General features: G+C 39.7%; 1 protein-coding gene across 3 annotated transcripts; it reads right to left on the reverse strand.

The window, feature by feature from the left end:
* Positions 1–21966: 21966 nt before the first annotated feature.
* On the reverse strand, positions 21967–118761 carry UACA (uveal autoantigen with coiled-coil domains and ankyrin repeats). 3 transcript variants are annotated; one of them, XM_046009144.1, is made up of 20 exons: positions 118510–118761; positions 109564–109630; positions 63133–63266; positions 59215–59303; positions 55960–56024; positions 55105–55162; positions 51646–51716; positions 51436–51542; positions 48636–48817; positions 47478–47515; positions 44641–44709; positions 41109–41216; positions 40565–40597; positions 39964–40062; positions 34943–34979; positions 34035–34087; positions 29129–31867; positions 27191–27343; positions 25284–25349; positions 21967–22161 (listed from the first exon to the last, which is right to left on the reverse strand). In XM_046009144.1, the coding sequence occupies exons 3-20, from the start codon at positions 63228–63230 to the stop codon at positions 22090–22092; spliced, it is 4137 nt and encodes a 1378-aa protein (XP_045865100.1). In that variant the 5' UTR covers positions 63231–63266; positions 109564–109630; positions 118510–118761; the 3' UTR covers positions 21967–22089. The 3 variants fall into 3 exon arrangements, with proteins under 3 accessions (XP_045865100.1, XP_045865098.1, XP_045865099.1); XM_046009142.1 differs by lacking the exon at positions 109564–109630; XM_046009143.1 differs by lacking the exons at positions 109564–109630; positions 118510–118761 and adding an exon at positions 65465–65842.
* Between the last annotated feature and the right edge of the window lie 3135 nt (positions 118762–121896).

Genomic DNA, 121896 nt, shown 5'->3' on the forward strand with positions numbered 1-121896 from the left:
TCAGATAAGATTTTTCTGTTAATAATATTATTTGGAAAACACCCCCAATTTAGATTCTTCTGTATCGTTAAGGGAGGGACAGAATTTCCCTTCAGCCTGCAGGGTCTCAAGTGTCTTTAGCTCAAAATAATCCATGGGCCCAAATGGCACATTAGGAGGTTGGGCGGGGGGTGGGGGGGGTGGGATGCTTTCCTGAACCCATTCAATATATTTTCATATATCCAATAGATCAAGTGCTTTCTTTTTGCTCTTGTGATTCAAACTTGACAGTTGTTTGGAGACTTCGTTATCCTACTAGATCAGTTTTAGATCATATTTTTTAAGGTCCTCAAACACTCTTACCCACAGCCAACCACTATAGTAACTTCAATACAGAGCTGCCTTGACACTAAGGGCCCGGCCCCAGTGGGGAGAGGCTGGCAGCCATATTTACCCATCATGGGCATCTCTAGTTGGCTCTTAGTAAGCCCAAGGGAAAAGGCATTTCTCTCTGTCTAAATTCCTGCAAGTCCATTCAGGAAAGGACTCCAGGTGGCTTTGCTTGGGTGTTCTGACAGCGTGCCCTCCTCAGATGCAAGGTTGGTCCAGGCGACGGGAGCCTGGAGGACACCCAGCAAGAGCTGACAGGATGTGGAGGGCTCTGCTTTCCTTAGGGACAATATCCAGATCTCTACTCCCTCTATCCTGGGCTTTTCCACAATGGCAGAGCCCTTGATGTTTCCTGCCATGGGATAAAAAGCCCGGGCCTGTCTTCCCATCTCAGAATAACACTGCTAACCCACAATGCAAGACAGCTGCCCATCATTTCCTGGGCTCTTACTGTGAGCCAAGTCCTGTCCAACACACTCTCTGAGGATTACTATCTTCATTTCCCAAGTTAGGTAACTGGCTCCAAGAATTTAAGTGGCTTGTCCAAAGTATTAGTATATAGCTAGTGTGGGATTTGAAACCAAGTCCTGGTTCCTGTGAACACCTGGGACTTTGCCCAACAGCCAGAGAGGGTATCGAGGGCGGAGGGGCGATGGTGCAGATCTTCTGCCTCCAAAAGCAGCCTGCAGGGCAGAAGGATGCGGGCTCTGTGAAGACAATGTGCGGTTCCTATTTCTAACTTCTGTGATTCACACCGTCTTATACAAATACAGGCCTAAGAGGGGACTTGCAGACTATCTTATTTAACTACCTCCATTTGTATTTAATTTTATTTTATGGGCCCTCAGGGCTAAGGTTTTAAGATCCATCCATGTTTCTAAGTGAACATCTGGTCTGTTGCTTTTAAATGCTTCTAAGCGGGCCTCCACCCGGGTTCACTGCCCACTGCTGCAGCGAAGGACTCCCAGATCCCAACCCACTCCACAAACGACACTGTCCTCACCCACGGTCATGGCTCTGTTTTGAAAGATGAGGGGGGAAAGAGGCGGGGGGGGCACAGGAGGAGAGAGAGGCTGGCAGCCAAATTCATCCATGGTGGGCATCTCTAGTTAGCTCTTAGCAAGCCTGGGGTCGGGGGAGACAGAGGGGAAAGGCATTTCTCTCTCTCCTAGTCTCTGCGTGTCCATTCAGGAAGGACTCAGAGTGGCTTTGCTTGGGTGTTCACACCCATGATGAGTTCCCAGGGCTGGGCCTTCCTGAGTTGGGTCAGGGACCGTCCCCTGCTTTGGGATAGAGCTGCTCCTTACCTCCCTCCAGAGGATAGATGAAATGGGGAAGGGACGCTTCCTTCTTCCAGGAAAAAAAAAAAGGAATTCTGGCAGAGAAAAACAGCAGGAGTCCTCACAGGGACTCGGGATCATTCCTAGGCTGAGACAGCACCGAGAGTAGCCATCCCGGCAGAGCCCTCCGTGGGACTCCCTGGAAGGAGCAGAGGGTGGGCACACGTGGCCAAGGCTGGCGCGCATCTGGAGAGGCGCGCTCCCAGCAGTGAGCTTCCACAGGGGCCTCTGGAGCCCAAAAAGCCTCTCCGAGCCCTCTGAAGTGCTGAGCAGGGCGCAGCAGGGCCCCCTCACTTACCATACACCCACTCCCCACGTTGGTCCAGCCCACAGGGAGGAGAAGGTGGGACCTCTAGAAGGAGCGTCACTGCGTCTGCGCAGAAGCCGGTGCAGGGGCACGGAGAATCTCCAGCCAAGCAAGGAGGCAGGGAGCTCCGCCCTCCATCCACTCCTGGGAGTGTGGCCTCTGATCCTCCCTCAGAACTAAATCTCTCAGAAAGTGGAGGAATTAGGGCGCCTGGGTGGCTCAGTTGGTTAAGCCACTGCCTTCAGCTCAGGTCATGATCCCAGGGTCCTGGGGTCAAGACCCGCATCAGGCTCCCTGCTCGGTAGGGAGCCTGCTTCTCCCTCTCCCTCTGCTGCTCTGCCTGCTTGTGCACTCTCGCTCTCTCTGTCAAATAATTAAATAAAATCTTAAAAAATGAAAAGAAAGTGTAAGAACTAGACCCTGCTTCCGTGGACCCAATTATGGTCAACAAAGCAACCCACGACCACCAGGGACCAGGATTCGGGGCATCCACCGCCCAGCGCCCCCTTCCTCTGTGTGACTGCTCAGAGGGTGCTCTCCAGCGCCTCCCAGGTCTCACCGCAGGGACTGAGCCCTCGCTGCCCAAGTGCACTGCAGCCCAGCCTCTAAAAGCTTCCTCCCTCCTTGCCTCACTTCCCCACTCCCTTGGCCGCCTTTCCCAGGATGGCTTTCCAAAAAAACCCACATTTACTCAAATCCTTCCCTCGGGTCTCTGTCTGGAGGGACTCTAAGGTAATGTGATAACAAAGTAAATCTGGAAAGAAACCTGGACGCCTAGTAGCAGAGCGGGTATCCTACAGGTTGTGGAGTCAGACAGTCTGTGTTTGAATCTGCCTCTGTGAGTGTATAAACATTTAATAGTAAAATGAATGCTATTTAGACATTTGAGGAAGTGGATTTCGGAACAGGCAGAGCCGGAAACTAGAGGAACAGGAAGGTAGCTCAAGGATGGGAGGGAGGCTTTTATAAATTCTGAGAAAACACAAATAATCCATTCCTCAGAGGCCACTCCAGAAAGGCTCTGGCTTCCCAGGATGCTCTGGGGGAGGGGGGCAGGTGTTCAAAAGGACAAAGAGCAGAAGGAGTGACCCTGGCAAAGCAGAGAGCAGAGGCCCCCACTCCCAGTCCGAGCCGCTGGCATTGGAAGGCCAAACCCCAAAATGCACCGTGACTTGCTAACAGCCCAAGGACAACGGAGAGAGTTCTGTTCAAGACTGTCCCACAGGAGTTAGAGGGGAAGGAAGGGACAAGCCTGTGCTTGTGGCACAGTGGGCTCCTCATGGTGACAGGGAGAAAGCAGAACCTATTTCACTCCTTTCCTGTCTTTCACTGTCTTTCCTATCAGCACAACCGTTTTAAAAGCATAAAAGGTGAAGACAGAGTTAAGAGAAATCAACACTCAACTAATGTGCCCGCAGGCGAGAGGGAGGTTGGCTTGGGCTCTGTGGCCCCCCAACAATCTGGGCTCTGAGGGCAGACGGGCGAATGGTAACTAGGAGTGGGCTGCAGTGCTCGGTCCTGAGTCCCAGCATGCTCTCCAAGAAGCGTAAGGAATGTTCCAGGCACAGTGCTTGTCACATCAAAGGCCCTTAGGCAGGACATACACGGTCTCTCCCCAGGACATACAAGGTCTGGAGTACACATATGATTGTCATGTATGGGGTGGGGAGGTGCATTGACATCTAGCAGGCGGAGACCAGGGAGGTTTGACTCCCTACGAGGCACAGCACAGCCCCTTGCCACAAAGAATTCTCTGTCCTAACAGGCTGATCGTGTGGAGGCTGAGAGAGCCGGCTCTAAATGGCAACTGCTGAATGAATGAGTAAGCTGTTGAGCGCCCACAACGTGCCCTGGGACTACACAGTTGAACAGGACACAGGCTGTCCCCTTGAGAGCTTACCCTCCTGTACAGGAGACAGAGGCAGGTGGCTGCTCACTATATGAAATGTGCTTTCATGGAGGGGACATGAGAACAGAGATACAAGAGCCCCCAATCCCACCAGAGCAAAGGTGCCATGTGAGCTGGGCTTTGAAAGATGAAGGGAAGTGTATCCAGGACACAAGGCAGAGATGAAGGTTAGAAACGCCTCCGTGCTGGGGACGCCACAAGCAAGCCAGTGGGACGAGGGTGCTCGTAAGGGGGAATGAGTGGGGACAGGGCAGGGGACACCACATGCCTTGGTAGGGCCCCTTGATTGAGTCATGCCAACACAGGGTTCAAGAAAGTTGTTAAGCAGATGATAAGATCAGATCTTTTTAAAATAAGAATTTATATGCTTTTTCTCTTTGGTTAAAAAAAAACAAACTTCCCTTCTGTAAAGAATTATTTTAACATGAATCATATTCATAAATGCACCATAATGACCAAAACACAGTGATTCCACTAGAATCTTCTAGAACACACCAAAACATTGCTCCGTCCATCCTCATCAAACCCTCTCATTTCCCTGTATATGTGCCAGATTAAGTGTACAATTCAATAATTGTCAGTAAATTTACGGGATTGTATGACATCAGCATAATCCTGTTCTAGAACATTTCCGTCACCTCAAAGAGTCCCGCGTGTGCGTTGGTAGTCAATCCCCATGACCACCCCCACTCCCAGGCAACCACTAATCTGCTTTCTCTTGCTATAGATTTGCCATTTCTAGACATTTCCCGTAATGAAATTGTATAATATGTGGCCTTTCGCTTCCGGCTTCTTTTCCTCAGTGTTGTGTTTCACTCAGCTCGTGAGCGAGCATGAATCAGCTGCTGTTCCTTTTTATTGCTGACTGATATTCCAGTGAGGTGTCTAGAAGCTGATGCTGACTGAACGAACCATGGGGAGGAGGAGCAAGAAGTGAGAAGCCAGGAGAACTTCTAGGAGACCACAGTGGTTGTCCAGGCTGTAGGTGAAGAAGGTCTGAGCCACAGGGTGGCAGTGGGTCTGAAGAGAGGGAGGGACTGGAGGCCACAGGCCCTGGAGGCAGTTCACTCACATGAGGCTTGTGGGCAAGGGGAGAAGCCTGGAGGCTGAGAAAGGGGCAAAGTGAGTCAAGGGCCCCTCTGGGCAGATTCACAGCTGGCTGAGGGGGCGGGGTGTCCACGGATCCAGTTAGCTCTGAGGACCCTTGGGGGGTGGGGGGCACCGAGGCTGGCTCCTTAGGCCAGTGGGATGAAGACACTGAGAACAAGTCTGTCAACTGTGCTGATGACACAAAGCCATGAGGGGCAGCAAATTTGGGATGCCCAAATTCAAAAAATCCCGGTAAGCTCAAATGATGAACCATGGCAGAATCCGGGCAGCTCTTGGGGGAGACCTAAAAATGCCAGTGGACTGTGATTTTTCTGGATCCTTGTCTTCTGGCGATGGTGGGAGCTTTGTGAGAACTGGGATGGCGTCTGCCGTGTCCAAGGGGGATCATGAGAAACTAACCCTGGTAACTTGCTCTGGGTTTTTGGGTCTCCTCTTCTCAGCTTCTTATGGGACCAGGAGCCCCTGTGCTCCAGCAAGAGGGTTGGTGGCTGCCTGAAACTCCCACGGGTCCCGAAGGTCCCCAAGTGGAAGGCAACTGCTTTCCTCCATCTGGTAAGTCTAGCATGCCAATCCATGGGATGCGGGGAAGATGGAAACCTCATGTCTCTTCTTGCTGATCTCTACTTCTGTGTTTCTCCCAATAAAGTCTGTCCCTTAACCCTGCCTGCGTTGTGTGTGGGAATTTATCCCACACCCTGCTAGACAACAGGTGATCAACAAAGTAGCAATAGCCTGACAAGAGTGATTTCTTCATTTCGTCCTGATCCATTCCAGCAGAACGCCTGGCCCATGCTAAGTGTTCGATAGACAGCTGATGGGCACATGAACGCACACACCACCTTGGTGAAGGGTTCCTGCCCTAAACGGGGAGTCCCCCTTTCCCAGCAGCAAACAGGGGTCCTAGCGCTATCATCTAGTCATTGTGCACTAATTCTTGAAAACCGGAAATTCAATGACATATACTGTATTTTTTTTTAAAGATTTTATTTATTTATTTGTCAGAGAGAGTGAGCACAGGCAGACAGAGAGGCAGGCAGAGGCAAAGGGAGAAGCAGGCTCCCTGCTGAGCAAGGAGCCCGATGTGGGACTCCATCCCAGGACGCTGGGATCATGACCGGAGCCGAAGGCAGCCACTTAACCAACTGAGCCACCCAGGCGTCCCTGTAATTTTTTAACTATAGAAGTCGCATCTGCTCTCGAAGGCCAATCTAGAAACTGTAAGCAATGTTAACATTTTTATAAATTTCTTTCTCTTTCAATCTAGAATGTGTGTTTAGAATATTCCTTCATTCATACACGTATAAAACATGTATATAGTCTATCTACATGCATCCCCCAGATCTTTACTACATAATTGGGTTAACAGCAGCATTTTTCAGTTTCAACGGAACATTTTTCTGTCATTCAGACTCTTTGGAAATACCTTTTATAATCGGGGCAAAGTGTTCCATTGTACATAGGTTACCCGACTGACTGGCCCATCCCCCTCTCCCCGCCTGGGGAAGATTGCCTCTGGGTCTGGGGACTGGCTTCAGGGACCCCTGACCTCTGATCCCTGCCGTGTGGCTCAGGAGTTCTTGCCCAGCTACCTGCTTCTCTCCCCTTTGCCCTGCCCGCTCTCTGTACCTGCAAACAAACACCCCTCTTCCAGTCACCTTGCTCAGGGTCCATGAACAGCCTCCTTCTTGTCCTTCTCCCCATCCCGGGGGTCCCTTGGCCTGGATTCCCAAGTTCTCCCCACCAGCTGATTTCCAAAACTGCACGTCTCCACAGTCCTGGAGGCCATGCTGGTCGTTCCCGGCTCTCTCCTGCCATCTCCTGCCCGTTTGCAACATGTCTGGCAGTGGGCTTCACTCCCACGGTGTTGGAACCAACTGGGAAAGGACAGGCCCGAGCCAACATGACGCCATTTGACATGTTTCACGGTAAAGTCCCGTACTTTGTTCTCAGTTACCTACATATTCATACGAGAGGCCTGATCTCATTGCTTCTGAGAATAGTCCTAAAGGTTTTCCTTGGTAATAAGCCCAGGAAGAATCAATAATGCAGTGTGGCTGTCAAAAAACAACAAAAAAAAAAGGCTAATTTCATTTCCAGCTAGAACCGACAGGGGGATGTCACAGGAAGGCAGTTTCAGGTCAACATAAGGAAAAGTTTTGTAACGGGAGTTGTCCTCCTATGAAAAGGACTGGCAGTAAGTGGCCCAGAGCTGGCAATGTTCTAGAAAAGATGGGATTCCCTAGGCCTCCAAGATTTTATTGCTACCCCCACATGCTCACTGTGCACACTCAAGTGACTACAGAGAGAGAGAGAGAGAACACTCCAACACCTATGGAAAGCGTGAGCTCTGGTGAAGCTTCGTTATGCAGCTCATACCCTGGAGTCACTAGGGCCCAGAGGCCTTGGAAGACCCAGCATGTCCTGAACAAGCCCCAGGCAGGCTTTGCACCACCAGGAGCTGGGCATGGCAGAATGGGGCAGGCCCCGGTCTCATTCACTAGGACAGTCCTGGGGTGGAGTGAGGCACAGTGTCCTCCACTCTCCCTGCCTGGCAGGCAGAGCTCACCGGCCACACGTCCCCTCCCCATCAGCTCTGGGATGCTTTGCGGCTGTCACAAAAAAAAAAAAAAAAAAAGCATGTGCAAAGGCAGGGAGGCGGAGGGGCTTGGGACAGGTTTTTGGGGAAGAAAGTATTCAATATGGCACAAGGCCACCTGGCTGGGGCTGTGGTGGGGATGACACGAGGCTGCAGGGACAGACAGGGCTCCTAATGAGAACAGCCATGCTGACGAATTTAGACTGCAATCTGAAGGCCATAGGAGACACAGAGAGCCGTATGAAAAGCCTGAAGAATTCAAGGACTATGACGTGAGTGGTTCCTTTTAAGGGTGAAGACCAAATGAAAAGTTATGATCCCCACATTTTTTTTTTTTTTAAGGTGGCTTCATGCCCAGCGGGGCTTGAACTCCTGACCCTGAGATCAAGATTCAGATGTTTAACCAACTGAGCCACCCAGGTGCCCCTGATCCCTCCATTCTTGATCTCATGGGCTCCCCTTGATGGCAATGACCAACCTGAGACATCAGACAGGGCCATATGGAGAGGGTGATGCCTGTTCTCACTGAAACACATTTCGATTTGCTTCCTGTGCCCACGATGCTTCTGCCAACATAGCTTTCCATAGACTCGCCTTCTACATAGACTTCATATCAAAGACAACATTGTTTCTAAGGAACTCATTTTTCTGCAAAATTAGAAAATTAGTTGATGGTCTTCATTGATTAGTTTTTGGCTGGTACAAATCACCCAGAGGCCATTGGCCTTCTAAGAAGGGTGTCACCTATTGAAAATCCCAGTTACAGCATCGTTGGAGAAACAAGATCTTTGAGGTCAAGGTGCTGATCTACGATACACAGTACATGTCTTAAGCCAGTGACCGCTTCATGGTGCCCAGAACCAGGCAGTGGAGGGGAAACAGCTCTGGCTCGTCAGTATCATGTCAGTATTGACCTACTCACAAAGTGTTTGCTTCCCACCCCTAGAACTCAGAGCTTTTTCGGTTGAAAGCTTTCAGTCTTGAAAGAATGCTTCCACCAGAAGGCAAAATAGTGGCTTCTCTCTCTTACATTCGCCATTTCACCTCCTCGCGCTGCTGTAGTGGTGGAACGGAGCTACTGCATCATGCAGGAGGAGAAAGGTGAAGTTGGTTCGTAGAAGATCCCATGGGACTCCTCTGGACACTGCAATGATCTGTGGTAAAAATGAATGGAAACCACAGCCAGTGGTACGATTGTTGTGTTTGCCCATTTCCTTAAAGACTCCTACCAGGGCCAATTTCAAGCTAGCGATCTAACATCACCGCATTGGGAATGTGTACGTGGGGAAAGGTGAACAGTAACACACCGTTATATGGCATTTCTACCACGTATGTAAAAGATAGAAATGATCTCCAAAGGATAGAGAGTGGTCAAATAATTAGGAAGTGATGAGTTTGGGGTATTTATTACATTGTTTTTAATATAAGTTATTTAATTGGGATTTTATATAATTTAATTCTTAATAATGTCTATTTTTAACAAGTGAGTCCTTCCATTGCTGAAAATTTACCACTCTCACAAGGCAGGGCAAGGTAAATCCAGCACACCACTGATAAGCAATTCCCTAGGAAAAGGGTCATTCGCCTCAGATGCCTCAGAAGAAAATGAAAGTTTGGATCACCTTTCCTGGTTAAACAATCCAACCAAGGTTCTGGCTGAAAGCAAAGAGAGTCTTAAATATTGTGAAGGAGAAAAGTCACAAAGCCCAGTTCTGGCCTTGGGTCCAGTTGCAAAATCTAAGGCTAGGGCAGTTACCCGTTTTCACTCCCAGTTCACGTATGCATTCGTGCGTTGTGGTTCCTTTCCTTGTCTTTGCTCCACTGCCCCCAGCTGGGGTAATGAACTTCACAGCTTAGTCTCTAGGTCGGGTCACAGAATTCTGGGAAGAATGTGACAGGACTGCAAGAGGAGGGCATATCCCCAGAGACCTGAGATGTGGACTTGGAACTGGTTACAGCCCTTATGAGATGCTGGGTGGTGTCCCTTTGACAAATGGATGAATGCAATTTTTATCATATGAGGGTTAGGACGGGAGGGGGTGGTTTGTTTTGTCATACTTTGTTTTTGAAGCAATCATGTGGGAAGAAGGAATGATATTGATATATAGTAACACGTGACCTCATGATGCAGCCCTGGATATAGGATGATTAATAATTGTTCTGTCTTCTGCCCAACCTCTCTTCTCAAATGGGGGCAGGTATAAATTATCTTCTGCTTCTGCAGCAGGACTGAGGAACACAGAAGGAGGACCAAGCCAGGCCCGGGAACAGCAGGCTACCCTGGATGGTAAGGGAGAGAGACAGGGGGTACTCTGTTCCATCATTGGTATTCCTTCCAGATCAGGATAATGAAATGGGAACCAACGAAGTGGGGGGAGATTTAGAATCACTGCACCTGTTTTGGAATCCCTTCCTGCTGCAGAATCCAGAATCATTGCCTTGATATGTAAGCTGGAGCTGACGCCTGCCCCAAATGGCTCCGTATGGCGGCTACGACCTGGACCCAGCTGGGTCATGCGGTGGAGGGGCTCTCAGAGCTGCCATCCAGCCAACCACTGCCTCACTGTTATATAATTTGTTTCACGGACATACAGTTCACATCTTATAAGGCTTGAATTTTCTTGGATAATGCATTTGCATTTAGTACACAATGGTACATATAGTAAATACCTAGTATTACAGCAGCGTATTATGGTATCGGACACCAAAGGGAAATTAGCGGATGGATACTCGTGTTCTGTTTGATTTTTGGCTTCCCAGAATTTGAGCCCATGTCTAGAATTAGGAAATTCCCACCCTGTGAGTGTTAGACTGAGCCAGAGCTGATGAGCCCAAGACCCACTTTCCAGCCTCCCTCCCATTTCACACAGGCAGGTACAGCCAGGACGAGGCGCTGTGTGATAGTGACAGTGAGCGTCTACACTGAACCAACTCTACAACATGGTTTGCTGCATAGGCCTTGCACTTTGTCTTTCCATCTTTCCAGGGATTCTATGAGCTTCCTTATATTTTTTTTCAATAACTTATGTTTATTCTCCAATCAGGCAACTGCTCTTGTAACTAAAATCCTTGGTGGATACTACATGTATAATTTCTAAGGGGAAGTAACAGTCTCATTCTAACTCCCAGACTAGTGGCCCAGGATGTAGGGCCACCCCCCAACAGAGTTCTGGGTTGGAGTGAAGTGATGAGCCAGTTTGAGCTACTGTGGAATTTTTTTAATGAGTCTGCCTCCAACATCCATTTACTACTTCGTTGGTGAGCTCTGTGAACTCCCGGCTTTAATCTCTCCTCCTTTCATATGGCTTGTCTCCCAGCCACAATCGGAGAGGTGGGAGAGACGCCCTTGTGTCTACAGCAGCTTGTTTTATCCCCTGAATGTCTCCTCTCTTGGTTAACGCATACAAGCAAGGACTGACCGCACAACACCAGCGGTGAGGGGTTCATAGACACGCATACAAACACACACACATCTCAACCAAACAGTGTCAGAAAAAGCAACCTGAAATCCATAATTCAGAGAAAACAGTAAGAGCATGATTGGTCCAAATGCCAAGACAAACAATCGCTTCAGGAATAGAACCTCATAAAACTTTTAGGCTGAGAAGTACTTATGTAAGAATCAAAGAGTCTCTTTTCCATTGAGGTCTAGATACGGGAGTTAAAGTATTTACCCGAGGTCACAGTGGTAATTAGGAGCATACCCGGGACCCAGCACCAATTCGTGCTTCTATCTCCACTTTCACAAAATTATACATTCTCATCATTAAATGTGTTAGCTATGACCTAACGTAGTCTCACATACACACAGTGTTCAGTAAGATGAAAAGATTTTCCACACAAAGGCAAGCCCAATTTCCAACTAAGCCCACACTAATCTTTAAAAGACACCCCTCACTTCATTTACAGTTAATTTCTCTCTCCAAGACATGAAACTCTTCTACAAAGTGCCATTTTGGAAAGATCTCGGCAAGCTTTGCACTTTGGAAATTTTATTGGGCTAGTTTTTCCACCATGGGCCCTGGCTTTTCCTGCTGATCGTCACGGCCATGGCAAAAATGGGGCCATCCAAGTTCTTGACTACATCCCAATCCCCACGCAGACGAGAAAGGATTGATATGGGCCAATGTTTTCAATGTCACACACAAGGACAGAAAAGGCCCTTTGATTCCCCCAGGTCCTAACAGCGCTGTCCTCTGGATCAGAGAAGTAACTCGGGGGCGGGGACAGAAAACCCTAGCAGACTAGTTTTCCTTTGGTCTTTAGAAAGCTCAGAGTTGATTTTGCAGGCTAAGTGTAGTTACTGTATGAGGACTATACCCCTACCTTTATCTGAACCTTCAATTTCCTTATGTAATTACTTTTACTTTGTCATGTATGTTTCTGCAAGTCAGTGCTTGCTTTTCTGAAGAACACAGCGAATTTATGTTTATGATTTTAACATTGTGAAATAATTACAGTCACCAAAAGTTTTAAAGATATACAGAGAGGTCTTGCTTACCATTTACTTAGTTTCCTCCAGCACTTACACTTCAGCTGAATAAAATATCCAACCCAGGGATTTGATGTTGGTACAATATGTGTATAGTTCCAGATCAGGTTATCGTGTGTGTGTGTGTGTGTGTGTGTGTGTGTGTGTGTGTGTGTGTGCCCACGCATGCAGATCTGTGTAACTATTTCCACTGAGGTCAAGACCCAGACTATTCCCCCCCAGGGAGACCTCCTTTGTGCCATTCTTTTCTAATCACTTCCCCACTCCTAAACTCAGTTTCTGGCGACAGCTAATCTGTTCTCCATTGCTGTAATTTTGCTGTAATTTCGTCATTCTGAGAATGATACGTAAATGGGTTCATGCAGTATGGGAAAGTTAATGTATTTTTGAAGTACATCTTGTTCACGCATCTCTTCTCCAGATCATTTTCATTTGCTATTTTATCTGTACATTCCCTTATTCAAGTGGAAGCTTCTGGGCTAGGGTAGCCACTGCTGGAGGGATTCAAAGTTTTCTGAGTATCCCTAAGCCCAGGAGTTTATACTTTGGTTTAGGAGATTAAAAGACAGTAAAATGGATGTTGAACTTCTAGCTTCCAAAACTGTCGGAAAATAAATTTCTGTTGTTTTAAGCAACTGTGCTTATGGTAATTTGTCAGAGCAGCCATAGGAAACTGATATCTGCCCCTTCAACTAGGACAGCGCCTTTCAGATACATGGCAAGTACTCAAGAAATGTTTTATGAATATCTCGAGTTCAGAATAAAAGAAAAGACTAAGACTCTTCCAGGGGCGCCTGGGTGACTCAGTTGGCTAAATGTCTGCCTTCGGCTCAGGTCATGATCTCGGGGTCCTGGAATGGAGCCCCTAGAGGGAGCCTGCTTCTCCCTCTCCCTCTGCCCCTCTGCTTGCGTGTTCTCTCTTTGTCAAGTAAATAAATAAAACCTAAAAAAAAAAAAAAAAAAGTAAGATTCTTCCAAAAGGGGATTCCTTGAAGGCTTCACGGAAATAGGATTTGGGGATGTTCCTTGAAGAATTAGGTGAATTATAATGGCAAGAAATAGAGTAGGGGATCATTTCAAGTGATGGGATAAAATGGGCAAAGCAAAGAGGCACGCAAGCCCAGGACAATGAGGGCAGTGACACGGGCCCAGTTAGCTCGGATAGAAGATACAGATGCCCTGACTCCCTCATTTACCAGCCCTTATATGGGTTTTCATGTGCTCTCCTCCAATACGATCAATTCTACCAATGTGGGAAACGTGTACAGATTCTTCTTCGAAGACCGAGCACCAGCTGGGCTATTCTGTGATATACTATAGAAATCCAAACAGGTCCCCTTGACTCGCCTGCAAGGAGGCTATTTGGAACCTAGCAGGATAGAAAGATACTTTTCCCTCCTCTGGGAACTGGCTCTCTAAATTACCCACCAACTGTTTATGATTGTTTAGCTAGTGTTCTGTAATAGGTCTAACTCACCAAGTCCATTCATCAGCTTCGTGTGGATGTGGTAATTTACATAGCAAACTGATAGAATTGTTCCGTCTCCAAGGACCCTAGTACTTATTACTTCATTCCTGGCATCCAAAAAGAAAATATAGTCAATTCTATTTTATCCAATATTCTGATCAGACTCTGTTAATGAGCACATCACTGTATCTATAGCATAAGGATAGCCAGTGTGCTGGACCCTGACATACCATAAGGTCTTGACACGTCTTATGAATTCTCAAAGTCAAAATCAAATTACTTCAATACAACTGTTTATTTACAAGAATTCTTCATTAACCAGAACATTCCATTCCCTGTCTACATTAAAGGAGAGAGTTTTCCATAATGACCATCCCCAACAGATAGGTCCCCCCAAATCCCTGCCTATTTAACTCAAGATTGTCTCCCCCACCCCACAAGAGCAACTACAGAAAGATTTGGAACTTGAGGGAACATACAGATTTTGAAGTGGAGGTAAGAGATAGGTAGACCAATGAAGCAGAACAAAAAGTCAAAAAACAACCCCAGATAGGAATTTAGCAGTTCCCAAGGTGGCATTAGAAATCAGTGGCGAAAACACAAATTACTGCATTGAAGATAAAAGATAATCGATCAAACTATGTAGCAATATAAACAATAATTAAACTGAACCTTTAGCTCACGTGATATCCTAAAACAAATTCTGAGTGGATTGTGTGTTTAATATAACCAATAATACCATAAAAGCGCTAGATAAAATGTGTATCTCTGTGTTGGCAAAGGATATTTCAGGCATTACACCAATGTCACAAACCACAAAAGATGGCCAAATTTGTACACAAAATTTAAACTTCTGAATGGGAGAAAAAACAAAGTTAAGCACAACTGACAACATGAGAGAGAAAAAATTGTCAACCTACACAGCAAAGAGGTGCCAGCCTTTTGTAAGTGATCCTTTCTTTAGTTATGGGGCTTAAAAGCAATTCCAGCCCACACAGTCCAATCCGACTAAGCGCTCTTAATCCCAGGCTCTTAAGACAAGGGTCGGAAGCCTATATACTGGATTCCCTGGACAAGGAAGAAAGTGCCCTCCCCAAATCCTTTATCATTATTTTTCAACAGCACTGTCTTCCTTGAACTGAATATATAAAATGGTATTAGAAAAGATACTTTACCAAAGCATTAAAAATATTGATATCTGGGTTTGGGGCAAATTGAGTTCTCCTTTTTTCCTGATTGTATTTTCTAAGTTTCTGAATTGAATATACTTTGCTTTGGAGATAAGGGGGAAATTTTTATATAAGCTCAAGTTTTTATTTGCAAGAAACAGAAACTAATCTTGTCTGTTTTAACCAAATAGGGGATTTATTATTTATTACGAATGTACTAGGTTAGCTCACTAAATTATAGAGAAGGCAGGAGACCAGGCTTGGGCCCAACAGACAGAAAGAGGTTCCAAATCATACAGCAGAGTCTGTCTGGGGAGAAAACAGCAGCTGTCCCAACCAAGCAATAGATGCTAATCTTTGGGCCCCTTCCATCTCTGCACCAGGAACTTGATCTTGGAGCACACCAACCTGTCCCTACTACTGGAAAGACATCACCTCTGCCTCTTACCATCACTTAGTGCCCCACAGTTGAGGGCACAGTTGGCAAAATGACCTGGCCTGGGTCATGTGTCTCCATCCCGAGATGCCAGGGAAAAGCAAACATCTGGCATTTTTAGCCTCTATAGTGGGCAGACGTCTCTTCTCTTCATCTCATTAAGTCATAAGACAATTTCTTAAACACAGAAAGACGGTTCTTATGTTGGGTGGTCAAGAGAACAGTGAATGTCCACTTCTTAATACACTTTAAAGAAGAGATCTCATCAAAGATAGAGGCGGAGGGAGGACTCTGTGAAAAGTAATAATAGTTTAGAGGGAATTACGAAGATGGGGTGAGCAAAATTCAACCAAGGACGAAGGCCTCCTCTACCTGCTGCAAATTTTCTTCCTCACCCCTTAAAATGTGATTTCCTCTTAATTTTATTATTCCCCTAAAATTAACCAGTTAGTACATGATGGGGAGCTAAGCATTTTTTTTTAAACTAAAAAATCATTTATAATAGAAACACTGGGGATCGAGAATAAGAGGAGAGGAAAAAACCTTCTTCTTCATGGACCCAAATGGACCACATATGTGGGCCATTATCGCTAACTCCATCATCTCACCAGCTATAAATGACTGCAAACCAAAAATGTTATCCTAAACTAGCTTCCGCTTCTTACCATCCAGTCTGATGCAAGCACTTATTAAGACACACTGCCCCCCCACTGTGCGTGCCCTAGAGGGAGCGCACACTCCCCCTGGGGCAACACCCTCTAGGGGACAGATTCTGTGTTCCCATCCATGATGCTCAGTTCTTGCGGTGGTTGCTAGGAAGTTGAGTCACATCGAGGCAGCTCCAGAAAAGTAAGCAGTATATTACGGTGTCTCTGTCATGTGTTCTGGATCCCAAGCTGCTGCTTATTTTTCCTCTCCTTTTGGTATTTACATCCCCCCTTCTCCTCTCCCACGTTAAGGGAAACACTGCAAGCCACCTTAACTTCCTTTTTGTAATGAGACTGGGCAAAAGTAATAAATGTGCATATTGACATTTGCTTGGGAACCTCGAATTGTAAATTCGAGGCACCAGCTCTTTATGCTGGTTAGACATCAGATCACAATTAAATCTTCCTCAAATTCTCTGTCGTCCTGGTAACTGCTCTCTACTTAGAACATGAGGGCGAGATTACCCAAAAGGGTCTGGAAGGGGAGCAAGAGCTTATTAAGTTCTTTCCGATGCTGAGAACCACACGAGCGGTGCTGGAGCAGTAGCGAGGCGTCGGGAGAAAAGCCCCCGCTCAGGTTATCCCGATTGCTGTGATGTATTTGGGCTCTGCTGCCGTTAAGTAGTTATGTACATTATAATAACAAGATTGGCTATGGCACACCAAAAATATTGACAATGAATAGTATTTTGGATAATCACAGATTGCAAATCCTCTTCAACGCATTCAACTCTAACAGATATATTTAGACTTAGATGAACAGTAGCTGGAGGAATTTCTTAAAGCGTCAATTGGTGTGAATGAATAAAGATGGTTTTCAGGGAGCCATATTGCTTAGGGACTAAGGCCAACTGGAACAATTCACTTAAAAAAAAAAAAGAGGCTCCAAGCTTAAGAGAGCAGCTCCCCTTTATCTGATGGAGGCATGGAGGCTTTCGTCCTCAGGACTGGGGCTGGCAGCCCTGCCGTGATGGTCTGGGCCTCTCCATTTGTGTAGAGAAGAGTTTGTAATTGAGCATAAATGGGAACGCACGGCTCCTGTGAGACAATGTTTGCAGCAAGGATGAGGAAAACAAAATCTCAGGAGCAGTCATTTTTATTTTGGCTTAACAGATTTTAGCAGGAAGACGGAATATGAATGGGCTTCATTTTTAAATCCTGAAGACAATTTCTGAAGCAGCCCATAAGGTGCCACTTTAGTCGGAGGCAATTAAAAACAGCCTAGAATAGCAGGAAAGAAAAATCACACCATTTGTTTGGACATTGCAAGGGGGAAAAGTTACGCATGAGATGAACTCCATTCCTACATCCTCCCTGTATCTTTTTGCTTTTATACTCTTCCCAGGGTTTTGGAGGTGGGAATGGGACAGGAGGCACGGCGGAAAAACGAGTAAGAAACGTTTCTAATGCTTAAGATACTGCTTGTCGTGTTTTAATTACCATAACGTGAGGTATGTTACAAGCACTTAATTAAAAGGATGGCGCGGACTTTCTCCCCATGGGTCTTCTCAGGAGTGGGTCCCCTCTTTGATAAGTTGGGCATTACTAAAAAAAAGTAAACACTTATTAGAAGTAAATTCTCTCTTTTGTTTCCTTTCATTGTCCTTAAGGACCACTAGATAAGGCATTTTTGAACTTAAATTCTTTATGATCTAGAGCGACCTGGAAACTACTGGAAACCTAGTTTCTCAAGTGAAATATCGAGAGAGGGTGCCCAGGTAGTTGGATTTCCTGCAAGTCCCACTTTTAGAGTGCCCGTCACCATCCTCTTGTAGCCTCTGAGGCAGCCACTTGATAAGGAACAAAACTAATTAGTTTAAAATCACACTGAATCTGTATGGTAGCTGTTCACAACGTGGAAAATCACTCCTTTTCACAGCTTCTTTTCTTTTAAAAATGTATGCCCTTTTCCTCGTCCTTAATGCGTTCTGTATCTATGACACAAATACTCTTCGCCACGGGACCTGGACTCAGAGGCGTCAGAACCCAATAAAAGAGTCCTGTAGCTTAATGGTCCTTAAATGCTCGACATCTTTGTCACTTAATGTAAAATCCACCCGATCTAATAGCCGTGACGGAATTAAAGATATATAATTTTTTTCCTATTAAATGTTAATCTTCTGACTTGGCAGAGCAATAGAAGCTCTAAATTATTAAGAAGGCAATAACCTCTCTAAACTCTTTCCTGAATTCAGAATACTCCCAGCACCGCTATCTCGAAAAACAAACTGCAAAGCTGTTTAAAATATAAGAATCAGGCCCATTCAGTACAACAGTTTGAGGCCAAATAGCAATTATAATGGGCATTATTTTTACCGATGTCTCTTCTACTATTTCATGGAGTAGAACGTAAGTACGTATATGTAGGTGCATACACACAGACACACACACACACACACACACAGCTACTGGGGAAGCAATCCTCACAAGTCTTGGCTCTTTCTCATTTACATATGACATTTTGTAACCTTCCCTTTTTGGTTGAATCCATCCCTCACCGAAGTTTGTTCCTGCGGGCATAAATGACGAACCCGGCCTCTAATGCGTAAGCGACACCACATGACCAGTAATGTTCACCATGAGGGCACTCGGTGCTCCGTGCCCTGGAATGCCACCCCTGCTGCAGCTTCTGGGCTTTTTAAAAAAATCTCTACCATCATGACTCTTGCAAGGTGGAGGCCCCATATGTGGCCAGAGACAGAAGCCGTGCTAACACTGCAGGTTACTATTTACCTGGAGAGGTCCAATCTAGGCAGTCGTGTTTCAAGTCGCCAAGGCCCAAACCTGGGAAAGAACTTGGACAACAGACTCTGACGCAGCTCAGCTGGGGAGATCACTGAATGGAAGGGAGTGGAGATGCCCATTTTCTGTGTTGTACTTTGCATATACATATTCGATGGTGCCATTTTTTCCCTCTTTTCTGAAACGTCATCATTGCTGAATCTCACTCACAGCGTGCAGCAGCCAGGAGCGAGGCCCAGGCTCTTCCTTCTCTGGCAGGCGTGGGCCGCCATATTTTTGCCTGCTCATCACAGGCAAGTCTCTCTCTGTCTCTATGTTGGTGCCAGAGGTACCGCCACTACTGTGACGCATAGAACTTATGAGAAGAAAAAAGATCACGCGAGGCTGCAGAGTCCAGTGATGAGGAGAATGCAAAGGCAGTAAGGAGGAGTTGTCTTCCACTGTGGTGAAGCGGACATCAAGAGAAGCTTCTGGCCATTGCCGCCTAAGGTTTAGCTTTATGTGGGCAGGCACCAATTGGCCTTGTCACCGTGGGCACCAAAAATGAACTTGAAACCCTTCCCTTTTCTACTTTGAAGCAAGTCAACCAAGAACAGGAACCCTTCAGGTAAGTGAGAAGCATGTGGAGAACAGTTTTTAGGTGCTTGTTCGAGGAAAGCTGGTAATGCACTCGTGTTCTCAAGCGGCAAGATTCCTAAAGCAGCAAAGATCCAATGCCTAAGAGTTTTAAACCATGGAATATTTGGCTAGGGTCAAGAGCAAAAGTTGGAATAAAAAGCAAGCCGTCAGAAAGATGAAGATACATTCACCTGGAGTCTTAGAACAGCGCAGGTTTAGCTAGTGAGTAAGTCACTGTAATATTACAATTTAAGATGTTTGTTGAATGAATATTCGACTTTAAGAGTTCTTTATAACATGGATCCTCTGACAAAAAGAATGAGCTTTCCTGATGAAGCAGGAATGGTACGAATGAAATAGTGGGAAAGTAATAAAGCTTTCAACAAAGGAACGTGCCCCAATAGGAATTTGGTGACTTTTCCTGAGAGCACTCACATCTCAGACACAACTGATATTCCTTCAGATGTCCTAGTTTTTCTGACCACTGAAGAGCAGAGACCAGCATCTACCTACTCTGCACATTCCACTGTTTACTATCTAAGAAGCTTTAGCCTTCAGTGTCATAAAGGCCATCTCTGCCTTTGATATCAAAAGGTGGGATTAATTCAAGAGGGTTCCTTGCTCCTCCATGTGGTGGACTGAAAATGGGCGACATCATCGGTGGACCCGTCGTTCTCTACACCAAATTCTCCAAAGTGGCACATGGCATAAATGACCTTGTAAATCTTTTACGAGGATGCTCAAAATAATATTCCACATTTTACTGGTGATTGGGGACAAAATAAAGCACACATGAGGTTCCCTCCCAGCTCTATTAAGGAAAATGCAACACTGAAATGTGACTATGCAGTAAGGAATGTTTTCTACTTTAGAGCTTCAAAGAAGACCTAAATAAAACTGATGAAACAGAACTCATGCCAAAAGACAACACTAAATATGAAAATTAAAGAATCCAATTTTTTTACATGAAAAATATCTAGGGTGCCTGGGTGGATCAGTGGGTTAAGCCTCTGCCTTCGGCTCAGGTCATGATCTCAGGGTCCCGGGATCGAGGCCCGCATCAGACTCTCCGCTTGGTGGGGAACCTGCTTCTCCCTCTCTCTCTCTGCTTACTTGTGATCTCTGTCAAATAAATAAATAAAATCTTAAAAAAAAAGAAAAATATCTAAAGAATTAAAAAATAAATCCAATTCTGACTTTTCATTGTTGTTCCTACAATAAAGAAATATGATGGTTTCTGGTGGAAGAAGCTGTTTTGATGGCTCTTTGTCCTTGTTACTATACAAAATTGGAACCAGAAAATCTGGGAGCCTGGCTGGCACAGTCAGTGGAACATGCAACTCTTCATGTCAGGGTTGTGAGTTCAAGGCCCATGCTGGGCATAACTAAATAAATAAGAAATCTGGTCCAGAATGTTCAAAGATTATTGCTAAGGCACATTTTGCAATGAAAAGAAAACTTGGTTGAAAGGATTCATTTGTTCAGTTTATTTGCTAACAGTCAAATTAGTAATCTTCAATCTGAATGGTAAACAAAGTATTAGTAAAAATAGCAAAACACATAAACTCTTCTTAATGAGATATAGTTAATAAAAATGGTTGGTTACAATATTTATTAAAACATGGCCCATTTTATTTTTTTCCTTGTGATCTACGTTCTTACAGTTTATTATTGCCCTTTCACCTAAAACCTAAAAAATCTGTTTTCTAAAATCAGTTCTCTAATTTTGCAGGAAAACTGCATGTTATGAATTTCATTAGTACAATTTTCCTATAAGTAGGTATAAAGCATTTGGAGGATGTATGTATAGTGTTTGGTTACTACAGTAGCAAATGTCAAAGTAGTTGCTTTAAAAAAAGCTTATAATTTTTGACACTGAAAAATCTAGTATACCATTTATCATAGTTCTCTAAATACTATGGCAAGAGAAATCACAAGTGAAAATTAAAATGCTGTTGTGGATATTATGAGGCCATTTTAATATAAATTCCTGATACATTCTACCCTTGCCTGTTTTTAATCTAAATGTAATTTAGCACTGCACACAGCTTTATAAAAAGAAGTGTATTTAAAGGGGTATGAAAGTTACTAAATAAGAAGAAAAAAATCTGTACCTCTAAAACAAGTCAAAGGCACTCATGAAGTTACTTCAATAAAAATGCAACTTGGCCAGCCAAGTTACGATGCATTCCTTAAAATCACATTTGGTCTCATGGCTTAGCTGAAGACCAGAAAGATATTTTGATCCACTTACCAAATTAATTTATCTAAAAGAAATCTTTAAAAATTATTTCAGCCTGACCCCTCTTCATATGGCCCTACGAAGGTGGTGTATGCTTTATTACGGACTCAACAGTTTAAAAACACATAGCCCATCTGAGGCAGTGTTAGGTTGTTTGCCTGACCATAAAATTAACATATATAGAACATAAGAGTTGAACTGATAGGGAAAAACTCAGTAACATACCCATCTAATTTAAAAACAAAACAAAACTGGGGCATCTGGGTGGCTCAGTGCGTTAAGCCTCTGCCTTCAGCTCAGGTCATGATCTCAGCGTCCTGGGATCAAGTCCCACATCAGGCTCTATGTTCAGCGTGGAGCCTGCTTCCCCTTCTCTCTCTACCCAACTCTCTGCCTACTTGTGATCTCTCTCTGTCAAATAAATATATAAAATCTTAAAAAAAAAAAAAGAAACTTGCTGATGAAACAAAATATATTTTATTTCAATTATAACCAGCACAAGGCAGCTGAGGATGGCCATGGAGTTGTACTGGGACTGCAGAGCACCAGCAGCTAAAGCACGCCCCAGCTGGTCGGGACTGCCTTTAGCACACGAGCCCCTGCCGCATCTGTATGATCTGGAGTAAGGCTGCCTGCACGTCTTCATCCATGTGACCCTGAAGAGAAAGAAGAAAGGCAGAAATATTTTATGTCATCCTCACGGACACATGAATTCTAAAGCCCGAGGCTTTGAAACAGGGCCTAAGTGGTTGTGATTCACCAAATGCTAAAGCCTCATCATTGCAGTGATATTCTAAAGGATCTCCTGGAAAGGAGAGCAGAGCTGTGTGATGGAAAGAAAGAGTCAGCTTAAAAGTAGTAGAAACCAGGGCGCCTGGGTGGCTCAGTGGTATAAGCTGCTGCCTTCGGCTCACGTCATGATCTCAGGGTCCTGGGATCGAGTCCTGCATCGGGCTCTCTGCTCGGCAGGGAGCCTGCTTCCCTCTCACTCTCTCTGCCTGCCTCTCTGCCTACTTGTGATCTCTCTCTGTCATAAATAAAAAAATAAAATCTAAAAAAAAAAAAAAGTAGAAACCTGCTGCTCTCAACACTTGTTATCAGAAGACAGATGGACAAACTTTTCTCCTTCTCTCTTTTTTAATAATGGCTCAGATAATAGGGGCAGCATGAATTGTAGATAAGCAAAGTCAGCTCCAAGTTAAGTTTTTTTCCTGCTCCTGCTGAGAAATGTTTTTGTAATTAGAAAAGTAATTAATGAAAAAGACCCCATACCTATATTCTTATCCTAAGTAGGATCACTGGTATGATTTTCCAACTTGCCCTTTCACCTAATGTCACAAAGTCTTTCCCCAGCTGTATCCCTAATTATTTTAAGTTATTGGATAATAATACTTACGATATATCATCATTTCTTTACTTGGTCCCGCAGTGATGCCCATTTAAGGTGTCGCCCATCTTTATGGGCAGATTCCTAATTGCCTGTTCAAAGAGCAGGCTCAACTGCTAATTTTGCTAAGCACTACAAAACTTCCCCTACAGGCGTCGTAACAATTTACACTCCCACCAACAGGGTATAAATGCCAATTTCCCAGACACCTTGGCCAACACGCCAGATGATCATCTTGTTTAGTATTTGCCAATCTCCTCGGTGAAAAATGATACCTCCTTTGTTTATTCGCATTTCTCCATTACCGACGAGGTTGAGATCTTTTTTTATATGTATGTTAGCCATTTATATTTAGGAAGAAACACTTTGAACTTAAAAAGATGGCAAGAGGTTGATTAAATGCGAGTCAATATGGTAAGCTAACAACACCCTCTTCCCCTTTTTCTTTGCTTGAACACTTGAACAGGTTTTAGCATAACACTTCCTATTAATATAAAAAGTTATGCTTCCAAAATCTGTTTCTATAACAGCAGGATGTTTAAATTTCAAACATTAGCCATAGTTGACTAAACTGAATTTCTTAGTTAACTTTATGATGCCAGAAGGCAAGACTATTTCAGATGCCAGTTGTTTTTGTTATGTTTCATTAGGAGTCAGTAGAATTTCAACTTTTGGAAGCAGACATTAGACAAAGTTGAAAGGCTCGCTAGTTTGCAGTGTCTCTCGACGAGAGCACGCTCTTCCTCTTCTGGCCAATACCAGACCTGAATGAGTTCCTCATCCTCTCTGATACACATCTTCAACACTTTTCTACCCTCTCCATCCTAAAGGTCCCATTCCGCTGTCCGTCAACTGTCCTAACAACCTCAATACTGTTCACCCTTGAACAACAGGAGTTCGAACCATGGGTCCACACAGACACAGATTTTTTATTAATATCATATGGTATACGATATTAATACAAAATACATGTATTTTCTCTTTCTTGTGGTTTTCTTAATATTTTTTTCTCCAGCTGACTTTATTGTAAGAATATAGTATATAATAAGTATAAAATAAATATAACATAACAAATGTGTATTAATTGAATCGACTACTTATATTATTGGTGAGGTTTCCAGTCAACAATAAACTATTAGTAGTCAAGTTTTTGGAGGGATCGGAAGTTATATGTGGAGGTTTCGACCTTGCAGGCTTGGCTCCCCTGCCTCCCACTGTTCACGGGTCAATGGTACCATGAAATCCCAGCTCATCTTCTAGCTCCGCAAAAGAAAGTAGCCAATCATACCATAATCCATTCTTTTCCTTTTGTTACCCCTTTATCTCCGATAGAAAAGGAAGGCTTTTTGGTTTTAAGAATTTGACACTGTGGAGTTTCTTCCTTTTTATTATTTTACCTAGTTCCTTTTAATAAAAAATGACCTTCTTGGAAGCTTTCTCTCAACACCTCTTTAAAACAAACAAACAAACAAACAAACAGTGTGGACTGACACTATAAACAAGTCCTGTTATATCTCACCGGCCATTCTAACATTATCTCTTTTAATATGTCTTCCTCAAAAATCTATTCTGAGAATTCTGGAGATGCTGATCATGGGATTTCTACAGAGCATTAAGTATGGCACTCTTCAAACATTTTCTTATTCTTCTAAAAAAAAGCTTTCTCATTATACCCCCAAAGAAGGGAATTCTTAATCTTACGCTTCACTGAGTTTAAGCCTCAATAAATAAATGTTATTGGTACTCTCCTACCAGAACCAATTTTTTCCTTACATTCTTACAATTTTGTGCACACCTTGTCATTTTTGCACTTTTATAGTACTACATGTCAAAGAAATACTCCCGAGAAACAGTGAAGCCCTTTCCACTCTCTTGAGCTGAGAGCCAGGTATGGATGCAAGGCCCTATCTCCAGCTAGCAGTACCACTAGCACGGGCTGCCATCAGATGTTGCCAAACTGTCTATAAAATGAGTGACAAGCAGATGGAGAGAACACGAAATTTAAGATGTTGTGTTACCATATAGCTTTGTAAATTTTGCTGGGAGATACACAAGCCATGATTAAAAGAAACACAATTATTTTTAAATAAGCATATGGGGTACAACTACTTTGCACATCAATGACTTTCTCATAAATGTACTTGAAAATAAAAAATGGTCTTCTCCAAAATGGGATCGCAGTGCGGCTGTGCTGAGCACCAGATGACGTGTGGAACTACTGAATCACCGTATTGTACATCTGACACTAATACAGCACTGCATGTTAACGACACCGGGATTTCTAAAAATAAAATGGAAAGGACTCTTAGGAAGAAAATAAAAATGAAATGAAATCGTTTCCAAAGGAGGAAGAGTTTTTTTGTTCTGTTTTTTTGTTTTGCTTTGTTTTACCTGTGCAGCACTAAGAAGATGTGTCCGATAAATTGCAATCACCTCTTGGTGCTGTCTGTCAGCATCCTAGAAATGTGAAAAGACAGACAGGTCAGAGCATCGGCATTCACATTTTCAAACACACAGAGACTTGTGGGAATGCCACCTTCAGGCTTGACACTACAAGTAGTCAAGTGTGCTCCCTCCATGTTATGCTCCTGCCACACCTTGTAACAAATCACCTTGGGCCTGACGATGCAAAACCTTGTAGCATAACAGTAGTATAACTTTCCTAATCAATGTGTGGGAACCTAGTGAAAGCAATGCCACTCGTCCTCCATACTGGGAAATCACTGCCTTAGTTGACATCTCGTGCCACGAGATCATCCAGACACACCTACCAACTTCTACTTCGGATTACTGCAAAAGCTTCCCATCTTGTCTTCCTGCCTCTAGATTTTATTTCCTTTCATGCTCCTGAAATTAAGGTAGCTCTTTGCTCATATCACTGTTGGCTCAAAAACCTCAGAAGAAACTTCATTCCATATAAAAGAGAATCCAAACTCACCCACTTGCTTCTCAACAGGCTTGGCCGTTTTGCCACAAATGTAACTCTGGTGACCAGCCAGGCTGAGCAGCCTCTCACTGCCTCATGGGTATGCCCCTTGCAATCCACTCCACCCACTCCTTCCTACAATTTCCCTTGCCTGGAAGATTCTCTATATTCCATTCACCTACCAAAATGCCATCTACCTTACAGGTTCAGGCTAGTTGTTCCCTTCCTCTTTGACTAGCTCGCACCACCACACCAGTGATCCTTCCTTCCTATGAATTCATAACCACTTAGAATCTGGGATCTTATTCTCAATTCTATATTTTATATTTTTGGGTTTGTTATTTTACTTTTCGTGGATCTGTGTTTTGCCTCTCTAACTCTTCAGAACTCCCTGGGACAAAATCTATGTACTTTCTCTATCCCTGACAGTGTTTAGCACAGTGTCATGAACATAATGAGTAATAAACCAGTATTTCCAATTATTGAAGGGACTACTGTATCCTTTCAACAAGATCCAAATCAGTAATTTGTCATCATTAATTTGTAGGCCAGGGTGTTAATAAAATGAACCCTTAAAAAATAGCTTTCTTCTATTCAAAAACAACTCCTAACCAATTCCTATAAAATTGGAAATTATTAGCAACAATTTACATTTGAGAGGGCTACATTTTCCTTAGCATTTCCATGCACGTTATTTTATCTCATCTGATTAAAAAAGCAAACAAATAAGTAATCAGTTCTTATTAGCCTATTTTATGGATAAGGAGGCCAAGGATTAAGGGGAATGTTCCATGTCACTCACTTTTAAGTGGCAGAGTTTAGAACAAGCTTCCATCTTCACAGTTTCTCAATTCACTTGCTTTCTTTCCCATAGAAAGGACATACATATATGGATATATATATTTCCAGATGTTTTCTTTTAATATATAAGCTTTAAAACCAGAGGAATGCCTACCTTTATTTGTAAGCGTAAAATATCACACTCCTTTAGTTGAGTGGACCAGTATTTTAGAGACTGTGCTGCAGTTAGAAAGATGCCAGATTTGGAGTCAGCCTGTCCCAGGATTAAATTCTAGCTGCATGTCCCTAGGCCTCAAGTATTTTCATCTTTGCTCCCTTAAGAATAAAGGGGGGGGGGAATAAAACCTTGTAGGGCTGTGATAAAGATCAAGGTCAAAGTATGTAAAGTGTTCAGGGCCATGCCTGGCGTATCAAAGGCAGCACATCTACCACTAGTACAAGTAACTCTGAGCAAACGTGATTATCTTCCTGGACCTGAGCAGAGCCACAAATTAATGTGACTTCTAAATAAACTTTTACCAACTAACATGAACCCGCACACGCACGAAGGCTCCAAGGGCAGGCTACTCACAGCCAGCTGCTGCTGCAGGGACTTCACTTGCTGCTGCAGGGTGTCGACCAGCTGGCTCTGCCTCTTGCTGGGGCCCCCGCTCGGGGACGTGAGCTGTGAAAGGCCACTGAGTGCCTGCTTGAGTCTTTCCACATCATTAAGCAGTTCTGTTATCTTATAAAGAAAGAAAAAAGGTATGGGAGAAACCTGTATTATTCCCTTATTCGAGTCTAATGACCACCTTTACACAAAAATCCCTCCTTGAGGCACACAATTTATCTTCATAGACCAGAAAACTGAGGAATGGATATTGTCAAGATTAGGATCAATAGTACATACACTATGTAAGTTTTTTCATTAAATTCCTCTCAGTAAACTCCTTATAAAAGCATTACCAAATTGAGAATAAATATATATCCTAAGATTGGAGTGTGACCTCAGTCTTTTTATTCTTAGATAATATTTAAGTACTTATGAAAGTCTACAGATTATCTTCTAGGTCATCTAAAACAGGAACTTATAGGGCACTGCCTCCAACAAAGTTTGAAAAGAGAGCATGGCTCATTTAAGTCCAGCACTAACTCATGTCCCTGGTTTGTGTCAAGAACGTATGATTTTAGACTACTTTGTCTTAAAAAGGGGAAAAAAATATCAGGAGGCTATTCAGACCAGTGGAGAGAGCAAAGGCTTTATTTAAGATCAGCCTATCCTGTTAGTGATTAGCTGTGTGAGTTTGGTCAATTTCCTTTCTTTCTCTGAGCTTTAGTTCCTTTATCAGTGAAGGGGGTGAGTTCTTTCATAGTTAAGAAAATCAAACGCAATCATAAATACATGCCTGGTATGTAGTATAAGCTCAATTAAGTGGCAAAAATGTTAAATAGTTATTAAAAACTTGCTCTTGTAATTATTCAATGTTACATTTGTAACATCCTTCTGAATAAGCGGAGAGCATTTAAATTCTGGGCCACTGGAGCAGATGGGTCGGGTTAGTACTGGCACTTCTCCCAGGAGGAGGGCTGGATGTGTCTGCTCTCAGGTGTCACTGTACCCCTAGAACTCACCATGGCACCTGGCACATAGAAGGCATTCAATAATTATTTACTGAACTGATAAAAATGTACCCAACCTTCCTGATTTCTCATCTTCACAATATACACTTTACACCAACTACCAGTTTCAAAAATATCGTTGGGCACCTGTTCTGTAGATCGTAGCATGAGAATGAAAGAAGAAAAGGTAAGTTACAAACCTGAGCTTACAAGCTGGTTGAGATGATCAAGCATATAACTCAGTAATCGAGACATTTGAAATGGATGGCAGCACTAACAGAAACCATGCATTTTGGGAGAGGAACAGTTTACTGCAGGCTAGATGGGACAGTGAAGGCTTCAGGAAAGAGGACACGTGTTGAATGGGCATGAGGAATGTATGGGACTTAACTCGGGAGGCACGAGGGTAGGGCATTCTGGGTGAGGAGACCAGGGTGTGGAAAGCCACAAGGACAGACTGTGCAAGGAACTGGAGGGCTCGGTTATTGGTATGGGTGAGTGCCAAGATCAAGACTGGGGTGCTTCCCCATGTCCTTCGTTTCTCGGGCCCTGAAACAGCTTTCTTCCTCCTCTCTCTCATCACCCTTCCAGTATCCTAAAACCCACTGCACTGACCACTCACTTATGAAGCCCAGGAACCTTGAATCTCCCCATCTTTCCTCAATTCTTGGCTCTACCAGTTGAGGAAACCAAAGGAGCAAAGCTTTGCCTGTATGACTTGACTTTTCTTTCAATCCTGAATTTCTTTGCACACAGCAGTCTAACCAGAAAGGTGGCATTTAGTGGTCCTGTAGTGAATGCTTTTGTAACCCTGTCCCGTGGGATGCTGCAGTAAAGGGCCCTGTCCCATTCCAGCAGCTCTGCCCTAGGGCCTGCCAACGCCAAGCCATGCACACACCTCGGAGCCTACCTTATTATCTTTCGCTTCAATCTGTTTGGCAGATTCCTGTATTCTTTTCTGTAACTCTGCAATTGTGGTCAAGGACTTATCGCACCGCTCCTGCTGATCTTTGATTTCTTGCTCGATGCTGAAATGCAGTAATTCCTTCTCATCTTTGGCACAAAGTTGCTTCTTTTGGGCCTGTAGCACCTCCTCGCAGGCTTCCTCGTACTTTCTATTCAGATTGGCCAGTTTCTCATTGAGGCTGGAAATGTGGGTCTCCAAGTCACTTTTTGTTGCTTTGTATTTAGACAAATCTACCACCTCTCTTGTCTCTAGCTTTTTTAATGCTTGTTTAGTGTTCTGAACCTCGGACTGGAGTTTGGAGACCTCTTCCGTTTTGTTTTGGCTCTCCTCTTCCTTCTCCCTCAGGCTGGCCTTCATGATTCCCACTTCCTTCTCGAATGCTTCCTTAATCCGCAAATGCTCTGCCAGGGGCACCGAAGAGTTCTTTTGGTTCTCCAGCAGCTGACGCAGATTCGCCACCGTCTGCTGCTCTTTCTCGTAACACCTCTGCTTAGTCTTCAGTTCCTCCTTTAGATGCTCGATGGTGCTGTTAAGAGATTTTTTCAGGGACTCAACCTGCTCCAGGGGAACGTGCTGCTTCTGCCGAAGGGTCTGGGCCGTGAGAAGCTCCGAAGCTTGTCTGGCATTTTCGTCCGCCAGCTTCTCCTTTTCGGTCTTCACCTCCGTGTACTTCTGCAACAGGTCTTTCAACTGTTTGTTTAGCTCTTCTGCTTTCCTGTTCAGTGCTCTCTCTGTGTCATGAGAGTTCTCAACGAGAACGTTCCTATCCTTTAAATCCTTCTGAAGAGCGCAAATCTCCTTCTTCAGCTTGTCATTCTCGTGCTTGCACTTCTTGGCCTCTTCTTCCCTGACGTGGTATTTTTGCGTCTGCTCTGAGAGCTGTTCTTTTAGTTCTTTCTCTGCTGCTTTAAATTTTCTCTCACTCTCTTCGAAGCTGACGATTGGCGCGTATTTGAGCTTAATGCATTCTTGTATCGTGTCAAGTTCCTTCTTCTGGGCTTCGATTTCGGCATGTAGGGTCACAATCTCGTCTTGGCCCTTTCTGTAGTTGGCCAGTATTTCCGCGCTGTCATCCTGTACTCTCTGCAGGTTCTGGTTTATGGCACTCATCTTCTCCTCGTGCTCCCGGAGGCTGATGTACTCGGCTTTTATTTGGCTCTGAGTGTTTTCCAGGTTTCTTCTGAGGATTTCATTCTCACCTTTAGTTTTTACAAATTCCTGATTGAGATCTTCGAGCTTTTTCTTTGCGTCTAGTAACTCTCTGTTGGCCTTATCCACTGTGCCACTCAACGCGGTTTTCACCTCCTCATGGGTTTTAGCCGGCACATACTGGGTACTCAGGGTCTTTTTCAGGTTAGTGTTTTCAGACACGAGTGCATTTATTTTCTCTCGGTCTTCGTTGCTCTTCTTATTCAGTTCAGACAACTGTTGTTTGAGGTCAGCAACACTGGATTTCAGAGCCGAGACCTCTTTTTGGTGCTTCTCGGGAGGCACAAACACGGTTTCCAGGCGGCTAACATTCTTACTTAAACTGTCATTTTCCATCAGCAACTTCTCCATTTCCAGCTTCCTGTCTGTGTATTTTTGTGTTACATCTAAAAGCTGTTTCTTCAGCTCATCAACAGTGATATCATGTGACTTTTTCATCTCTTCGCTGACTTGTAGAGGAACGTAATGACTTTTCATTTCACTTGTTAAGTTCTGGACTTGCTGGTTGAGGGCCTTGTTCTCCAGATAAACCTTTTCAATGTCCCTTTGCAATGTCTGATTTTTCGACGTGAGTTCGGTGATCTTCTTCGCCAGCTCTCCTGCTCTCTGCTCCAGTCTGCTTCTTAGCTGCTCGTGCTCCTCTGGCTTGATGTGCTGAGCTAGTTTGGCCTTACAATTCTCAAGCTCTCTCTTCAACTGTCTGATTTCCGTAAGGGACTTTTCATACTCTCTTTCTGCCTCTCCTATTTTTTTCACCTTCTCATTTACTTCAGTTGACAACAAGCTCTTCATGCTTTCAAATTTTTCCGTCGGAACCGAGAGGGCCAACTTGGCGAAGAGTTCTTTCACCTGGCCTTCCGCCTCGGCGACCCTCCTTCCTTTCTGGTCTCGCTCTGTTTCACACGTACTGAGTTCCTTCTGCAAGCGCTTATTCTCTTCCACCAGCCTGCCTTCGTCCCTCCTCAACTGTTCTACTACCAGCTCATTTTGTTTGATTTGGTTTCGCAATTTCCCCACTTCTGCGGATGCGCCCTCATACTTCGCCTTCATGTCCTTCAACTGGTCCTTCAGCCCCTCCGTCAGTCTGTGGCTCCCTGTGGCTCCTTCACTTGTCAGGTGCTCCTTAAGGGCAAGAAAGTGCGTCTGCATCTGTTTTACTTTACCTTCGGAGTCATACATTCTCTTCTGCACGTCCTTCAAGGCGTCTTCCAACTGCTTTATCTGTTCATCGGAATCCGCCTTGACCCGTTCACACTCCAGCGCTAACGCCTTGCACTCAGCCACCTTGTGCGCCAGCTCGTTCTGCAGCTTGAGGCGATCTTGTTTTGCCGATTCGCAGAAAGTTCTCATTGCCTCTAACTCTTTCTTTAAAATGTCATTTTCGGAATATGAGGTTTGATTGGTTAATGACAGCTCCAGTGGTCTTAACATGGACCTGCTCTGCATGTAGGCTGGGACCCCTGGGGAAGTACACTGAAAAGGGAAACAAAGAAAAAGATACTAATCACAAAAGCCTAAAGAAGACAATGACTTAATTGCCAAACTTACAAAGTTTCCACATCATCAGCAGTCAAGGGGTTTTCAGACCAGCACATTGGAAAACTACAGTAGTGATTGTGGGTATGAGTCCCTTCATATGCTCTCAAGCAGTGATACTTAGAGAGTCTGTTCACTTTAAGTGTATTTCTGGCAGAACAAAGAAGGTAAATAGTTGTGACCTCTGGGGACTACTTCCTCTTCCTTTCTCCATACACAGTAACTACCCATAAGTGATATCAACTTTATCAAAACTCATTAATATTTCTACGCTTTATGCACATAATGTGCTTAGACTTCCGATTCTGAACAAAGTCATCAGAACCCTCGAATCAAAACAAGTATTGCCATTTTAAATCTGCAAATTATTTCACAGAATGATACATTATATAACTTCTAATAAGATATGTAATTTCTGAATATCCTCATTAACTCCAATGTAATGTTCTCTAAGTTATAAAAATACCACCAAAATAAGCAGCACAGCTAGTACGAGTTGTCAAGAGAATATTAGCTCATAAAAATGAAAACAAGTTTTCTTCAGTCAAGTAGGGTGAATGAGAACTTAGCATATGATCTTAGTACAAAATCTGACTGACATCTCATTCCCTCCACTAAGAGTTGACACAAAAAAGTATAATTAAACTTCTCATGAAATAGTTCATAAACAGAACATACAAGCACAAAAGACTAAATTCAATTATTTTATTTTTTCCCATACAGCCTATCACAGTAGGGCCCCTTACAGGTACTAACTCATTGATAAAACCTATGTGCTGTGCACACATTGCACTATTTTAATAAGCAGGTTTCACTGTTGTTTAGTTAAATCTATACTGCCTCCCCCAGGATCAAGAAAGAAAATTAACAACATGGAAGAATTTTCCAGCCTCTCTGCTTCTAAATTATCTTTCAATTTGCCAATGATATTTAGACTAAAACTGCAAAAATTTACCAATTACTTACACATCTTTACAATTTCCAGACTTGTTTTATTATAATCAAATATTTATCAAATCTTAAATACTTTTCAGATGATATCCATTTTCTCAACTTAGAATCTTAGGAGCTTCCAGCTTAAAATGATCCCTTTTTTTTTTAATACTGTACTTATTTATTTGAGACAGAGAGCACACACAAGCAGGGGGAGTGGCAGACAGAGGGAGAGGAAGAAGGAGGCTCTCCACAGAGCAGGAAGCTGGATATGGGGCTTGATCCCAGGCCCCTGGGGATCATGACCTGAGCTGAGGCAGATACTTAACCGACTTAGTCACCCAGGTATCCCTGCAGATTAAAGTGATTTTAAGACATCACAAAGGCTAACTCATTCTGCCTATAAATGACAGAAGGTAAAAAAGCCTTTAAAAGCCCAAATATTGGGGCACCTGGGTGGCTCAGTGGGTTAAAGCCTCTACCTTCGGCTCAGGTCATGATTCCAGGGTCCTGGGATTGAGCCCTGCATCAGGCTCTCTGCTCAGCGGGAAGCCTGCTTCCTCCTCTCTCTCTGCCTGCTTGTGATCTCTGTCTGTCAAATAAATAAATAAAATCTTTTAAAAAAATAAAAATAAAAATAAAAGCCCAAATATTTATGTCTTCAGTCCATAGGAGGTGCTAAAAATGCAAACTTCTGTCTACTGGAAAGTAAAGATGAGAAGGATATCAACAAGAAAATCAGACAACACTATCTCTTGGAAGGTTTTCTTATTTTGAGGTGAATTTCCAACACAGAATAGATATTTGAACATAAGGAAAAATACATTTCAAAGCCAAAAAAATTACTTCTAAGTTATTCATAACCTGTCTTCCCTCTATATGGGCAAATACGAAGAGGTGACCAATCACTGTTAATAAATACAGGCTTACTATCCAAGACAATGAAATTGTAATTCAAATCTCTTATTTAAGCTACTGTCATCAGAAACACTCTAGAGGGTACTAGAAACAGTAATATCTGCTTTTATTAAACTCAGAACACCACCAACAACTTTTCTTTGATAATGAAAACCTTATTCAATGTATATGTACTAATATAGAATGCTGTTTTCCTCTTTTTAAAAAGGCACAAATGTTTTTAATAAATATTTTTAAATTAAAAAACAATTACCTGTGAATCTGCCATGTACATTTGACCCTGTTTGAGAAGCATATCTTCTTTTCCTACATAAATCCAAATAAATGATAACTTAAATATCCATACCAAAGTAGGCTAAGAATTGATTTGGTGTTATTATCTCTCCTCTATTAGTCAAACAAAAGCCTGAGTTACAACATAAAATTATCCTTGTTCTAAAATATTCCCGTTTTTCATTATTATTTCTATATATATAAGGAAAGTACCCATATTCTTCTGAATAGATACTAAGTTGGTTTTTAGAAATATGTAAGACTGTTAGATTACATAAGCTACATGATTATTATAAAATGTATCTTATAATCAGTCAAAATAAAAATGGTGTTCTTTATAATTTATAGGATAAATGAGCTCGATGATAATTTAATATTTCCTGGGAAGGAAAAAATGGATTTTCTAGAGGAATTATTTAGAATTAGCAAACAATACACAAAAGTTAATATTAACTACACAGTCTTAAAATAACTAAGAAATAAGTGTTTATGTAACTTCTAATTTTTAAATGCCTCCCTGCATTGAAACTACATCCAAAGATTTCGCCAAATCAGAAGTTATGTTTCTTTTCATAAAAGACAAGCCCCAAATATCACAAAATAAATGTCTACTAATGAACAAGGTAAGTTTGATAACTCATAAAAGATACAACTTAAAAATTCAAGTGGCTAGGGAAAATCAGAGCCTCAGCATTACCGGATGTTATGCTAGAGGCTACAGTAGTATCATTACCTCTTCCTACTTCCATGTGTTGAGGTATAACACACAAGCAGTTGAAATTGAGTGGCAAGAATGTCGTATACAGTTAGACAAAATGAATAGGTATAAACATTCTTCTTTGTTTGAACTGGGTGAATGGTAATGATAATCTATGCTTTTGTACTTACGGTTACTGAAATGACTTCCTGATCCTAAATGATCGGTCTGAAATCAGAAGCATAAATTTATGATGAATATTGTTTCATTTTGTTAAATTCTGTATCTATATTAGCTCTTAAAGATCCAATTATTAAAGCCACATTTCAACATTCCTTGTTTCTGAATACGACTCTACTTGAAACCATGAAAAGACACAGCATTGATGACAATTCGAGAGACCAGTTGGGAATAAACTACTTCACTGAGCATTTTAATAAAAGCAGTCAAGTGTTTCAAGGAAAAACTTTTCTGCTCAAAAGAAAAAAAAAAGTGAGCCCCAAATGAACTGAAACAACTTTCAATACACACTCTTCACTGCTTCTTTACCTCCAAAGGAAGAAAATGCCTTCCCTATCAAATGCAATCTATATCAAAATACCAAAGCACTTGTCACAGAACTAGAATAATAGTAAAATTTGAATGGAACCACAAAGACCCCAAATAGCCCAAGCAATCTTGAGAAAGAATAAAGCTGGAGGGATCACAACCCCAGATTTCAGGATATACTATGAAGCTAAAGTAATCAAAACGGTACAGTAATGGCAGAAAAACAGACACGTAGATCAACAGAACAGAACAGAGAGCCCAGAAATAAGCCCAAGCTTATACAGTCAATTAATTTACGACAAAGGAGGCAAGAGTATATAATGGAGAAAAGACAGTCTCTCTTTAGCAAATCATGTTGGGAAAACGGGCAGCTAAATACAAAAAAAAAAAAAAAAGAAAGAAACTGAACCATTTCTTATACCATACACAAAAATAAACTCAGAATGGATTAAAGACCTAAATATGACATGTGAAACCATAAAACTGGTAGAAAAAAATAGGCCATAACCTCTTTGACATCGGCCATAGAAATAGTTTTCTAGATAGGTCTCTTCTGGCAAAGGAAACAAAAGCAAAAATAAATTGCTGGGACCACATCAAAACAAAAACCCTTTGCAGAGCAAAGAAAACCATATAAAGACCATCTAGTGAATGGGAGATGATATCTATAAATCATATATCTGATAAGGAATTAATATGCAAAATATAGGAAGAACTTACACACACTCCCAAAAAATAATCCAATTAAAAAGTGGGCAAAGGACCTGAATAGACATTTCTACAAAGAAGGCATACAGATGGCCAACACATGTAAAGACACTCTACATCACTAATCATCAGGGAAATACAACTGAAATAACAATGAGATATCACCTCACACCTGTCATAATGGCTAGTATCAGAAAGACAAGAAAAAAACGAGCGTTGGCGAGAATGTGGGGAAAAAGGAACCCCGTGCACTATTGGTAGGAAGGTAAACTGGTGCAGCCACTGTGGAAAACAGCATGGAGGATCCTTGAAAAATTTAGAAATACCGTATGATCCAGTAACTCCACTATTGGGTAATTTACCCAAAGAAAACAGAAACTCTAATTCGAGAAGATATATGCGCCCCTATGTTTACAGCAGCACTATTTACAACAGCCAAGATATGGGAGCAGCCCAAGTGCCCATCAAGAAAAGAGAGAATAAAGAAGATGTGGTGTACACACACATATACACAAAGAAATAGTAACTGTAAGAAATGATGAGATGTTGCCAATTGCTAAACATGGATGGACCTCAAGGTATTATGCTAAGTGAAGTAAATCAGACAGAGAAAGACAAATACTGTATGATTTCACTCCTATGTGAAATCCCAAAACAAAAAAATGAACGAACAAACAAAAAGCAGAAGCAGACCCATAAATACAGAGAATAATCTTCTGGTTGCCAGAGGAGAGGAGGTAGGAGAATGGGCAAAACAGATGAAGAAAAGTGGAGATACAGGCTTCTAGGTACGGAACGAATCAGTCATGGGGATAAAGGGTACAGTATAGGGAAACAGTCAAGAGTATTGGAGTGGCGTTGTATGGTGGTAGCTATACTTGTGGTGAGCACAGCATAATGCACAGAGTTGCCAAATTACTATGTAGTACACTTGAAACTAATGTCCCATTGTGCGTCAGCAATTTTCAGTTTCTAAGAAAAGATGGGAAGATGTAGTTCATGTTTGTGTATCTGTGTGGATTAGTAATAAGAGCTGTATGTCAGACTCATAGAGGTGACCACAATAAAAATGGTCCACAGTTCTGTGACTAAATTAATGCCGCCTCCACTAATCTACAGCGCTCCAAGGGTATGGAAAAATGTCTGCAAATTTAGTTAAGCTCTTTGTTCTAGGTACTGAATACAAGAGCTTGCAATAGTTGCTAAATTGGCTTCTACATATATGGGTGGGGGGAGGCCTACATACATAAGGAGTTCAAAAAACTTGGTTTGGGTTTATTACCCTTAGTAGATTACTCAAACAGGGACAGATGAGTTGTAACACAAAATCAGCTTCATTCCAAAGTACCCATATTAGCCTATGTTTTCCCTATAAACATAAGGGAACAGCCTATATGTTATATGTTACACATAAGGCAGCATTTCTGTTGGCAGGTTATGAGGAATTTTTAGCACGTAGAGATGATATGGGAATGAGTACTCAATACTTATAAATAGTGCATTTTTAGTTTTAATGGCTGCTTTCATAAATATTGGGTCACATATGAAGTGCACCCTCCAACTTTCTTCTTGAAAGTAAAAAACTCGTTTCTAGTATAAAAATTCATCAAAATGAATATGTATCAACTGGAGAAAATGTCCCCATTAGCAAATGTGAAGAAAGTTACGAAATAATATTCCCACCTGTTGAATGTGTATGTACCACTAGCTATGCACAAAGGAAGTTGTCAAAGGAGATCAGTCAGGGGCTAAGAGTGCTGGCATTATAGGTGTGTTTATTTTCTGCTTTTAGTTTAACTACAGTTTCTCGGCTTCCTAAAATAAATGTGTTTTTATAAGAAAAAACGTGTTATTTTTCTACAGTATATTATAACCTCATTCAAAGTTATAGACTTGGCTGAAAGTTTGTTGAAAGCTACAGAAAACAATTTTATTCTTGGGACACCGGGGTGGCTCAGTGGGTTAAATCCTCTGCCTTCGGCTCAGGTCATGATCTCAGGGTCCTGGGATGGAGCCCTGGCTCTCTGCTCCGTGGGGAGCCTGCTTTCTCTTCTCTCTCTTTGCCTGCCTCTCTGCCTACTTGTGATCTGTCTGTCAAGTAAATAAATAAAATCTTTAAAAATATTTTTTTATTCTTAAGATGTGAGAGCCCACTCTTAGCAGAAAAGTAATACATAAATAGTACCCAATTTCACGTATCCCTACTTTGACGGACACTTCAAAAATCCCATATGCACATCTGTATTTTCTCATTCAAGCCACTCTGAGCATAAAACTAGTCAGACTGCCTGGGTTCAAGTTCTGGTCCTGCCACTTCCTATTTATAGAGCACCGCATGGGTAGACTGCTCTGGGCCTCAGTCTCTTCACTCACAAAGTGGAGATAACAGTAAGATCCACCATACAGGGTTGATGTGTTTATGAAATGCGTGTATAGTACACAGGGCCGTTTCCTGGCACGTGGGCAAGGCTACGAAATGTTAGCTTTTACTAGTTTCACTATTAAAAAAACAAACATCTTCAGATGTGAAAGACAGAAGCCACTCCACTAGTTCATTAGTTTATAAACCTGTATTTCTGAATAATCTTCAGAATTCAGTCATATCAGTGCAAACATGCATCAAGGCAAAACTCGCTCGCCTGCAGTAAAGTACACGAATGTTACATGTATATTGCAGTAAGTGTCTGCATACATATACCTCATGTCATCACAAGCCAGATGAAGACAGAGAACATTCCCAGTGCCCTCAGACACTTCTTCATGCCTCTCGTCGGTAACCCCTCACCAAAGGGTGGCCTCTAACTCTGACTTCCATCACCACAGATCAGTTTTATCTAATTCTGAATTTTTTTCACAGCTGCACACGTTTTCCATCTCCAAAGGAAAAAAACTGCTTTCATCACGTACTTTGGAGTTATACTCCCCAGTAAAGATAAACGATTCACACTGGGGGCACCTGGGTGGCTCAGTGGGTTAAAAGCCTCTGCCTTCAGCGCAGGTCATGATTCCAGGGTCCTGGGATCGAGCCCAGTATCCGGCTTGCTGCTCAGCAGGGAACCTGCTTCCCTCTCTCCGCCTGACTCTCTGCCTACTTGTGATCTCTGTCAAATAAATAAATAAAATCTTTAAAAAAAAAAAAAAAAGATTTACACTGTATCAGCCACCTTCTTCAGTGGCGCCAGTGATATATACTATATTATTATAAACATATATAATAAAATATGGCCTTGCAAAACAAACCTCTGCAGGTAAAAATCAGGAGAGTGGTCACCATCGGTGCTGGGAATGTGGGTTGTGACAGGAAGCAAGTGTCAGGAGGCTTCTAGTACCGGGGATGTTCTATTTCTTAATCATGGTGTGTCTGACTTACGAAAATTCTTCAACATATACACTTTAACATGCGTGCTTTATAATATACACTGTATTTCAATAAAAACTTAAAAATACCATGACTTTGGAAAAACTGTGCTAACTTATCCAACCAAAGCTGAGCATATGAACTGAATCTTACTGACACACTATGCTCAACCCTAAGTGTTGTAACTAATGCAAAGATACACAAAATTCTTTCTGAGATAATCCTAGAAATATACTATTCATTTATGAGGTTTTGTTCTTTTCACCGTCATACACATTGCAAATTTACAGGTATGAGTGTGAAGTTTTGTAAAGGTAAAATGGACAAAGAGGAAAGCCAGGAAAGAGAAACAGGTATGGAATGCCAGGCCCATGCAGGTCAGTTTCAGTGGTGTCATTTAACCTTTGTAACTGCTCTGTGGGAAAAGGGACGATCACCCCCATTTTGTGAAAGTGGCAGCAAGCTCAGAGACTTTAAATAAACTGCCTGAGGTCACACAATAAAGAAAAAGCGATCATTCAAATTCAAGTCTGATTCCAAGATCCTTCCACTGCCCATTATACGCTATATGAAAGAATTTATTTAAGCTTTCTATACCTCAAAATATTTAAATCTATTTTTCAGAGTCTCAATAGTTCTTAGGCTTTCTTCATGTTGCTTTTCTTTAGCCACCAAAAGGGACTTCAGCTTTTCTTTCTGAAATGGAAAGGAATAAATACAGAGCAAAATCACTCCGTGCTTGCAACTAGGTTAAAAATATGTTTCAGAAAATGTGAATTAGAATAACTTTGATTTTTTAGTATTTTTAACTATTAGCAGAGTTGAAAGTTTCTACAAATATACAATAAAATATAAAATATATAAAAATACTATGAAAAATTCACATTTCTGCATGTTTCAAATCTAATTATTTTCAGACATTTTATTTACAATGTTTAGAATTTTATATCTTTTTGTTAAAAGTTTCAGAGAAAATGAGGCATTCAGAGGCAATAACAACAAAATGCTTACGATAACCCATGCTCCTATCCTTAAAAATGTATTTTTATAGTCACATGTAGGTTTTGTTTTTCCCTTTAAGCAATAACCAGAAATCGAATCCTCATCCCCATCTCAACACGGACTCAAAACTCTACTGCAATGTCATCTTCAATTGACATAACATTTTATAGCTTTAAAGTAAAATTTATCAACCTACCTCACTTTCCAGATCGTCAGCAACCATTACTTCCTAAATTTAAAAAGAAGAAATGTATCTTCATTATTCAAAGCTTATTTTTGAAAGGCATGAACTCAGCGAGCATCTTTGTAAAAGGCCAGCACAAATCTCTAAGATCGGGAACAAGGAAGTGAGGAGAAAACGTCTCTGGATGACCAGCTCTGTGGTCTGAGCCATCATTCATTCTTCTCACTGACCGGGTTCAGAAGCACTACGATTCTTCTGAGAACCCATCCATTATCAACTCCTCTCTCTCCAATCCCATAGTCCCCAACCATAGGTCAGCGCTTTGCTATTACCATACACCGCCAGTAATCTCTGTTCCTACGTGTGACATTCCAAGTTTCACGTGAAGATCCCAGGAGGACACAACTTTCCTGAAGGGCAATGACCTCATTGTACTCCTTTTGCATCTACCACCATGACCTGATGTGGCAGGCGACCATTAATGATTTGTTTTCAATGATGATTATTGGTAGTAAAACATTTTTTTCTTTTTTTTAATATTATGTAGATTATTTACCTCATTCAGCTGTAGTTGTAAACCATTGACTTTATCCAGTAATATTCTCTGTTCTTGCTGAATTTTTCTCAACCTCTCTTTCAAATCTTCATTTTCAATCTCCAGATCCTTAAACAGTAAAGATAACAGGTGCCAGACCAGCCTTAAAAGAGCAATTCTTATGGAAGGAATTTTCAAAAGCAGTTCACTATCATGGTCAGATATATACCTATATAAAACAGTTTTAAGTCCAAAGACACAATATATTATGGCTTAAATATTCAATGGCTTAAAATTGATAGATCAGAAATAATATATAGGCATACTCATTTTATTGCACTCTCCTTTCCTACACTTCGCAAATACTGTGTTTTTTCACCAATTGAAGGTCTGTGGCAACCCTGCATCGAGCTAGTCTATCAGCATCATTTCTCCACCAGCTTTCGCTTACTTTGTATCTCTGTCATATTTTGGTAACTCTCACAATTTCTGAAACTATTTTATGATTCTGTTTGTTATGGTGACCTGTGATCAGTGACCCTTGCTGACACTACAGTAACTGTCTTGGGGGCACCATGAACTGTGCCCATGAAAGACAGCAAACTTAACCAGTAAGTGCCACGTGTGGTCTGACTGCTCTACCCACTGGCTGTTCCCCCATCTCTCTCCCTCTCCTCAGGCCCCCATTCCCTGAGACACAATGGCATTGAAATTAGAGCAATTAAGAATCCTACAATAGCTTCTATGTGTTCAAGGGAAAGGAAGAGTCACTCATCTCTCACCTTAAATCAAAAGCTAAAAATGATTAAGCTTAGTTAGGAAGGCATGTCTCTAACTAAAAAAAGCCAAAAGCTAGGCCTCTTTTACCAGTCCGTCAAGTTGTGAATGCAAAGGAAAAGTTCTTGAAGGAAACTCAAAGTGCTACTCCAGTGATCACATGAATGACGAGAAAGCAAAACCAACTGATGGCTGAAACAGAGAAAGTTTTAGGTGTCTGGATAGAAGATCAAACAAGCCACGAAATGCCCTTAAGCCATCTAGAACAAGGCCCTAACCTTCTTCTATGAATTCTATGAAGGCTGCTAACCCAATATCCATCTTGCAGCCCATGGATCAAGGAGTAATTTCAACTTGCAAGGCTTACTATTTAAGAAATACATTTTATATGGCTGCCTTGAAGGAGATTCTTCTGATGGATCTGAGCAAAGGAAACAGAAAACCTTCTGGAAAGGATTCACCATTCCAGATGCCATTAAGAACATTTGTGATTCGTGGGAAGAGGTCAAAATACTAAACATTAACAAGAGTTGGAAGGAAGTGTTTTCCAACCCCCATGGAGGACTTTGAGGGGCTCCAGGCTTCAGCGGAGGAAGTAACTGCAGATGTGGTGGAGACAGCAAGAAAACTGGAATTAGAAGTGGAGCCTGTAAGAGTCTCTTAATGTCACAAAACAAACTGAGGGTGGCCAGGAGGAGGGGGGTAGGGAGAGGGTGGTGGGCTTATGGATATTTGGGAGGGTATGTGCTATGGTGAGTGCTGTGAAGTGTATAAACCTGGCGATTCACAGATCTGTACTGCTGGGGCTAATAATACATTATATGTTTATAAAAAAATTTAAAAATCATTAAAAAAAAGTGGAGCCTGCAGATGGGACTGAACTGCTAGCTACTCCACAATACAACGAATGATTGAGGAGTTGCTTTTTACAGACGAGCAAAGACAGTGGTTTCTTGAAATGGAATCTACTTCTGGTGAAGACACTATTAAGATTATTGAAAAGGTGACAAAGGATTTAGAATATGACATAAAGTTAGTTGATAGGGCAGCAGCAGGGTTTGGCTCTAATTTTGAAAGGAGTTCTACTGTGGGGAAAATGCTACCAAGAAAACTTTTGTTAAAGGAAGCGTTCATCACTGTGGCAAAACTCCTTGCTATCTTACTTTAAGAAACTGCCACAGCCTCCCCAACCTTCAACAACTCACCACCCTCATCAGTCAGCAACCATCAACATCAAGGCAAGACGCCTGCCCAGTAAAAAGATGACAAGTCACTGAAAACTCCCATGATGGCAAGCACTTCTTAGCAATGAAGTGTTTTTATTTAATTTTTTTCTCTTTTAAAAAATATTTATTTAGGTAATCTGTACACCCAACATGGGGCTTGAACTCACAACCCCGAGATCAACAGTCACATGCTCATCTGACTGAGCCAGACAGGCACCCTAGCAATAAAGTATTTTTAAACTAACGTATACACATTGGGTTTCTTTTTTTTTTTTTTAAGATATAATGCTATTGCACACTTAACAGACCACAGTATAGGGGTACCTGGGTGGTTCAGTCAGTCAAATGTCTGCCTTCAGCTCAGGTCATGAATCCCAGGGTCCTGGGCTACAGCCTCATATTGGGCTCCCTGCTCAGCAGGGAGCCTGCTTCTCCCTCTGCCTCTCCCCCTGACTGGTGTTTATCTCTCTCTCTCCCTCTCAAGTAAATAAATAAAAATCTTAACAACAAAAACAACAAAAAGACTACAGTATGATGCAAATTTAACTTTTATATGTACTGGGAAACCAAAAAATTCATTTGACTTGCTTTACTGTATTTGCTTTGCTACAATACTTGCTTTATTGCAATGACCTGGAACTGAACTGCGCTATCTCCAAGGTGTGCCTGCAGAAGGTTATGGTCCTGTTATCTAATTAATATGAGTATATACAAGACAGCAAAGCACCATAATTCTAACAAAATAAATAAATTACTTGGAAATAGAAAATAGCAGAAGAATATGCCATTTTACCTTTTGTTTTAACACCTCTCAAGTTTATGAGCGGGTTCTAATGCTTTCGCTACACTAATTATTTCCATGCTCTGATGAAGCCCTTAAGACTCTAATTTAGAGTTCACTTTCTTAACACTACACAGTAACTATAAAAGCCCAAATAAAATGCTTTTGTCTTATCATATGGAAAACAGCTATACAACTTATTTTTTGTTGTTGTTGTTGTTTTTACAACTTGTATTTTAATGGTGTTTTAGTCATAAAATAAACCATTCAGTTATGGAATCTTCCTCCCACATAATCCACATAAGAATCTTTTTCTGAACACTCTGATTAACATAGAAAATTATATGGTTAAACAAAATGATTTTTCTTTATCAAAATAAAAAACAGTTGTATTAAACTAAACACATTTATTTACATTAGTAGCCATCATTTTTCATCGCAATACTTAAGTTTTCTAAAATGAATACAAATTTAGGATTTATGGCCCAAAACAGATTTAAACCAACAGAAAGTTATGTAAAGTTGTTTAATTATTTCCTTCCTAATACATATTAAAACAATAATTTCTGTAAGATAATATGACCCAAACATTCCTAACAAAAGTCAATTCTTTTGGAAGGGACTGGGCAAGAAAACAGAATCACAAAACATACCAGACTGCCCTTCCTTCGCCTGTTCATTTCCCCATTTCATGCTCCTCTTCCCACCCAACCCCACTACAAACAACACAGTAATTCTTTACAAAGAGGATGCCAATTTTTTTTTTTACCTGAATATTTCGATGCTCCCTCTGACCTGACTTCATATTTACTTCATCTAGTATGTATGGCAAATTTCGCTTTGGTGAAACATAAGAGAACACGGGTTAGCAAGTATGAAAATACAGAAAAGTACATTTTCCTCAGTAGACAACATACCCAGTTAGGGATGTGCGGCTTATCCAACATGACATTTTACTGTATACAACACAAGGTGGCAGTGTTTGCACTTCGAACTCCAAGTGAAGAGTATCTTGATTACAGGTTTTAAATAAATCAAGTATGATTTATTTAAAAATATGAAGACATAATCAAATTTAAAATCCTAACTGTTGAACATTTATTATTACTAAAGTTACCAAGATTTGGAAAATAGAATTTGTACTAGACACAAACCTAGAGTTGCACTATAAGACATCAGCAACCATCCCCAAAGGAAAAATATAGTACTTAAAAAGGAGGGGGAGTTACAGTAATGTTGAAAAGAGATACGGAAATTATTTCTTTAAGCACTGATAAAATATCAAAGGATGTGGTCAGGAAGAGACAGACAATCCTCTAAACGACTTGGTTCAGTACATGTTTTGTTTTGTACACTTACTGCTTTGAATTCTTATTCCAGCCTAAAGATTTGCTTTAACAAAACCATAACACAATCATTAAACAAGAGAGCATATAACTTTTTTTTGGCCAAACTGACCTTTACTTCTCCATAATAATATAGAAAGCTATGGTCTTTCTGAGAGCTTTAAAAAAAAAAAAAAAAAAAAAAAGCTAGTATTTTAATTTTCCAAGAAATTTTTTTTATGTTTTACATTATTTGTTGAGTCTTGTTCTAACTGTTATTCTAATCAGTTTGGATTTAGAATTAGAAAGGAAAGGTCCTATTAGGAAGATATTCCATACCCACAACTTGGCCCAAACTACATTTCTAGCTTCATTCCTTCCAGCAAAGGACTGTTCTTTGTGTGGGATCTGACCCATATCCTTATTCTACCTTCATCCCCGCCTTCCCTCTAGAGGGTCTTTCATCATCTGGCAGATGTTTCCCTCACCTGCCTCTCCTCCTCGGTCATGCACACATCATTCCTCCATGCTGTCCTTCTACTGCCCCATGGATGTGTTAAACACACTCCTGCATCAGGGGGTTGGCACCTGTCCTTCCCTCTGCCCACTAAGGCTTCCTCTACAGAGCCCTGTGGCTCCCTTCTCGCTTCCTTCATGCCTCTGCTCAAATGTCACTTCCTGAGAGAGGCCTTTGCTGACCACGCCATCTAAAATAGCTTCCCGCCCTCTCCCCTCTTCATCCCCTAATCCTGTTTCACTTTTCTTCAAAGCAGATGCTATGATACTAAATACTAGCATTTGTTTACTGTTCATTTTGCTCACCAGGCTGGGAGCAACGTGAGACAGGAACTTTGCACACTATGATTCCCCAGCACCTAGAATAGTAATTGGCATATTGTAGGTGCCCCAGAGAGGTCTGTCAAGCAAACAACTGAATAAGTCTTATTTTTAAAATTATACTTTACTCTTCTTGATAACAGGGACTCTATGTCCTTTAGCACAGGAACAAAGGCTATCTACGGTAGCTATTTTAAAATGTATTCAACGAAGAATGGAAATATTGAGTTTTACTGTTCCTAGCAGAATATTAGCTCTATGTATACATTTAGATAACTCCTAGAGCCTAAGCAGAATACCATTCCCACATTAATATTCAATAATTCTTTATTTTAAATATGTGTATATTTCAGAAATCAGTTTCTCTGCTCCCATATAAGGCTGCTGGTACAGACATTACAGAGTGCATTTGTACCCACTCTACTCCTACTTAGCTTGTCTGAGGAACAGGAGAGAAGGTAGAAACGGCTGCTCCAGATAGAAAGGTAAAGTGATGGCAGACATGACCCATGCATGAATGTATTACTTAATTCTGATGGACTGGAGAGGAAAACATGCTTTCATATAGCTTTCAGATTCTGGTGAGAGGTCAAGGAATGATGTGCAGAGAGGATGATGGTCAGAATTTCTCAGCAGGTACCTGATTACTCTCCTCAGGGTTTGGAAGGGCTCAGGTTCCTCTCACTAGAGAAAAGCTGAAAGCCTGGAAGGGAACAGCCAACAGAAGAGGAAAGGTGCCTACTACGCTAGCTCTTGAGCAAGATGGTGACAGTGCAGAAAACCAGCCCCACTTAGCTAACCTGAAGAGATTGGGGGAAAACAATAAGATATTTACTGAGACTGGAAAACACAAAACCAGGGTTACATAGTGATTTGATAATAAAGTTAGGGCAAAGTATGAATTCTTTCATATACTGCGTTTTTTTTTCGAAGTCCTACCAACAAGGTGGAAAAAGTACAAAGAAAGCAAAATCTAACAGTGGTACTGAAATCACAATATATAATCAGTTTTGAATTCTGTTCTCTTCATTTCATAAGGCACTGGAAGAATTTTCCTATAACAGTAAACATTGTGCTCTATTAGTAAGGGAGAAATGTTTATGTTTATGATCTACTAGGCTAAAATTAATCATTGAAAAATGTCAACAAGGTACCATAACTCATATTTGAAAGTGCTGGAGGCTCAAAGCCAGCAATCAGGAGGATATTTCCTACTGGATACATTCACTGTATCACTGTCATTGAGGTCCACTGTCTCATGCTGAGGGATTGCATCAAAGCCTCAGGATCTTAATACCTGGGTTCTACATGGACAGGATTAACTGAGCAGACAGAACAACATGCACTTAAACTTGAAACAGCTGTGTATAATCATTAACCTGTAAACTCTTTACTGAAATTGCACAATATATATAATTTTTTAAAAATTAAAATTAAGATCTACCTGCTGTAAAGATGGTCCTTTCTTCCAAAGTTCTCTCCCTAAAGATTTAAAGAGAGAGAAAGAGAGGAGGAGGGGGAACAGTAAAACAGCAGGTTACCTTGGATAGATTACAGATTATGAATTCTCTAACTATATAATTGAGTCACTAAAGGAATCAGTTTTAAAGCTCCCTCTAAAGCTTAACTGCTCTACAGTTAAAATGACAGTGACCTATTTTTACCTATAAAACTGCAAAATTACTTTTTTTGTTATGATTACAACCAGATGGATAATATTCAATGCTAGAAGGGGAAGCAGTTGCAAAAAATAGAAAATTTTAAACACTCCTAAACAGAAGGCAGTTTGTCAATATATACCAAAAGCTTAAAGAAATGGGTATATCTTGAAATATAGGATTCAATTTCTAGGAATTGATCCTAAGACTATAATAAAAAAACGCTAAAATATTTACACATCATGACAGTCACTAAATTGTTATGTGTATTAGCAAAAACTCTAAATAACTTAAATGAATGTACAGAAAATTGCTTAAGTCAATTAAATATATGGAATTTTATGCATTAATAAAAATTTTACACAAAATGTTTATCTATGAGGGAAAACCCTTCAAAATCTATTACACAAAAAGTAATCTGCAGCTCACTACAAGTGACCTCAATTTCCTGCATAGGGTAAAGACAAGGATATTCCTTCCTGCATAGGGAGAAGACTGGAAGGATATTGCTCTTTAATAAATACAGAAAAATACCTGATACAGGTATTTGATAAATACTGATTGAATAAGTTATACACATGTTCAAACAATGATTCTTTAAAATTTTGTATTAAAACTAAGTACTATAGTCCTCCTCATCAAAAAAAAAAAATATATATATATATATGTATTAGTAAAACACACTTGATTGGGCTCTTTCTCCTCATTCCTTAACCTACTCCATAGTACAGTAGGTTCTACTTGATAAACTAGCAAACATATACAATAGGCACGGCCTCAAAGTGACTAACACAAATACACAAAGCCACAGCACAGAGGGAGAAAGACCAATGATGTGTAGCATTAAGGACTGCTTTGCTTCTTAAAACCTGCAGTTCCACGGCCTGAGTCTTTAAAAGCTGCTCTTTATTAAGCTAGACTTTTCTAGGTACTTTGCTACCTACCTTTGTTGATATTTTCCGATGCAGTCTTCAATAAAGTTAGAATGTCCAGATTGTCCCCGATTCTTGCATAGTAAGAACAGTCATGGCCCAGGGCATCCAGCAGGCTGACATCAGCACCATTTTTAAGTAAGACTTCTACAGCATCTTTACAACCATACTCGCAGCCTAGCATGAGAGCAGTTCTAAGACGGAAGACAGAAGCATAAAAGATGTTGAGAAAGACCCAAGAAAATACTCTAGAAACCTTCCAGAGGCCCTTTCTTAAAGAATAGATAATACTTTAAAAAGTCATAGTTGTTGGGCGACTGGGTGGCTCAGTGGGTTAAGCCTCTGCCTTTGACTCGGGTCATGATCTCAGGGTCCTGGGATCGAGTCCCACATCGGGCTCTCTGCTTGGCTGGGAGCCTGCTTCCTCCTCTCTCTCTGCCTACTTGTGATCTCTCTCTGTCAAATAAATAAATAAAATCTTAAAAAAAAAAAGTCATAGTTGTTATACAGATTTTATTTCCTATTTTTATCTTTAGTTTAACTTCATCATATTTATAAAACATTTGCTTTCTTAGTTTGCAGAGCTAAAAACCTGGCATCACTTATAGACACGTGTTACTTCTACTACCCAACTAACCTCCTTTACTCCAGTCCTTCTTTGTTCTACAAGTAAATTACCACTATATTCTCCCATCACTGATACTGTTACTCCATCTGCTCAAAACCTACAGCTATAAACCCAAACTATTCAAGTCCTTCATGAACAAACCTCATCATGTAAACCTCTCTGACCAATCCCTTCCACTCCAAAACAAGAATCAGATTCTAGTTCTGATTAATCTCCTTAAAAGAGCTGTCCTTCTCCTAACTGGAGACCTTCATATCTTCACACTTCATTTTAAAACCTGCCTCCTCCATAAACCTTCCTTAATTATCCCCATTATCATGGACCAGTGGTTTATTATGCCTTGGCAGGATCATCAGCACTCAAACACTTAACAAATAGCAAAAACGCAATTAAACACTTGAGTCATCATGGAAATTTAGAAGAACTTTGAAATTATTTTGTCCCATTCCTATTTTTATTGCTGAGGAAACCAAAAAATACCTCATGAAATGAAGTGACTTATCCTATACCTAACGCAGTCTTTGTGAATATTGGATTTCATAAGAAAATGGATCCTCGCTTTTATTCTATGCATATCCTATTTCTCTTTTATACTCCCCAACAGTTGCTGGAATACAATTTTATATACACCGGGGACCACCAACAAAGTTTTTTTATTAGAGAAAAAAATGTTATAGGTAAGACCAGGAAAAAAATACAGAGTTTTAATTTGTTTTTCATTTCTTCTTATATTTAAGATTTTGAATTTGAGAGAAAGGGAGCATGAGTTGGGGGGTGGGGGGATGGACAGTGGGAGAGGGAGAAAGAGTCTTAAACAGATTCCATGCTGAGCACAGAGCCAGATACAGGACTCGATCTCATGACACTGAGATTATAACCTGAGCTGAAACCAAGAGTCAGATACTCAACCGACTGGGCCACCCAGGAATTCCAAATTTTAAATTTATTTTTAAAGCCATCTGCTACCTAGCCTATTTAATACACATTGTCCTATCTCATCTCGTGTGTGTGTGTGTGCGCGTGCGCCATTCCAAAGTGCTTGGGAAAATATAGGATCTTTAAAAAAAAAATTAGGCATTATACATGGATCAACCAGATCATCCCTCTCTGATCCTAAACTTTATTTTTAAACCCAATTTTCTTAGTAATGGTTGAAACCAGATTACAGTATCTGCAAAAACAAAGTAATGCAAAAAAGCCACTTCCTTAATAATCACATTAATGACTTAATTGCTTAAGAATTTCCTCCTTTGAGAGATCTAAACAATAAAAACAAGTAGAGCTATAAAATCTGACATCTAAAGACTTTTATTATACCTATTTACTTCCAGTGAACTACAAAAAAAAAGGATACATGTTTAGAAGAATAAAATTAAGTCACAAGAAACCAACAGTTTTACTAGTAATCATTTACAAAATCCCAAAAATTTGTTATGAGTTATTATAATGCTCCAACTTGGGGATAGGATGTATTTCAGATACATCACTGTTGGAAACACTAGGACCATGAACATGAAAATTGTAATAGCAGCGCCACGATACACTGGACTTAGAGGAGGGAAGGAGAGAGATACAGACAGAAAAGTATTAGCGTGCACCAACTAAAATGATGTGAACACAGAAGCAAAAATAAATGTAGGGAACTTCAGGGTGTGGCAATGAACTTGGTTCCAGAGAAGGAGATAGCACTATGCCTGGGCAGGGTAAGCAGAACCAACACATTGAGAAAGTCTATACAGAAAAATGGAAAAAATGGAAAAACAGAAAAACGTCAAGCTCCAGGACACCCAAGAACATTTACTCCCAAAAGACTGACTAACAAAGAAGCAGACCATAGGTGTGATTTTTTATTGTTTTCCCTCATTATCTTATCTGAGCCCATTTTTCACTAAAGATTGTTTTAAAGCTTTAAAATAAATAACGGGGATATAATTCCTTTCTTCGGTTTTCTGACCTGAAGACAGGCTCTAATCACTGCTTGTATTCCACATTTACCCTACTTCCCTCTTCTTCCTTCATCAGACTCTGGGGAAAAGAGAAAGAAAGAAAAGAAAAAAAGAAGTGGGTGCTAATTCCAAGGAAAGAGAGATCCAAAGGGGGATGAAAAAGACAAGTCACAGCCACAGAGTTTCAGAGTCACTGTGAATCCAGCTGGTGTCTGTAGAGCTGTGATAAAAGAATTACCTGTTTTGTTTGTCTCTGGAATTAATCTCTGCTCCTCTGTCTATCAGCAGTTGACATATTGTTGGCCTACACATCTGAGTAGCCAGAACCAGTGGTGTCCGCCCATCCTAAGCAACAAGAAAAATAAAACAGCATTAAGACAACAAATCTCCCAAAACATAAAAGTTTGAATACACGAGTTGAAATGACAATAAACATACAAGGACTCACCACATCTTTGGCATTCACGGAGGCCCCATGGTCACAAAGCAGCTGTATGCTGGAAGGACAGTCTGCCATGGCTTTGAGGAGCAAAGGAAAATGATAAATGGTGAACATCTGTTGGTAAGACACATGGTGCTTAGCTATGTCCATATAAGGCATAAGTTCTACAATTTCTAAACTACCAAGCTTCACATCGTCCACTTCTTAGTTTAGCATTTTAAGTGCCTATTATAGAAAATGGGTTAGACCAGATCATTTTATAAATGTTGTACAATTTATTGGGACCAACGAATATTGTTACCCTTAAAGAAGACAATATACTTCTACCCTAAGTGTAAACATAGAAATAAAAATCAAATTTAAATTTTCTACTTAGAATATATTCTTAAATGTGGCTACAACTGACTTGCTCCTTGAAGGGTTAGCTAAATTTTTTTCTTTTTTTAATGAGTCATATTCAGGTCTTTATAGAAGAGTCACAGTAAAAAAAGGTTTGACTCATATAGTTCATATTTCCTTTCAAAATCAGAGATTGCAATGTCTGCCTTTGATGATGCAAAGCAGGGTCATTTTGCTGAAAATTATATTGTAAAACCACACACAGCTTTTTTTCCAACCAACGCTAGAGTTCATATTTGTATTAGGAAAAAAATTGTTAACATTATAAAATAGGATTGTGTTTCGACTCCCCATGAGTTTTTATTAAAAGTTTTTATATTATTATTAACAAATACTTCCTGTGAGTATTTATTATAAGTTGAGACTAGATTATTAGTCACAAAAAGTACTGACAAAGTCAGCATTCTTGTGTGTGTGTGTGTGTGTGCATGTGTGATATTCCACAGACTAAAACAAAATACACATAAGAAAATCAAGTAAATTTTCATTCTGCTGTCTTTAGTCCAACAAGTCTTTTATACAAAATATAGTTTTTTAAAAAAAGATAAACTGAAACTGAATACATTAATCCAGGAATTCTAAAACTAACAACCATTCAGGCCCAATTGAAAATAAGAATGAAACAATGTAAAGCATAATAAATTCCAGAGCTACAATATATTGAACTAGTAAAGTCAGCATTAAAGGTGCTATGGTGGAGAGTGGCAGCCATTCACCCAAGAGTCGTCACCCTTTCTTCCATAGTAATGAAGCTAGGGGCGGGGGAACTGGGGGCTCACTTGGAGACCACAGTTCCCAGACTCCCTTGCATGCTTGCATGTAGGCATGACCATGTGCATTAAATCTCACCAGTGGAATGTGACAGGAGAGATGTCTGCTACCTTCTGACTCTAGGGCTTAAAAGAATGGTTTATACATTCCTCCATGATTTTTCCCCTTCCTGTGAGCAGGAAAACCGAAGTGCCTGTTATCAGCTTCAGCCTTAAAGATGAGGACAACACCCTAGCTTAAGGCAGAACGGAAAAATGGAAGGAATCTGGGTCCCTGAATGGCCACAGGGAGCAGAGGCACAAGCCCCTCTGAACACCAGGACTACAACATGAAAGAAAGCAATCCTATGGGATTTGTTAAGCCAGTGTTCTTTTATAATGTCTTTGTCACAGAAGCCTAGCCATATCTCTAACTGAGACAAAACTGCTATCAGGAGTTCGGTGCTGTTACAGTAAATCCATAAATCATATGGCACTGACTTAGTGGTTGGGAACTAAGTAGTGACTAAACATATTTCAGGCTAGAAATCTTGTGATTTTTCTCACAATGTGGCAAAACATTTGAAACAGCTATGTCATCCATCATTATTTAGAAGGTGTACCACGTGATGATGAAGCCTTTCAAGGTGAAGCCATAGAAAACAGCCAAAAATTTAGTGCACATGGGCAGTTGCTTACTTTCAGCAAGGTCCGGTGAGAAAGAGACAGGTCAAGCAAGAATTAGCCAGTTTATGAACACATATATTTGGGACCTCAGAGATGTGGGGAAGTCAACTGCTTCTCTGTGTCAAACAGCAAGATATACCACTATTGTTGGTCACAACTTTTCTCCCACTAAGGAGAAAAAATAAAATCTGGTCTTGGAATAAATATCATGGTAAGGACATTATAATCACATTCAAGAGTATTATTTCAGATGGCTGTGAGGTGGCAGCCATTAAACAAGGCAGAGTCATGACTCTACAAACAAGGACAAGAACTAAAGGATGGTTAAGAACTTCATATCCAGAAAATAACTTTGGAGATGGACAGATGGAAACAGCTGGCAACAAATAAACCAGAAAGCCGACCAAGGTTTTATGGGAACCGTACTACGCAAGGTCTCAGAAGGCACTTGCTAACACTCATGATTATTCCAGCCCTTAAGCTCCCTCTACAGAGGACATGCTCGCTGCCATGCAATTTACCTGTGACCTTAGAGAATAATGGACAAGTAAGAACCTCCCAGAAGGCAGAGCTAGGGCCCACAGAGAACAAAGGATAAGGCATTTCTCCTCAAACATAAAAACCACACTGGGGTCATTGTGAGGCTCAAACAACAATGTATATGAAAATACTTTGCAAATACCACCACTTTATACAAACAAACAAAAAAACCTTTGTGTAAAAAATTGAACTATCACAAAAACATGTAAAACATAAAAAGAAAAAAGCTAAAATACATTAAGGTCCCCAAGTTTGAAGGAAATTTGTGGTCTATTCCATTTTTAATGAAGACCGCTTTTATTTACTTCAGATATTCCATAAATATGACAAGAGAGGGTAACGACTTTACTTTGGCTTTCCAGTAAACAGTAGGAATGTCAGACTAAGAAGAGTCAGGCCAGAGATCAGACTGTGGTACAGTCCAAAAACACTTAATATCTAACTTTTGTCTTTAAGACCACTGAAGAATAATGCAGATAAATTTAAATACACAAGTATGATCAATAAAATCTATGAAATTACGAATATAATTTTTAAAAAATACAGCACATAACAGTGATACGAAATTTAGCACCAAGCCCTAACCCAACAGCTACTACCACCATTAATTAAGAAATTGAGACATGCCAGGCACTGTTTATAATTTAATTATAAACCACTTACTACAGTAGTATTAACTTTATTTTGCAGATGAGAAAAATGGTGTTCGGACATGTTAATTAGGTAAATGTAGTTTTTAAGGAAAAAAAATCATCTTCCCATTTCTCCTACCAGATCCCTCCCTCCCTCCCTCCACGACACCACCCCCCCCACTCACACACAGAGTGACGCAGTTCTTAGAGCTTCCTTGAGAGCAGGATCATGTTTATTTATCTCTGGACTTCTAGGATCTAGCAAACCAGCCTTGGCCAAATGAATCTTTTTAAGCTGTACAATCAAATAAATTTCATATTCATGTATACAAAAACGTCATAATATTCTGTTTCTCCATGAATTATACAAATATATGCATATTAAAACTTGGAAATGAATTTCAATGCCAAGCCATTTTAACAAATACTGGCTATATCCCAGTGAAACCCTCACTTACCAGCATCATGAAGTGCGGTTCTTCCCTGCAGATCTACGTGTTCAGTGGGACAATTGTACTGTTAAAACACAGAAACTTAGTCAGCTGGGAGAGTTTTACTTTAAAGTTAAACAACTAGACTCAGATGAACAGCTGTTATTTAATCTTAAAATATTCCATTTATCAAAAAACCTAAGGACTACTAGACAAGCCACTAAATATTTTGACATGAAACAAATCTAATAACATTATACTGTAAATTCAAGTTTTCCACTAAACCGGAAACCATATGGTACATTATAATAGCATGGGATGTAGAAACTGTTATTGTTTGGGGTTTTTTTCTCACCAAGAGTTAAAATTTGAACAACTGAATCAGGAAAAACAAATGAGTTCTGCTATGAAACTTAGTGGTAACAATGTTTCTAGAAATGGAGGACTGGACCCTTTAACTGAAAACTTTCTTCAGCCCACTAGTTCAAGGATCTGTGGCTGCCTGACTACAAGTTTAACTAGCGTTGTCGATATCATATCACGTAGTCTAAGTGACTGATGTTTACAGAGAAACATATAGCTCCTTTGCCATATCACTTTATGTCATAGACCAGACAACAGAAAATTCCAGTCTCCCACTAATGTCAACAGGAAGGTCAAGCCTTTGTTATTTATTTTTAATACAGTGAGTTATGCGATTCACTTCCCTCAGAGTTTTTGCTTTTTATTGTTCACATTCTTTCACAAATGATGGAAAAGAAATTACGTAAGCTAACAGTCAGAATTAACCTATTTTCTTTGATCTCAAATTCCAAAAACACACTGAAAACACATTAATAGCAGTCAAAATAGTAAAGCCAAAGTATTAACCACTTTTACTACCTGTAGAAGTTTTTGTAGACACAATGCATGCCCGTATTTTGCAGCCAGGTGAAGAGCATTTCTTCCTATTAAAAAATAATAATAATTTAAGACATATGTGAACAGTTGTTTTCTTCACAAGCGAATTTTCCATAGAAATGTGATTCATTTTTCCTAGATTAGTTGCCAAGATACTTAATTTGTAAGCACGCTTTCACTCAGGTTGATATTGTAGTATGAGATAATGTACACATCAAAACAATGAAGGTGGGAAGAAAAATTAAATCTACAAACCCATAAAGAGCAAGAACTTTGCCTTATTCACTACTGTATCTCCAATACCTAGAGCAGTGCCTGGGACAGAGTAAGTAATTAAAAGTCAACCAGGAAGGACAGGAGGGAGGGAGATGAAGAGGAGAAAAAGAGAATGGGAATTGGAGAGCAAGAAAGATACCTAGATTTCTCATAATATTTCTAAACAGGCAGTGTGGACGCTAAAATACAGGAAGTTAAGAGAGGTAAGTCAAAGAAACAAATTTTCAACTTAAATTCAAAGTTCACTAAGACTATGTCTCTGAAAATCAGACAACTCGTTCAAATATAATGTGCATTAAAATGTGCCATTTTAAAGGAAACAAATCATCGGAAAGGTTAACTCTGAACGCTGAAAAAGGTAAAGTTGCAGACAACATTCTACCTCCAAACATGATTTCCTCTAATTGTATTTCTTCACACATATATCTCATTGGATAGTGAAAGATAAAAGGGTTTCACCGGGCCATTCCATCTTTCAATGTTTCATGCTCTTAACTTTCCTCTCACTTCACAAACCTCTCAAAAAATGATGACTTCACTGACAGACCCTTTTGCTAGAAGTCATTTCTATTCTGTTCATCCTAGGTGAAGGAGTACACTGACTTCAACTTCCAACCTTCAATCAGTTTTCTATGAGTTTAGAGAAGTGGATTAAGTTTTCCTGGATCTGATCACTTCTGTGTACTGACTAACCAGGTTCTAGAACAAACAGCAGTGAGTCCAGGCCTTTTTAACCAAGTAAAGGTACAACACATTCATCCATACCTAAACATTCTCTAGGTACAAATAAGTCGATGTAATGATTTCAAATTTCAATTTGCTACGGACTGTGAAAAGTGACAAAGAAAACTATCATTTACATGCAAAGTAAGAGAGAGTATGGAGTAGGATGGTAGGGACAGTCCCTGGTGTTCAACACAATGGGTCACATAAAAACGTCCGGTGGGGTATTTCCTTAGCCAAACCCAAATCCAGCCACTTGAGATAATGCAGTAAAAAAACGAAGTAAATATCAAATCTAAAGCACAACACTATGAATTACACCCAAGGTGCCTATCTGGTAAGACCTGAGTCGTAAATACTTCAAAACCAAAACCACGCTTACTTGAAATATGATTATTTTCAATATACTTTCGTACTGCTGGCAAATGAAGGAGCTAAGATAAAACACATAATTTTTTAATCAAATTATTATTGAATATCCACATCTGGATTATAATAGACAATATTACAGCAAATAAGACAAGGTCCTTGTCCTCAGGAAAGGAACACGCTAAAGAAAAAAAACAGTAAAACAAGGCAAATACAAATATAACTAAACAACAGCAAAAACAGAAGACAAAGACTTTAGGCACAGTATGTCAGGCTGCAGCATACAAAATGATGTCTGCTGCGCCTGGGAAAGCATTTAAGCTTGATCTGCACTGAAGGAGAGAGGGCAAAAGTCACTAGGCAAAAATATCCAGAACAGAAAAAAATACAGACAAAAAATAAGATAGATGCTTGTTTAAATTAGAATCAGAACAACAAATAAATAAAGTCTAAAGAGGTATATAGTTAGTCCAAAATTTCTGTAAATATTCCTCTACATCAATGGAATGCTTTGGTAAGTAATTACATATTCTTTTTTTTTAAGATTTTATTTATTTGTCAGAGAGAGAGCCCACAAGCAGGGGAAGCAGCAGGCAGAGGGAGAAGCAGGCTCCCCGCTGAGCAGGGAGCAGGATGTGGGACTTGATCCCCGGACTCTGGGATCATGACCTGAGCTAAGGGCAGAGGCTTAACCAACTGAGCCACCCAGTCCTCCCAGTAATTAACATATTCTTTTGTTCCTCCTTCAAAGGTGGCAGATAGAGTTTGGTCTTCGATACAAAATTTGATAGATCTTTAGGTAAAGATTCTCCTCGTTGAGATCTCTCTTTTCCTCTACCTCCCTTCCATTTCTAAACACAGTGCTGGTTTTATTGTAATGTGTTCATTATTTGTCTCTATATGGAATCACAGGATAAAATATTAAAGTTGTTAAGGAAATTCTGGTTCTAGGTCACCGCCTATATTTGATTGAATAACAAAGCAGAACTTCAGAGAAAGAAGCTGTCAAGAGAACTGAGAATGGTTATCCTAAGAAAAGCAGCACGCGAACTGAAGAGGTCTATCTTGTGCTGTGCAGACAAACTTACGGTGTAAGATTTTAAAAGCCAGACGTGGTACAACTAAGTTTAAGCAGAAGGCATAGTAAGAAACAGACTTAAAACTGCCTACAAGAAATAATTTTTTTACAAATAGAGTTAACCAAACACAGAACGGATCTCCTTGTAAAAAGCATCCCGGGTAAGGACACAGATTCCGACCGCAGTGCATCTACTGAAGGACCCTGGGCCAGTTACTAACTGGCTGGCTCAGGGCCTCGCAGCCTCACTGCGATGGTATGAGGAGACAGGGAGTTAGTGCGTGTAAAGTGCACGGCAGAGTGCCATGTACCGTGTCAGCTCTTCTTGCTATGATCATTCTTGGTCGTGCTGTTGCTGTTGCAAAGCAATTAGGTTCCCATCATGAGAAATGTCCAACTAAATATTGAATGTCCTCATGACAGCAAGGATTCATAGAGTCAAGAGTATATGAGTACAACTAAATGGCCCCTAAAGGTTCTTCTAACTCTGAGACTTTAGGATCCTATAATATTACGAAGACCAGCACTGGACTTTAGGATCCTATAATATTATGAAGACCAGCATGGGTCTCCAAATGCTCATCAGATCAGCAATCCTGTCTCAATTCCCTGTGCCTTACTTCTCCGAGACCAACAATGATACCTCAGAAGTGAACTATTTCTAAACCATTTAGAAAAACAGAAAATTGAGGGTGTCTCTCTCTAAATCACAGTTCGGTCTGAAGAACGCTGGCAGTGGACAAGGCTTATCTTCCCTTTCCGTTTTATAACCGACTATGGCGGCAACCGACCTGCAGTGTCGCTGGTGGCAATGTCAACTCCATGCATAAGGATGGCATTCAAACATTCAAGATTCCCCTTGGAGGCCACAACATGGAAGCTGAACAAAAAGAAAATATATGTTATGCCACAGAAACTATGAAACATCGACTTAAATGTTACAGAATGTCACCTTTTATTCAACACACACACACACACACATTTTAAAGTCTACATAAAATATCTATGTATTTTCTACTAGAAAAAGAAACCTATCCCTTATTGCTGAAAAATTAATTTTAACTCAAGTTTACATAAGGAGTCAATACTCTCCAGAAATACCTCCTTAGAACCAACAGAATGTTCCAATGTTCAACAGTCGTAATAAAAGAAAATTTATACAATAATACCACTAACTCTATAGCTTATGAGTACTCAGTAGTGCAGGCACCAGGGCTGGGATGCACTGAATGCACTGAAAAACTTCTGCCAGATCATTTTGCTTCATTTCAAGTATACTGAAACTGCCAAAACAAATGAAGTTATAGCAGAACAGTAAGGCCAAACACAGATCAAACACTTATCCCTTCTCTTTAGATTTATCAAATTAGAACTCACGTGGAAAAGCCTTCAAAACAACAAACTAAGCTACGCTTGGAAAGCCGTGGAGAAGCTGGTGTCCTCTTTCCCCAAAGTAGCCACAACTGCCACCTAATTCTTCCCCTTTGTTCACAGACCTGTATGAGTGGGGTGAAGTTTGCACACACAGCCATGACAAACTTCCTAATAAGGCAAGGAAAACCTGCTTAAAAAACTGACTTTAAGCCATCAGGTATTTAAGATACAAGAGAAAATATCCCTCTGTTTCTTTGATCATCTAATACTTTATTAATCAACAAATATTTACAGAAATATTTTGTGTGCCCTAAGAATGGACAGTGACCGACTGACCATACTCCACCAAATCCAAACTGTTAAGTAAGGACAGGAGGGCTTGCCGACAAAGGATGCTGACCTCAGGTCAAAATACAACTGACCCCTAACTAAGTACAATGACCACTATGAAGATGCCAGGAGATAAAGGATATACAAGTGCTTGGCAAGGGGCCTAGATACAGACAAACTCCGTATCACACTCTCAGGAAGGGTCTTCCCTAACCATCCTGTTTAAAATTTTTACATTTCCCCATTCCCTGAAACCATAGTATTCCAACTTTCCCAATCCCTTCCTTTATTATTCTATACAGAAACACATATTTTCAAAATGATATATAAATTCAAGATTTATTTTCTTTGTAGTCTTTCTTTATAAGTGTACCAGTCTCTTCCCACTCAACTATGCACTCAGTGAAAGTAGGGATTTTTGTCTGTTTTGCTTCCTACTATATTCCCAGACCAATTTACGTACCGGACAGATGATGGGCCCTCAAATATTTGAATATCTGAACGCTTAGAGACAAAATCTGGAGCTAGGTTGCAAATTCATTTCCAGATATTACAACACTTGGCCATGTATCTCTACTCGTATTACGACGGATGTAAATGCAAACCAGAGACCAAGCACTATTAAGTAAAATAAAGGAGGTTTGTGTATAGGTTGAATTAGGGAGACAGAGATGCTTCTAATAAAAGGAATATAATGTTCGTAGGAACCAAGAAAGTTCTTAGAGTGGAATTAAACTGCTGTAAGGCTAAGGATATTGATCTCTGCGACACCAAAGTATGGAATTACACTAATTATACTATGCCATGCACTGTTAGAACCTTCTGAGAAACGGTAATGTTCTTCAAGCAAAGGTTTCACAATCTTGGAGGGAACATTTTTTTGTTTGCTTGTTTCGCTTTCTTAGCTCCAAAAATTTGGAAGACGTTTTTCTTCAAAATAAATCAACATTACGCTGATGTTGTCCTAAAGGGCAGAAATCACAACACATCTACAATACATTATTAATGCGGATGTGATATAAATAGCAGACTTTAGAAGGAAGATGTATCGATCACTACAGTGTATGCGAAGAGCTGTAAAGGAAATTTGAAAAACTACTTTACAGAAATACTCTTTTTTAAAAAGTCAACTTTGTCTTTTTTTAAACTAGACGCATGTTATTGCTTCCATAATACAGAATCCAAGTAATGTGGACGATCTCTGACAACAATGAGAAGAGCCACGTAAACTGTAAGACATATGTTGAAAGGCATCAGTGAGCTAAGACAGTGAAAAACCACTAGGCCAGGACACAGGGAGGGACAGAGGCCCTGAGAGGTAAGCTTGGTATCTGAAGCCATTTTTTGCCGAGGAACATTTGCTGATTCCAGAGAAAACAGCTGGGATGCCAAACAGCACTTCTGACAGCCTGAGGGGTCGGCAAGACAGGAATTGGTATCCGGCTTTCCAAGTGGCAGTGGGGATTCCTGGTGAATCTGCCCTGTTTTGCTTTGGCAATGGGCTATTCCCCAGGAGAGGTGAACAGGAAGAAAACAAATCCTTGCAGTGACTCTGGCTAGGCTACAAATATTTCATCTTTGAAACTGGAGTGAGGTCAAGAAGCACATACTACTTCTGTCTTAAATTTCAGAACTAAAACAAACCAAAAGTCATTTGAAATAAAAGAAAGTGTGTTTGTAACATGTCCCATACTTGACTAAATACAAAATTCTCTACTTAAGGAAGAATACAGTCTGTGTGTGAGTAGCAAAAGGAAAATATCTTATCCCATGAATCCTAAAAGAATTCTATTTCCTCCAGTGAAAACCTCAGAGACTAATACTACTCATACATCTTACAAACTGAAGTTCACAGTTCATCAAATTATACCAGATTTTTATAACTCTGACCATTAATACAAATAATTTCAAAACTGAAGATCAGATTGAAAAAAATATGAACAGCAACTCAAGCAACCATTTACTCAAAACATTCAAAGCATGGTTGGGCACAACTAAAGAAACAAGGTTTCACTGACAATTTTCATCCCAAAGATAACTTTCATCTTCTAACATCTTGACATTTGGTTAAAAAAGAAACACAAGTCACTTTTAGATATTAAATTTTCACTGCTTACACTGTGAGCCCTACAGAAATAGCTTAAAGTTTAGCAAAAACAGGAGCAGGACTCAAGCAATGTTTCTGTGGCTATCAAATCGCCTACTTGATAAAATTGAAACAGTATTAAAAAATTCAAACTTTTCAAACTTTATTGGTATTAAAAGCTACTTGATTTTTATGTCATGTTTTGCTATTTTTCCTATACTTGAATATTTAAGCATCTTAAGGTAGTGATATACATTAAATATTAACTATCCACTTCCTAATATTCATTTCTATATTTAGTATCTGGTTTCCAGTTATAATATTCTAAATAAACTCGTGCATGACTGAGAGGAACTTTAGGAAATGAGACTTTTAACCTCTAACTTTGGAAGGTTTCCCAGATAAGGTTTTAACTGCTGTAATTACAGAGGGCAGTAACAGAACGTACACCTACCCTTTAACCCATCCTCAACAGGAAGGGAAGGGAAGAAGATGGGGAGGGGTGGGAGAAAAGCTAAGCAGGGAAACAAGCCAGTAGTCCTTCTCAGTGACCCAAAAACCAAAGGATGAGATCACAACCTACGCTTCCCTAAGTCACTCTAGTTGTTCTGCCTCCCTTTCTGTTCTGAACATTCTCACTTAAAATAATGACCCAAATGTAAAAACAGATTGGGATTTCAGACTAAACAACTACACCACTGGGTAGTATTTTAGTATTCTCTCTAGATTGAAAATCTTACACACTGAGAACAAATTATTAGTCCATAATGTGTGAAAGCAATGTTTGAAAGATTTTATACCGTGGGTTTTGATAAAGCCTTTTTAAGTTGATACCTTGACAGCCACAATTCACAAATTTCACTTGTTCCCAAGGGTCTACCCAAATTCCCTTGAGGGAATTATCATCAGTAATACTTACGCAGATCTGCCTTCCACATCTAGTTTGCCTGGATTGATGCCCTTTTTAGCAAGGATTGAGGAAACTTTTTCTACATCTCCCCTCTCCGCGGCTTTCATCAATCGGTCATCATATTTGTTCCAATCTGCTGCATGCTACAAAAAGGAAAAACATAGATAAACATGGCCTACTCTCTATATTAGTAAGACCTTCTCAAGAAGGAAGGAAAAGAGAACGGAGAGCAATACTGCATTAAACATCACTCAATCTCCACTGCATCCCACATTTCATGAGAAGAGCCTCTCCAAAGAACATGACCTTCAAGAAATATTTTAAGGTCTAATTTTGAGAAAAAGCATGTTTCTCATGTTCTCTGTTTTCTTTGCCTTCAGAACAAAAAAATTAATAATTGTTGAACACCCAACCTGTGCCAGGCATGAATTACCCAAATGACCCCAGTGAACTAAAATCATCATCCCCATTTAACAGATGGGAAGAGTCAAGGTTCCAGGGATGTTAAAAGACCTCAGCAGCCAAACCCAACCAAGACTTCTCATGATTTCCAAAATCAGTGTGCTTTCCAAAGTGCTTTCCAGTGATTTCCAAAATCAGTTCTCCTAGTCTCTAACTCCTGTTTTCATATTTGTCTCTGGTCACCTATCTTCCAAGACCTTAGATGCAATGGAATTCTGTACACATTTTAAGACATCCACAGACTCATACAGCCTGCTTAAAAAGTACTGTTGGAAATATATTTATGGAGGCAAATTAGACACATACCTACATTCACATACACTCTCTGTCTGTCTCAACAGAGGAAGCAATTCATTAAGCTCATACACTAGGATAAAAAGAAACTTCTAGATAGAAAAAACAAAGACTCTAAAGTATTAACTATTTTAAAATCCTAAGACAATAGGATTACAGGTAACTTTCATTTTCTTTCTTCTTTTTTACATTCAACATACATTGTTTTTGTTTAAAAAATATTTTTGGTTTTAACAAAACCTCAGTACATGCATTTAAGAGGAAGATCAAAGGCAATTTTTCTAAATAGGATGTACCACATGATATAAATTTTAATTGTATCAAGGTTATTTTTAACTTTGGAGAAAACATATGCAAGACATTTTAAGGCCAATAACTTGGATTTTTTTCTTAGTAGGCAGAAATGCAGAACCCAGAACTAAAATACACACTATTTAACAAAGTTAAGGTTTTAGCCTTTTAAAATATTATACGTAAACTTATTGCTAAATTCTGTACTAACCCCAGTACTATTTCTAGAACAAAGGAAAATTTACCTATTTTTCACTGAAACTTACAAAGCAATTCCTGTGTCCACAAATAGCAAAACAAATCTCTGAGGGAGAAAAAAAATGAATCTGTTCTATGAAGCATATCCTCTGTCTGATCAGTGGGATTAACTTTCTATTACCTCTCCCCTTCAAACAGCAACACAAAACACCAACTTTCTAGCTAAGTAAGCAGTCTCTTCATTAAATACTTTAAGTGAAAATAAGTATGAAAATTGAATATGAAAAAAGATAAATACATTAAAATTTTAACCTACTCCTGAAAAGCAATGCTACCATGGAATCCGGTTCAAGTACCTACAAAGCTTCAGCATTGTTGTCTCCAAATTAGTTAAATTTGGAGATGAGCCCACTTCCTTCTAATTTCAAAAGCTCAAATTGTCAACTGGGAGACTAGGCCTATTCACTGGCTTAAAGGCTCAACTACATTTGAGGCATTCCCCCTTCTTTAGCTTTAAAACAAAACGGTTAACAGACTCTAAATTGGGGAGTGGTCATGGAAGCAGGCTTAAGATAAGACTTGGGTTTTCAAATGCCTTAGGGATTAAGTCCTGTTTAACACAGAGATACTTGCTTGAAATTGATTAGTTTATCCTTGCAGTTAAAACCACCTCAACTTTATTTCCAAGTAAACCAGCAGCTGGAGAAAGGGGCTCTCTAAAACAAGGGGGGAAAACCTGTAAAATCCTAAAGCGAGGCTTTTTAAAAGATAATTAAACATGATCCAAGTCTCATATTATCATGGGATTTTTCAGTTCCACTTCACCAAGCACCGTTTTCCAACCCCGTCCACTGTCAGTTAACAGAAATACTGCTCAATTACTAAGATTCTATTGTGTGCTTTTTAAAACCCCAGAAAAAGAAACAAGAACTGTCGTTTGCTATCACTAACCCCAATCTGCTGCTCATCAAATACATCAGAAAGAAGAGAAGGCAGAGAGACTAAAATTAATTAAACAGCAGTACATTTTACAAGAATACAGCTCAGAAAGCCCAAGCGTGAGTCCTTCGTGACACTGGACAGCAGGGATACCTACTCTGTTCTTGGGAGCACAAGAAAACCAACAGTTCATCATAGACAGGATTTAGTCTCTGGTTGCGAGCAGCAAACTACTGGGCATTAAGTTACAAAGCTCTGTGGCTCACAAAGCACGCCCTCAGACAAACTCCTAACCAGTGACTCCGTCCCTCGCTTTACAAATCTTCCTGTTCCACAATCTTCATGCTGGGCTACACTTAGCTTGGATCTCTAACGATATTTTCTTCGTCTTCGGGATCCTTCTCCGCCTTCATAACGCTTGAAGATTATCTTCTTTATGGAGCAGCCCCAAGTCAGGTACTGTAACTCCTCTGATTTCTTATTGTTTAGAAGCTGTCTTTCTATGAAGCTGTCCCCTTCACGGAATCCACGGAAAAGCTGACCAGCCCTCTACATCCTGCTGCCTCAACACTGCAACACAGAGGCCGCCGTGCATGACAAAAGCGTCCACCTCCCAATCCTCCCATAAACACTGCGGAGACAGCCTCCCATTGGTCAGGTTCTATTTTAGATTCCATAGGCCTTGACAGCTGAGTGATAGAGAGGGGCAGCTAAGAATATACTGTAAATGCATGCTTCTCCTCTGAGTAATAGATTTCAGGTCTACGGGAGACAAACGACTCAAAACACATTGTAAAACATGCTTATTATACATCGAGCGACGTTATGACAATACTGTTAAGAGGCAAATTTGGCTATTCCACAAGACAGTGTTTAAAACCAGTATCAGTCTTAGGATCTATCATGAAGTTATAATTGCTTTGATAAACAGAATATAAAATGCTATTTTAAGCAAATGTGTCATACTCTAATTTAACATACACACACACACACACACACACACACACACAGAGAGAGTAATGTTTTCAAATTTTCTCCATTTTCCTTCATAGCCCTATCAGGCTAGCTGCATACAACCAGGTTTCAGTTTACAACCGCTGCCAGTCTGTCTCCTAACATGAGAAATGAGAAGAGCCAGAGGCACTGCCAAGACACTAAGTAGACTGCATTATGATGAATACTTTCAACAAATTTTAAATTTAACTCACTACTCTTAATTTCTAAGTTTAGCGCCCTGGCTGATATGACAAGTAAATATTTTATCAATTGAAAATCAAATTATCTGGATTCAGGAATTACAAAAAAATAAGCAGATTTTTACTAAAGGAGGCAAATGCATATTGAACACTGGGCCAGACTGTAAATACAACTCCATCTGGGGACAAAGCAGACCACTTCTCTACATTCCTTATGACGTTTAAGAATACTTACACATACCTACACCAAAGTTCCTTCCATTATCAAGGAAAACAACAAACATCTGCGAGTTCCAGGCTGTTTTTTACCTTCTATTACCATGGTAGCACGACAGTAATTTATACTTCCTCCGAAAAGACGAATTTGGGAAAACTGTTTCATGGCAATGCAAAACATTCCAACATAAGTGTTTATAGGAAGGAGGTTAACTGCTATACTATAGATCATGCCGCCAGTTAAAAACTGTTATGAACTTCATCAAGCAATCCACTTCTACTAAGTTTATAATATTAGGCACATATTCTAATCATAAAATATGTAAGTTCATACACCATAATGTATTGAGACAATTATTTTTTTTTTCCCCTAATCACATTAGACATCACAATGGAGTCTTGGCTAGACATTGAGACTCCACTTACTCTATTTCACTCTTCTACAGAGGAAATCTGGGATGAAACTCAGGCCCTGTCCTTAGGTTAACAAAGCAAACACATTCTATCTAGAAATAGGACAGCAAAGGCAAAGGAAATAAAAAGGAGGAAATCTGTAACGAGTAATAAAAACACGTAAGGAACTGTCCATGTTAAGCACCAGGAAGACAGGATTTATGTGCCCTCCTCTACTGTTGACGTCCTGAGCCTCTCCATTCTCTGTCACAATCTCCTGTTCCTACTCTCACACCCTCCTTGCTAGCTATTTCTCAAAAGCTCTAAGTCCCATCTTTGCTGTCCCCCATGCCTATAGATTCTTCTCTCACTTTCTAAAAAGACATTTTCTCAGGGGGCTTCCCAAACCTCATATCTAAACAACCCAGCCTCACTCTACTCCTACGACTTTTTTTAAATAAGCTCCACACCCCACGTGGGCTTGAACTCCTGACCCCAAGATCAAGAACCGCATGCTCTACTGACTGAGCTAGCAAGGTGCCCCTGCTCCTACCACTCTTAACCTTCTTGCCCTGTTTTACTTCTCTTCATAATACCCATCAGTATCTGCCATCGTATCATGTTTATTTATCAGCTTACTGCCTACGTCTGCTTTTTGCTTCAAAAAGAATCAAAACAATCAGAGGGCTGACTGAATTCAACGGCACATTATAAGGATTACACATCATGACCAAGTGGGGTTTATTCCTGGAATGCAAGGATGGTTCAACGTATGAAAACTGATCAATGTAATACACCACATTAACAGAATTAAGGACAAAAACCACATGAGCAACTCATTTGATGCTGAAAAAGCATTAGACAAGATTCAAACATCTTTCATGATAAAAACATTCAACAAACTGGAAATAGAAGGAAACCACCTGAACATAATAAGGGCCATATATGAAAAGCCCATATATGGGCTTTAAAAAGCCATATACAAAAAGCTGACAACTTAGCGGTGAAAGAAGAAAGCTTTTCCTCTAAGATCAGCTTTTCCCATTCTCACCACATTTATTCAACACAGTTTTGGAAGTCCCAGCCAGAGCAATTAGGCAAAACAAAAAAGGAAATTTTATAAAAACTAGAAAGAAAGAAGTAAAATTATCTCTGTTTGTAGATGACATGATCTTGTATGTAAAAACACCCCAAAAAATTCCACAAGAAAAAGAACTGTTAGAATAAACAAATTCAGCAAAGTTTCAAGATACAAAATCAACACACAGAAAATCAACTGTGTTCCTATGACCAACAATGAACAACCCAAAAATGAAAGTAAGATAACATTTCCACTAAGAGTAACATTAAAAAGAATACATTAATTTGAGGCACATGGGTGGTACAATTGGTTAAGTGTCTGCCTTCGGCTCAGGTCATGATCCCAGAGTCCTGGGATTGAGCCCCACATCTGGTTCCCTGCTCAGCAGCGAGCCTGATTGTCCCTTTCCCTCTGCCACACTCCCTGCTTGTGCACTCTCATGTGCTCTCTCTCTCTGAATAAATAAAAATAGTTTTAAAAATACAATCATTAAAAACAAACTTAATCAAGGATGTGAAAGATCTGTACACTGAAAACTACAAAACATTGCTGAAAGAAACTAAGGAAGGCACATATAAATGGAAAGGCAGCGTTTGTGGCTTGGAAGACTTAATACTGTTAAGATATCAAAACTACCCAGAGCAATCTACAGATTAAATATAATCCCTGTCAAAATTCCAATGCCTTTTCTTTTTTCTTTTTTTTTGCAGAAACAGAAAACATCTTAAAATTCATATTGAATCTCAAAGGAACTCGAATAACCAAATAATCTTGAAAAAGAAAACCGAAATTGGAGGTCTCATACTAATGATTTCAAAACATAGTATAAAGCTACAGTGATCAAAACAAGTGTGGTACTGGCATAAAGACAGATACATAGACCAAAGAAACAAAATAGAGAACTATTGAAATAAGCCCTCACGTATGTTGTCGAATGATCTTCAAGGTTGTAAGGCTATTCACTGGGGAAAGGAGAGTCTCTTCAACTAATGGTGCCAGGGAAACTGGATCTACACATGCAAAATAATGAAGTTGGGCCCCTTATCTTACACCATATACAAAAATTAACTTAAAATGATTAAGACCTAAATTTAAGATGTGACCACAAAGCTGTTAAAAGAAATTATAGAGAGGAAACTTCATGACACTGGATTTGACAATGATTTCTTAGATAAGACACCAAAAGCAAAAACAGACAGACAAATGGGATTACACTGAACTTAAAACTTCTGTACATCAAAACAAAACAAAACAAAAACTTCTGTACACCAAAGGACACAATCAATAAATTACTGCAAAGGCGACCTATGGGATGGGAGAAAATATTTGCAAATTATATTAGATACAGGGCTAATACGCAGAATATATGAAGAACCCTTATAACTCAGTAACAAAGAAACAAATAACCCAATTAAAAATGGGCAAATGACTTGAATAGACATTTCCCCAAGGATAATACACAGATGACCAACAAGCAGACAAAAATGCTCAACAGGGGCACCTGGGTGGCTCAGTTGGTTAAGCAACTGCCTTCGGCTCAGGTCATGATCCCAGAGTCCCAGGATCGAGTCCCACATCGGGCTCCCAGCTCCAAGGGGAGTCTGCTTCTCCCTCTGACCTTCTCCCCTCTCATGTTCTCTCTCACTGTCTCTCTCTCAAATAAATAAATAAAATCTTTAAAAAAAAAAAAAGAAAAAAGTTAAAAAAAAAGAAAGATGCTCAACATGGTTAATCATTAAGGAAATGCAAATCAAAATCATGAGCTATCACTTCACATTCATTAGAATGACTATCAAAAAACAGAAAACAGTAAGTGTTGACAAGGATGTGGAGAAAGTGGAAACCTTGTGCACTGTTGGTGGAAACGAAAAATGGTGTAGCTACAACAGAAAACAGGATGGCATTTCCTCAAAAAAATTTTAAAAATTTAAAATGGAACTAGTACATGATTAATACAAAGTCTCAGAGAGCGATCTGTACAGCGATATTCATAACAGCATTATTCACAATAGACAAGATGTGGAAGTAACACAAATGTCCGTTGATTAATAAAAGGATAAACAAAATGTGATATACATGCAATGGAACATTATTCAGCTATAAAATGGAAGGAAATCCTGTCACATGCTATGACATGAATGAATCATGAGGACATTATGCTAAGTGAAACAGACCAGTCCCCCAAAAGACAAATACTGTATAGTTCCACTTATATGAGGTATCTGAAGTAGTCAAATCATAATGTGGTAAAATAAAGGAAGTAAAATGGTGATAACCAGGAGCTGGAGGAAGAGGGAAGTGAAGATTTGTTGTTATTGTTATTAATGGGTATAGCTTTTCAAATTTGCAAGGTGAAAAAATTCTGGAGACCATTTACACAACAATGTGAATATACTTAACACTACTGAACTGTACACTTGAAAGTGGATGAAATGGTAAACTACCTGTTTTTTAGCACAATTAAAAATAGAAATAATAAAATGAAAGAAATGCAATCTCTCACAATAACATAATTAATAATTTAAAAAAAACAAGGCAGTGAGGGTATAGACCAAACAAGATTAGCTATAGGTTATAGCTTGATTGTTCCAGCTTACTTATAGGTTCATCTGGATTCATTATAGTAAGTTATTCTCTCAACTTCTATATATTTCACACACTTGATACATGGTCCAATAAATCTGGTTGGCGTATAAATTTGTAAACTATATTACATTATATTGCTTAAACATCAATGCCCTTTGCAGACTCATTGATATGGCAGGAAATGCAGAACATCCTTTCTATTCATTCGTCTCTGGATTAAAATTAAGCTATTAACATTTCAACATACCTTAGTCCACAGGTATATGCTAACAAAATAAGCCCTGTGATATCAAACGGAAGCATTCTAAAAAGAAGCAGTAAGTTTTTTAAGGAGCACTACTGTTTACTGGATATTACAACAAATGCCTTTCTAAAGTCAGGGACTGCATGCATTCTTTTGGAAAAAAAAAAAAGATATTCATCAAACTCAGAATGCAGAAAGCCAAAGTATGTACAGTAAATGTCAAAATACAGCTGTTTCTAGAGAATACACAGGATATTCTAACACAAGTAGTTATTTTGCTTTCTAGACCTAATGGGATGGTAACTTTAAACTCCAAATCAACATAAAGGAAGTCACTGAAAAGTTTTTACAATGACTCCCTCATACTAATATCATTTGTAAATTCATACCTTTTTTGAAAATTATGGAATGTTTAAAAATGCTATAAAAGTAATACATGTCCAGTGTAGCAAATATATAATACATTTCAGTTTGTATGTTAAAATAGAGAACCTATAATTCCACCATGCAGAAAGACCATTATTAAAAATGCTGTATATTGGGCGCCTGGGTGGCTCAGTGGGTTAAGCCGCTGCCTTCGGCTCGGGTCATGATCTCGGGGTCCTGGGATCGAGTCCCGCATCGGGTTCTCTGCTCAGCGGGGAGCCTGCTTCCCTCTCTCTCTCTCTGCCTGCCTCTCTGTCTACTTGTGATCTCTCTCTGTCAAATAAATAAATCTTAAAAAAAAAAATGCTGTATATTAATCTCTAACCTCTATTCTACAGAAGATCTAATCAAGATTTGTCTTAAACCTACATTGAGTCCAACAGTTGCCTCACTTACTCAATATTTAGGATAGAAGGTCCCCTGAGAAGAAATTTATAGATGCGAATAATCAAGGAGACTTTAAAATATATGCAAATCCATATAAAGTACTTATATTTAAGAGGTAGACTCGATAGATTACAGCTAAAATGACTGATGGCCCATTTTAATCTAAAGGCAACTTTTTATTGATTATCCCAAATAGAAACATACAGGATAACAGTAAAACTTTCATAGAAAATTGTTTAAAACTAAGAGGAGTCAAAATATCTAATTATTTAACAAAAATACTTAATAATTTTAGTGTCATGGACCTCTTTAAGAATCTGATGGAAGCAATGAATCCTTCTTTAAAAATTATATATAAGCACATACTTGGAAAAATTCACATTTATTTTCAGAGTTCACTGATCTCCCTACAAATATGGAGTCCATGAACCCCAAAATAAAAAACCCGTAACATAAAAAGAAGTAGCAAGATATTGTTGTCTTTTATACAAGGTTTATAAAACAAGTACTAGAGAACTGCCAAAGGACTGGATAATGTAGTTGTTCAATAAAAATTTACTGAGCATCTATGCAGAAAGGGATCCTCCTGAAACCTGATCGTATTCTAAACTGTGGTAATACACCAAACGAAGCCATGATCTATCTAGTTATAAGACAGAAATCTAGAAATTAGTCTTAATACCTTCCATTCCCTTGGTCCTCCATCACCAAATCCTGGTGATTTCAATTCCCCATTATTGCTCAAACCCCACAGCTCATTGTCATGTACACCATCATTATCCTACTTCAAGTTAGCAGCATTTCTCACCAGGACCACCACAGTGATGAACAGGTCTGGCCATATTCATTCTAACCCTTCTCTATATTCTCTACACTGTAGCCAGAGTGGCTTTTCTGAAATGTAAACCTAGTCATACCAGTACCACTAGCACTCCCTTCCATGTACACTGTCCCACCCCACTTAATATCCTTCAGCACTTTTCTATTCTTATAGGACAAAGACAAAATTCCTTAATGGAGTCTATGACTTCCTGAGCAGTGTTGCCCCTACAAACCTCCTCAGCCTCATCACATGAAAACGTTAACACTGTTTCTCATGTTGTAAATGAAGATACTGAATCACTAGGGGATCATGGAATTTTGTCCATTATAATTAGTTGCAGAATAATTCGAGAATCCTATTATTACAACCTCTTGTCCAGTGCTTTCCATTAATTATGTTGTTTCCACTTTTCTAATCACCTGAAAATAAATTTTTGATGTAAAAATGCAAGTGTATTTTAAACATAAGTTTAGATGTCCTTTATAGCAAAAAAAAAAAAAAAAAAAAGGATGAAAACTTTCACATTTGCATATCTAAACTTTTAGAAGCACCCACTACACGTCATGAATGGCACTAGGGATACAGCAGTGAATAAACGAGCCTAAGTCTCTTTTTTTAAAAAACCACTTTATCGAAGCATGACTGACATGCAAAAAGCTGTACATATTTAATGCATAAACTCAGTGAGTTTGGGGATAAGTATACACCCATAAAACCATCACAACCATCAAAGCCTTAAACTACCAGAGGCTCTCTTCTAATGGAATCTGATGTTCTAATAGGATAAGATAAGGTAAACAATTAAGGAAAACGAGAAAGTATGGGGTGAGAACAGAGGGGGAGATGTGATGGAATGCTGGCAACTGATTAGAGCGGATAGACTGGTAACCCCAAAGTTGTGAGAAGGTGATACTGACTACAGGATTCAAATGAAAAGTAACAGCCGGCCTGTGAGAATTTCCATCTCAAATGGAGGGATCAACTAGTGAAAGGAGTTCAGCATATTTGGAAGAAGGCCAACATAGTTGACCTGAGTACAAAGGATCACAGAATGAGATGAGGGAGGGGAGGACAGGTACCACCAGACCTAAAAGTGGGTTTCCCCATGTGTCTTACACATTTTTCAAAAGAGACTTCTTCAAGAACTAAGACCATTCTTTTTCATAGGGATCTTCTGGCCACTTTAGAATCAAGACCAGGCTGCGTCTTTGACGGTGGGTGTCCCATTTTTATCCGCTACTCTTTATTTCATGAAGTCGTATCAACGCTATGAACGCAAGGCTGTGATATGGAACCAGAAGGCTGTTTGAACTTTTGAAACCTTGTGTGGGATTGATGGTGGTGCCGAGGCATGAAAGGCTAGTATGAGCGAGAAAAGGAGAGAGCGCGTGCAGAGACTTGGTGGTGCATAATGGATATTTTTTAACTTGGCGAGATGTGTCTCTCAATCCTGTGGCTTTGGTGAGAGAGTGTGCAGAGAGCAATGATAGCAAATAATGTACGAATGTTCTTTGCATTCAAAGGACATCCACATCTGTTGGAAGACTAAGTGAGTTTTGTTCCTAGATAACCCACGTTAGCTGAATGTGTTAAGTGAAACGATTACTTGTACTTCCCCCACTCCTTTGTCAACTGCTGTGAATGCTGTATGGTGTGTGTTCTCTTCTGTTACTGATCTGTAAGTGTGGTCACGTGAACTGAAGCTGGTGGGGTGAGAACATGGACGAGCTTGTGGTGTGCTTTGCAGGCGTACTTGGAAGCAGAGTTCACCAGTGAGCTCGGGGTGTCGCGAAGAAGGGTGGAAGTTCTCATGTCTGTTAGCTGCCCATAAGAATGCTGTTTGATGCAGTTTTGTGTCCTGTGCTTGGATGCTTTTTATAAGAGTTGTCAATGTTGGAAATTCTTAAATAAAACTGATTTAAATAATAAAAAAAAAAAAGACTAAAAAGAAAAATTCATCCCAGCTTACTATTTTTTTTCACTTCCAAGAATTTAAAAATAACCAGCTAAATCTCAACTTGCCTTGAAATGTTTATAAGATTAATCAATTATTTTAACATCATAGATATTAAAATCTACCTCGCTCACATCAGACCTAGAAAGTTGAACAAACCTGGCAATGAACTACACTAAAAAATCCACCATAAAAGGAATAACAGCACCTCCAAAAATAGGATTTCACAATCACATCTACAAGATAAGGCTCCTCAAATAAAAAGAACATAGGGCAACTAAATAAAGTCTTCTCCAGTTGGAAAAAGAATCCTAAATATAAACTAAACAACATGTACGTTTAGGCAAACTGCCCTAAATACCTAATTGAACCAATGAACACGCACTGATAGTGCTCTACAATTGTCAACAATCCTGGTTACTAAACCCAAGACAAGTTCTGCCGGAGCTGAAAACTGAGCAAACAGCACAAAGCAAAGCTCACAAAGCATAAACATTCCTTACAGATTAGGCTGCACAATTAAGGACTGTTCTACAGTTCATTGGATTGGTGATAATTAAAAATATTTCCCCCATTCCATGTGGTCCAAAGGTTATTTATCACCCCCCCCCTCCGCCTTATATAACCGGCAAATTAGAGCTTACGTAATAGAAGAAGCAAAGAAGAATGTTAAAATAAACCAGAAAAACAAAAGCTGTACATCTAGCTTCTCTATCCCTGGCCCCTCTCTCTTCCCTTTCTCATTTTTCTTTAACCTTTATTTAATTATGCCCCATCCGCTTTTCTTTATCTCTCAAGCCTGCCACTGCACCACTGGAAGTATGTACTTAGGACTCAGTGAAACAAAGAGGGGAAAGGGAAAATTATAAGCCATCGAGCATGTTTCTGACCAAGACAGTAACAAGCGAAATCCTTCTTTAATGGAATTTCTCTAATAAAAATACCATGGAGACCAAAAAGGTAATAATATATTATTACTATTTAAATAATAAATCTAACATCTTCAGGACTGAAGGTGGATATGAAATCTGAAGGGGAAAAAAAAACTTTGAAGAACTGGAGAAGAAAGATTTAGCAAGCACTGCTTTGGTAAGATTTCCTGACCACCGGGTTTGGGCCTATTCTATCTAGTCTGCTGTATAAATACCCCTCCCTATTTCAGGGGTTCCTTAACAAATTCCTGTAACAAGTTCCTATAACAAATGTCTCTTTACTAAAACTTGTCTAGGCACCCAAAAGAGTTTATGACAAATACAGACAGGATATCACCTCTCCGATTTTATTAAGTATCATTCATTTTGTAATATCATTTATTTCACCCTCCCTCACTAGCAGAAGCATTAAATTCCAAATAAATGCAGATCTTAAACACAATAAATGATGTTTATCATACAAGAATGGAGCTCTCAAGCCGCATAAGTAGATTTAGAATGTTAACCAAGTGGTTATTTGGGAAAAGTAAATTTTGTCCGTAAACAATGTTATAGAAAAATGTATTCAAATTAGAGTTCTTTAAGTGCCTAAGTGCCGTGAGTGAAATTATTTAAATATAATGTTTATTAGGACGGTCTATTATGCCTCCTACCCAAACCAATGAACACACAACCATGAACTACAATGAACTACACAACCAATGAACAGAGTAATACTTCTAGTGAGTTTTAACAAACGTTTTCGCCAAGGTCTGATATATATATACATATATATCAGACATATATATATATCTCAAAACAGGACAGATTTAGAAAGCATTCTGTGTTTATTCCTAACAAAGTCAAGAGCAAAACAGATACCCTTATAAAAAAAGCCTCTGATGAGATTTGACTGCAATGAAAAATAAGAGCTATTTTTTCCTTTGCTTGGCTATTTTTTTCTTGGCTTTGCAAGGAAACATTAGCTAAACAAAAATATGTTGCAAGTACTCAAAAGACGCTTCAAGAAGTAACCTGATAGAAACCTTACACCACAGGCCAATATTTTTAAAATCTAAAATGAGAAATATAAACACACAGAGGGTTATAGGAAAATGTGTGGTTTTGCAAACACATCAGAAGTTAATTGCTTTCTTTTTTACTTACTGAATGAATAATACATTCTACACAAAAGTCTAACTCCTCGTACACACTTATTTTACACAGGATATCCTTCCTTTGAGTCTTAATAAATGTCTCCCATGTTAAAAATACACAGCCAAGGTAATAATTACTCTCATAATACTTATATAAATAATAAAAAGCACAATATTTAAATTAAAGATTCAATTTCAAAATTGTTTCAGAAATACTTCTAAGTGCATTATATATACATAATTGTTTTTTTTTTTTTAAGATTTTATTTATTTATTTGACAGACAGAGATCACAAGTTAGGCAGAGAGGCAGGTAGAGAGAGAGGAGGAAGCAGACTCCCTGCAGAGCAGAGAGCCCGACACGGGGCTCCATCCCAGGACCCTGGGATCATGACCTGAGCTTAAGGCAGAGGCTTTAACCCACTGAGCCACCATATATGTGTATATATATATATATATATATATATATATATATATATATATATATATATACAGGCGCCCCTATATATACATAATTGTTAAACTTTAAGAAGAACTCAAGTCATAGTGTTTTTTTCTAGTCTATTGTTATTTCTTTCCAAATAGGGCATAAAGAAACTAAGCAGTTTACAGTGGCGAATTGTGCAGCTACTATTTATTTATTTTATTTTTTTAAGATTTATTTATTTGACAGAGAGAGAGAGCACAAGCAGGAGGAGCAGGAGAAGGAGAAGCAGACTCCCTGCTGAGTGGGGAGCCCAATGTGGGGCTTGATCCCAGGATCCTGGGATCATGACCTGGGAGATGTTTAACTGACTGAGCCACCCAGGCAGTCACCCCCCACCAGTACTCTTTCCTTTCACTCCTGTAAGCCTATCTTTGTGCCATGTGACTTTGCCATGCTTCCTATCAACAGATGGTATTTATTTCTTCATCCCTTAAATCTGAGCTGGACTTGTAAATTATTTTGACAAATAGGATGTGGCACAAGACCTTATAGGACTTCTGAATCTAGGTCTCAAGAGACTTTGTAGCTCCCCATCTGGACATACTACCAGCATGGCAGGAACAAGCTATCCTAGAGCACCAGAGATCTTGAGAGAGCAGGATCCCAGTCACTCAACCATGACAGCTAGCAGTGCTGGCTAGCATAATATGCCAGATATATCAGTATGGCCATTTTAGACCAACCAACCCCTAGGGGAACTTCCAAAAGACAACAGCTGCATGAGTAATCCCAGAGAAGACCAGCAGAACAACCATGCAACAGAGCCCAGCTCAAACTGCTGACCCACGCAGTCAGCAGCAAATAAAGTAGCTGTTGTTGTAAGCCACTAGATTTAAACCCAGGGCTGTCTGAAGCCAGGGCTTAGGCTCTCTCCACTAACTAAAGCTGCAATTTCCTCTTTGGTTTGGAAACAAATACATCTTGTGGTCTAATTCAATTTTATCGATAGTATACAAAAGCAGTCAAGTTGAGAAATAATATTTTTTTACCCATTATCTTAAAAAAGAGCATGAAAAATAAAAATAAATAATTGAAAAAGGGGATGAGTTGGGCACACTAATATACCTTTCTACCACCTTAAAAGAAAAAAGAGATACATTGAAATCTGTAATCATAATAATATGAAACTGATAAAATTTTGTACAAAAAGTACTTTCCATTCCCAAAGATACACCAGTATTCATTTAAACTAACAGCATTCATATGCATTTTAGCCATAAAAACTAAATCTATATGTGATCTAAAAGAAAATCTGAATGGCTATACAATAAAAATTAAGAAACCACTAATTTTTATTAATCTAATAAAATTTGTGACTTTAAACAATAAAATATTGCTATTTTGAGTATATACTTAACCTTGAATAGAGACACTGCGCTAGGAGTAGGCCATGACAAAACAGGAACCACAATATTAAGGGTTGGCCAACATTTTCTGTAAAGGGCTGGATAGTAAATATTTTAGAATTTGTAGGCCATGCGGTCTCTATTTTAACTACTCAACTCAGCCATTATGGAATAAAACAGCCATAGACAGTATATAAAGAATAAGCATGGTTGTGTTCCAATAAAACTTTACTTCTAAAAACAAGCAGTGGGCCATAGTTTGCCAAGCCCTGTTTTAGGTGCTCAATTATCTTCAGCCAAAACATACTGAGTTTATTAGCTATGATCAAGCTAATTTTTTTGTCCTTTACAATGAAAGAGAACACTGGGTTCATATTCTACTATCTGCAAAATAGTACTACGTATATATGGACAGTAAATTCTGTATCAACTTGGCTCAGCTATGGTGCCCAGTGTTTTGTCAAACATGAACCCAGATGTTGCCAGGAAAGTAGTCTATAGATGTGACTGACATCTAAAATCTATTGACTTGAGTTAAAGGAGATTATCCTTGATAATGTGGATAGGCCTTATGCAATCACTTTAAGACCTTAAGAGCAAAAACTGAAGATTCCTTGACAAGAAGCAGTTCTGTCTCACTGACTACATAGAAATCCAGCCTGAGTTCCTAGCCTGCCCGCCTGCCTCACAAAATTTCAGATTTTCTAGGCCCCACAATTGTGTAAGCCAATTCCTTACAGTAAATAAATATCTCTCACATAGGCAGATAGATAAGATACATAAACAAATATCTCTTACTAGCTCTATTTCTCTGGAGAACCCAGATACAGTATATTAAGGTAATATACGACTAAATTTAAAATATATATTCTGATTTTTTGTCCATCATTTGGAATTATGTGATAAAGTTGGGGTAGACTGTATTATTATTAATGAAACTATTCATTCCTGTTTCCTTGCAAGATTATTATTATACACACACACATATATATTTATGTATCTCTCCATATGTAGATGTGTGATTTCTGTATCATCTCATAGGGAAAGAATGGCCATCCTGACTTGGGGATCACCCAGGAGATATGCTTTGGCCAACAGAATGTGAACAGATGTGATACATTATCACCTCTAAGCAAAAACTTGAAGCAATAGTCCAAGTTTGTGCCAGCCTTCTTGATTCCGTCAAAAGACTAGCATAATAGCTCATATAAGGGCTTTTCCTTTAGCCTTGGTTCTGGAGGGGAGTCACAGGCTGCTTCTACAGAGCTGACCCATGGTCTACAACATATAGTAGGAAACGTAAACTTGTTATTTTGAAAAACCACGGTTGTAATTACTGCAACAAAGCTGAACCCTGCAGACATTGCCACCAGAAGCAGGGTGCAACCTTAACAACCTACCACGACCAAAAATAATAAAAATATGTGATGTGGGCTACAAAGCTGGGTGATGGATAGCAAAGAACGGTTATTGGAGGTTGGCAAAATGGCAAACCACAACATGTAGTGGTAAATGAAACTGTTTAACATGTAAAAAATGAAATAACTTGGTGAAAAGACTGGACTTGTGATTGGCATCCTAAGTTAGAGAGGGACAGTCTTGTAGGGCTGATCCTTTCACCTGTGGGGTCTGAGCTAACTCTAGGTAGTCAGTATCAAGATTAAGTTAAACTATAGAACACCAGGTTGATTCTCACAGAGAATTGGGGAATCGCTTGGTGTGGAAAACACATACACACTTGAAGTACAAAGGAATCATTCAGTGAATAGTGAGGAAAGGAAACAAGTGTTTTCCTTTCACCCAGTAAACCCTTTCAAAGAAACAAAATGGCTCGGAGGGGGACTCCCCACAGGAAGAGACTGAGGATGTGGTCCCACAGAAGCCCAATAAGCTCAAGATAGCTGTATTAAAGTCTAAAGAATAAGGCACATGCCAAAGAATCAAGGATATAGTAATTAGCGCATACGTTTGAGTCAACCAAATAGTTAAAAAAAAAAAAAGACATAAGGCAACTTCCAAAACAACCCCCAGCCTGGGCTGAGTCTGTTACTCTTCTAGATCATATTTGGGTCCCCAGGTTTCTATAGGCAAGAAGTGGGCCAGGAAAAGCTGTTCAACCCTTACCTCATTCTCCAGCCAACACAAGCATACCCTTCAATACTCTATTCAAATACGGAGAAGGATGATATATTAAAGGAAACACCTTACAAAGGGCACGGTCGAGAGCCATGGAAAACAATGGACTAGGGAGCTATACACAGGAGCATAACCAGGGCAAAATCAAGGAGCATCCCCTAGTGCCAAGAAAAGGAGCCCTCATTATATTTACCAACAGGACTTTTACAATTAAACGTCAGGGACCCAGTGACTGCTGGGTGTCTCCCTCCTTCCCACTTCTTTACAGGAATGTTTACTGTCAATGTCCCATCACTGTTCCATCACTGTTATGTTGGAAAGATACAGAGTAGAAGATAACTGGTTTCTGGATCAAGGAAATCTATATACATAAAAGACATACAAATTCTAATGAGGTTCTAGACTTCAAAAGCAATGTGAGTGAAAGAATTTTTGGGGTATTTCCCTTGACAAAGGGAAAAATATATTTTGTAAGCAGAAGAGAAGAAAGTTGGCATTTGTGATGAAGAAGACAAATCATGGTAGGTGACATTATTGTTCACTTTTTACCAACCCCATCCTTGGAAGAGGCCTCCACACTCCTGCCTCTGATTTAGAACTTGTTTTTACTTCCAGTGGGAAGAGTATCTGTCCCTATGCCTCCCTGCTCAGAGCCCAGTCATGACGCACTGCACACCTGAGCAAAAGCTTTAAGAGCCATCACTTAAATCACAACCACCATCACTAGCTGGTTGCAGCCAGCCCTCTGAGTTCTCACTACCATGCAAATGGCAGATCCAGACAGAGGCTGCTCCTTCAGTCTGGGTCTCGGAATGAAAACGTGTGCAGGTGAGCGAACAGGTGAGCTCTGTACAGGTAGCTCAAAGGCTACGTATAATGTAATATTGTTATAAACCAACAAAATTTGTGGGCTGTTTGTGCAGTAAAGCTGGGTAGTACAGAAATTGAATGAAACAAAAGGTTAAGAAGGAAAGAAATATGTGATGCACAGCTATTATTTTGGTAGTTGACTATAGTAGGAGACGCCTACAGTTGTAGGTGAGTACAGTTCATGATGGATCGATGTTTCTATGACACCTATTGGTATGGATAAATATGGATTCTATAAGGATAAATCAATTCAGTTTAGTTGCTGGAAGTAAGGTTGTGGCAAAAATAAAACTAAGGTTGCAAACCTGATAGATTAACACTCATTGTTAATAATAAACACTTCACATAGTCCTCGACTATAATCAAAAAAGACTTTTACTACCACCTTCATTTCCCATATAAAGCAAAAGAAACCTAGGGAGGTTCAGTAACTTGCCAACATTAAATAACTATTAAGTGGCAGAGTTAAAATTCAAATTCCAAGACTAACTAATTTTAAACTTCAATTAAAGGAACATATTATTTAGTAATCATTCCACTGAAGTGATAACTGGATTTTATACTTTTTAATAATTCTATAAGATAGATGCAAGAGAAAGCTGATACCATAAACTCAGTTCTAAGTCTGAATCCTAATAAATATATTATTGATAATGAATTGTTTTCTTTTATACTCTGTAATATTCTTATTAGTGTGACAACCAGGAGTCTAAAACAATACATTTTTTATTTTTACTTGGTACATTTTCTTAAATTTAGGCTATAGTAATTCAGAATTTTAAAGACTCAGATAAGTAATGGCCTGAATTTACCTGGTCAATAAGAAAAAGATTTCCCAAATAAATTAATAATGCATTAAAATGAGTGATGCATCTTAGACTTAAAAAAAAAAAAACCCCACTTTAAAAACCATTTATAGCCCCTACACTGCTCAAATAAACCACAAATAAGATTTATTTCTTGCTACATAATACATGTTCATTGTAGAAAAACTAGATAACTAATATGTATGCCCCCCAAAAAGGTGGAAAATAAGAAAAGATAACCTAGCAAAACCGCTGCTAAGAGATAACAATAACTATATTTTCTTACGTCTCTTCATACTTCTCCTCAATACAAATACACTTACTTTTAAAATCAAAATGAGAACATATTATATACATATTTCATATAAACAATTATTCTTAATAGGAGTTCAACAGAATTGCTTATGAGTGAATACTCCTAACTTGGAGAATTCCAAATCTTTATTAAAGTATCAACCTTTCTGGCTCCCTCTGCTGGCAACTAAAAGCTTTTTTTCTTTGCAAATAGGTATGAAAAATCCAAGGAAAAGAAGCATTAATTTATCATTATTAAAAACATCATTAAAAACCTGTCTGAATGTACTGTTTGGCCAGAAAGTGTATAGTGGACAACTTTTGAGTGAACTCCTATCAGCCAACAGGGATTTGGCATCAGAAAACCCTGGACTGAGTTCCCAGCTTGATCACTTATTTGCTAATGACCTTGGTCAAATTACTTAAACCTTCTGAACTTCAGTATGCTCATCTGTAAAAGATCAACCACCTCACTAGTTAGAAAAATTAGAGCTAATATATTTATGCCTTGGGTATGCTCCAAAGTACTGAAACAGTGTAAGTGCAAGATAAATGGCAGTTAAGTATTACTACCACTACTACTACTACTACTACTACTACTACTACTACTAACTACTTCTATCACCACCAAGGTGCTCAGCTGTGGTTAGAAAGAGTAAGTACTAAAGAATTCAAACAGGTCTACTTTCATAATATAAACTTGCTATACTTAAGACTTTTTAATAACTTCCTGTTGCTCTCAAGATCAAAGTCCTTAACATGATCTCAAATATTCTTCATGGTCTGGCCCCTGTTGACCTCTGAAGTATAATAATTGAAGTTGGATATTCTCTCTCCAGCCCTCCAATCTCTTTTCAGAGGGAAGTTCTTCAGAAGTACCGAGTTCTCGGGAGGAGGAGTCAAGATGGCGGAGAAGTAGCAGCCTGAGACTACATCAGGTAACAGGAGATCAGCTCGATAGCTTATCTAAACATAGCAAACACCTACAAATCCAACGGGAGAGCGAAGAGAAGAAGAACAGCAACTCTAGAAACAGAAAATCAACCACTTTCTGAAAGGTAGGACTGGCGGAGAAGTGAATCTAAAACGACGGGAAGATAGACCGCGGGGGGAGGGGCCGGCTCCCGGCAAGCGGCGGAGCAACGGAGCACAAAATCAGGACTTTTAAAAGTCTGTTCCACTGAGGGACATTGCTCCAGGGGCTAAACCGGGGTGAAGCCCACGCGGGGCCAGCGTGGCCCCAGGCCCCGCAAGGTCACAGAAGGATCGGGGGTGTCAGAGTGTCGGAGAGCTCGCAGGTATTAGAACGGAGAAACCGGCTGCAAAGACAGAGCCGAGGACTGAACTCTCAGCTCGGGGTTACCTTGAACTGGTCGCGGGCTGGGTGAGCTCGGAGCGCGGCTGGAGGCTGGGGATACGGGAGTGATTGGATGCTGTCCTCTGGGGGCGCACTGAGGAGTGGGGCCCCAGGCTCTCGGCTCCTCCGGGCCGGAGACTGGGAGGCCGCCATTTTCATTCCCGTCCTCCGGAACTCTACGGAAAGCGTTCAGGGAACAGAAGCTCCCAAAAGCGAACCCGAGCCGATTATTTAGTCCGGCCGCCGGTAAGGGCGGTGCAATCCCGCCTCGGGCAAAGACACTTGAGAGTCACTACAACAGGCCCCTCCCCCAGAAGATCAACAAAATATCCAGCCAGGACGAAGTTCATCTATCAAGGAGAAAGCAGATTCAATTCCTAAGACAGCAGAGCAATTCCAGAGGAGGAGAAAGCAAAGCACGGAACTCATGGCTTTCTCCCCATGATTCTTTAGTCTTGCGGCTACTTCAATTTTTTTTTCTTTTTTCAATTTTTTATTTTTTTTTTCTTTTTTCAATTTTTTTTTCTTTTTTCTTCTTCTGCTAAATTTTTTTAAAAACTTTTACCCTTTTCTTTTTTAACGTTTTTTGACTAGTTCATCTAAATATATATATTTTTTCTTTCTTTTTTATATTTTTTTATTTGTTTTATTTTTTAAATTTTTTTCTTTTTTTTTTTTTTTTTTCTTTTTTTTCAGAACCTGTTTTTTATCCTCTTCCCCCCCCCCCCACAATTTGGGGTCTCTTCTGATTTGGTTACAGCGCATTTTTCCGGGTTCTTTGCCACCCTATTAGTAGTTTATTTGCTCCTTCATATCCTCTTATCTGGACAAAATGACAAGGCGGAAAAAATCACCACAAACAAAAGAACAAGAGACAGTACCGAAGGCTAGGGACCTAATCAACACAGACATTGGTACTATGTCAGATCAAGAGTTCAGAATGACGATTCTGAACATTCTAGCCGGGCTCGAAAAAGGCATGGAAGATATTAGAGAAACCTTCTCTGGAGATATTAAAGCCCTTTCTGGAGAAATTAAAGAACTAAAGTCTAACCAAGTTGAAATCAAAAAAGCTATTAATGAGGTGCAATCAAAAATGGAGGCTCTCACTGCTAGGATCAATGAGGCAGAAGAAAGAATTAGTGATATAGAAGACCAAATGACAGAGAATAAGGAAGCCGAGCAAAAGAGGGACAAACAGCTACTGGACCATGAGGGGAGAATTCGAGAGATAAGTGACACCATAAGACGAAACAACATTAGAATAATTGGGATTCCAGAAGAAGAAGAAACAGAGAGGGGAGCAGAGGGTCTACTGGAGAGAATCATTGGAGAGAATTTCCCTAATATGGCAAAGGGAACAAGCATTAAAATCCAGGAGATGCAGAGAACCCCCCTCAAAGTCAACAAGAATAGGTCCACACCCCGTCACCTAATAGTAAAATTTACAAGTCTTAGTGACAAAGAGAAAATCCTGAAAGCAGCCCGAGAAAAGAAATCAGTAACATACAATGGTAAAAATATTAGATTGGCAGCAGACTTATCCACAGAGACCTGGCAGGCCAGAAAGAGCTGGCATGATATATTCAGAGCACTCAACGAGAAAAACATGCAGCCAAGAATACTCTATCCAGCTAGGCTTTCATTGAAAATAGAAGGAGAGATCAAAAGCTTCCAGGACAAACAAAAACTGAAAGAATTTGCAAACACCAAACCAGCTCTCCAGGAAATATTGAAAGGGGTCCTCTAAGCAAAGAGAGAGCCTAAAAGTAGTAGATCAGAAAGGTACAGAGACAATATACAGTAACAGTCACCTTACAGGCTAATAATGGCACTAAATTCATATCTCTCAATAGTTACCCTGAATGTTAATGGGCTAAATGCCCCAATCAAAAGACACAGGGTATCAGAATGGATAAAAAAACAAAACCCATCAGTATGTTGCCTACAAGAAACTCATTTTAGACGCGAAGACACCTCCAGATTTAAAGTGAGGGGGTGGAAAACAATTTACCATGCTAATGGGCATCAGAAGAAAGCTGGGGTGGCAATCCTTATATCAGATCAATTAGATTTTAAGCCAAAGACTATAATAAGAGATGAGGAAGGACACTATATCCTACTCAAAGGGTCTGTCCAACAAGAAGATCTAACAATTTTAAATATCTATGCCCCTAACGTGGGAGCAGCCAACTATATCAACCAATTAATAACAAAATCAAAGAAACACATCAATAATAATAAAATAATAGTAGGGGACTTGAACACTCCCCTCACTGAAATGGACAGATCATCCAAGCAAAAGATCAACAAGGAAATAAAGGCCTTAAATGACACACTGGACCAGATGGACATCACAGATATATTCAGAACATTTCATCCCAAAGCAACAGAATACACATTCTTCTCTAGTGCACATGGAACCTTCTCCAGAATAGATCACATCCTGGGTCACAAATCAGGTCTCAACCGGTATCAAAAGATTAGGATTATTCCCTGCATATTTTCAGACCACAATGCTCTGAAGGTAGAACTCAATCACAAGACGAAAGCTGGAAAGAACCCAAATACATGGAGACTAAACAGCATCCTTCTAAAGAATGAATGGGTCAACCAGGAAATTAAAGAAGAATTGAAAAAATTCATGGAAACAAATGATAATGAAAACACAACAGTTCAAAATCTGTGGGACACAGCAAAGGCAGTCCTGAGAGGAAAATATATAGCGGTACAAGCCTTTCTCAAGAAACAAGAAAGGTCTCAAGTACACAACCTAACCCTACGCGTAAAGGAGCTGGAGAAAGAACAAGAAAGAAACCCTAAACCCAGCAGGAGAAGAGAAATCATAAAGATCAGAGCAGAAATCAATGAAATAGAAACCAAAAAAACAATAGAAAAAATCAATGAAACTAGGAGCTGGTTCTTTGAAAGAATCAATAGGATTGATAAACCCCTGGCCAGACTCATCAAAAAGAAAAGAGAAAGGACCCAAATCAATAAAATCATGAATGAAAGAGGAGAGATCACAACTAACACCAAAGAAATACAGACAATTATAAGAACATACTATGAGCAACTCTACGCCAACAAATTGGCCAATCTGGAAGAAATGGATGCATTCCTAGAGACATATAAACTACCACAACTGAACCAGGAAGAAATAGAAAACCTGAACAGGCCCATAACCAGTAAGGAGATTGAAACAGTCATCAAAAATCTCCAAACAAACAAAAGCCCAGGGCCAGACGGCTTCCCAGGGGAATTCTACCAAACATTTAAAGAAGAACTCATTCCTATTCTCCTGAAACTGTTCCAAAAAATAGAAATGGAAGGAAAACTTCCAAACTCATTCTATGAGGCCAGCATCACCTTGATCCCAAAACCAGACAAGGATCCCACCAAAAAAGAGAACTACAGACCAATATCCTTGATGAACACAGACGCAAAAATTCTCGCCAAAATACTAGCCAATAGGATTCAACAGTACATTAAAAGGATTATTCACCACGATCAAGTGGGATTTATTCCAGGGCTGCAGGGTTGGTTCAACATCCGCAAATCAATCAATGTGATAGAACACATTAATAAAAGAAAGAACAAGAACCATATGATACTCTCAATAGATGCTGAAAAAGCATTTGACAAAGTACAGCATCCCTTCCTGATCAAAACTCTTCAAAGTGTAGGGATAGAGGGCACATACCTCAATATTATCAAAGCCATCTATGAAAAACCCACCGCAAATATCATTCTCAATGGAGAAAAACTGAAAGCTTTTCCATTAAGGTCAGGAACACGGCAGGGATGTCCATTATCACCACTGCTATTCAACATAGTATTAGAAGTCCTAGCCTCAGCAATCAGACAACAAAAAGAAATTAAAGGCATCCAAATTGGTAAAGAAGAAGTCAAACTATCACTCTTCGCAGATGATATGATACTATATGTGGAAAACCCAAAAGACTCCACTCCAAAACTGCTAGAACTTGTACAGGAATTCAGTAAAGTGTCAGGATATAAAATCAATGCACAGAAATCAGTTGCATTTCTGTACACCAACAACAAGACTGAAGAAAGAGAAATTAAGGAGTCAATCCCATTCACAATTGTACCCAAAACTATAAGATACCTAGGAATAAACCTAACCAAAGAGACTAAGAATCTATACACAGAAAATTATAAAGTACTCATGAAAGAAATTGAGGAAGACACAAAAAAATGGAAAAATGTTCCATGCTCCTGGATTGGAAGAATAAATATTGTGAAAATGTCTATGCTACCTAAAGCAATCTACACATTTAATGCAATCCCTATCAAAATACCATCCATTTTTTTCAAAGAAATGGAACAAATAATCCTAAAATTTATATGGAACCAGAAAAGACCTCGAATAGCCAAAGGAATATTGAAGAACAAAGTCAAAGTTGGTGGCATCACAATTCCGGACTTCAAGCTCTATTACAAAGCTGTCATCATCAAGACAGCATGGTACTGGCACAAAAACAGACACATAGACCAGTGGAACAGAATAGAGAGCCCAGAAATCGACCCTCAACTCTATGGTCAACTAATCTTCGACAAAGCAGGAAAGAATGTCCAATGGAAAAAAGACAGCCTCTTCAATAAATGGTGCTGGGAAAATTGGACAGCCACATGCAGAAAAATGAAATTGGACCACTTCCTTACACCACACACGAAAATAGACTCCAAATGGATGAAGGACCTCAATGTGAGAAAGGAATCCATCAAAATCCTTGAGGAGAACGCAGGCAGCAACCTCTTCGACCTCAGCCGCAGCAACATCTTCCTAGGAACAACGGCAAAGGCAAGGGAAGCAAGGGCGAAAATGAACTATTGGGATTTCATCAAGATCAAAAGCTTTTGCACAGCAAAGGAAACAGTTAACAAAACCAAAAGACAGCTGACAGAATGGGAGAAGATATTTGCAAACGACATATCAGATAAAGGGCTAGTATCCAAAATCTATAAGGAACTTAGCAAACTCAACACCCAAAGAACAAACAATCCAATCAAGAAATGGGCAGAGGACATGAACAGACATTTCTGCAAAGAAGACATCCAGATGGCCAACAGACACATGAAAAAGTGCTCCACGTCACTCGGCATCAGGGAAATACAAATCAAAACCACCATGAGATATCACCTCACACCAGTCAGAATGGCTAAAATTAACAAGTCAGGAAATGACAGATGCTGGAGAGGATGTGGAGAAAGGGGAACCCTCCTCCACTGTTGGTGGGAATGCAAGCTGGTCCAACCACTCTGGAAAACAGCATGGAGGTTCCTCAAAATGTTGAAAATAGAACTACCCTATGACCCAGCAATTGCACTACTGGGTATTTACCCTAAAGATACAAACATAGTGATCCGAAGGGGCACGTGTACCCGAATGTTTATAGCAGCAATGTCTACAATAGCCAGACTATGGAAAGAACCTAGATGTCCATCAACAGATGAATGGATCAAGAAGATGTGGTATATATACACAATGGAATACTATGCAGCCATCAAAAGAAATGAAATCTTGCCATTTGCGACGACGTGGATGGAACTAGAGCGTATCATGCTTAGTGAAATAAGTCAATCGGAGAAAGACAACTATCATATGATCTCCCTGATGTGAGGACATGGAGAAGCAACATGGGGGGGTAGGGGGATAGGAGAAGAATAAATGAAACAAGATGGGATTGGGAGGGAGACAAACCATAACTCTTAATCTCACAAAACAAACTGGGGGTTGCTGGGGGGAGGTGGGATTGGGAGAGGGGGAGCGGGCTATGGACATTGGGGAGGGGAGGCGAACCATAAGAGACTATGGACTCTGAAAAACAACCTGAGGGTTTTGAAGGGTCAGGGGTGGGAGGTTGGGGGAACAGGTGGTGGGTGATGGGGAGGGCACGTTTTGCATGGAGCACTGGGTGTTGTGCAAAAAGAATGAATACTGTTACGCTGAAAAAAAAATAAATAAATAAATATTATTAGTATATTAAAAAAAAAAAAAAAAGAAGTAACGAGTTCTCTCACAACGTAGCTGAGAACACCCTTCCCTTCCCCTATGCTACTTAACAATAACCTGGTTTTTTAGGTTTTCTCTGAAAAGCTCAGCTTTTTCAGAGAAACTTTCTCTGACTTCCCAGGCCAAGTCAGGCCTTCCCTGTTATGTATTCTGGAATACCTCTCCTTCATAGAGCTTATTATGTAGAGTGGTAGCTTGTAATAAGGTCTCCCCCATTCATCTGTCTACATGTTCCTTAAGAGCACTGTGTCTTCACAACCTAGTCACTTCTCTGCATTAAGTAGGCAATTAAGTATCTGTTGAGTGACTAAAGATGCTGAATTAACAAATACTGAAATTAGAGAATTCTTTCTAAACCTAACTACTTCAGATGGAAGGTGACCATATAGATAATATTTACAAATATTTGGCTTTGTATTGCTTCTTAGGTCAGGGTAGCTGATAGAAAATACACATACACTCAGAAAAAATTGTGTCCTTCCAAGAGGGGAATCTTTAAGGACACAGAAACCTAATATATGACAGTCCTTTAACACTTCCAACTCAAATTTTTAAAAATTTTAATGCGTGTTGTTTGTTTTTTGTAACAACTATCCAACTGAAAATGTGTCTGAAACTAAGTGTTTTATACTGTACTAGGGAGTTTCACTTTTCAAGGAAACCTGTGGTAAATGAATTCATAGAGCTAACAATAACCAGCTAATAGGTGTGCTTCATGGTTTCTTTGGGAAGTATGGATACTGCACTCTTTTAAACCAAGGTGTACCTATGATTGCCTTAAAGAGTTTGACCCTTCTACAGATTACATTCTTTTTTTATATAGGTAAGTATTCCCAAGTACATATGGTAAGTTTTGGCCCCAAATGGCTTTTCCTCTATTCATTTACACCAAACCAGAAAATAAAATCTGGAAAGTCCAAACCAAGCAACAAGTTTGCAATACATCTCTCAGATTAAAATCTTTATTTGATAGACTTATTTGGTGAAAATTAATAAAGAGAAAGCTCACTAAAATAGTCAGGAAGCCCGAAGGGGAGCTCTCAGGCTCTACCACTCCTCAAATTGCAGACCCAACAGCAAAAGACACACGTTGCACATCAGTACTATTAGCTACTACTTTACTACCTCAACAGGAGGGAGAAAAGTTTTCCTCAGGTCCCAGCCAGCCAGTGAGAGTCACAGCTCAAGAAAAGCCACTATACATCAAACTCCACTTTACTCCAATGGACTTTTGGTTTATAATGGCCCTTCTAACTGCCCGCAACCCTTTCCTTCATGAAACGGTGTTCCTCTCCTTGGTTATCAGGACTTCCCTGTGGTTTTGCAACAGTTTGCTTACCCTAAATTGTAATTCTTTGCTATCCTCAAATAAACTCATTTTTGCTGGTAAAATAACTGACAGTTTAACTTTTATTTTATTTATTTATTTGACAGAGAGGGAACACAAGCAGGGGTAGTGGGAGAGGGAGAAGCAGACTCCCCGCTGAGCAGAGAGTCTGCCGTGGGACTCAATGCCAGGACCCTGGGATCATGACCTGAGCCCAAGGCAGATGCTTAAATGACTGAGCCACCCAGGTGCCCCTGGCAGTTTTACTTTTAAGATTAACATTATGATAGATTTGTTAGTATATCCTATAACTGCAAAGCAGTTATTTTCTTCCCCACAAGCTACATTATATGTAGAAAATCCAGAAATTAATTGCTTCCCTTGTTATATTAAAGGAAATTAAATTTTAAAATATATCTCGGATTAACAGAAGCAAGACTTCAGGGAATCATCAAGTCCAGGAATGGTAAAAACCTGGTATGGATGTGGCCATCCCATGGCAAATATGGATAAATCAATCTTAGCACTCCTTCCTTTTGACCAAGAATGCACACAATCCTCCTAGATCTCTGAGGAAAATGCAGTAGTTGATAATTTAAGAACAGCACAGCAGCATGGTCATTTTAACTGTCGCAGGGAGCATTTGCTGCTAAGGGCTGTGACAGGAGGTAGGCAAATCTTCCTCTGTCCCATTTGGAAAGGAAATCTTTTCAACTTTCACAATGTCATTCCTTCCGACTGTAAGGACCACCTCTCAAGACAGAGCTCTTAATGCTCCATGGTCCCCACGGAGGTGGAGGGACTGCGACACGCAACAGTTGAACCAGGAGTGGGGGCACTGCTGAAGGACCTGTAACTGTGCTGGACTGAGAGCAGAGGTAGGTTGATCAGGAAGGTTTTCAGGAATTCTGGCACTGACGGGAACAATCCAATATGGAGATGACATCTAGTCATCAAAACACCATGGCTTGAATATTTGCATCCTCCCAGCCCTCCTCAGGGTTCTAATTCAACAAGTAATCTTCTGGTAAACTTGCTTCCTGATTAGGGAGAGACTGGATGGAAGTAGCCAGTCCACTGGTCAGCTATTTAGTTCTCCTTGTGTACATTAATAAGATGACACTTAACACCACAGCGAACTTGAGGTGTAACTCAGCATCTTTGAATCCAATCAAGATTGAGTTTCTGCTTAAACAAAGCTAGGCGAATTTATCAAGGTGACAAAAGACCTTCCCCTTGCAACAGTAACGGAGTCTCCCCTAACAAAACTTCTAATTCAAACTTTTACAAGATTCAGAATATTTCAAAAGCATGGAGGAAAGTGTAAAAACTATAAGCAATATTTACTGTCTCATTAGTTTAGAAGCTTCTTTGCTGATCTTTTTATAATGATAAACTAAATCTCTAACTAAATATGCTTTAAGAATACATAATCCCTACAGTTTCTTCCAATTATTCTCATTTCACGTGCCTTTACATTTTCTTCTGAACTACAAATATGATCACACAGAGCTCAGTACATTGAAAAGGCATACAAACTGTAACCAAGGCTGTAAAATCACAATTTTAAGAAGTAAACACTCAAAAAAAAAAAAAAAAAAAAAAAAAGGAAGGAAGGAAATAACCAAAGAGTTAACAGCTATGGAATATGGGATTAGAAAAGGCTTTTCCTCCCCTTATAGTTTCTAAATTTTTTATAATGAATATTATTCTGTTCAGGCTTCTTATAAAAAATACCCATTCAGTTGCCTTAAGAAAAACAGGATTTATCATAAAGATACACAAAGAGCCAAGGGAAATATCACAGAAAACAAATAGTGGGTACCACAATTGAACTGAGCCCAATTAGACAGTGGAGTTAGACAGTGGCCTGAAATTCACCAGTCTTCTAGAAACCTCCTGAAGAGAAGAATTGGAGCTGCCGCCAAAGCTCTGCTGTGCACACTGCCCAGCGCGAGCCCAGGTGCGCTCACCCTCAGTCAGGGACATTCTTTGTTTCCATCTGAAACTCTGAAACTATGAATTTCTTTCACTTTATGTGTAGGCTTAAGGTTAGGAAAACAGGCATCTTTTGCTTAAGGATTTAGCTAATGGATTTTGGATAAAGAATTATACATACACATGATTTTTAGGAAGATCTAATTATAGGTAAAGTCTCCTTCCTATTCGCCAGCATTCTGGGGGTGAGGGGTATAGTAATCTATAAAAGGAAAATTTACATTTATGTTTTCTAAAAATCATAAAAATATTTAACAAAGCACAATATTGGTAAGATTTTTTCTCATTTTATTACATAAGCAATTATTGTATAACAATAGCACATAGTCAAAGAGCACGTAATCAAAAAAGTAGGTTCCTTCAAAACTATTTGATATCATTTCACACAGAAATACTAGCAAGCATTCTAAACTGATTGCTTCTACTTTACTTTTCTCAACTCTACTGTCCACAGAGCAGATAAACTTATATTGGCAACCTATTTATAAATTACTTGAGATACTTCATCATTATAGAAATGTTTCAAGTCCTATTATACTTTCCATTTGTCCTGCTCAGGTTTAATTGGCTAAAATTTAAAAAAAAAAAATATTGGAAGTGTTCTCAAAAACTAAAACATCCAATAAACATAAGGTAGTGATGTTTAAGATTTTAAAGTTGAATACCCTCAATGTGTTCTAGAACTTCTACTCTTTATGGGCAGTTATCTCAGATGGTGGTTTTCAAATCTTTTTAATTTAAGAAATTTTCTTCAAAGAAGCCAAGAATTGAACAAAGAAAGAGGAGTTGCTCTGTTTGAAGGTAGGGTCCCTTTATAGCCTATATTTCTTCCTTGGTCCCTGCCCCACAGAAGATCCTTCATAGGGTAGCTCAAGGTATAGCAGGCAAACCCTCTCCATTAACTATGTGTGTTTATTCAAAATGCAGATAGCCACCATTCCAAACCTTCTAAATTCATCTCTTCAAGTGTGGCCCCGGAATGTCTGAGAACCTCATATTCCTGAACTCCTTAATCATAGGAATTTACTTTTAAGAGTTTGGTGAAGAATTTGGCATATATTTTTCTAATTTAAAAAAAAAAAAAAATCTCCAGGGACACCTGATGGCTCAGTCAGTCAGGCATGTACCTTGGGCCCAGGTCATGATCCCGGGGTCCCAGGATCAAGTGTCCTGCATTGAGCTCCTTGTTCATTGGGGATACTGCTTCTCCCTCTGCTTGCCACTTCCCCTGCTTGTGCTTCCATTCTCTCTCTCTGACAAATGAATAAATAAAATCTTAAAAAAAAAAAAACTCCACTAATCAAACAGGGATTATACTAATCAACCATCCTCCAACTTGCTTTTTGCACATAATAAATATATTTTGGACATTTTGAAAAGTCTAAATGAAAATTTCTAAAGATTTATAATTTTCCATGATCAGAGAAAACAAAGATTTTTAAAAAGGAGTAAATAACAAATGCTTTAGTTTTACTATATTTCAGGTATTCTAAATTGATTTTAAAATTTAATGTTGGGTGGATTATAATACTAATATTGTACTGGGAGATACCTTTATGGGAAACACCTCTGCTTTGGGGTTTGAAAGAAATTGCCAAATTTCTAAATTAGTTAATTTTCATATTTTAAAAATATTTAACAACTATTCAAAGCAATTTTGAGTGTTTCATATTCTATTTTACATCATTCCACTAAACAGCTGTCTAAGAAGAATAATTTAAATATGGCATGAAGTGGGCACCTGGGTGGCTCAGTGGGTTAAGCCACTGCCTTTGGCTCAGGTCATGATCCCAGTGTCGTGGGATCGAGTCCCGCATCAGGCTCTTTGCTCAGTGGGGCACCTGCTTCTCTCTCTGCCTCTGCCTGCCTCTCTGCCTGCTTGTGCACTCTCTCTCTCTCTCTCTCTGATAAATAAATAAATAAAATCTTTAAAAAAAAAAATATGGCATGAAGTAATAAGTAGTTTCCATATTTGGTAGGATGTTTTAAGTATTTTGTTTTTATTGTCAAATTCTTACAGTGAACTATCCTAAAAATTATATTTTATTATACAACTGGAATTAAAATATTTTGTATTGATTTTAATAGAATGCCAACACAGGGGCACCTGGGTGGCTCAGTGGGTTAAAGCCTCTGCCTTCAGCTCAGGTCATGATCCCAGGGTCCTGGGATAGAGCCCCATATCAGGCTCTCTGCTCAGCAGGGAGCCTGCTTCCTCCTCTCTTTCTCTCTGCCTGCCTCTCTGCCTACTTGTGATCTCCATCTGTCAAATAAATAAATAAAATCTTAAAAAAAAAAAAGAATGCCAACATAATCAAAGGTCTTAAAATAATATTTTCTGTACTTGAGAAATGGAGCTTCAATATCTTTATCGTCAATATCTTTATTAGTCTGTTTTATTATCATCTCTATTATCTTTACCTTTATTATCTTTATCTTAATTATCTTTATTATCATCTTAACAGAGGGACTGTACTTACTTAAAATGAGGTGATTATTCTTTTATTTATTGAAAGAGAGAGAGCGCATGCATATTCAAGCAGGGGGAGAGGGAGAGGAAGAGAATTTCAAGCAGACTCTGCTCTGAGTGTGGAGCCCAACTTGGGACTTAAGATTAGGACCTGAGCCAAAATCAAGAGTCCAACGCTCAACTGAGTCACCCAGGTGCCCCTCGGGGTGATTATTCTAATTGTAGTTAACAAGTGCATCCACTTGTAAGCTTTTGGCTGATGGTGACAGAGCACACGAACTTTGCTAATGGCAGGGCTAGGCACTGTGTGTCAACAGAGTTTCAGCTCACCGATTACCAAATGCTGATGAGTGATACTCTTAGGTATTGTGAGAGGTATCTCACAATTGTGTCTCACAGACATTATATTCTTTCTCTGAATTTCAAGGATGTGGAAAATGTTTTATAATGAGCAGATCTGAGATCCAGAATAGTTGTGGTGATTTAAAATCATTACTCTTCAGAGCCGGTAGACTAATTTGAATCGGTGGTCTCCTAAGTGTCTGAGGCACAATGTCTTGGAAGGTTGTCCCTTTTGAATGCTACCAGTACCCTATTTGAGAACCACTCTTATATCGTGAACAGATTAAGAAGAGTGAGATGTTTCATACTGAGTCTTATAAATGTCTACATTAGAGAAGAAAAATGGTGTTTTTCTTGAGGTCAAAATCTCAAATTTTATGTTAGAGGCCTTCTAGTAAGTTTTATTCAGTTTTTAATTTGCATTGTACTTCTATATTTAAAAACAACTTAGTCTATTTGCTTATATGTATTTATGAAATATAATAATTTTGTTATATAGAAGATGTTTGAATCTTTTAAAGGAATATCTTTTGTACCTCAATCACAGCCTTTTACTTTAAAAAAAAGAAAAAAAAAAGCCACATTCCACAGTCCTTAAACAGAGAACAAAGCCACATTTAGAGGCCAACTAAATAATTTGCTTAAGCTTTTCCAATAATACAGATAATAACAGAGCCTCACACACCTCCTAAACTTGTCATTAATGTGCTGGGGAAAGATGAGTTTTTAAAAAGACCAAGGAGTACATTATTCTAATAGAACAATTTTTTTAAATTACATTATTTCTCAAGTGACAGTATGTGGAAGATGCAAAAGAAAGTTTTAAAAATAGCCTAGTAAAAAATTAATTTAGATTAATCAATGGCAATGAGACCTATTATAGATTACATTTTTTCTAGTGTCTATCTGCATCCTGGACTGGATTATGATAATCTACTAATTGGTCTCTCCTCACTTCCACCCTTGTCCCTTGCTCCCCACAGTTATTCTCCATACAAGAGTCAGAATCATTTTTAAAACAAGTCAGATCTATCACTCCTTTGCTTAAAACCCCTTAATCGTTTATATTCTTACCACAAATATTGAACCTAAAAGTGATAATTAGGCAGCAAACAAACCCAATATACGGGATGTTCTGTGGACAAGCAAACAAAAAAAAACTGGCCTGCTGAATCCTTCAGATTGGAATCCAAATACAGTCCAAAACCATTACCCAAACATGATCCAGACTCCAAGAGATCACTGATTTAATCTCTTTCCACTTTCTCCCTTTTGCTCACCCGACTCCAATCTTAATGGCTTTCCCGTTTTTAAAACATGAAGACAACAAATACAATCCCATATCAAGGCTTTTTTAACAAGCCCTCTGCCTGGGATTAGTAATAATTAGACAAAAAAGCAAGTATGTCCATTCCCCCACAAAAGCATTACTATATCATAATGTATCAGTTTTCTCTTGCAGCAAAACCAAAACACAGTGATTTAAAGTAGCTCCATTTATTATTGCTCATGAGTCTACAGGTCAACTGGGCAGTTGCGCTGTGCTGGGCCATACTGAGGGATCTCAGGACTATGCATGCAGCTACTACCAATTGCCCAAGTTGGCTGGCTGGGGGCTGGGTGGTCTAGGATGGCATCTTTCCCAGGTCTGGTGATCAGCCTGCTGACAGTCGGGGTAACAGGAGCAACTGCTAACTAGCAGTCCGGCATGGGCTTGTTCATAAGAGAGAACAGAAGCACGAAAGATCTTTTGAGAGCAGGCTTAACATCATTTCCAACACTTTCTATTGTCCAAAGTAAAGCACAACCTAGAATCAAGAGACGGGAAAACTGGGGCGCCTGGGTGGCTCAGTGGATTAAGCCGCTGCCTTCGGCTCGGGTCATGATCTCAGGGTCCTGGGATCAAGCCCTGCATCGGGCTCTCTGCTCCGCAGGGAGCCTGCTTCCTCCTCTCTCTCTGCCTCTCTCTCTGCCTGCCTCTCTGTGTACTTGTGATCTCTCTCTCTGTCAAATGAATAAATAAAATCTTAAAAAAAAAAAAAAAAGAGAGACGGGAAAACCGTCACATTACAGAGTGTAGATACAAGGAAAAGTAGAGAATGGGGCCCTTTTTCTAATCAATCTATCAAATATCATAAGAGCACTTTTTTTAAAAAGATTTTATTTATTTACTTGACAGAAAGAGATCACAAGTAGGCAGAGAGGCAGGCAGAGAGAGAGAGGGAAGCAGGCCCCCTGCTGAGCAGAGAGCCCGATGCGGGACTTGATCCCAGGACCCTGAGATCATGACTTGAGCCGAAGGCAGCGGCTTAACCCACTGAGCCACCCAGGCGCCCCATAAGAGCACTTTTTAAAAAAATTCGTTTCACCTAAGATGGGGGAATAATGGAAAATGCAAAGGATGACATAAATTATACTTTGTTATGACTTGGCACTACTGACATTCAGAACTCCAGAAGTTTCTGTTGTGGAGGGGCTATCCTTCGTATTATACAATGTTTAGCAGACTCCCTGGCATCTACCCACTAGACATCAGTGGTACCCCCCAAGTTGTGACAACCAACCCAGATTTTGCCGAATGTGCCCAAGAAAACAAAACTGCCTGCAGTTGAGAACCGCTGCTATAAAGAGATGGATTAAGGTGAAGATAAATGGTCTATATTTGCCAATAAACTAATTTTGCTTTAAAAGTCTATTCAAGTGATTCTAAAAATGCAAACTTTATAGATATGTAAGATGTATACCAACTTTCAAGGGGCTACATATTAAACATTCAAAAGTCCATTGATGATAGATTCCTGCTAACTTATATAATTTAACCAAAAACGTTACCACATTGTTAAAGTCAATATGAAAGATAATTGTGTCAGCAGTTAAACTAAATTAATACTCTAGAATTTGGTATGTAATGCACATCTAAGCCCCAGGATGATTCTTATTTGTTTCTTTGAAGAACAATCAATCAATCGTGTTGTTTCTCTCCCAACCTTCAAAATTCTGTGTCAGAACTACGTCTCACATCTACTCCTCTTCCCATTTCACAATGGCAATGCACCCCCCAATTCCACCTCTCAGTCCAGCGCCAGTTACAGATGTGAAACACACCACAGAAAGGTTCTGTAAGAAATTACAGAAACAGAGCGTATTCATTTAAAAAGCGAGCACAACAAATCACAGTATCGCCTTGACAATTAAAAAAGAGACAAACCCGGGGCACCTGGGTGGCTCAGTGGGTTAAGCCTCTGCCTTCGGCTCAGGTCATGATCTCAGGGTCCTGGGATCAAGCACCGCATCGGGCTCTCTGCTCAGCGGGGAGCCTGCTTCCCTCTTTGTCTCTGCCTACCTCTCTACCTGCTTATGATCTCTCTCTCTCTTTCTGTCAAATAAATAAATAAAATCTTAAAAAAAAAAGAGAGAGAGAGAGAGAGACAAACCCAAACAATGTATTAGAAAAGCTTGCAGTCAATTGAAATACTTACTGATCTGAACTGTTTTCACATACTTGCATTGCTAAAATGATATATATAAACCAAACTATTTGAGCTGCGTTAAAAAATCTTACAAATCATTGTCAGCTGAATACGCTCTTACATTAAAGTATAAATCTGTGATATCATTGGCCAAGTCAAATCACAGATACAAGAACAAACCAAGTCATATATACAAAAACCATATATATAAGAACCTCACTGCAGATTCTCTGAGCAAAGAGAAGAGTTTCTCCATCAGAGAAAAGAAAAGATAGGATAACTTGCTACTCCCATGATGCATCCATGGGCAAAGCCAGGACTAGGGTTTGGGGATAGATTGTTTAGGGTACCAATTTAAGGAAAGACTCATTCTTAGAGGTAGAAGATGAGCCAAAAATATGAGGCAAGAGCCTGTTGTTTTAATTTAACCTCCAGTCCAGCAGGAACTGCACTTAGCAGAAAACAGCACCCTAATTCCCACATCCCCAAGGTCTGTCCTGTACTAAGCCATGACACTTACACCCTACTCATCTTACCATCTGCATCCCCTCAAAGAACCACAGGGTCTGCTTAGCCTGTTTAGAATGATGATACCAAACAAGGATGGGGGAACTCAGCAGAAAGGGTCACCAATGAGCATACAATCGGACCACTTAAATGGTTTGAAATTATGAAGGTGGAAAAATCAGGCATTCCAGGAAGTTTCTAGAACTGTCCTTTACCAAGCTGGTCTGGTGTTTAAAAGTGGTTTATAGGGGTGCTCAGTCAGTTAGCCTCTGCCTTCAGCTCAGGTCAAGATCTCAAGGTCCTGGGACCAGCCTGTGACATCAGGAACTGCATTGTCACGTCTGCTGGGCTCCCTGCTCAGTGGGGAAATTGCTGCTTCTTCTCCCTCTGCCCTTCCCCCCTGCTCACACTCTCCGTCTCTCTCAAACAAACAAAATCTTTTAAAAAATAATAATTCAAAGTGGCTTATCATTGTTAACCATGTGTATTCACGCTTCAAATTGAAATGTTATCATTTTCATCTTTTTTCCAGTTATTGCCATTTAATTGAATCAATGGTATCACCCAGGAACAATGAAAAGCAATAGAATCCCATGTGGTTAGCAATGCTAGTTTTAAGAAACCAGTTTGATTCAAGAAAAACTTAAGAGGATACGGTTTCACCTTCGTGAGGCAACAGCATTCCTTCCCCTGTTATCCTTTTTGAGGAGGATCGACCTTGCTCAGCCGTCAGGAGCAGACACAGGAAAGTTTATCTTACAGGTCAGACCCAACAACAACAAAAACTCTCCAGGATAGCCTCATTGTGTTAAATGAGACACTTCATTTGTCTTGGGGAGTACACCCAAACACACCACACCCAAAAATCTTTATACTGGGTCCTAAGTGGAGTTCCTTCCTCTTTTGTGACTCATCCTTTCCCACGCTCTCAGAATAGTTGCACAGCAGGAATGTAATTAGATCTAGGCAATTAAGAAAACTGCTGTTCTGCTTGCTCAGTGTCTATCTAGAAAACGCTCTGACTTTTTAAATAAGAGTTTAACTTACAGGACTCCTTGCATTAAATAACGCTTTAACTTTACTAAGGCTGAAGGACTTAAAGTGGCTTGAAGACGAGTAATAATAAGGGGAGTCCTTTCACATCTTTATCTTAAAGGCCATACATGACAGCTTTAAATCTATCTTTCCAGGGGCCATTCCTAGACCTCCACTCAGAAACTCTTTAAAAAACGTGCAGGCCTGTGCATTCTCCTCATCAATACAAGAGGGGCCACAAAAGCTATTTCCTCAGCAAATGAGTGATATGGTAAATGTCAGGAAATATAAGGGTTCTTGCTACCAATGCACTTCACGATATTTGATAATTAAGCGAAACTAGGAGGAACATTCAGAACTTTTTCACATGTAACACTTGCCAGTAAGTGTCTTTCAGGCCCATGAATTTGCATGTTCCCAGTAATAAGTTCCCAAATAAAATTAAGCTGCTAGTTTTACATAGATTTATTATAAATTCTAATAAGATAAAACTATTTTAATTATAAAAAATAACATGACAAAAAATGGAAAATAAAAATGTCAACATTTGTAACGATGATTATCTTTGTATATCCCCTGCTGGTCTCTTCCCAAGTGAATGTTTTATATCATTATTATCAGGCTGTAACTACATTTTTTTATTCTGATTTTTTTCTAAGAATTCCATCTCTTTCACAGAACTTCTTCATATGGTTGCAAAATGCTCTTGCATAGTAGTCTTCTACTACTGTGTAAAAATACACCACAAACTTAAGAGGCTTTAAAACAACACTTACTTATCACTTCACGTTTGTGTAGGTTAGAAGCCCAGGTGGGACGGACTGGGTTCCTTATTTAGGGTCTCACAAATCAAGGTGCCAACCAAGTCGGCCAGTCTGGGCTCCTACGTGGGCTCCTACGTGGGGATGAATTTGCTTCCCCAGGCTCATTCAAGTTGTTGGTGGAATTCAGTTCCCTACGGCTACAGGACCAAGGCACCCATTTTCTTGCTGGCTGTCAAACCAGACCCTCTTTCTCACAGCTTCCGAAGGCCACTGGCATTCCTTCTCCCACAGCCCATACACCCTCAAGCCAGCAACGACATAACAAACCTCTCTTGTCCTTCAAACCTCTCTTTCAGTTCTGCTGTGAGTCAAGGAAAAATCTGTTTTTAAAGGGCTCATGTGATTAGAATAGGTCCACTTGGATAATCTCCTTTACTGGCTACCTCAAAGTCAAGTGATTACAACCTTAAATTACATCTGCAAAATCTCTTTTGCCATGTAGCAGCATAATCATAGGCATATTATCTCATCATAGCCAAAGTCCTGGTTTGGGGAGGGGGTTCATGGGTGGTCATTTTTAGAATTCTGTCTACCACATCTCTGTACCACAATAGAAAATGTACTTCCGGGGCGCCTGGGTGGCTCAGTGGATTAAGCTGCTGCCTTCGGCTCAGGTCATGATCTCAGGGTACTGGGATCGAGCCCCACATCGGGCTCTCTGCTCCGCAGGGAGCCTGCTTCCTCCTCTCTCTCTGCCTGCCTCTCTGCCTACTTGTGATCTCTCTCTGTCAATTAAATAAATAAATAAATAAATAAATAAATAAATAAATAAGAAAATAAAGACATTTAAAAAAAAAAAAAAAAAGAAAATATACTTCCACTGTGGGTTAAGCCTGAAAATCTTGAAGGTAATTTTGCCACTGGCCCAGAAAACCTTTAGGGTCCTTTCAAATTCTAAAACGCTACAAATCAATTATTTAAATGCATTAAAGAAATAAAGTGAAGGTTATTTTAAAACTTGGAGAGAAAATAAAATAATACAGATTTTTAAATTGGTTAAATAAAAAAAAGAAGTGAAGTTTCTCCTGGTTTAAAAATAGAAAGATGTTTTTGCAAAACTGTCACCTTTGGGGGGGCCAATGTTCTAGTCACAATAAGAGGTTGAACATTTAGGAAATAAAGAACCATAAAAATGGAAATAAAGGTTAGTGCCACTTAAGTGAGAAATCATAATGAATGCCTGGGGAAATGAGAAGCAAAGAACTCTGAATCCAGTGGCAATTTCTACAACACAAAAGTCCAGTTTCATTCTAGATATAAAGATTAGAGGAGGTAAATGAGCCAAAAGAAAAACCAGGGGCGCCTGGGTGGCTCAGTGGGTTAAGCCTTCGGCTCAGGTCATGATCTTGGGGTCCTGGGATCAAGCCCTGCATCCGGCTCTCTGCTCAGCAGAGAACCTGCCTCCCCCTCTCTCTTTCTTTGCCTGCCTCTCTGCCTACTTGTGATCTCTGTCTCTCTGTCAAATAAATAAATAAATAAATAAATAAATCTCTTAAAAAAAAGAAAGAAAGAAAAGAAAAACCAGCTCATATACTGATTATTCCACAAAAGTTCATTAAAAACTAGGACTAAGGATACAACTAAGGATCAGGCTAGAGTCAGCTACCTGACTTTGGTGTACGTTCCCATCCCCAACACACAAATCTAGTGAGAGAGGAGGAGGAGGAAGGAGAAAAAAGAAGAGGAGAGAAAGAAAGGAAGAAAAGAAAGAGGAAGGAAAAGAAGGAAGAGAGGCAGGCAGGCAAGCAAGAAGAAGGGAAGGAAGGAAAAAGAAAAGAACCTGGCATATAGTGGGTGCTAAATAAATAAATATGTGTTGAATGCAAGTACAATGTAACAGATCATAAATACGTTTGTTAGCCTTCAGAAAATTCACCCTCCTTGCCAGGGAAAAGAAGTCTTTCTAAATCTCAGCTACTCTTGAGCTAAAAATCGCCCACAGCCTGCCAGGAGGCTGACAGTGGACCCAAGGTGGGGCAGTCTGCAAGAGGCTGGATAACTGTCCTTAGGAATCACAAGAAAATGAGTGCAGGCAATAAAAGTGTTAAGACCAAAAAAAAAAAAAAAAAGTTTGTTAAATATTGGTAGAACTGATTTTTGCTTAAACTTTAAGTCTCAGAGTAATTGTAACTTACACAGTGGCAAATATACAAGCAGAGTGTATCTCAACAGAATTCCAAAGACTGGTTTCCAGCAAAATAAGTCAGGATTCTCCCAATTGATACTAACCAGTAGAAAGAACACATTGATAGCTGTGAATGACACCATGGAATGAGAAGCTCCTAACAGCCATGAATATAAAATACTAGACATAGCTTAACCTCTTATCAAATGCACAAGGGTCATGTTTTCCACAGCTTGCAAGGTTCACATTCATTGTGCTACTCTACAATGGAAGTTCAGTGCGGAAAAATAGGCATTTTGTAAACTTACAAAGATTTTTCCCTGTCAAGTGTGTTATTCAGCTAACCAACTCAAAACTCCTTTGTACAAAACAAAAGTTGTACTCTTCTTATTCCCCACTCATGCAATTAATAGGAAAAGCGATTCAAATTAGAATTCAGAAGATCTTTCCATTCTACAAATAATAAAGTTGACTCTTCATCTCATCAAGATGTGAGCAACATCTTCTGTATTTTCAGAATTGGCTCAGTACAACTTTAGGGACACCTAACAAACACTAATGTAGTATTTTAACTGACAGATAGTAACCACTGCTTGCATTTCCATTTACATTGTTATTGTTCTACAGCTTCCAAAAGGTTTTCATTCTTTTTAGTACTTAAGATCTCTGGTAGGGTAGAAAGGCAAGTAAAATTATCCCCATCTAACAAGAGAAAGAATTGAAACTTAAAAGTAATTTGCCCAAGGGAATGCGTGGGTGGCTCAGGTCGTGATCCCAGAGGGAGCCTACTTCTCCCTTTGTCTGCCACTCCCCCTGCTTGTGCTCTCTCCAGCGTGCGAGCTCGGGCTCTCTCTCTCTCTCTCTCTGACAAATAAAATCTAAAAAAAAAAAAAAAAAAACCTCATTTGCCCAAGGTCACAGAGTTTTTCAATAGCAGTGCCTGGACTCAAACCAAGATTTTCTGACATCTTGTTATTCCTGATCTTTTGCCTAAGAATATCTCTACTTAAATGGTGTGGACACTAAAATGAAAGATGCTTCTAAAATTGCAAGACATTTTTTATTTACACAAGGAAAAGTAAAATCACAGAATAATTTGTCAAAGAAAAGCATTGATTTTTATAAAAATTCTTAAGAAATAGACCAATAAAAAAACCCAAAGCTACAAGAAATACAAAAAAACAAATGGCCAAGTAACTAATATCCTAAACTAGAATATTTATTTAGTAGTCAAATAAAATACTGGACACATTAGTAATTTACATGTTCATACAAGAATTTAAGTATTTCAATCCACCCAAAAATGGTATTATGTTCTTAAATATAATTCCAGGTGATAGTTAAGCTTAGAGAAAAGGAACTGAAGAAAAACTCCAAATAATCTCGAATATGATTATGAATTTTGTATTTACATTCCATAGGCAATGCAGGGTCTGGGATACAGTAAATACTTAAAGAATGTATGATTTTTTTTTAAAGATTTATTTATTTATTTTATTTATTTTTTTTTTTGGGGCAGATAGAGATTACAAGTAGGCAGAGAGGCAGGCAGAGAGAGAGAGAGAGAGGAGGAAGCAGGCAGGCTCCCAGCCAAGCAGAGAGCCCGATGCGGGGCTCGATCCCAGGACCCTGGGACCATGACCTGAGCCGAAGGCAGAGGCTTTAACCCGCTGAGCCACCCAGGCGCCCCAAGAATGTATGATTTTTTTAAAATGTGCATTCTTCAGTTCTAATGACTGAATAATTATTTAATTAAGAATTTCAACAAATTATCATTCCCTATAAAGGGAAGTTTAAAAAAAAATCTGGGGCACCTGGGTGGCTCAGTCATTAAGTGTCTGCTTTCTGCTCAGGTCATGATCCCAGGGTCCTGGGATGGAGACCTGCATCAGGCTCCCTGCTGGGTAGGGAGTCTGCTTCTCCCTTTCCCACTCCCCCTGTTTGTGTTCCCTCTCTCACTGTGTCTCTCTCTGTCCAATAAATTAAAAAATCTTCAAAAAAAAAAAAAAAGAATTATTCCTCAAACAGGAAAGTATTTACCTTACGTAGTGGCAGAATACTGAAATTGACATTTTTGTCAGTATAGTCTATTCAATGCATACAGTATATATACCTCACTGAGACAAGGAAAGTCTACTGACAGGTCCTCCTAAGGTTCCAGATCATTCAGGATCAGCCTGCAAACAGGGGCAGATATAGCAGTGGACCCTGGAGAATAGAGAGAAAAATCAGAGAAATAAGAGAAGCCCAACTTAAGAAAAGTAAGAAAAGGGTACCTGGGTGGCTCAGTGGGTTAAGCCTCTGCCTTCGGCTCAGGTCATGATCCCAGGGTCCTAGGATCGAGCCCCACACCGGGCTCTCTGCTCCGCAGGGAGCCTGTTTCCCCCCCCTCTGCCTGCTTCTCTGCCTACTTGTGTTCTCTCTCCGGCTCTGCCAAATAAATAAATAAATAAAAATCTTAAAAAAAAAAAAAAAATGTAAGAAAAGGTTCAATAGGAGGAACCAGCACCAATGCCCTGATTCCTGGATCAATCTAGAGACCAGACAGGCAGAGCACAAGTACTCACGCCCTGCCTGAAGCCTCGTGCTTGCACACCAACCTCCTCTTCCCACCTGTCCCCACCCTTTTATTACTCATCCTTCCCTAGCGATGCTCATCTTTAAGAGAGAATTTCTACATCCCTGAGGACCATTAAGACCCCCTTTTCTTTCTATCCTTCATCCAGCTTCCTTCTAAATAAATATATCAATATTTCAGTGTTTTTTTAAGTGAATCATTTTAAAAGAATAGTAACCATTAGCACGAGCATTTCAGGAATGTGACAAAAATCATCAAAATAATGCATTAATATTACTAAAATTTGAGACAAAGTATTATCATGTACAATGTAGGATAAAGGAGTCTAAGGAATTGGAAAACATAAATTCTTCCAATTTTGCTTCAACCTCATAAATCATATAGTGCCCTAAGTTTCCTATCTATAAATAAAATCTACAGTTAAAAATATCACTATTATATTGTAGATAAGTAGGATGTCTTATTCTTAAGTGATGGATGCTACAGTATTTAAAGGTAAAATATAATGTCTACAACTCATTTTCAAAAGGCTCAATGAAAAATGCATGTCTATTTTCTATCTTTATATACATACACATATATAGATAGAGCAAAATGCAGCAGAATGTTAATTGTTGAATCTAGGTAGTGAGCAGACAGATCCTAGTTCACTGTGCTATTCTTTCTAGTTTTCTATTTCAATTTTTCATAATAAAAATTGGAAAGAACAAATTAGATATAAACTCAGCATCTGTGTTTATGATTATTAGCATCGTAAGTTAAACTTTCAGAAATATTTTTGCAAGCAACACCATCAGAACATTGAGTTACGCATCCAACCTGGTTATACATCAAGTCACATGAAAACAAGGCTAACATGCTAGCATACACGAAGATACAGGTGGTGTTCTAGAACACAACTACCTCTAGCCAGGGACTGCACCTCCTGAACACTGCAGCACGCCCCGGGAGCTCAGTGGGGCTCGCTCAGGGCCAGCAGGCAGGGGCTCTGATCTGTTGACCATGTGTGACTTCGACAAGTCACAACTTCTCTGGGGCTCATATACCAGTTTCTCTCATGGTGCCCTCCTCTCTGTCCCTTGCAGAACGATTCTGGCCCCCACGAATTCCTACCTAACTATGGTACCAACCTCATACACAAGCCATCTGCTGCCAAGCTTGACCCCTTCAAGATCCTGACTAGAGCTACCAAGTAATCCATCCAAAAGACCTTTGATCCTGTGATTCCCAACTTCTGAACACACAGGACAAAGTCCAACACTCTGAAAATACGGCATATTTTAAGCCATTCTAAGATTTAGCCCCAATCTCCCCTCCTATCTCCTACTCCATCCCCTTGCCTATTATTCTAGGGTTCACCAACGCTAAGCTGAAAACCAACTACCCTCTCCCCCAACTCAGGACTCTTCACTTCATGCCTTTGCTCTTGCTGTTGCCTGGGAGAGCAGTTTCATCCTTTCCTGGATCACACAGGCAACTGCTTAATGGGTACAGGGTTTCCTTCTGGAGTGATGAGAATGTTCTAGATCTGGACAGAGATGGCAGTTACATAACACTGTGAACATGCTATATGCCACTGAACTGTTCACTTTAAAATGATTAATTTTAGGGGCACTTAGGTGGCTCAGTCAGTTAAGCATCTGCCTTTGGCTTCAGGTCATGATCCCAGGAACCTGGGATTGAGTCCCTGCATGGGGGTCCTTGCTCTGCTTCTCCCTCTCCCTCCGCCCCTCCCCACTGCTTATGCCCTCTCTCTGTCAAATAAATAAATATTTTTTAAAACAAATTAAAAATAAATAAAACAAATAATTTTATGTTCTGTGAATCTCCCCCTCAACTTTTTTTTTAAAAAAACAGCAACAGCAACTCATCCTGTTTAAAAAAACAAAAACAAAACCACCATCACCAACTCCTCAGCCCCAGACTGGATCAGCACTGAGTACAGTCCCCTGTCACATCAGTTATGACTTTATATTACCTGTTTATAGAACTCCCCCACCATACTTCGAAGCTCTTGTCTTCCACTGCTTCTCATTCCCTCGTGCTCAGCCTCGGCCTTGAAGAAACTTTTTTTTTTTTTTTTAACAAATTAAAAGTAGAGACACCTCTTGCCAAGAGGCTAGAGTAGATAGCCTTTTGAAGATCTCCATCTAAAAGTCTACAAGAGCATGTATTAATGGGAAAGGAAAAGATGAGGAAAGACTGCTGTTCATCTGGTTATGAAGGATAAAAGTGGAAAGACCCTTGGTGAGATTTTTCAGTTAGTAATAAAGAGAACTAACATTTACTGAGTTCTTAACTATAACTATGAATCCCATTTTCCAAATGAGGAAACAGGTATATTTCAGTAACTTGCCTAAGGTCACAAAGGGGCAGCAAGACTCAGACCCAAGTTGCCTGACACACTGCCCTGCCTCCATTCTGCCCCAGGCAGGGCTGCAGGAACTATGAATGGACATTCTTTGGCCCACAACCTGGCTTTTCTAAGGCTGAGGAAACACTCCATTTTCCACCTTTATCTACTTAGCCAGTACCACAAATGTTGTTTCTGTATCATAAAGTCCTTTTTTAAAGATAAAATGTTAATTTTTTAAAAGAATCCAACATTAAAAAAAAAGAGATGAATCATAAAAAGAGCTCTCATTAAAAATATCTCTCACATGTAAATCAGCAAGTGTTTGTGGGTTTTTCCTCCCTTATAGGGCTAAAAAGATCAGTGTGTGATACCCTCACTAGAGCCCAACTATACCGATTAGGCTTCTCCACTGGAGACTGTTTTCAAAGGACCCCCAACCTCTGTACAAGGTAAGTACCTTGCAGATGAGAAAATCATGGAATAACAAAAACAAGCTAGAAGAAAAATTATACACTCACTTTTTTAGTTTAGAAAGCATGATGTACATGTCCTTCCCCTCTTCCCGCTCTTTAATTATGTCACAATCTGGTTTAAAAAAAAAAAAATGAACCAAAAGTCACTGAGATTGAAAAAAATAATTACTTGTGCACCTGAACGGGAAAACCTCATCACAGAGGTAATGTCAAATCCTGACAACATTATCAATAAGGTCAATATTAAAAACATATCACCCCCCCCCCAAAAAAGTACCCCATAGTACACACTTGTACAGGCACATCTCCAGACAGTAAGCCCACTTTTCAGTTCTACTGGATTCTCAGCACTGGTTTCACCGATACATCCTCCTAAATATTTAAAACCCAGAACTGTAGGATACTGTGTTGGGCAAATACACACACATGCAAAAGCAAAAAGGCAAAACGGGTAAGAATATCACAGATAATATGACAAAGTAGAATTCAAGACAAAAATTTAATGGGACAAATCAAGGACTTTTATACCATTATTTACACTCCACAGTGAATATAAAATAGCCAACAGTCTTAATGTATCAATTATCATAAAATTAAGTACATAAAACATAAACTGGAATACAAGGGAAGGTGTCAGCAACACAGCTATAGTGAGACACGCACTACTCTCAAAGCTATAATAAGCCAAGTAGCAAAAATTAAGATGTAACGCCCTGAGAGATCAACATGAATAAGGCACCAAAAGGAAAAAATGGTCAAACACAAACAGTTCTTAAAACAAGAAGTAAAAGCGGCAATAAGCATAGAAATGTATGTCCACACTGCCTAGAAATCAAAAACACAGATTAAAGCTGTATTTTGTTAAAGCTGTATTATTTTTCCAATCAAGTTGACAAATATGTTCTAAATCATATTACTGGAAAGGTGTAGTGAATGCAACAACTGTATACACTGCTGGAAGGAACACAAATTGGTTTCGAGACTTAACATAAAAGGCCTTCCTTCCCCCTAAACATGCCTCCCTCCAATTTTCTTTGGTATATAGCTCAAGATACAAATGTCATCGCTTTAAATTTGAAATTCTATCATTTCACAATAGTTAAAAAAACATGGGTTCCAGGGTCGGGCTACCTGATCTCCACTTATTAGGTATGGCACTTGAGGCAAGTAAACTAACTTTGTCTGTAAAATGATGGCAATGGCACCCACTTCTTAGGGTTGCTGTGAAGTTTAAATAAGCTAAGGTAAAGCACTCAGAACAATGCTAGGGCATACATGCTCAATAAATATTGGCTATGGGCACTTGGATTTCTTATAACTAACTTCTTTTTAAGTAATTCACTAGCATTTACTTAGTATTCCTAATGGGACATTCACATCTGCTCCAATCATTTCAAATGATTTATAATTTTAAATACGGGGGTTATTAGAATCAAATATGATTCAAGAAATTATACATATATCATTACTATAGCATCAAGGTAATTAAATGCTGATTGAACAACAAAGAGGCAATCTGGAAAATTTAAAAAGAGCATAAGCAGTGGTTTATGATATGGCATGGTGGCATGTTTTATTCTTTATCTTCAACTGTATTTTATTTTCTACCCTGAACATGTATGACCTTTGGAAGGTGGGGCAAGATTTTTAAAACAATAGACAGCCATTTACCTTGACGGGTTCAGTCACATACCTACTCTCTCTCAAGGGCACTTAGCAGGTCTGATTCGATTGTATAATGACAGCTCATCATACCACATCTTTTGCCAGAGCTTTAGTAACTCAACTATATCAGTTCATCATTGACACATCATTTCAGAGACTATACCATTCAGGAATTAATTAGTCAATGTCAGTAATATCCAAGATTTCTGAGGGTAACAAAAATCCAAAAGAGGAAACCGTTTTTGGGACAACAGGTAAATTTATTCCTGTATTTTTGTGTCATATATTTAAACCTAGACATATATAAAGCATTTAGTTATTTTATGATTTAGGAAAATGAGGCAATAAGCATATACTAGCCCACCTTTCTATTTACAATTTCAGTAAGTGCATTTCAATCAACATTTTTTGGCAAATTAAATTCCCTACAGAAATCAATTTGATGGCTCTTGCATAAATAAGCTCGGGCAGGTGGAAATTTTCAACCATTTGTTACATTCCTTAGGTGTCTGGGCAAATGTTTGCATGACTCCTAACAGAATACTTAAATCCTCCATTATGACAGAGATAAAACACATGAGTTATAATGTTTAAGTCTAAAATTCTTGGATGTAGATTTCTTTACCAAGCATTCCACTGTAAATTAAACAGGGCTGATAAGAATAATGTTGCTGGCTATTAGCTAATTCTAGGGGGAAGGGGAAAAGGGTGAACTTGTTACCTCACTAACAGAATAACTTCTTCAGATGAAACTTTACCCGCTCCAACTAGAAATCTCTCTGAACAAGGATTTAAACTTGTCGAGGAATCCAAACTTTTAACTCAGGTTAAAAAAACAAAAAGGCAAAGCCTTCCTTTAACCATTTTGCCCAGCTGCCTCGTCCAAATTCTGGTCCATATCTCATCTGCACCACCCCCTAACAAAACACCAAAGCTCCTTTCCAAACCTGGTGCTCCCTCAGAGCACTCTCTGATTTCACAGCTCCAAACCGCTGCACTTGGCTATTCTCTTGCCTGGAAAGCCCCTCAGACTGTCCATCTGGCCCAGGCTCACCTTCACCTTCCAGCCTCTTCCCTGACCCCACCCTACACATCTGCGCTCCCACAGCAATTTATATACACCTCTATCGATGGTTTTAACATAAGGTATTATTACTTTTTGTTTAGCTCTCTTAAAAATTTGAAGGCTGTGACTAGAGTTTTTTCTTATGATAGAAATTTTAGAATATATAGAAAATACAGTAGCATCACAAAAAGTAAATACAACAGTATCACGAAACAGCCAACTACAACAATTAATTCATGACCAATCCCATTTCAACTTGTACCCCCTACTCACTTCTCCTACCCACTCACTCACAGATTATTTGGAAACAAATCCCACTTCACATCATTTCATCTGTAGATAGTACACTTCTAAGTGTTTCTCTGAAAGATAAAAACACTTTGCAAACATAGGACCACATTACCCAGAGGAAGCAAGAGAAGCTCATCTTCCCCTGAGCAGGGGGCCCTATGTGGGACTCAATCCCAGGACCCTAAGGTCATGACCTGAGCAGATGCCTAACAGACTAAGCCATCCAGGTGTCACTATTTTTATTATTAATCAAGGTCTACATGAAGTCTATCATTATAATCAGTTAATATGTCTCTTAAGTCTCTTTTAATCTCTAGATTTCTCCCCCATTTTTTTCTTCTTATAATTTATTTTTGAAGAAACTAGGCCATTTGTTCCAAGAGTTTCCTACGATCATAATTACACTCATTGCATCCCATTGTCCCTCCATCCCTGTATTTTCTGTTAATGGAGGAAAGCTCTAGAAGCCTATCATATTCAGGTTTGGTTCTTATGGCAAGACTATATTCATAGGCAGTAATGAATATTTCCATCAGGAGATAAATTACATCTGGTTTTCTTTCTTTTTGAGACATTAGTAGCCAATGATAATCACTGTCTCTGCCCTAGATCCATCAATTCATTAGAAGGTGTAAAATTGTGATAATACTAATTCCATCTCCCTTCTTCTCTTAGCTGGAATAAAACACCCTGCATAAAAGAGGAACTTCTCTCATCAAATACTCAGTTAGTCTGAGGAAAAGCATACCTCTTTCTTTGCCTTTATTTTCTGGTTCTTAAAAGAATACATCAGCTCTCTAGCATCCTCCAAAAGTGACAACTTTCTCCTGTTTTTCTAATCATAATTACGAAATCACAGATTTCAAGATTTTGATACACTGGCATATTATCCTTATTGCTGATGGAACTGTCCCATCATGGGTCAAGTGGGAACCTCTTCAAGTTGACTCCAGTCCTAATCTTTGATAGTATCCTTGCTTTCAAGGGGGACAAAAGTTCCAGGCTCAATTTGCACATTTTCTGCTTCCAACTTGGAATTATCTATTTCTTAACAAAGGATCTAATTATTAATTCACTCTTAAGTCCAAATTATGTGTTCCATAAATGTTTTCCAAATTAAATAAGGTAACTGCTTACCTAGGTCCAATTCCTGAACTAATCACTTTAAATTTCAGAATATGTACAGATATATAATCACTGTATCACTCTTATTTAAAAAATTTAAATTGTTGGGGCACCTGAGTGGCTCAGTGGGTTAAGCCTCTGCCTTCGGCTCAGGTTATGATCTCAAGGTCCTGGGAATGAACTCCACATTGGGCTCTCTGCTTGGCAGGGAGCCTCCTTCCCCCTCTCTCTCTGCCTGCCTCTCTGCCTACTTGTGATCTCTGTCTATCTCTCTCTGTCAAATAAATAAATAAATTTTTAAAAATAATAATAATAAAGAATTTAAATTGTTAATTACTCATCATTTAAATTATTGGCCCCATCTTGTACCAAAAGATGTAACAAAGCAACTCAAACATTCTGCTTTCGTATTATAATAAAATTCAGCAATTCAAATCACCATGATGACCTGGGTTGACATCAAAAGTATAATACAGGTCTTCTTTACTGTGATCTTCCTTCAAGAACACAAGAAATAGAAATAACTCTAGGAAACTCTCTGAATAAAACTTTAAGTGAGGGGCGCCTGGGTGGCTCAGTGGGTTAAAGCCTCTGCCTTCGGCTCAGGTCATGATCCCAGGGTCCTGGGATCGAGCCCCGCATCGGGCTCTCTGCTCAGCAGGGAGCATGCTTCCTCCTCTCTCTCTCTCTGCCTGCCTCTCTGCCTGCTTGTGATTTCTGTCTTTCAAATAAATAAATAAAATCTTTAAAAAAAAAAAACTTTAAGTGAAACATTTTTAATCAAAGGTTGGCATCAACTTTAATTAAATTGAGTAAACAGTGCTCAATTAAGTATCATGAGTTTAAACATAATGATTTGTGATCTTATTTATATTACCCCAAAATCATTGTTATAATATTAACATCTTTTCAAACATACTCCAAACCCTACGAGGGAAACACAAAACCCTCATTTTCAAAACCACAATTGAGACAAAACATAATCCGTTACGCTTTCTAAACATCTCGAACTTCTATTTTTTCTTAAAGATTTATTTACTTATTTGAGAGAAAACATGTGAGTGCCTGAGAAGGCAGGGTGGGGGGTAAGGATAGAGAGCATCTCACTTGGCGGGAAGCCCAATGGAGGGCTCCATCTCATGACCCTGAGATCATGACCTGAGCCAAAATAAAGAGTAGGACATTTGACCAACCGAGCCATTCAGGCACCCCAAACATCTCAAATTTCTGTTCTTAGTGGGAACCAAAGGAATTTTTTTGAAGATATTTTTCAGTTGCTATATTTGTAACTCTAAATGTTTTTAGAAAAAGCAGAATTTTTTCAGGGTCCTGAAACATTAACAAGATGCTTTTGTACATATTTGGTTGCTCATTTACAGAATTCATTGTTCCAAAGTCAGAGCAGCCTAGAGAATTGGCAGCAAAAATAACCACAGCCTCCCATATCAGAGATAACTAACAATCAAGCGTTTCCTCCACTACAAATGTTAAGTGTAGGTACAGTTTACGTGGAACCCTCTTCCAAAATGTCTGCTTACAATATTTGTTTGCAGTACATCTACTAGTTCTTGAAATACACCCCCTTAATTTTAATTACTCAATTTTCCTAGTCTGAACTAGGTGAAAACGGAATAGCCTATTCTCACTGTACATATAATTGTACATATAATTGCACATATAATTGACTAGATTTGAAATGGCATTTACAGTCATTTAATTACCCCTTTCAGAAATCTGAAGCTCCAATTTAGTAATTAAGATAAATGTCAACAACAAAAATAGTCTTATTTTATGATTAAAAGAGGCAGCTATCTCCAGATTCAGCTAGTACAGGACAAATTCTCAACTGTATTTTACCCACAGTTGATAATTATGAACTACACTTATACATATGTGTATAAACATAACTTCTGTTGAGTGAGCTCTAAACTATGGTACTATTCAGACTATTTTAAATGATTTTTTCCTACATATAATTTAGCATGTTAAGATTCTTTATTTCACATACTATAAAATATATGTCAGTCTACTGCTAAAGCATCTCTTTCAGATACATAAGCCTAAACAGGAAAAAATATTTATGAAATACACATCTAAGATTTTTGTCCTCAAATCAAAGTTGTGCGGAGCATATTGTGATTATTTCCACAATAATTAAAATGACTGCTTTAAGATTCAAATTCAGTAATCATGGGGGAGAAAAAAAAAAAGCAAGATATATGCCCCTTAACTGATATCAGAATAGATTCTATACGGATCAAACATTTAACTTAAATGTTAAAAAAATGAAACAAATTAAAAAACTAAAAGAAAGGAGGTAGAATTTTTTGTTTTTTAATATTGAAGAGTAGAAAGACCAAGATACTATGTAAATACAAGTCACAGAGGGTTGACAAATTCAATTGCATAAAAATAACCACTTTCTGCATAGCAAAAGTCACCATAAACAAAGTCATAAGACAAGTAACCAATTAAGAAAACATACTATTCATATTAAAATGAGTAACTGCCTGGATATAGAGCACATACAAATGAATTTTTAAAAAATCAACAACCCAACAGAAAAATGGAAAGGAAAACTGTTAATGAAAAAAAAAGAACATGCAGTGGGGTCTTACAAGCATGGAAAAAGTAACTTCTCACACATGGGGTACATGATGAAGGAAATTTAACAGCATTCTTCAGTATTACAAATGCACCACATCCTTTAACGCAGCAATTCCACTTTTAGGACACACACACACACACACACACACACACACAAACACACTTGAAATACACACAGGCTTATTCATCATTGTATACTACAGCAGGATTTGAAGGGAGATGCTCTGAATGGGCCTAATTATTTACAGTTTTAAAAAAGGATATAGAACAATAAGTACAGTGTGCTACCATTCTAATAAAGGGTGAATATTTACATTCATACTGGCTTGCATATACTAAACTCTCCCTGGAGGAACAGGCAAGCAACTGGTAACACCAACAGTACATACACATGTGACCAAATCTGACATTTGGGATCATGGTATGGATTGAAAGCAAAAGGAACCTACTTCTCCTGTACGTTCATTTTATTCTACCTTGGTTTGGTTTTATTAGTCATCAACTCAATTGTTTTCATTTAAATATTTTACAAAATTTATTCTAGTATTTAACTTAATGTTTTCTAAGCAGACAGTTTCTACCTTACTATGCATTTCTCTTTATTTTTATGCTATTTTAAGAAAAAGAATGCTCAGTTCAGTAAGTGCTAAGATTTAAGTTGAGGGAGATGCACTTAATGTTCCAAATGTATACAATGCAAACAGGCATGCTGATAATAGCAATAAAAAATACTCTGCATTTCTAGAAAACAGGATAAAATTAAGGTATAAAAGTCTCTAGGTGGAATGTGGATCTGTAGTGCAAGCCAAAGAAAATGGGAAAATACAGCAAATAAATATAAAAAGCTATCTTTTATAAAAATGAAACACAACCTGCACTACAAAAAACCTGAATCTTTAACTCAACCACAGTGACCTCTGACACACTAAACGACATTTGTCAATTATTATCTAAAAAACAATGTGAAACAAAATAATCTCTCCTATGTGCTTATAAAATAATTTCATGCTTTATTAATCAACATCAAATCATCAAATATCATGCCAACTACAGCTTTCCTTTTTTTTAAACTGGAAATTAAGGAGCCTAGTTTTGCCACAATTTCCTGTTAAGTCTAAGTAAAATCATCCCAGAAAGTCAGAATTGAGTAAGCCACAATTCTGAATTAACTCCTAACCAAAAGCAGATTAATTAGTATTCTCAAAAAAGCATATATAATCATTTGGTAAACTTTGTGCAAAATTATAAAGGTCCTTTTTAATTACTCCAAAGGGGAACTGGGCAGTTTGAGCATCACATCTCATTGGCGTTTCTGACCCTTCACGACTTTTTAAGTAAAGTTTAATACTATAGAATGCTGATGACATTGCCATTCTTCTGACTTGCCAAATTATTTAAATCCCCAGCATCTGCAGTCAGGCTGTTTCTCAAGATTTCTGATCTCCTGCCAACGAAAGAGAGGCCCTGAGTGCTCCTTAGCGTGCACACACGGAGGCCAGGCTGCAGATGAACCAGCGAATGCCTGTCCCCCACGGATCTGTCCCACAGGTGAAACTCGGCCCCACAGGACAACCAAACTCCCCAGTTTCACCACCGCTTCCAGGATCACCACCCAAGAGGCTCTGTCTGCATCGCTGCCCGATTCCGTCTGCCTCTGTCAGAAATCAAACTCCCCCAGGGAAACCGCGAAGGCGGCCCGCACACAACGACACCACCCGCCCCCAGCCCGGCGCCACCAGCCTCCGAGTCCCGGACCCACGGAGGGTGTGGAGAGCGGCGGGGCGGCGCGGGGTCCGCTGCCCAGCCCACCCGGACTGCGGGGTGCGACTCCTCCGTCTGGCCCCCGCGGGACGGGCCGGACAGGGCGCGCGTGGGGAGCCGGGCCAACACCGGGCGAAGGGAAGAGCCGGGGTCGCCAGGCGCTGGGGAGAACCCAGAAAGCCGGGATGGCGGAGGGGGCCCACTGACCCCCAGAGCGCCGGGGTTTCTCCCGGGAGCTCGGAGACCTGGGGGAGAAGGACGGGTGCTGCGCCGGGCCTGCGACGGGGAGGGTTCCCAGGGTCTCCGCGCCGACGCCCGGCCCCAGCCCCGGCCCCAAGAAGGAGTCTCCAGACCGACGGAGCGGGACGGACGAAGGCAGGCTGAGGAGAGCGGCGCGCGCTTCCGAGCACACGACCCCGCGGCTCTCGGGAAGGCAGCGCCGGCAACCCGGGACGCGCACGGGCCGCGGGACTCACCGCGCTGGCGGTGGCGGCGGCGCCAGACGACGCCGGGCCGGACACGTCCTGCCTCCTCAGGCGGGACTTCAGGCTCTTCATGGCCAAGTCTTCGCAGTCCCGCTCCCGGCGGCGCAACGCGCCTCTACCGCGCGCGAACGTTCAAGCGCGCGGGCTGCGAGCCCTCGGGAAGGCGGTGGAGGCGGCGCCGGCAGTCCCGGCCCCACCTGCCACCTGGGGGCTCCAGGCTGCCCACCGCTCCCGGGCCCGCGACAGGACTCCCTTCCCGCAGCCAATCCTGCCGCGGCCCTGGAGGGGGTGGGCCGGACCCGACCAATCGGAATCCGGGAAGAGGGCGGGACTTCCCTTTCAAACTTAATAACACCCTTCCTCTCTCTGCTGGAGGAAAAGTTCTGAACTTCGGCTGCGCGAGTGAGTTCGGTGAGCGGCGGCGGCTGGGACGCACGCGAGAGCCAGGCTCCAGGGCACTGGTGCCAGCCTGCTTTAGTGATGGAGCCTCAGGTCGAAAGAGAGCATGGGGTCCAGGCAAAGCCGGCTGTCGTCTTGGCTGTACCCACCCCCCTCCTCCCCACGTGCTTTCCCAAGATCAGTTCCCTTCCACTCTTGCGGTCCCAGGAAGGACACACAACAGCTTTCAACTTCCCTTCCATTCGCCCACGTTTTACTACACAGATAGTGCCTGGAGACAGCACGCATCAAAAACTCCGGAAACAAACAACAGCCTCTAAGGAATAAGGCGCTGGTGCTATGGAAAAACAAAGAAGAACATACTTTGAAAGACCCTACAGTAAATGTTAGATCATCAATAATTACTTGATGAGTGAAGAACCCGCTCTTTGGAGAGGAAGAGATGGTATGGAGGGACGGGGAGTGCATCAATAAAATATAGTGGTAAAGACAGTGGTTTAAAAAAGAAAGAAAAAAAATCTTTGAAAAACAAAAAGACCTTGGAGCCAAGACCTGGAGCCCTTTGTGCTGTGCCAGACAGAAGAGGAAACAAGATCTAGCGCTTTCCATACGGTCACATTCTGCTATACTTTTTGCTTTCCCACTTGATCTTCCCTCTCTGCTGTAATATTCCCTACTTGATCTGCTGAACTAATTTATAAGCCTCAAAAAAAAAAAAAAAAGTGTGGTCTTTCAATGAGAATCTGGGCTTTCAATAATATTATATCAGCAAAAAATTTATAAATTAACTCGGATAGTAATATATTTCTTGATTCTTAGCTATAATTGCCCTGCCCCCAAGAGTATTAACTAATACCTATTAGATGCCTTTTAATAGCAGTCTGTACACACATCGTCTCATTTTGTTTCATCGTCGCAGCTCTTTGAAATCAACAATCCAATCCATTCATTCATTCATTCATTCAACCTACAATACGTTTAAGGAGTACCATACATTGCTAGTTACCAGAGGAAAAATGATGCATATGTCATTTGCATCCAGGAAGCTTCGGATCTACTGAGTAAGACAAGCAAAACAGGTAATATCACTAAAGTATGCAGTTTGCCTCAGTTGCTAGGAGACAACATAGATAGCCAAGTTCTCCAGTCTAAGGGGTTCAAGGAAGACCTGATGGAAGAAGAAAAGCCTAATTTGATACTTTAACTTATATATTTTTTTAAATGATCCACATAGCCAAAGTGATAAAGAGTTGTCAAAGGAAAACATATCATGGCCTTCAAGAAATTTTTTATTTTCTGTAGAAATACATTAAAGCCAATTAGTTAATTCATCCTGTGCAGAAGTTTGGATACTTAAGAATCATTTAAAGGAAGGATGAGCAACACCCAACAATTTGCTTTTAAAATGACTTCTTCAGAAGTCTTGACTGGAATCAGTTTTTCACAGCAAAATATTTATTCTAGCATGCACCCATTTGAAAAGACAACAGTCCATGTTTCTGACTAACAATGGATGCTCTTTGTCTGGAAGTTTAGTTGCTTTCTTTGGAGTTTCCTTAGAGTAACTCACAGTTTTATTTAAATACTGTAAATGGGGCACTGGGGTGGCTCAGTCAGTTAAAAGACTGACTCTTGATTCCCCTTGGGTTGTGATCTCAGGGTTGGGGAATCTGGCCTGGTGTGGGGCTCCATGCTTAGCAGGGAGTCTACTCCTCTCCCTCTCTGTGTGCCCCTCTCCCTACTCATGCTTGCTCTCTCTCTCTCTCTCTCTCTCTCTCAAATGGATAAATAAATACTGTAAAAAAAATTTTTTCAGAGCTTTCTTGGAGAAGCAGCGTTCAGACTGTGGTAGCCCTTAACAAAAAAGTAAATAACAACAAACTACTTGAGAAAATTATTAAATTTTGTCTTGATTACTTCTATGGAAGGGAATTCTCTTGACTCCTCCTCCTTCCTCAAGATCCACAGTCCTTCAGGTTTTGGTGGCACTTTATAGCATCTGTGGACAGTTGTGTCTCTGTCCTCACCTACCGCTGCAGAGCCAAAATTATCCCGTATCTGGATATTATAGAAGTTTCCCAACCAGTCACCCAACCTCCAGATTCACCTCTCCCATCACCAGTAAATTACCAGTCATCACCAAAAGTTTTACAAAATATTCCTCCCTTGCTCAAAAACTTTCAGCAGTTAATAAAATCTAACTCCTTGCTGTAAATAAACAAATAAAAAAAAAAAATCTAACTCCTTTACTTGGCATTTAAGACTCTACAACATGGACCCAACCCTATTCTCCAGCTGGCAATCCAAACAAATTACTCTTCCAGCCATTCTTCAAACATGGGTCCTGCCTTTCAACTTCCACATCCTATGAGGTCTTCTCCACCTAACATTCTATCTACATTCATCTAACAAAATCCTACTCCCTCCCAGAAGGATTGGAAGAAGGCTCCTGGAGTATGATAATAGTCCATCTGGTTACACAACTAGGGTGCTGGTTATGGAACTAGTGTGTTCATTCTGTGAAAACTTAGTTTGCCTATAGCCTTTCTAGGTGTACTTTAATGTGTGTACATTATACTTAAATAAAAAGCTCTCTTTAATCATATATCTGTTCAAAGTGCCCTCCTTTCTAATAGAGCCTTTTCTGATCACTCCACTGAAAGCAATGTCTCCATCTTCCAAATGGCTAAATTGTACATCTCATGGGATACTAATACATAACTGCTGAACAAGCATTATTTCACTACTAGATGTCAAACTCCGTTAAACCAGGAAATAACCGACATATGTTTGAAATGTCCTTCAATCCTTAGCATGTAATAAGTGCTCAATAAGTATTTCTGAATGAACTGATGCTTTTTTTTTTTTCACGTGAATTATGGTTGATTTTTCTATGCATTCATGTGACACGGAACTGGTACTCCCCCTGTTGTGAGTTCTGGCTGTCTTCTACAACATCCAAGTTCTCATAGCCCTGGT

The sequence above is a fragment of the Meles meles genome, chromosome 6 (genome assembly GCF_922984935.1).
Source record: "Meles meles chromosome 6, mMelMel3.1 paternal haplotype, whole genome shotgun sequence".
NCBI classification, from domain to species: domain Eukaryota; kingdom Metazoa; phylum Chordata; class Mammalia; order Carnivora; family Mustelidae; genus Meles; species Meles meles.

What these genes read in the sequence shown, in the direction of transcription:
- UACA (XM_046009142.1), bottom strand. Translation starts at nt 118,590, where the DNA reads ATGAAGAGCCTGAAGTCCCGCCTGAGGAGGCAGGACGTGTCCGGCCCG. An exon ending in GGGAGCATCGAAATATTCAG is followed by an intron (nt 41,217 to 44,640) that starts GTAAAAAAAAAA and finishes TTACTGTTTAAG; the next exon opens with GATCTGGAGATTGAAAATGA. An exon ending in ATCTTCTTAGTGCTGCACAG is followed by an intron (nt 22,162 to 25,283) that starts GTAAAACAAAGC and finishes CTTTCTCTTCAG; the next exon opens with GGTCACATGGATGAAGACGT.